Source organism: Ambystoma mexicanum, chromosome 6q, assembly GCF_040938575.1.
Source record: "Ambystoma mexicanum isolate Mex_15411 chromosome 6q, UKY_AmexF1_1, whole genome shotgun sequence".
Lineage (NCBI taxonomy): Eukaryota > Metazoa > Chordata > Amphibia > Caudata > Ambystomatidae > Ambystoma > Ambystoma mexicanum.
In genome coordinates this window covers 1592097610-1592241788 of record NC_090937.1, presented here as the reverse complement: position 1 = coordinate 1592241788, position 144179 = coordinate 1592097610, and the positions used below count along the sequence as shown (strand labels likewise).

Genomic DNA, 144179 nt, shown 5'->3' with positions numbered 1-144179 from the left:
GGACTCATCCACCACATATCTCAAACCACACACAACAAAGGCCGCATCCTCGACTGGATAGCAGACTTCAACTGCAATACCTCCATCCTCTCCAATACACCTTGTGCCTGGACTGACCATCCCCTCGTCACTTTCACCATCAACAAAGACAAACAAACACCTGCGACCCTTCCCAACGCTCCACCCACACTCACAAGAAACAGAAAAAATATCACAGTCGAGAAACTCATCCCTCTACTCCAACCCATCATCGACTTCATACCCATCATTACCAACCCCACTGAATTAGTAGACCTCTACAACACTACCATTCTCAAGGCCATAAACACCGTAGCACCACTCAAACTACGGAAAGCCAAACCACGCGTGCATCTCAACTCCTGGTTCACTCCTGAACTAAAAACTCTCCGCAAAAATAAAAGACAAGCTGAATCAGCGTGGAAGCAGTCCCCTTCCGCCAACAATAAAACATCCTATTCACTAGCCTCCAATACCTACAAGTTAGCAATCATTCAAACAAAAGTAAACATGTACAATGAGAGAATTTGCAATGCCAAATCTAACACTAAAGAGCTCTTTAACATCCTGAGAGAACTCGAGTCTCCATCCCCATCCCAGACACATGTACCAAAGACATCTCTTGGTGTGCCAACATACAAGAAACACTCCTTGGCAAGATTGCTATGTTACAAAGCAAAATTGAGTCAAAGAAAGAAAGTCTTACCTTTGCAGACAATCCCACCTCTGCCACCCACACCTCACGAATGGACGACAACAACCTATTTGAATTCTCCACCATCACCACCAAAGAGGTTGAAGACATAATCAACTCTCTAAAACCCTCCAAATGCCAAGGTGATATTTGCCCTGCTCCATATATGAAAGACGCTCCCTTCATCACATCTCTTATAAATTCATCCTTCACATCCAGCATAGTACCTAACAACCTAAAGGATTCCTGGGTTTTGCCGCTACTCAAGAAACCCACTCTAGACCCCAGTGTCCCCACGAACTACAGACCTATTACCACTGTGCCCTCCCTCCTAAAAATCCTCGACAGAGCTGCTTACCTGCAGATCCAGAACCACCTAGAGAAAAATAACTTGCTAGGGCTAAGACAATCGGGCTTCCGCCCCAAACACGGCACAGAGACAGCCTTGATCGACCTCAAGACACAAATGGACAACCTCAAAGACAACGGCAAACTAGCCCTTCTTCTCCTTGACTTGTCGGCCGCCTTTGACTTGGTAAATCATGACATTCTCTGCAAACACCTAGCCTCAGCAGCCAAAGTCTCTGACAAGGCCAACGCCTGGATTCAGTCCTTCCTGATGAACATATCTATGAGGGTCTTTGCTCCCACAGCCTCTGCCGAACCAGCCCCCGTTACTTGTGGCATCCCCCAGGGCTCCTGTGTTTCCCCCACACTATACAATGTGTTTACAAAACCCCTCTTCGACATACTAGACCACTTGGGTGTCATCTACACGAATTACGCAGATGACACTCAAATACTCATCCCACTAACAGGCGATTACTCCACCGACAACACAGTACTCAACAACATTTATTCCATTATCCAAGAATGGATGGCCAAACACGGACTCTGCCTCAACGATGACAAGACTGAGCTTCTTCTCCAAGGCTCCCAATCCAGACTTGATAAACTCGACAAACTCTATCAGACATTCACCATTGACGGTAATAACATTTCTGTCTCCAACAGCATCAACACTCTTGGTATTTACCTTGACTCCTCCCTTACACTGACAAGACAAATCAACGCTATCACATCCGCCACTGCTTCAACATGTAAGCTCAGCAATGCCAGTAGACCTTACCTCTCGACCTCCAACTGCACCACCCTAGCCAGAGCACTAGTACTATCCAAAGTCGACTATTGCAACGCTCCCTAAGTGGGCACCAGCCAAAAGAACATCAACAAGCTTCAAGTTATCCAAAATTCCGCACTGAGAGCAGCCATAAACATACCCAAACACAAGCATATCTCTGACACCAGACGCGACTGTCATTGGTTATTTATACCTCAGAGAATCGGATATAAAACACTCTCTCTCACACACAAATGCTTATCCAACCAAGCACCTAGATACCTCTCAGACAACTTCACGCACCATACACCATCTCGCCCAACCAGATCAGCCCAAACACATTGCTTAAATATCTCCAGATTTAAGCTCCAAAAAGCAGGTGGCACAAGCTTCCCAGTGCTTGCCGCTAAACTTTGGAACTCACTGCCAACCGACCTGAGATCCGAACCATCCTTTCACCGTTTCAGACAAGGCGCCATAATTTGGCTACTGGCCAAAGAAGTATAAAACGCCAATTTATTACCACACAAATGTGTATACTGTATAATCTGCACAATCTCAAACTTTGTAAACACGTCATAATCTGTATATTATCAGTAACTGCGTTATAATGTGTATATTATCAGCAACTGTATTATAATGTCTTCACTTCATGTAATGTTTACCTACACTCACCAAGCCTGTAACACTTTGACTACTGTGTAACCATGTCAAGCGCCTGGATGCCCCAGGGCCAGGCAGCGCAATATAAATAATAAACTAAACTAAACAAGTGGAGACAATGTGGAATCGGATGAATGCCATGAGGATCAATCGCCGGAGCGTGATCCCAATGGCATGGAAGACGTTTACACCTAGTGTACATACTTTAAATGTGAGATTGTGCCTACTCTGGTGAAGAATTGCTGTTGCCGAGAAAACTCTGGCTGCATGGCCTACATTGCTGAACAAGACACACCACCACTATGCGTTACCAAGCTTTATGACTTCAGGGTAGCCTGCCTTACAAGATCTTTGCTGTGAATGATGATGGTCCTTATACACGAACTTCGAGCTACAGTTTGCCCTCGTAATCCAAGTAACGAGTAAGTTCACTCTATATATCTTATTTGATTCATAATAGAGGTGGGTAACAAAATAGGTTGTTCCCCTAGATCAATATAAGTTTGACGGAGCACTGACGTGAGAATGTTTCTGTAAATTTAATGATTTACTCATTGTGGAATGAAGCCAGTGTTCCACTGTAGGTTTATTGTCCGAAAAGTATGAAATATTTCCCAAAAATGTTCTTTCTTTAATGTGTGTTCACATTTGTAACTGATCCGTACTTGAAATCACAAGTACTGTCAATATGTTGTATGAAAAAGTACTTTTTAAACTAAAACAATGGCGTACATTTTACAAGGTAGTGCAAATAAAAAAAAAAATCCATTATTGGGTTAATTCCAGTAAACTACATCTGTATCTCTCACGCAGGTGGTACAGACTTGTGGCTTATCGCGCGTTGACATGGTGAATTCATAGAAGGCTGGGATTTCCCATCCGAAGACGCGCCTGTGTGGTTCGACCCTTTCATGATGAATTCCGCAGTGACAGTGGACAATTTTGTGGAGTTATGCAGCTAGAACCTCGACCGTAGCAGTAAAATGTGTAATGACATTGAAATCCACTTTACCAAGCTAAATAAAAAATAAAAATAATTCAAGCTGAACAGTTGTGAGACATTTGTTGTGACATATAAGAGTATTGTAAGATAATGGTGTGCAATAACAAGTGTCTGTCTTTACATAGACTGCACAGATGGAAGTACAGACCCTTAGCATGGAAGAAACCACAGGCACATCCAACACCCTAATGATGAGACTTCCACACAAACTTTTTTTTTTTGTTTTTGATGTGGTATAACTTATAATACCAATGTACATTTTCTCACGTATAAGGTTCTGACTATTTGCATAGATTAAAGGACCAGTATTCCGGAGTACACATCGACCTCACTCACCTTTCAAGTAAATGTTTCAGAATAATCATTCACATGCGACTACACAAAATATCTATTTGTTCAAGTTCCAACCAAAAACGTATTGATTATTGTTATGTATAATGTTAACTTGTATGCTTCTTTGTCAATAAAGAGCTTTTCAATATAATTTTGGAGTATTTTTCTTTTACATCTTTCTTATTTCAATTACCAATACATAGGCAGAACCTCAAACTTCGACTACGTACTATTCAATTCTAATAGAAGTGAAAATGTATTTATTTATAGTAATTGTGAAACATTAACAATATTTCTTTACATTTTACTTGCCATTTTTCTGTTCTGATTTGCAATACTGTCAGCAAATTGCAAAGGATTACATCATCAACCTTGCTGTATTCATCATAGAAACACATGCAGCATGCAAATCTTCAGGAAAATGCACTTTGTCACTGAATAACATATACCCTTTCACCATATTAATTGTGTTTCTTTTAGTTCAGAAACTTTAGCTGCATAGCAAATAATGGAATGGATGGAACAAAATAACATTACAATGCATTAAAGGGGACACAGTTTAATCAATATTTTGTCCAGGGTGAACTCGAACCAACTCTCTGCGACATCTCTGAAGGTTATCAGGTACAGTTTTCATATATGCACTATAAAAATGTTACACAAATACATAATGATCGACTCCATGTTACTATTCATTTAAAAATGTTAATTGGAGAATGAAACTTAATTTTTTAGAGAGTTTAACTCATATTGCTGGGCCGACAATCATTAAAACCACTTTCTCAAGATGTAGTTTGTGAGATTGAAAGCTTTTAAAATTACATTATTTGAAAATGTATTCAATTTTCTTTGAATTTATTATGTACAAGGACTGTGCTACTAAAGTAGCTGACATTGACACACAAGGACAAGAGGTGTATGTAACATATTGTAAAATATATTTTATCATCCATTTTTACAGTAAAGTAATATTTAATATGTTTTAGTTGCTTCCATAATGACATGTTATGTGTTGATATAAGGAGTTGGTACAGCACATTTCAAGGTTAATACAAAAAAGAAATGCTCTTTTTTAGCTTGGTCTGGTGGTCGCCAAATCAAATTTGACAGTTTCAAGGAAAATCTGCAAAAAAAGGTACATAACATAAAGGTTTTTAAACAAAAAATATTTGTTTAGGACTTACTCCATTCATAATCATTTTCAAGTTTTAATTGATCTGTTCTGTATGTGTGCTATAAATTAAGCATGTTTATTTTCTCTTAAATTAGAGGGCTAGGACGAAGAGGAGCATAAAGTCTCAGGCATCTAGTCTAACTAATGTTGTTGGTCGCCAAACGGATGTGACTTGGGAGCAGCTACATGTTGAGGCTGAGCATGGTTCACGCAAGATTCAGGGGCCGATGCATGGAAGAAATGTGCGCCGAAAATCGTGGCGCAAGCGTGAAAAAGCAAACGCACGTGTTTTCCCCGGGATGAGCGCCAAATCCTTGCGAACTACACGTATTCATGGAATCGAATAGGGGAATCCCGCGCATGGCCAAAAACACACACAGGCCTAAACACGTCCGCCACACAAAGGCAGGCGGTAGTGTCCCTGCATATTACAAAAGTGCATGCAAATAACAAACATGTATATACAGCTACGATGAATGTCACATTCTGTGGCCCCCTAGGAGAAATGATGTGTCATGCAACGCTCAGGCCTCCCAAAAGAGCAAGAAAAAGAGATACACGACCCCTATAGCCCACTTGCGTGTGAAAAAACACACACAGTACGCTGTGGCAGCCAGGAACACAAAAAATGCATACGTGATCAACACGCGAGCGAGTATGCCCGAAAGAAAGGGGTATGCGACTAACAGGGACACCCGCAGTAGGAAAAATAGCGTGTGCGATTCACCGTCTGCCTTGCGTGTAGAAGAAGAATGCGTAGCCAACACCCACGCCAAAAGAAGAAGTACGCACTCTAGCATAATCGCATGTGAACCCCAATGTCTGGAAAACATACGCACCACTTTCCACGAAAAGCATGTACAGAGCGATGGAAACCCACGTGGGACCTTCAACCCGTGGCAAGGGAAACGCCCACATGTGTTACGTCACATACGCGCTTACGTGCTAAGGATCTTTCCTCGATTTACACGCTGACGTGCTGTTTTTTCACGTGCCAAATCACTCCGTATCAAGCTGGCCACGCGACAACACATGGAAGACAACGCTCCTGCCCAGAAGGCCGAATTACTGCCCCCTAGAGCCCCTAGCTGCCTCCCATGAGCCATCTGCTGCTTCCTGCTTGCCTGCTGCCACCATGCCCTGCCATTTGGTGCCTGCACATCTGCCATCTGCAGGGGTCCAGTTGCAGTGACCACCCCTGCTGGAACAGAAGACTCCCGACTGAAGTTCCATCACTCCATAGCCCAGCCCCAGGACCCAGTTGCCCACCCACGCCTGCCTCAGGGGTTGTAATGTCCAACACAACACCTTCCGGCACCAGTGGAACCCCCCAGCCAGAGAGGGAGAGGGCTACCAGCTTCAGTGAAAGGGAAGTTGGTATCCTGGTGGAGCAAGTTCTGGGGCATTATGATACCCTCTCCACACCATTGCGCGCTGACAAGGAAGGACGGTAGAGGATCTGGAAGGACATAGTGGGTGCCATCAACACGGAGGGGGTGGCACCCTGCGACATCAAACACGTCCAGAAGCGCTGGGAGGGGACTACAAGTCGAGGACCCTCAAGAAGGCCCGGCGCCTCTTGGAAGCAGCGGATGCAGTGGGGCGCCAGGTCCAGCTTACCACCCAGCAGATGAAGGTCCTGGAGCGCATTCGCCCAGTGCTTCACCACCAGATCCTCAAGAGGCAGACCTGTCTGGAGTCGAGTGGTAAGTGGCCATGCATTCACGTTTAAAACAGTGCATGTTGCAGTGTGCCATAGTTAGTGTCATGGGTATCAGGCAGGTAATTGGGGCAAGCTGGGTGGAGGCTTGGCAGGCCTGGCATAGGCACACAAAGAACTCATAACAAATCCCTCCTTTCATTCCTTTCTAGTGTTTGTAGTAAATTCCTGTTGCCAAACAGGAAGTACATGATAATTCATGAGCTCTCTAGGGTTTGGGTGTGGCTGGCTATATAAGCCACGCCCAAGATTCTTCCAGTGCTTCGTGTTGATTACTGTGAGCTGTATCAGCAACGCACTTGCCGTGCACTATCAGCCAGCATCTGCTTACCTGCTCCGGATCATCCTGTTTCTGCTTACCTGCTCCGGATCATCCTGCTTCTGCTACCTGCTCCGGATCATTCTGCTTCAGTTTACCTGTTTCTTAATCCACGCCGCAGCTATCTCCAGTCAAGTGGGGACTTCTACAACGGCACCTGCAAGAACAAAGAAATGCGTTAACACGCGCACATCAGTAATGCTGCGCATACTCACCGAATCTTCCCGCGATGCTGGATTCCAGGTTAGTTGTACGAGCGCTCGCCCCAATAACGCAGACACTTATTTCACTGCGCTCTCTCTCTACGCGGTGCATACTTACCAAAAGCCTCCGTGCAAACTTACCTAACCATCAAGTCTCCAGTAGCACTGAACTCGGACTCGAGGTGCTAATACCACATAATTTCTCCTGCAAGGGAAAGGGGGAGACATTACCAGGTGCGCTCGAATTGAAGGCGCTCCGTAAACCTACCAGCAGCTAGCTTCTACATGCAGCGCTACTCACCCACAAAAATACCGGCAAAGACAATATGGACAATTTTGGACACTCAACATTCTCTGCGCAACGTTCACTTGTGGGAAGGACTTTCTAGCCAGTGAAGAAACTGGCGCCCTGAACTCTCGGCCTCGCTGTGGAGGCATAAAACAGCATTTGGCATCTGAACTCAGCCTACAGACATTGGCACCAACATGAATGAATTGCGCCCCTGCGAATGCAAGATGAAGTGCACACCCTACTAAAGATCAAGGTATTCCTCCGGGTGAAACAGGGGAAGTGAAGACTCGGGGTCCTTGGAGGCTCGTCCATCGCTCCTGCAGAGACACAGGTGAGTGTGAAAGTTAGCTACTTGGCTGCATGTGTCACATGGGTCATGTTTGGATGTGTGTATGCAGGGACATGATGGTGCTGCATGTGAGCCCAGTCATGCGTGACCCACATGGATGGTGTATGTGTTACAATGCATCATACGGCGCAGCATGCAGAATGCACACATGTATGCATGCCTGTGTCTGTACTTTGACATGTTTGGGGTATGAGAGATGTGTGCTGCTGTCATGGACATGCATGATGTACATGTACGTGTAGTGTGTGCGCCATGGATGCATGACACATGTCCGTGATGATGTGTTGATTCACTGATACAGCCTACTCATCTTTGTATCCACTGTGTCTGGAGGTATACGGGGCCAGATGCATGACCATCTGGTGATGCGTGTGCATGTGATCAGCATGTCCCGTGATGCATGTGAGTTTCAGCCCACCATTGGATGTTTCTGCGGTGCGGTGGACATGGATGCAAATGTTTGTTGCACGTGCCATGCCGGTTCCTGCATGTGTGTTGTCTGCACTGACCCATGTGTTGTTGAGAGACATGATGGAAGTGACATTTGACAGTGACACTCATGTGCTATTGCTTTCTGTCTAGGGGACTATTGTACCGGAGCCATCCAGGTTGGTGGTGTCTATAGAGGAGGAGGCCGCTACAGAGCCGCACATGGGTCCTGGTGGGGGTGGAACTACTGGTGCAAGTGGTGCAGTCCAGTGGCAGGAGGCAGCACAGGTCGCCGCAGAGATGCCTGTGCATATCTCTGTCCTTGACACTGTGACTGCATCACCATGCACCAGCAGGGATGCCCCGTCCCAGGCCCGTCTGCAGGTAGGGGGGAGGTCCACGTAATCTGGCACTCCTCTACCTATGATGAGGGGACCCATGACCGGATGGAGTCCATCCTGATTGGTGCTGCGTTGCGCACACGTGACATTCGTGATGACGTTCGTGCTCCCTGGGGGGACCACGGACATCATCACGAAGAGCTGTGTGCCAACGTGGCCCAGTTGGGAGGGTCCATGGTCAGGGGTTTCCTCCATGTGTCGGCCAGTCTTGCGGCCCTCTCCTCCCCTGTGCACACTATACGCCAGTCGTTAGTCATTCTCTGTGCCATCTTCCGACCCAGATGCCACCAGGGCCCCCTGTTGATCTGCCTCAACCAACGCAGCCAGCCAGGTGGAGATCCCATCCCTGCCGCAGTCGGGATTCGGAGGTTCAGCAGGGGTGGCCACCCCACCAACTGGACCCCAGCGGATGGAGGATGTGCTGGCATCATCGGGCAGGGCACGTGCACGACGGCGCCGGGGGAATCCGTCAGCCGGGATGCCGTCATGGTGGCAGAGGCAGTTGCGTCGGAGGCAGCAGCAGGCTCAGCGTGGGAGGCATCATGGCTCGGGGCCATCAACACGCCGGGGGCAGGCATCGGCCGAGGGGCAGGAATACCCCGGACTGGGAGTGTCTTCCATGTGGCAGTGGTTGGGCCGGCAAATAGATGCGGAGAGGCGGCGGGCGGAGAGGGCACGGCTCAGGATGGTCAGGGCGGAGAACTCCATGCACCGGGCTTTGAGGTGGGCGGAGGGCCTCGAGGAAATTTGCAGGGATTTGAGGGATTCCATGGCTGCATCCCTGCGAGACCTCGAGGCCAGGGAACAGGCCCTCCTCCGGAACATCGACGTGGAGTTCGATGATGCCCTGGGCCAGAACATCAAACAGTGAGCCGTGGGACTAGCCCGCCGCCTTTGTAAATGGTTATGTAGTTGGAGGTTTCCTTTATTTCTTCCTTTGGGGCGCATGGACTATGCCCCACCTTTTTGTAAATAGTTATTTATTAGGTAGGTTTTTTCTTAGGTTTCCTTTGGATTGTTGGGCACATGGATCCTTCATTTCGGACGGACATCCTTTTATTTATCATTTTTTTCTTGTGTAATTTTGTTTCATTCATTCATTCATTTTTGTATATAATACATTTTTATTTTTTACTTAATTTGTGTGGTCTTCTCTCATTGGTTTTGTGCATGTCACAATGTGGGTTTTCTCATTGTGTCGCCATTGTGTGGGTCTGACGGACTTGTACCTATGCGTATACTGGTTATTTGGGATCTATCATGACATGAGGATTTCAATGTGGAGTGGATGGAATGCTTGGTTGCGTGTTTGGACTGGGGTGGAGTGGGGTGGGATTTGGGTGGCCATAAGGGCCATGGATCTGAATTGTGATGACGTGTTGGGTGGGGGACATAAGTCGGGGCCTGCTGGCTGGTGCCCGTCACTGGTGGTGGGGTGGGGACGTATGTCGGGGCTCCCAAGTGCATGGTGCCATTTGGCCTACCTGCGGGTCATGTTCAGGGATGATGGGCTGCCTGCGGGGCATGGGGAGGGTGGATGGGCTGGCTGCAGGGCATGGGGAGGGTGGATGGGCTGCCTGCGGGTCATGTTCAGGGATGCTGGGCTGCCTGCGGGGCATGGAGAGGGTGGATGGGCAGCCTGCAGGGCATGGGGAGGGGGGAAGGGCACACCCGGGAGGGCCGACACTGCAAAATCGTATGTAAAATTCCCACGCACCCCCGGAATACACGTACCCCGCTCACACCAGGCCAATCGCATGTAAAACTCCATGCACACCCCTAGGAATACACATACCCCGCTCGTGCCAGGCCAATCACGTGTAAAACTCCACGCGCACCCCTAGAAATACACGTACCCCGCTTGCGCCAGGCCTATCGTGTGTGGAATTGCACACGCACCCCCGGAATATGCACAGGCAGCCCATCCACCATGACCATGCCCCGCAGGCAGCCCATCCACCATGACCATGACCCACAGGCAGCCCACACCACAGGGGGGAACTTTTCCATACATTTTACCTGACGTGAACGGGGTACACGTATTCAGAGGGGTGCGCATGGAGATTTACACGCGATTGGCCTGGCGCGAGCGGGGTACATGTATTCCGGGAGTGCATGTGGAGTTTTACACACTATTGGCTTGGTGCGAGTGGGGTACGTGTGTGCCGGTGGTGCGCGTGGAGTTTTACACGTGATTTGGCTGGCGCGAGCGGGCTACGTGTATTCCGGGGGTGTGCGTGGAGCTTTACATGTGTTTTCGTGGTTAGGGGACTGTATGCTGGTCCACTGGCCTTTGCGCCATGTAGTGGATTTGTGCGATGTTTTTGGCACACAGGGCAGGGTTGGGGGCGTAACTGGCGCTGCTGCAGGGTCGCTGCACCAGCCTGCGCCACTGCTGCTTATGGATGTATTAATCCATGAATACGCTGTGTGCCGAAATGGGTTTTGGTGCACGTGGCAGGCGCCAGCTGCGTGCGCCACTTGTGCACCACTTGTGCGACAAATTCTATGAATTACCCCCTAAATGTCAGCAAGGAGCCATGGAAAGTACTCCTGGATCATTGTTACACCATACAATGTCAAACAGAAGAGACAGACAACACAGCAGATGTTTCTGAATTGCTTGCAGAACCGCCCACACAATCAATACCCTATAAACAAATTGTTTCTAGGAAGTTGAGCATTTTACCTGTTTCCCCAATACATGTGGACATATTGGAAGTACCACACACAGAAATAACTGAAGCATTTTCACCACTAATTGACGATTGTGCTTGTGATGTGGACTACTCTCTTCCTAGTATTGAGGACTTATCCACCTCAATTTAATCGCAATCCACTTTACAGATAGATGAAAACACTTGTGTATAGGCGCTTTATAAATACCTTATCATATCGTATCCTGGCTATTAAAGGATCCAAAATACATTGTATATGACTGCTGCCTGATCAAGAGCATGAAAATGGTTAAATGCAATCAAAAATTGTTTCAGAGTATTTGTGGGGAGGCATTGATGGAGTTTACTTGTTTAGTGAAAGGCACCAACATCCAGATCAAGGGTAGCCGTGTACACCACAATAAACCATTTTCATGGTCTACTCAACCTATACTCGGAAAAGTGCCTGCTGGAAATGTAATTGGTTCACCTGCATTGTTATTGTGCGGAGCACCGTTCAGTACACTTTCAAGTTTTTCTTACTTTGTGGGACTCCAGTTCTTTTCAAAAACGCAATACTACAAATATCAGATGGATTTGTTGTTCCCCGCTATTAGCCATGCATGGACACTCGAACGGTTGTCAATCACCAATGCTCTCACTGGCAAAAGGCTCTGGCTTGCTGATTATGGACAGTGTGACAGTCGTTTTTCTGCTTAATACTGCTCCTACCACTTATATGAAAAGGGAAAAGAAAATAGTGAGTTTGGTGGTAGTGCAAGTAACTGAATGTACATCTTCTGTTACCATGGAAAAATATGGTTTCATCAATTCCATTCAACTTCTGCATCAAGAGGAATGCACATAGATCTGATAGCCACTGACAGGCACGTTTCAATTGCCAAGGCCATGCAAGAGCATTTTCCAGGCATAAAGCATCAATATGATGTATGGCACGTCGCAAAATCCATTTTGAAAAATATTACAGCTGCTGGAAAAAAAGCCACAGAAAACATTTTAAATTGTTCACAGTCTGTAAGCAACCCTTTTCGGTGGAGCTCAAAAACTTGTCAAGGTCTGTTGATATTCTACTTAAATATTGCGTTCAGTGATACACCATTGTTCTAACGTACACTCTTGGCAAGAAAACGAACATTTCCATGAATGTGCACATGGACATTTGGCAAGGAGGATAATCATAAGAAAAGGTGGTTGGTTCAATGCTCCCCACCTCACACAGCCCTTCAGAAGATTGTTTGCGACAAAACACTTTCAAAGGATATGAGGGGTCCGAATTCTGCCACAAAAGAGATTTAGAGGAGTTCCAAAATATGTACCTAAAGTACAGGCCTAAAAGATTACATTTTCATATAGACAATATGGAGCTCAGAACAAGACTGGCTGTACTTGCACACAAAGAGAACACTGGAAGGGAACAAGCAAAACTGCAGGAATGACTTGTTACAACAAGGAGCATGTCAAACGAAGCAAACAGTGGGTGGCAAAGCCAATCTACCAGTAGATGTATTTTGAATTTGTGAAAGATATGTCATTGAATTTGCTGGCCATGCAAAAGCTTGGAATTGAACAAGCTGTGCCGTGTAACATTGCAAAAGAGGTTTGCCCTGCCAAACATGAACTTGTGGAAAGGCTGACTTCGAGATTTAAATGATGTGTGGCTCTCTTAAAAATGTTTAATAAAGGCAGTTTCAAGCTTCCGCACAGTGCCTGCAAGCATTTTACATTGAACAAACAATGAAATAGTATGTGAATAAAGTTGTAAATGAAAAAAGTGCTTTTTAATGAATTTTGTGTTTGTGAAGTACATTTTTTATTTTCAACAATACATGCCGGTATGATTTGTGTTTTATACAAATGTACTCTGACTCAGTGCCAGCAAGACAGATCCTTTCAATTAGGACTGCTGTTCGATCTTTCCTCAATTCACTCTGGACACCCTCGCTGGGCTCTCCTCCCTCCCCTTCCACTCAAGAAGCCAGAAACCTTGGAGTCATGTTCAACTCCCCTCTTTCCTTCTCTCCACGCATCACAGATGTCTTTAAGAAGTCCCACTACCAGCTGCACCTCCTTATAGGTATTGTTCCTTTTCTCACTTTACCCCAGAAACTCACTATCTCCGGAGCCCTAGTTCTCTGTAGGCTGGACTATTGCAACAGCCTCTTTATAAATCTTCCTGCCTCTACTCTTCACCACTCTGCAATTTATCCAGAACAGGGCTGCAAGACTTGTCCTTGGCCTCAAGTCAAGGGATTCTGGCCCTGATTCATGGATTATTTGCGCAGAGAAAAACAGGTTTTGTGCGCCATTCTGCCCGCAAATCCTTGTTTAACAAATGGGGATTTGCAGGCAGAATGGCGCACAAATCCCATTTTTTTGGGTGCAAATAATCCTTGAATCAGGGTGTCTATCTCTACAGCCCTGAAATACCTCCAATTGCTCCCAGTGGCTGCAAGGATCAAGTTCAAAACCCTTTGCATTGTCTACAAGGCGTTCTGGGGCTAGGGACAACACTACAACAGCTTTCTCTTCCTAAGCACCTTCCTACTCGAGCCCGCCGCTCATCCACCTCCAACTCTGAGGGTCAGACGCTTCTCCAGGCAGAGAGTCGGGGGTAGATCTCTCTCCTCGGCTGGTGCCTCCCTCTGGAACAGCCATCCGGTCTCTCTCAAACTTGAGCAGGACCACCTCAGGTTATGGAACGAACTGAAGACCCTCCTGCTTTCTCTCTCTCTCTCCCCTACTGATGTTCTCATTCTGCTTGGCTAACTAGTTACCTGGCCACCCTCTGAAACTCATGACCAGTGCCACGGAATGAGAAGGCACCCTCCATGGAGCCCAAGGGCAGAGGCCCTTAGGCTTGGGAGCAGCCCACAGGGTGCCAAGGGGGGGGAGAGGGGAAGAAAGGCGACCATCAGGCATACCACCCCTCTCTTCCCCCCCATGTTCTCTCCTGATGCAGGACTCACAGGAAGAGCGTGACAGAGAGGCGACTCAGGACACAAAAAAAGATGCCATCATTCAGGTTGCACCTAAACTGAAACCCCCAGTGCCTCACCCTCTCTTCAAAGGAGGACTGAATACTCTAATAATAAGGGAGGCAAAAGACAGGAAGCCACGCACATAGGCGCGAAGTGGATGTCGGCCGAGGCCGGCCATCTTTGAGGGGGGCAGTAACAATATTCTGACATGGCCCCCGAGCATATTTTTCATATATAAGAACTGCTGGAGCAGACCTGCAGAAACAACACTCTGACCTAAGTGTATCTGGACTCTGCATTCACAAACCCAGCTTCTCGTTTGCCCGTTTACCACCCACCCCTGGAACAGGTACATTTGGGCAAGCACAGGACAACAGTCATCTGAAAGTCGTGGAAAAGACGAGCAGAAAAGGTGGCATCGGACTGGAAAGAAACTGCCATCAGGCACAGGAATGTTCACCAGCCAATGTACAGGTCCCAAACACACAGACCTGGGAGCTCACGCTGGGGGCACCCTGTGAGCAAAGAAGGGCAACCTCCAGTTCCTGGCCCAAGTGCCCGAAAGTACAGAACTAAGAAAACACTGCACACTTGTTGTTGGGGAATACCCATAATACTAAGTTATGTTTTTAGTAGTATTTGTTGTAATACAAAGCCACAGCCTTTTTATTGCCAAAACAAAACAATTTTTTGTGTATTGTGTTATGTATTTACTGTATAGAATGCATTGCCCATAGGGCTAGTGGTGCCACAGGTTATGGGGACCAGGCTCCCTCATGACCAGGAGCCCCATGCACTGCCTCTGGGTTTACAGCGCACTGTGGACTGTATCTGCAACCCCAGAGTCCCTTGCCTACTTGTACTTACTTAGAACTGACAACCCTGGCAGCACTTACTCAAGCTAGCATTTTGCATGCTCCCCTTCCCTCCGCCTGGCACTTCTCCTCTCCATCCCCCTTGCACTTGAACGATCTGAATAACACAATGTCTAATGAGATAGGTTGTTCTGTTCCCCTTTGTCTTTCCCTTCCTTGTCTTGTTGCACCTAGAAACACCTCTGTACATCATTTCAATAACGGTGGAAGGAATATGTATTGCCAATGTGCATTATGAACATGCGCCTGTGACCTTTGCACATTTACATCTTACTGTGGAGGCCCACATGTGGATGACAACCAGGCGCGCCTGCATCAATGAAGAAATCAATATGATTGTGGGAATAGATCTACACAGGAGCTAGTAAGCCTCTACTGACGTCTGCACCCTTCTTGAAAACTTTGATCTCAACGTCCTCGCTCTCAACGAGATGTGGTTTAATGCCAGCTTTGTTACTGCTTTTGACTCCCTCCTCAATAATGTTTGCAAGAACATTACCAAGCCTTGGACCATCCGATCTGACGGTGGAGTAGCCCTGATCTCCCCTGAGCTAGTCCCTACCTCTCTCATACCCACCCAGTGCTAATCCTCCTTTGAAAGTCTTGTCTGCAAGATGGGTGTCTCTGACTCTCTCTCTCTCACCATTGCCACTATGTTTATACCCCATAGCCCTGTGTCTGTCTTCCTTTCTGAGTGGGATGACTTCACACCCTATCCTGTGACTTCTGACTCTAAACTACTCCTTCTTGTTAACTTCAACATACACCTGGAATGCACTGTTTGTGCCTGTACACTCTTCCATGATCCTTGTACCTCTCTCTCCCTCACTATTATTCCTCCAGGCCCCAGCCAAATTTTGCCAGACAAACTATGTAGTGGGAACAGGCACCTTGAAACTGTTAAAATGGGAGTACATTTTATGGCTTACTTGAAATATTTCGTTGTTTTTCAATACACTGATCGACACTAATATTGTTAATTTTTGGGCAAAAACAAAAACAACTCAAGCACGCTGTGAATACTAGATGAAGGGACCCACCCATTGTTATGTGTCCTTGAATCCACCACACTAAGAATTTGAAGGACCAAATGTGTCGAATATCACAAAGAAATGATAATATTTATTATAGGAAAGCGTATGCCGGAAAGTAAAGTTTCAATTTCAGAAAACTGTCTTTCATCGTGGTTGGTCCTCAATCACATCGGAAGAAATTAATCTCAAAACACAATGTAAACAACATTTTAAACAATATTTATGTGTGGATGGAAAGCGTGCTGTGTGCTACATGAACATTGAGACGGATGAATGTTCAATTTGACACAAAGACTAGACAAATTAAATATATAGCCAACATAAGAACGTACCGTGTATATTCAATTATATAGTGGGTACTGAAATATGTTTTTGTATTCTCGATATTACATAGTTATCTGATCCCGATGTGTGTCTGTCATAGGTGCAGTCTACTGGCCGACGGCTTCTTCATCAATATTTAAACAATAATGATCAACTACGAATATATTATAACTATCATCTGGGATGAATGCCAGACAACAATCTGTCCTATCGTGGTTGTTAAAACAAGGAGCAACATGGCAGTCTATAGGTTCTAGAAACGTGCAGATGTGAAATTGTTGCATTTTCTCCTCTGTAATGGAGCACAATATGCATAGATTACTCGTCGGTCATGGAACATACATTTCTGTGAAGAACGGAAATACTTGGATCAATCAATCGGTGCTATGATTGGGCATTGGAGAAGATCAACATTAAGACCTTAAGACATAGGCTGACAGAGTGCCCCAACCTTGTGGATAAGTGCAATTTATACCTAAGTTCACGTTTTAATGACTTTCAGACACCTGACACTAACCTGTTATGGAAGCACATTTTTGCTACCTCACGTACCCCGGTTAGAATAGCCATAATTAATTTTCTAAATGCGTTGCTATTAGAGAATGTTGAATTTAATCCAAATTCATCTTTATGATAAAAGTGAATTTTAATTGGCAATGTAATATGAATTGTGAAGCAAATGTGTTTTATATTTTATATCTTATAAGGATTTTAACAACTTTTATTAAGTAGAATGTTCCTTTTACAATTTTGAAATGGTTTTGCTGTTTTGCACACTGATTCAATTCAAATAGTTTTATTGCGCTTGAGAAGACATTACAAACGGTTACATTATTTAACTAGTATATGTATTAAGAACAAAAAAGTAATTTTGATTGTATGAAATGTTTTATATCAATGTGATAAACTGTTGTGACACTGAATTGAAAGGTTGAACTTTGTTTAACCATGACAATTAGTAATAACAAAATAAAAAAGTTTCTATCAGTTTTGTAAAAAGAAACAAAACATTTGCAATTTTGTGGATGTGTGTGTTTAAGTTCCTGCTATGATGCTGGTGATGAAAGGATACGTTTGGCTACGGTGACCACTAACGTTGAAATAGGTGGAGCTCAGCCTGCGCATCTAGTGATGTCACTTTTATGGGCGGGCAAACCAAATCAGTGCCGCAAGGGCACTTGAACTTAGAGCGATAAATCAACGGATAAGAATAGCACAAGATGGCGGTACCCAAGCCGTCAATTTCGCAAGAGTTAGAGAGAACATCTTGGGTAAGTTGCATTGGAAATGTATTTAAAAACAATCAATGTATGCTATGAAATACATGCCCGATCCCAGTCGGCCAATAACATTTCTGACCAAACTACCCCTTTAACTAAATGGGTCGCATTTGAATGGGTCTTTTGCTTTTACTGTGTGCCAATTTGGGGAACGTTGATCTGCAACTGATTGAGTGCTATATTTGTAGAATGTGTCACGTTGGACATCCTCTAATAATGGACGCTTTGTGTTTCAGGGTCTGATTGGGATGGAAAAACTGGCCTGGGTACCCAAAAATGAGGGTCACTTTTGTGAATGTCAATTTGACTTTTTTGTGACCTGCGGATGCCTTTTATGAAAAACTTCTAGCAAAAGGTAGGTTTTAAACCATTAACATTTATCAACAAGTTGACAAAGTCATTACTCTGGGATCACAAAACTGGGCACTGGCAGCATTGCCCTATTGCCTCATGGGCTGATATGTATTTCCCAAAAGGGTTCTAGAACTGCCACAGAAGGGGACACCTTATCTCTCTGGGCAAAGTACTTCCCGCCCTCTAATGGGTTTTCACACGTAAATGTTGACAGGGGTTAATTCATAGAAATCAGTTCACAAGTGGCGCATGCGGCTGGTGCACAGTGTGCGCGTGTGGCAGTCTGTGCCAGCCGCGTGCACCAAAATCCATTTTTGCGCACAGCGTCTTCAGGGATTCTAACATCCATAACGATCCGTGGCGCAGAGTGGCACAGCAAAACTGCAGCAGTGCCAGTTGCGCCTCCAACCCCGCCCCGTGCACCATGAACAGCACACAAATCCCGTACATGGCGCACAGGCCAGTGGACCAGCATACAGCCCCCCAACCACGAAAACATCTGTAAAACACTCCACGCACCCCTCCGAATACACAAACCCCGCACGCAGTAGGGTGCGCGTGGAGAATCACACGCGACAGGCCCTTGTGCGAGCGGGGTACGTGTATTTTGGGGGTGCGCGTGGACAAACACACGCGACAGGCCCTGTGCGAGCGGGGTACCTGTATTCCGGGGGTGTGCGTGGGGAATCACATGTGACAGGCCCTGTGCGAGCGGGGTACGTGTATTTCGGGGGTGCGCCTGGACAATCACACGTGACAGGCCTTGTGCGAGCGGGGTACGTGTATTTCGGAGGTGCGCATGGAGAATCACACACGACAGGCCCTGTGCGAGCGGGGTATGTTTATTTCAGGGGTGCGTGTGGAGAATCACACGCGACAGGCCCTGTACGAGCGGGGTACGTGTATTTTGGGGGTGCGCGTGGAGAATCACACGTGACAGGCCCTGTGCGAGTGGGGTATGTGTATTCCGGGGGTGCGCGTGGAGAATCACACGCAACAACCACTGTGCGAGCGAGGTACGTGTACTCCGGGGGTGCTCATGGAGAATCACACGCAACAGGCCTTGTGCGAGTGGGGTACATGTATTTCGGGGGTGCGTGTGGAGAATCACACGCGACAAGCCCTGTGCGAGCGGGGTACGTGTATTCCAGGGGTGCGCGTGTAGAAACACACGCGACAGGCCTTGTGCAAATGGGGTACATGTATTTCGGGGGTGTGCGTGGACAATCTCACGCGACAGGCCTTGTGCGAGCGGGGTACGTGTATTTTGGGGGTGCGTGTGGACAAATACACGTGACAGGCCCTGTGCGAGCGGGGTACATGTGGGAGCGGGTTATGTGTATTCTGAGGGGTGCGCAGGGAGTTCCAAATGTAATTTTGCAGTGTGTGTCCTCCCAGGTATGCCCTGTACCCCCTCCCCAGCCCCTGCAGCCAGCCCATACCACAGGAGACTTTCCTGCACCCCTGGTCATGCCCCATAGGCAGCCCATCCACCCTGGCCATGCCCCCCAGCCAGCCCACTTATCACCATGCACCAGTGAGCACTGAGTCATGTCCCCCTGCACCCCCACCCACCCTGCATTGACGGGCACCTGCCAGCAGGCCCCGACATATGTCCCCCTTGCACCCCCACCCACCCTGCATTGATGGTCACCTGCCAGCAGGCCCTGACTCATGTCCCCCTGCACCCCCACCCACCCTGCATTGATGGTCACCTGCCAGCAGGCCCCGACACATGTCCCCCTGCACCCCCACCCACCGTGCATTGATGGACACCTGCCAGCAGGCCCCGACTCATGTCCCCACCCAACATGTCATAAAGATGCACATTTATGGGCCTCGTGTCCACCAAAATCCCACTGCACGCCACCCCAGCCCTGAGACACAATCAAGTTTCCCATCCACCCCACACTGAAAGGCCTATTTCTTGTCACAAACCAAAAGTCAACTATGCACATCAACACATGTCCGTCACATACACTGTGTGCCAGTGATTGTGCAAAGCCACATCGTGACATGCAGTAAACCAATGAGCGAATACCACACATGGAAGTAAGAAATCAAAATGTATTGTGCAGAAAATTAAGCAAATGGAATCAAAGCATGAAAATAATATTAATAAAAAAAGAAGAATGCATGTCCCAAAAATAAAATGAAAATCATGAAGTCACAATCCAAAGTCATCCAAAATAAAGTCAGTGAAAACTCCTTGTCCACCAAAGCAAATCCAAAGGGAACAGAAATTTCAAAATCCATTGATCCATGGCGAAGTAAAATAAAATGTTTGCAGAAATCCACAGTCCAACTATGTACAGAGATTGAAACCAGGGTCCATGAGCCCAACTAATGAAATGAAACCTATATAAAAACTACCCAACTAAGAACTATATACAAAAACGTGGGGCATTGTCCAAGCATCACAAAATAAAAAAAGAAGAGAAAGAAAACCTAACACTAACTAACTAACTATATACAATGGCGGCGGGCAAGTCCTACGGCTCACTCTGTGATGATGTGGGCCAGGGCATCATCGAACTCCATGTCTATCTCCTGGAGGCGGGCCTCTGCCCTGGTCCTGAGGTCTCGCAGGGATGCATCCATGGCCTGTTCCAACTCCCTGCGAGTTGCCTTGAGGCATTCAGCCCGCCTCAATGCCCGACGCATGGAGAACTCCGCCCTGACCATGGTGAGCCGCACCTCTTCCGCCCGCCGCAGCTCCGCATCTATACGCTGGCCAAACCGCAGCCACACGGAAGACACACCCATTCCAGGGTCCTCCTGCCCTCTGGCCGATGCCTGCCCCTCTGATGTTGATTGCCCCGAGCCATGATTGCTCCCACCTAGAGCCTGCTGCTGCTGTCCATGTGCCCTGACCGATGATGCCTGCACATCCTCCATCTGCTGGTCTCCAGTTGTTGGGGTGTCCACCCCTGCTGGACCGCCGAATCCCAACTGTGGCAGGGATGGGATCTCCACCAAGCTAGCTGTGTTGGTCAGACCAGGTCCACAGGGGGCCCTGGTGGAATCTGGGCTGGAAGACGGCAGGGAGAACGACTGGCGCATAGTCTCCACAGAGACGGAGAGGTCCGCCAGAGTGCGCAACACATGTAGGAACCCACCGACCATGGCCCCTCCCAATTGTGCCATGTTGCCACGCAGCTCTTCGTGATGGTGTGCGTACTGCCCCAGGAAGCAGACACGTCATCACGAATGACACGCGTGCGCAATGCGACACCAATCAGGACGGAGCCCATACGGTCATGGGACTCCTCGCCCTCAGGTAGTGGAGAGCCAGATGACGTGGGCCTCCTCCCTACTTGCGGACGGAACTGGTACGGGGCATCCCTGCTGGTGCATGGTGGTGCAGTCACAGGGTCAGGGACAGCGACATGCACAGGCCCCTCCGCGGTGACCTGCACTGCCTCCTGAACCTGGCCCTGGACTGCACCACTTGCACCAGTGGTACTACCCCCACCAGGCCCCATGTGCGGCTCAGTAGCAGGCTCCTCCTCCTCTGTGGAGACCACCAACCTGGATGTCTCTGCACTGTCTTCTGCCATTGCAAGCCCCTGTGGGGGCTCATCCGGCCCTTCCGCTACAGCCGTAGCGGCAGACACGGCACCACTCCCCTCGCTCCAGGATGATGGCAATTCCTGGGAGGGTGGCTGGGCCTTGCGTCGCCACCTGGTGGTGGCATCCCCGCCGCTTAGCTCCACACCGCCGTCTCCGCCCTCTTCTTCACTCGACGCTGCGTAGAGGGAGACATGGAACACAAGCATCAGGGTACTGTACAATAGTCCCGTAGACAGGAAGCAATAACACATGAGTGGCACTGTCAAACGTCACTTCCATCCTGTCCCTCCACAACACGTGGGTCAATGCATGCAACACACATGCAGAAACGGGCACGGCATATGCAATCAACATTAGCATCCATGTACAAGGCCTTCTATGGACATAAATGTTGCCTTTAAACTCACATGCATCATGGCTCAAACTGATCCCATGCACACACATCACCGGAGGGTCATGCATCATGGCTCGTACCACACAGACACAGTAGATACAAGTGTGACCAGACTGCATAAGTGGATCTACACATCATCACGGACGTGTGTCATGCCTCCATGGTGTTTCAAAGTCACACACAAGCATCTCAGACACAGACATGTACACCAGACATGTACATGAGAGTAGCACCCATCTCTCACCCCCATACATGTCCAAGAACAGGGACAGGCATGCATTCATGTGTGCATTCCGCATGCTGCTCCCCATGTTGCATTGGAACACATGCACCATCCATGTGGTACACGCATTACTGGTCTCACATGCATTACCATGATGTCCCTGCACACACACATCCATACATGGCCTATGTCACACATACAGCCAAGTAGCTGACTACCAGCACAATGCACCATGCCCTGTTTCACACAGCAATGCATGGCCACTTACCGCTCAACTCCAGACGGGTCTTCCTCCGAAGAATCTGGGCGTGGAGCGCTGGGCTTATGCGTTCCAGGACCCTCATCTGGATGTTGCTCAGGCTGACCCGGCACCCCTCTGCATCCTCTGCCTTCACGAGGCGCTGGGCCTTGTTGAGGGTCCTGGACCTGAAGTCCACCCAGCGCTTCCGGACATGCTTGATGTCGCGGGTTGCCACCACCTCTGCGTTGATGGCAACCAGATCCTGTCCCGTCCTTCCTTGTTGGCGCGCAATGGTGTGAAGAGGGCATCATTATGCCCCAGAACTTGCTCCACCAGGACACCAATTTCCTTCTCACTGAAGCTGGTGGCCCTCTGCCTCTCTGGCTGGGGGTCGCCAGTGGTCTCGGATGGTGTTTGCCCCGACATGGCGACCCCCGAGGCAGGTGTGGGTGGGCAACTGGGTCCTGGGGCTGGGTTGTGGAGCTATGGTATCCCAGTCGGGAGTCTTCTGTTCCAGCAGGGGTGGACACAGCAACTGGACCCCTGCAGATGGCTGACATGCAGACACCAAATAGCATGGCACGTGGGCAGCAGGCAGGCAGCAGCAGATGGCAGGTGGGAGCGTGCTCGGGGCTCTTGGGGGCAGGAAATTGGCCTTTTGGGCAGGAGCGTGGTCTTCCGTGTGGCCAGCTTGATACAGAGTGATTTGGCACGTGAAAAAAGTGTACGTCAGCATGAAATTCGAGGAAAGCCCTTAGCGTGTAAGCACATCTGTGATGTTACGTGCGCGGGCTTTCCCTCATGACGGGTGCATAGTGATTCAGCCCGTGAAAAAACAGCATGTCCGCGTACGTGTAATCCGAGGAAAGGGCCTAAGCGCGTAAGTGACGTGACGCGCGCGGGCGTTTCCCTCAGCACGGGTTAAAGGTGAGCGGGTCCCGGCTGTTTGCTCTACATGCCTTTCGTGGAGACCGACGTGTGTGCTGCTACTTCCTGTTGTTTCGCGGACCATCACTACTTCACAGCTATCAAGGACGTATCTCTTCTTTTGGCGGGGTATTGGCTACGCGTGGTTTTCATTATCACGCTAGTCTGACGGTGAGTTGCGCATGCTATTTTTCCCACTGCGGATGCCCCTGTGTATCGTGTACCTGTTTTTGAGGTCATAGTAGCCTGCGTGTCCCACGCATACGTGTTTTTCGTGTCCCTGGGTGCCACCGCATACTGCGGGAGGTTAATTCCACACACGTGGGCTACCGAGGTGCGTGCACGGTTTTACTGCAGTTTTGGGGTTCCTGAGCATTGCGTGACCCGTCACTTCATCACCGGGGTCACATACAGCCTTGCATGTGCAGGGGTGCTTATAACATCTTGTATCCCACCCCCTTCACCCCAATTGCCCAGGACAATTGTGGTGTACACCTCCCATTGGCACTTCTCCATCTTTGCCGGCACTACTCCATCTGTACCATGGTTGGGAGGCCACCAAAGGTGAGGTGCGCCTCAGCTGGGCGTACTCCTCATGGTGGGCGTGGTCAGGGACGTGGCCGGGGTAACCAGGGAGTAGGTGGACTCCAGGGTGGCCGCAGAGGGGGAAGAGGCAGGGGTGCGCCACTTGAGCACAATGATGTGCCATGTGTTTGTGCAGTCATGCCACCACCCCCTGTGGCTCCGGGAGATGCAGTTCTTGCATCTGGCACCCGTGTTACCCGGCAGTCCATTTCATCGACGGCCACGGGCCCAAGGGTAGTGGTAGCTGCAGGTGCAGCTGTGGACACCACCACCCAGGCTCAGGGTCTGCCAGCGCAGGCTAGGTTGGCACTTGAAGAGTCCCTGGAAGATTTCCAGCAGGTCAGGAGGAACACCATAGGCGTATGCAGGGCTGCCCTGGCCCAGACACGTGTCCCTGGGGCAGCAATGTCATCTGCTGCTACGACCAGCCGGGTGTTGGCAAGTGCAGGGGCAGATGCAGCCAACAACACCCCGGTTGTGAGTCTACCAACCAGGACATTCGCAGTCAATGACCCTGGCGCAGCAGATGTTGCTGCGCAGGGTCCATTCCAGGGCAGCCACTGACGCAAGTCAGGCCTTCGGTCGTCCTTCAACCTGCCACTCCCTTGGTTCAATCCACCGGTCCCACTGGCCATACTGATCAGGACGGCATTCGCCAGCCAGGGTCCGTGCAACTATCCAAGAGGAAGGTTGCATCTGCAGCACAGGGAGGGACCCCAGACACAGCCACGGCCTCCTGCACCTCAAGGAAGAAGCCTTTCTGCAAGCAGGAACTGGACTCCCTTGTGGACTACGTGCAGGCCCACAGACGTGACATGCTAGTGCGGCCGAATTGTCATACTACGGCTGCCCATCGGAATACCCGCTGGAAGCATGTGGCGGATAATGTGAGTGCATTCGGCCATGAGGTGCGCACAGCTGCTGAGTGCAAGAAGAGTTGGGATGACCTCAAACACAGCACTAAGGCCAAGCGTGCCTCTAATTACAGCATGACTGGTGACTGGCGGTGGGCCACCACCTGAGAAGGATGACCTCACTCCACACGAGGCACTTGTTGCAGAGTTCATAGCACCAGAATTAGTCGAAGGAGTGGGAGAGATGCAGGACTTTGATGCCCAGTCAAGTGAGTGTTGTTGCGTGTATGTCCAGCCCATGTGTGGTTTGCCTGTGTGATGTGTTGTGCTTGACTGCCACTACATGCTATGTGTACGTGGTTCTCATGTGCTAGTCATGCAATGCTTCACAGATACATGCTTGCTGTGCAGGATGGTGGAGATGTAGAGCAGACGGGGACTGTTCTCATCACCACACTTGCACCCTACTCACATGCTAGTCGCCCAAAAGCCCCTCCGGTCCATGTTCCTGCTCTCTGGCCCTTCTGCATGTAGCCAGCGGTGGTTTTCCTCTCAGCACTGGGACTATGTCATTGCATGACTGACGTGCATGTGTACTCTGCCTGCATGCGGGTACTCTACGTAGGCATGCCCCCTTGCCCCTCCAGCCCCCCTGCACCCCAATTACACCATTGCACTGTTGTGCATCATTTTGGTGTACTGTAATGGCTTGTTCAAGCCTCCTGTGTACATGCTAACTTCCACCAGCCAACCTGCCAGACACATGCAGTGGGGTACATCCTCTGCCCTTCATGCAGGGTGTCTCACTTGGACTGTGCAGATGGCAGATGCTCTGCAGGGACATGAGTGCCCATTCATGCTCCATGTGCATTCCATGCATGCCCCCATGTGTCCTTGCCTGGATGATCATTGTAGTATGTGTCTTGTATGAGTAACATTTCATGGGATTTCCTCAGCCATCCCATGCCCACTCTGGCCCTGTCCTGCGTCACACACATGTTTAGGGTGTCACAGTTTGTGTAGGGCACAGTCCTCCCCCAGTTTCAGGCCCACTGACTCTGTCCAACTGTTGTAGTGGCTTTTGCACACTCGGGTGTACTACTGAGGGTTCGTCATGTGTCCTGCTTACTGTCCCATCATCATCTGCTGTGTTGTCAGTTGACTCAGATGATGCTATTGATGCTAGTCAACACTGTCTGCCAATACACAGGTCTCTGGTCATCCTTTTGCTACCAAGCAAGGCATCCCTGCATTTTCACTGAGGGGGTGGGAGCTTTGCTTGTAGCCATGCAACCCATTGCATGCACATTGCACGTGATGCCTGAACCAGTCCTTCCACTGGCTACACGATTTTTGATACACATCATGAAGTACTTGTTCATGTAAATAGTGAGTAACGTACACATGTTCTGCACTGCATCAACCCGCTTCTGAGCTGTGTAACACTGTTCTACATGCCTACTCACTGATGCAATGTCAAATTGACCAGGCATGCATGGCAGGTTCTCTTTTGTGTGTGACATGTCTGCTTCATGTGTTGGCTGTCTGTGTGATGTCTATGTGTATGTGTGTCATGTGCTTCTAACATGTGTAGTAATTTATTTTTCTCTCCACTTTTCAGATGATGACGCAATGGAGCCAGAGGATGGTGTTGTCATGCCAGGCACAGGGTTGTTATCACAACCACAACCCGGCACAAGTGGGGGTGGTGGGGTGGTAGACCACGAGAACTCACGTGTGCTTCAGACCATCTTGTCTTTGGCTGGCAATGAGTCCAGCCCAGATGACCACTCTGACAGCCATGTCGAGTTGTATGTGCATCAGGTCCATACGTCTGGGGTGTGATTCTGATGTGGACACGCCTCTGTCCACGACATCTGCACTGAGGGGCCAGACAGTGGTGGGACCTCTGCCTGCGGTGGATCGGGACACAGGGTCACCCACCACATCAGTCGCTGATGTGCCTGGGGCATCACGTAGACGGAGGCATGTAGTCGTGCAGCCGCGGGCAGTGCCAACCCAACGAGGACGGCCGGTCCTTGGGTCCCGCAGGTGTCAAGCTCAGCAACGCGGTGGCCGTGCGCCACCGAGGTATACTGAGTGGGAGCAAGACATAACTGCCAATTCAGAATGTCAGGGGGCAGCACTTGATAACCTTGCTGTGAGCATGAAACGTGTGGCCCAATCCGTGCTCCCCCCTGCTAGGCAGGTGCTTCTCCAGCGGCAGGCGGCGCAGTCCATGGCTCGCTCGCTCAGGCTGGGCATGGCGGCCTCAGACAGGGCACGCCAGGCTGAAATGTTGTCTCTGCTTCAAGCAATTGCTGCTCACACAGGGGCACACATGAAGGCCATGGAGGGTGAGTATGCTTCCCTCCGATCCACTCTGGGTATCCTCTTGATGTCCCAGAGGGAGCGGTCAGAGGAGAGGTTTGAGCAGCTTGAGCGTACCATCGCGGCTGAGCTACGTGCTTGCCGGGAGACACATCAGTTGTCCAGCCAGACCACGCAGGGAGAACTCTGTGTTACACGTGTTACGTTGCAAGAGGAAGCACGTGTATCACGGGAGGTTCTGCATGCAGACCTGTGTGTCATTGCCGCACAGAACCAGGCTCACCCATCCGGAAGACTTGCTGCCGATGAGGGGCAAGCTGCGCCTACGCGTGGTCAGGCCCCTGTGCCATGTCGTCCTTTACAGGATGAGGCAGACTCGGACGATGAATTATCTTCCACACAGGTCGTGGTGTTGAGCCCATGGAGGTTTATTTTTTTGTCTCAACATCATCGCATGTGGGTGTTGAGGTGCACCGTGTACCTCCTCCCCACCTGGGTGCCTCCCCCCCGGGTCGTATGTGACCATTTTAGATTTTTGTTTTTAGTTTAGTTAGTTAATATTGACTATTTGATCGTTATTTTAATTAGGTTATGTAGGTTGTTCATTGTTAGTTTAATTAGTTAATATAGTTAAATATTGTTTGTCTATTGTACATTCATGTGACAGTGTGGTGCTTTGTGGCTTTTGAAGGCATCCACTGTCTGTTCCAGCTGGGCCCTTCAAGCTTGTCTCGTGTATGTGTTTGCAGCTTGGGGTCCTGACTCACATAGGTCACTCCTGCTTCCCTTATCCATAGGCTTGTTACGATGGTTCTGTGTTATAAAATATTACACAAGGGCTTTGGACTTTCCTCGTAACTGTGGCCTGTCTGCTGCTGTACTTCTTGTGTTAACACCCCAAGTGGGGATTTGTTGCGTTTTATCCACCCCATGTCTGTGATCAATTTGGGTGAGTACATGATTGATGTCTCCATTAATTAATGTGGATTGTGATGTATGTTATTTTCTTGCCTGTATATGTGCTTGATGCACTTCATGCTGTAGACAGTAGCCTCACCATTGGCCTGTCAAAGTGACACGGATGATGGGAGGAGTTTGGATGTAGGTCTGTGACCTAGACCAGTGACAACCAGCATGAAGACACACACAGGGACATTTCATGTCTTATTAATTTATTGTATGCCCTTTCTGCAGGAAGATGAGCCTTCAGACTACCTTTGCCATCAGACACAGGGATGACTAATCCAGAGAACTGGCCACATTAGGTGGTGCAGACGTGTGGATGTGTGCGCAAGCAGAGGCACAGGGCTTGTGCGAAGACGTCCAACAGAAGCAGACATGTTACCAGGATCTCCAGCCAAGGTGAGCAGCACAAGGTCCGACACCGCAGCCAACCTTCCACCAGGCCACTTGCACATGCATGCTAAGTAGCACTAGTGCTGGGGAGCTTTGCCAGGCATTGTTGGAGAAGAACACAGTACAGCTGGCATGCGCTGAGGGCCAAATGCCAAGTGGCTTTACAAGTTGTCAGGGGCACACGCAGGGGCCATCAAACATATCCTGGAGTACCCCCTGCTCCATTGAAACATAGTTATTAGGGTAGTAGCGTTCCTAGCCAGGTACTGATACAATGCACAGGGACACCCAGCGAGGGACAGACACATGGGCAGTGCATGTCATTTGCATGTGCTAATTGCCAGGTGCACTACCTATTGAAATATGCGGCTGCTAGAACACAAGTTGTACCTTGCTATACGCGTCTAGCAACTCACCCAGGGACCATTGTATCATGTGTGATTCTTGACCCATTGGTCTTCCATTTCCCACATGGCCACATGCGCCTGCCTTACTGCATTGACAGTGTATGAACCATCAGTGGGCCAAGCTAACGTATGGGTACAAAGCAGCAGACAGGGGTGTTTGTTTGTGGAGAAGTCACTTACTTTGTGGCATGGATGGGGTTGTGTGTGTGTGTATTGTAATCACACATTCAGATTAGTAACTCACGCTCTCTTTGCAGCATTGAAGTGCTCCTGTTACCGGACCTGAGAGAGTGCAGGCTGGAGGCCAGCACTCACCCCAGAAATAAGTCTCTCTTTGGCTTGCATTTGACTGATTTGGTGCAATGTGCATGATGAACATGTTTTCTCTGATTGAGTATGTGTTTTTGTGAATAGTTGTATTTTGCCTACTTTACCTTGCAAATCCACATCCACTCTCCTGCCCCTCTTTCCGGTTATCCTGATTACCAATGCCTGTCAATGCTACATATCCCGGACCCTCCTTCCCTGCCGGGGTCTCAGAGGCCTGTGTATGTTTGACCTTGCAGGCGCACATACCACGGAGGGGGTGATTGGTTCGTGCCACTCCTGCGCCTGGACACCAAAGCTGTGAGACTACCCATCAGTTGTTGCATCATCATTGTATGTTATGTACCGTAAATGGTACCCATTCTGTTGGACGATTGTTCAACTGTGCTATCTTGGTTGTTCTATCATTGTGCTTGTACATGTGCTTTGACATTTCCTGCTACTTCAAGTCATCTACTGGAGACTCCTCCTGGGTTTTTTGGTGCCTACAGGCTTTTTCCCTGGTTTGTGGGTTTGGCTACTTGGAGTTCTCTGCGATTTGGTATTTTTACCAGTCAAGGTGGCCTCTGAGGGGGCTGGACCCTATTTACACGCAAGCTGGAACATGGAGACCAAGGGGTATGGTGATCCTGTAGCCAGGAAGACTTGAAGGAAGAAGGCTACATGCCCCACTGTCAGTTGTTCAGAAGGTCAAGGTGATGTGTAAGGGAGGGCCTTTTGTTGTTGGACAGTTGGCTTGGCCCACAGTGTTTTGGGCACTCTGACATTGTAAATGTGGGGTACTATGTGCATGATGTGTTGTGCTGGTCAATGCCTGTTCCTGTGTTGTGTTTACTTTTCAGGTGTCACAGGATTGTTGTGGTTTGACATGCCGGGGTGTTCACATGGCCAATGTTCACATGTGATGTGTGCAGGACACTGAGGGTCACTTGATTTCACATGCATATATTGAGTGCATGTCCCTAATGACACACACAGTTGCACAATGATCCACCACACGTACAACCACCCTTCCATGGCCACATTTGCACACAGATTGCCTTCTCAGGCCCGCGGTGTCCATGCAGCACATGATCTATTACCATTTGGGTATCCTGTACATGCGTCATTTGGTTGTAGATTTGATTAGTCTTTCATGTGATGATCAAGGTGTACCTGCAACACAATGGCTGCTCAAAGTGCTGTGTGCTGAGCAGTGTGTTGCAGGAGACACACACAGCACACGGGTTAGGGAGTAGAGATTTTGCCTTGCACAATGTGCATGTGAACAGGCATTCAGTGTTGTGTTCATGGTAGGACTGGTGGATAGCATTTGTGTATGGCTTGGTATGTGTGGGAGGCTGTTGGTCAGTCATTTCATCTGATTCCATGTCAGGCTTCATTGTCTTGGGACACTTTCCATTTATCACATGTCACTTCGTATCTTATTGGTCATGTGTTGGGCTTTTGCTATTGCATGCCATGTTATGGTGTGGCAGACAAGGGTGATGTGGGTTGGGAGACTTTGGGTGACATACCAGGGATTGTCATGGCCTGTTTTGGGCGGGGGGCGTGATACACACCTTGCATGTGTTCCTTTTTTGGTCACACAGGATTGGTTATGTTTAAGTAGCTAGGGATGCACACAATGTAGCACTTCCATGGCAACATTCTCAGGGTGGTATGGTTGTGACGGTTGACTGTCTCTTTGCCATCATCGATTGTCACCTGGTATGTGCCAGGCCTGTGTGCACTCCGCAGGGGTGGGAGTTTAGGTGAAGAATGTGGCCACAAGCTGGGTCCGGGCTACCTTGCCACATGCCCTGTCCCCTCCCATGGGCAGCGCCTGTGGTTGGGGATGTGGGCGCACCACCATGTCCACCGGTATCTCCTGCTGTGTTGCAACATTGTGCAGGACACATGCTGCCACAATGATCCTGCACACTACTGGGGGGTGCATATAGTAGCTGCCCACCAGAGCGGTCAAGGGAGCGGAAGCGTGACTTGAGCACTCCGAATGTGCGCTCCACTATGCCCCTGGTTGCAATATGGGAATCATTGTATCTTACCTGTGGTGGGGTGGTGGGGTTCCGGATTGGCGTCATCATGTGGTTGCTCAGAGGGTAGTCACTGTACCCTGGGCAGGTGATAATAGTTGTTATTTTTAGGGTTTTGGTATTTGTCTGTGTGTGACATGCATGCATGTGCACAGGCATTTGTACTCACCTAGGAGCCATGTATCACCATGCTGCCCAGCTTCCAGGGCCCGGCTCAGGGCGGACATTCTGTATAGGAAACTGTCATGGCTGGAGCCAGGGTAGTTTGCATAGACAGAGGTGATGATTCATTTAGCATCGCATACAACCTGCACGTTGATGGAATGCCAATGCTTGCGGTTTCGATAGATGTGTTCAGTGGCCCTAGGTGGACGTAGGGCCACATGGGTGCAATCTATGGCACTGAGCACTTTGGGGAAGTGTGCCACCCTGTAAAAGTCCTGGACAACAGCCTGCCTTTCTGCGGGTGTTCTGGGCACATATATGTCCCTGCGGACTGAGGGATGTGCAGTGATGATTGCCAACACCTGGTGTAGGCAGCATGACTGCGTGGCCTGTGAGCCCCCCCCCTCCACTATGGCAGTTGTCCGCTGAAATCACCCAGTGGCCAACAAATACAGGACATTGAGCACCTTCTCCAAGGGGCTCAATGCTTGGGAGCACAGGGTGGGTGATGTAAGGTCATCTTCCCACTCCCTGACGAGGTCTAGGATGATACGAGGTGGAAACCTATACCTGCCATAGACCTGATCGTCAGGCATCCCAAAAAGGCTGGTCTGTGAAAACAAAATGCGGGCCCTGGTTATTCTCCTCCTCCTGCGGTGTCCCACGATCAGTGCTGCGACAAATGGGGCATTCATCGTAGCTGTATATACGTGTTTGTTGTTTGTGTGCACTTTTATACTGTGCACGGGGACGCTTCCGCCTTCCTTCGTGTGGCGGACGTGTTGACGTCTATGCGCGTCTTTTGCCGTGCGCGGATTTCCCATACTCGAATCCATGAATGTTCGCGTGCGTGTGGGCGTTCCGTGTATTTCCCTTCAGTACTTCCCGTTACACCTTCTTTTTCACGCGTTGTTCTCCTTTCCGCGTGTTACGCCCCGTGTCCCGCCCTCTTTTTGGTGTGTGCGCAGACATTGTGCGCTTTCCCTGTGCGCGTCACACACGGCGTTCGGGATGTTGCAATGACGTGTGCGCACATCCCGAAAAAAACACACGCAGGGACTCCCATGAATCGCACACGTGCGCCTGTTTTTTCAAACTTGCGCCATTATTTTCGGCGCACATTTATTCCAAGGATCGGCCCCCAAATCTGTTTATTCCGGAAATGACACATTCACTTAATTACATTTTTGTGGTATTCCTGCAGGTGAAATACCAGTTTGGATAGAACTCGATGTTTAGCTCAGCGCTACACAACAGCCAGCAAGGCAGGGAGGATAGCTCTGGGGCAATGTGTTTGTCTTGGAAGGGCGTAGAGGCTGAACTCGGGCATGAAGCGCTATATAAGGACCCCATTTAATTTATAGAATTTTTTGGAGGCAAATACTGAGAATGCAGAAGGACACATTTTCACAAACGTGCTGCTGCTCATGAACGTCTCACCACTGTCTGCACTGGTTTCATATGGTGCATTGCTGCGCTTCATTTATTTTACAGGTTCTTACGCAGATGAAATAGAAGTGCCAACATTATATTACACACAAAGTAAAATAAGAAAGGCAACATATTTGAACGCATAGATTTATTTGTTTTTCTTTTAGCATACAGCGAAACAGAGTGCACTTCAAAAGCATAATAGTTAGAAATATTGAACAAATAATCAGGCAAAGTGTTTTAGAGTGGGTGCAAAATGGCTGAAATAGCAGTGATTGAAAAAGACACCAAAATGACCAGTTTATTTAAAGTCTGAATTATGGGCGGAGGGGATGACATGACAAATGATGGGTAAAGTCATTGTGGGTCAGAGTGCCCTAAAACATTTGGAGTCAGTATCAGCATACTTGCCAACATTCTGTGACCAAAAAGATGTAGGATTTTTCAAGTTTCAAAAATAATAATTCCCATAACAATGACATCACAGGAAAATACAAAACATACATTGTTGGCACCATTGAAGCATTCTAAAATACACAAGCCATCAAACAGCACAACATGGAAAGATGTTGAAATGTTAAACATGTATAATTCTGAATGGTAACTTAACACCAAATTCAATTACATAACTTCGCAGAAGGTAATCACACAGATTTGGTAGGCAACGTTTGCCACTGCTCTGTAGCAGCAGCCCAGGTAGTACATATTTATTGCAAGTTGAACATTGAATGACATGGCGACTGATACCCCACTGAGTCTGATAGGCAGATGCTTTGTGATGGTGTTACACTCTGCCACTTGCCTTCACTGGTGGTTCACTAAGGGTTGTCCCATCAAGAGTGCAGGACAGAGTCAAGAAGCTGTCAGGTCAGTGGATTGGTCTGAGCCCAATCAAAGTAATCACCTACTAATCCATTGTGTAGACATACTAATCAATGTGTTGCATGCATAGTCCTGGGCTGGTCTCAAGCAGTCTTCCTTAGAGTCACATAAATTACTTGCCACTGTAAAAAGCAGTAGGATCTGTCACTGAAATCTGTAGGTGGGAGGACTGCTTAAAAAGCAGTAGCCTACTGCCTAACTCTGTAGGGTTGGCAAATATAAGTATGATGTCGGAGCTGAGCGAGCGTCACACACAATTGTGATGTCAGTCTGCCCCAGAGCTGAAGGACAAGTAAAGGCATGCACAGCCTGCGCGATGTTACTGGAGGAAAGAACCCTTTCCTTTTATTAGCTCTGGTCACGTGGGCCGTCACGGCCACTCTCCCCTGGTTCTCCTGGTCACCTGACCATCCTAACAATCATGCACTCAGGACAGTGCCTGTGTTTTGGAGTGAGTTCGAGTTTGTACTTAAGTACTCATCCATCCCTTTGTGTGACTGCACACTTATGGGATGTTCATGGGCTGGGGGACCCGAGTGGGCAAATTACCAGCCAAGAGGATGCAAGGCCAAACTGCGTCAAGCCCCACCGGGCATCCAGTGGAGTCGGTTGGCCCACGCCTCCGCTCAGATTTGGTGAGATTGCTCCACGTCTCGATTCGTTTGCCTCGTACCTCGGCTACCGCACAGGCAATTGGGGATTCCTTCGACCTGACCGAGGGCAAACTGGCTTTCTGTTTCCAAGGCTTCAGATTCCACCTCTCCAGAGAGTCCCATTCCATTCTCCTGCTTTACCGTCTTTGCATTCCCAAGTGGGAAATTCCTCACAGGCTTTCATTTCAGCATCACCCCATAGCACCCAACTGGGAGATATGAAATTGTACTGAGCCATTGGGCTTCATGGGAATATTCTTTGCATTGGCCTGATCCATCCCAGGTATGACAACATCCCTAGAATGTGAGAAAAAACTATAAAGGCGAAGAAGCAAACCTTTAAATGTGGAATTCCTGCAAAGGGTGTTCTACGTCTCTCATCAGACACTTAATGAATGATACTACAGGTGTGGAGAAAAGCTTTAATAGCACAGCAGAAGCAAGAACATTTATTGTTTTTCAGAAGAAGCATCAATGCTTTAATGATCTATTTAAGCAGGTCATTCAGCACATTAAAATGGTTTAACAGCTGTTTGCTCTTGTGATTTGAATGCTAAAAATGAGAAGGCCTTGAAAAAACAGGGAATGCATAATTCTGTTCACTGAAGTAGATTCTGGAACTGTACTTTGTAAAAGGCGGTCCCATTCCATGTTCCACCAATGGTGGTCTCATAGCCAAAGATGGTCTTGATGTGGGCACAGTATGGTATCTGTATTACGGCTTTGTTGGCAATTGCCTTCCTCAAGAAACATTTGCCAGGCTCGACTTCGAACTCCTGCGACATTACCACTTTAGTCTGCAAAGAGAAAATCCTTCAGTTAGCTCACACTCAAAAGGGAAATCCAAAGTCAATCCTGTCTTCTTTCAAAATGGCGGTGATCCTTTCAGAACGTGCTTTCATATATTATTAAATAGTTTAAAGACATTTGCTTTATAGGATTCAGATAATGTAATCAAATTCAAGGAAATGCTCCTGTAGAGAGGCTAATGACGTTAGTTACGACCCTCCCTCACCGCATAAAACGATTTCAAAATCATAAAATACACATTTTTACTCTTTCAATGTACATATCTAAATAACCCAAAAAAAATAATTAGGTCATCATGAATTGGATCTTTGACCCAAACACACTTTTTCCTAGTACTGTCCTCGTGAAAAGACACACGCTGTCCCCTATAATTATCCCCTATGTATCATAGAGTCCCCGCACAGAACCTTCCCCTCTGGTGAGAAACCTGCAGCAATGGTGACATCATCTTCTGCAGGTTTCACTGCTATTACTGTGTCCCTCCAACAGGGAGACTTTCTTGCAACCGTATGGTCTCCCAACTCAACCTCTGCCCAGAAACCTCCATGGATGTCATGGCACTTCATTATTATAACCATTCCCTCCATAGTGAGACAATCGAAAAGAACAGCTAGTCCCACCTAATGAGTTTGGTGGTAGGCAGAAACCCATTAGGGGAGCACTATGTCACATCTTCATGGAGGCGTACTAGAAAGAGCCAGCCTCCCATCGTTGAGGATTATGATGATACTCTACTCTGAATGGATCGTGGTCGGTACCTAGTCATTTTACCGAAAACAAAACAGGTAAGTTTTACCGAAGAACATACCAAAGAAATACCACAAAAGAGGACTTTGAGTCAGTGTTTAGCCTGTACTGACACAGCATATTCATATCTTCGGGACAAGCCAAGGAAAACAATCGAGCAAATGCAAATCTCTTGACTTTCTCAAACCTGTTGAACATTTTTTTTTTATTCGTTTATTCATAAGTCAGCGCACAGGTGATTATAGATTTTACAACCAGATACAATGCAAAACCTCAGCTTAAGGAATCAACATGTCCCACATCCCTCCCTTTTGCCCCGTGGCACAGCATTCACTCTCAGTCCGACTGAGCTAGACTGTGTGGCAATCGTTCGTCGTCCGAGTGCAGGGCCCTCGCAATTAGGCGCGGATTGTAAGTCAATGGCAGGAAGTTTTGGTCGTAGTACAAGAACGGCGCCCAAATGTTTGCAAAGCGGTGAAGGGTTCAGCCTTGGCTGCAGTAACCTTCTCGGTTATCAAAATGTCCCAAAGCTTAATCCACTAGAGAGTCATTAGGGGGCCTTCTGTGGATTTCCAAGTGCGGGCTACAGTAATTTTTGCCGTCAGCCCTCCTGCCAGTTCTCGTGTAAGAGCCCGGGACCGGAGCACCTAGAAGAATAGTTTCAGGAACCAAAGGGATTGCCACTTGAGTAATGTCTTTTATTATGGCGAGGAACTGGGACCAAAATTCTCTGATCTTTGGACACGTCCGCCACATTTGGAACTAGGACCCTGGGAGTCCACAGCGACGCCAACATTTGGGATCCAGGGCATGATGAAAGTGATGCAAGCGTAGTAGGGGGTAGTAACATCGTAGGAGCAGCTTGTGGGCACACTCCCGGTTGGTGAAGCAGGGGGAGGACGCACAGGTTCTCGACCAGATATCTACCCAGGTCTGGTCCTCTTTGGTGTGCCCTAGGTCTGCCTCCCATTGTGACATGTAGGAGGCCTTTGCGACAAGGGGATCGTCTTGCAATAATTTATAGAGAGCGGAGATCTTCCCATGGGCTGGCAGGTCTTTTGCAGTGAGTTCCAGAGGAGCAGGAGCTCGAGTTGTTGCCGCTCGCGTAACGGGACGGGAGCACCAATGCTGCAGTTGCAAATAGGTGAACCTGTCTGTCTGTTTCCGCTATCCGGAATGCCGCCTTGCATTGTTTAAAGGAGCGTGGACGACCCTCCTCATAAAGTTGCCCTAGGGATTCAAGGCCTCCCACCACCCAATTCCAGAAGTTTGAAGGGCAGGATCTGGGCAAAATGGCCGTGTTGTGAAAGATAGGGGAGTAGGGACCCAGCCCCCCCGGGATGCCCCTAAGTTTCAGGGCCCAGTCCCAGGCCTTCACCAAGTGTTTAGTAGATGACAGCATTTTCGGCCAGGTTCGGTGCAGTGGGGAGAACGTATGGGAGGAAGCGAAGAGGGAAAGGAAGACGGGATTGTTCAATCTCCACCCATTTCAGGCACCTGAGGTAGTCACCCATGCCTGAATGTGGGCTAGCTGTGCTGCTATGTGATACCTGCGGAGGTCGGGGACCCCCAGGCCACCCAGTCTGGAACTGCCCATCTTGGTTCTCTGCGGTATTTGCAGCTTCTTGTTCCTCCAGATGAACCTAATCATCTTCCTTTGAAGACGCTGCAGTGGCGGGAGAGGGATTAACATGGGCAAACCAGAGCAGGCGCAAAGGAACCGTGGGAGTGGATTCATGTTGCAAGCTGCAGTGCGGCCCAGAAGCGAGATCTCTTGTGAGAGCCAGCGGTTAAGATCTTTTTCCAGGTCTTCTAAGAGGGGGGGGGTCGTTTGACTGATAGACGTCTGCTGGACGGGCAGGTATCTGCACCCCCAGCTAAGGGATAGTTTTGACACTCCATTGTATTTGGCATTGCTTCTCTAGGGATTCTCTTTCCCCTGGACCTAGCCCAACCCTCAGGGCCACCGATTTCTCGAAATTGATGGCGAAACCTGCTACTTTCCCAAACCTATGAATTCCGGCCAGGGCCGGCTTCATTGAGGCCGAGATGTCAGTGATGGTTAATAGCACATCGTCAGCATAAAGGGCAATCTTGTGCTGAGAGGGGCCTACTTGGGGGCCTTTAATCCGTGGATTAAGGCGGATGTGTTGGCCCAAGGGCTCCATAGCTAGGGCAAACAGCAGGGGGGATAGGGGCACCCTCGCCTAGTTCCACAAGAGAGAGGGATCGGGTCAGATTGCAGGCTATTGACTCTGAGGAGAGTCTTAGGGGACTGGTAATTGGCTAGCACCAGCTTTTGGAATGTTGGGCCAAAGTGGAACGCTTCAAGGGAGAGGCGCAGGAAAGTCCAGTCCACTTTATCAGAGGTTTTAGTTGCATCTAGGGCCAACAGAGCGAGTTGTTGCGATCCCTGGTTAGCGATATCTATTAAATTCAGGGCTCTGCAAATATTGTCTGTAGTTGACCTATGGATTATGAAACCTGTCTGATCCGGGTCTATGATGTCAGGGAGGATAATGCCTCCTGAGGGGGCCCAAGAAGAGTACCGGAGGCCCAGAGCAGCAGGTGGCCAAAGCGAGTGAGCCCAGGCCACCGGTGCAAGCAGGGGCCCCGGTGGGGGCACCACGGTTGGACACCCTTACTGCCGAACAGAATCCAAGCGGCAGCGCCCGCATAATCTTTGGCTCAGTGGCCCGGCTCAGGGGCAGAGCATTGATGCAGGTGTTGAGGTGCGGCTGCGCTGGGCACCCCGAGCCCAGCAGCGACTCCGGTGAGCTCTGCAGCGCCGGCGGCAACAAAGAAGACTTCTCCAGAGGGGTGGGGCCGCTCTCCAGAGCGGGCCACGACTACCTCCCTCCGCAGGCACCAAAGGGGGTCCCCGGCGAGACCTCAGCCACCCAATGAGCGGCGCCAGTGAGGGCTGCGGGGAGGAGGGGATTCCAAGGCCCGGGGGCACCCGGCCCTATTCCAACACCAGGACAGTCGCTGGAGGGTTGCCGCAGCACGGCCCGACTGCAATCCTGGAATCAATTGACGGCCGCCGCCACAAATCTCAGTGCCCGGGCCTCAATCCGTCACCCCCTGAGCCCCGGGCAATCCGACACAGAACGCAGGCATCTGCAATGTAGGGAAACAGCAGGAACTGGAGAATTAAGGGAAAGGCAATTTTTTGAAGGTTTGAGTAAACGAAGTTCAGGCAAGTTCTACTTCACATCTGCATAAGGGAGATACCTCAAGCCCTAGTTCCCACTCTGACAGATGTGTGGAGTCAGTGGGGAGAAAACTACAGTACATACATCTTAGGTAAGTGCTGGGGAAGGAATCTATTTAGAATAGTGATGAAGGGCATTAGAATTAGTGCACAATAGAGTTGAAATAACAGTGTGTCAGACTAGAGATGGAAATAAGGGAATCAGGAATTATAGTACACATTTTGGCCACTTTTTTTACGAGGTACTACGATCACAGCGAGTGAGCCTACAAACATTGGCCTTCAATTTGGTTGTATGTGGGAGAAAAAAACTCCACACATTGATGGGTAATTTTTGTGAGTAAATGAATCGAGATGTCAGACAATTGATGCTTTATTTTTGTTTTCAAAGGAGTGAAGAAACAAAATTACAAATTGACATCACATTTTAGGGCATATGGAAGGGTAAAATCAGCAGACATATTGATGCGTAATTTATTTTTGTACAGGAATGGAGAAATCAATTGCACACGTTGTCCATGATAGGCTTGAGACACAGACACATGCTTTTTTGCACAGGAGAATAGGCACCTAGACACACCTATTGAAATGTGATTTTTGTTTTGTGCCGGAGATGAGAACCTTGATCACACACATTGTCAAATGCCTGTTTTATGGTGCAGGATATGAGAACTAGATGTGCCAATTAGTTTGACATGTGATTTTGTGCAAGAGAGGAGAAAGTAAATCACACATGTTGCGAGTGAATTAAGGGCAGAGCCCCTTTAAGGAAAGGTGAACACAGAACAGTGGGAGGGAGTGGGAAGAAAGGGGAAGGGGAGGAGCAGGGGAGGAGGAAGGGCAGTTGTAAAGTGGAGGAATAAAGTGAAGGTTAGACGGAATGGGGCTCCTGTGCCATTAATGGAATGCATGAGGAAGAGGGCCGTATGATGTACAACAACACACATTGACAAAGGTTTGTTTTGAGGTGAAAAAGAGGCAAAGGCATTACACATATATTGACAGATGGTCATGTTTAACACAGCAGTATGATATGATATGTCATTTATAACGCGCTTAATACCCAGAGGTTTCTAAGCGCAGACATGGGGATCAAACCTGCGTTGCTCTGTGTCGTCGTGTTTCCAAGGCGAGCAAGTTGTCCCTGAGCTATCCTCCCGAGACAATAGAGAAATCAAATCAAAAGCATTGAAAAAAAGGTCAATTTGCCCATGAAGGTAGAGAGCAAATCAAATACATTGGCACTTGGGTGTTTTGGAGTGTAGGAGAGACATCATCACACACATTGACGAGGGGTTTTGTGCGGCACAAATTGGACCTCAATCTGAGTTTGGGATGCACGTGTGGACAAAATCAATCCCATTTACCTGTGAACTCTCTTTGCTCCATCCCCTAAACCAATGATAAGGAAACCACTAATGCCGAGAACAATGACACAAATGAATACCACGGCGAACATTTCAAAAGAGCGAAAACGTCTTGTCCAGAAACAATGCACAGGCAGTAAGTTCTAAAGACTCAGGATCCCTCTTTGTAAAGCCTTTTTGAAAAACAGCCACCAAGACCTCACAGTGTTAGAGCATGTCCCAGGCCATTTACCTGAGCTCGCTGCTTTCTCTTCTTGTTCCTGATCACCATAGGAAATATGTGGCTTTGACAAGTAGAATTAATTATTAGTAGAAATTCAAATTGTTTTGCCAGCTACTAACTGTAGTATTGAAACGCTCTGGATCACAAATGTTCCATTTATCCATAGCTGTCCGCGTACACCAACACCCCTTAACGTGGGGGTTTTGAACAGCTACATTCTTTGTATTCCCGTTCGGATGATCCGTTGTGTATCAACTACCAAGTTATTGGCATAACCTGGAAGAAAAGTCTAAAGGGGGAATAGAATAATTTGGAAACTAACTGGGCCTGATCGATATGCTCTGATTTTTCACTGTGCATCCAGGTGCACTGCTCGCACAATGACGTAGAGACAAACATATAATCAATTGTAGAGTGAGATTTAACTCGAAACTAAGTAAGCTGTTTTGGTATATCCCTCTCACAATTACTTTTCAGTTAAGCTAGATTCCAATTTAAGAAAAATTCAGCCCAGAAAGGACCCATCGAAAGAAGACTACCTTTCCATGGATTCTTTATAGGTCTACACTCATTTCAAAGGTGGAGTTTTTACAGTCTACTAGGGTCCAGTCTCAACAGAAACAATTGAAATCTCCTACACGTAAAATCTTCTGTGCTCCACCATGATCAATCCTACAATTAAACATGTCGGGCAGCTTAGCTCTCAGTAAATCTCTGGATTCCGTTTTCGGCTTGCAATCAATCTCATTCTCCCGAATACCATTCTCATCAACTAAAGCTACCGCAAAAAAAAAGAACTTGAGGAAAAGGCAATTTCTAACAACAAAGCACTCAGTGAACCTCCTGTGGAAATTAAGAGACCCCCCCCCCAACAGGTCTAGCAAGTTCCCCTTCGGTTGCTTTCTTCAGATGTACATTAAACCCATCACTAACCGGATGAAGCAGAAACCACACCTCTTGAAATAGAATAAGGTCCAAGTCAAACAATTGATCCCAAACACTTGTAGACGAAAAAACGATGGTATCCGCTGGTATTCCAGCTGTGCTACTCCTGTAATGTTTAAGGCTTGCAAACAGAGTGGAACTGTTCCTGGAATATTCAAGATTTCAGTGCAAAGCAAACTACAATTATTTAGATTTCATAACAAGGCTGAACTGCAATGTGCGAGGCTTTGCTAAAGGCAAGAACCTCTACTGTAATAATTGAGGTTTCCTCACAGAACGGTACTACTACAGCAAATGGTGAGACTGCCCTCCAGCAATTTATAAGATTTCATCACAGAGCAAAACTACTCCTTCAGCCTTTTAGTCTTCGTCACAGAGTGGAATGACTACTAAAAAGTGTGAGGCGTTTCCAAAGGGTGGAACTATTTTGATGTTTTTGAGTCTTAGTCACAGAGGGGAGCCGCTATTGGAATTGGCAAGTCTTTGGCAGGAGGCCAGAACTATTTCTGCAACTTTAAGGTTTCTCCACAGAGTTTAACTACTCCTTCAAACTGTAAGGTGTTGCCATCGAGAGCAGCCACTCCTGCAATGTTCAAAGCTCCACTACAGAGCGAACACCTGGATTTCTGAGGCGTCACCAAAAAAAAGAAATGCATCATAAAAGCAGGTTTCGAGGCTCACTACAGGGCAGGATAACCTCTGCAATTTTTAGGGATTTTCCAAAGGGCACAACTTCTCCTACAATATTTCAGCCTTTACTACAAGGCAAAATGACTCCTCCAATTTGTGAGTATGTCTGAAGGTAAATGTTTACAGGTCCACCACAGAGAAGTTGTAATACGGCAATAGTTGAGTCTTTGCTTAGAGAGTGGAACAGATCTTGCAATATTTAAGCATTCACCTTCAACTGCAATGTCTGAGTCTTTGCCAGAGCACAGAAGCACTCCTGCAGTATTTAAGAGTTCACCACAGAGCTGACCTACTACTGCAATGGTTGAGTCTTCGCCAGAGGGCACAAGCACTCATGCAATTTTCAAGCCTTCACCACATAGTAGACCTACTACTGCAATGATTGAATATTTGCCAGAGGGCAGAACCACTCCTGCAGTATTTAAGACTTCATCCACAGAGTAGACCTACTACTGCAATGTTTAAGTCTTCTCCAGAGGCAGAACCGCTCAAGCAATTTTCAAGGCATCGGCGCAGAGGGGACCTACTACTCTTATGTTTGTGGCTTTACTAGAGGGTGGAAACACTACTGTAATGTTTAGGTTTTTCCCAGAGGGCAGATATACTCTTGTAACATTCAAGGCTTTACCAAAAAGCTGGGCATTTCCTTCAATGTTTAAGGGTAGAATCACTCCTGCAATGCTTAGAATGCACCACAGAGCAACCTGCATCTTTTATGCGCATTTGTTATATGGCAAAACCTCTAAGGAAATTGTTGAGGTTTTCATCCATGGTACACTGGATAGTACGACCCATTAGAACACCCTATCATCAATACACTCTGATGCAGAAACACTGGTTTTCTAACCAGAAGAGGGGTAGTTCCCACAAGGCCATCCCAAGGGGAGTTTTCCAAAGAGAAAACGAGTTGACTGCCAAAATCCCAGGAGAATCCTCGCCACTAGGCAATATTGTGTCTTTTCATGCAATATCCAAAAATATTGCACACATATTTCACCTCCAACTGTGCATGGAAGAGAACAGAAATATGTCCTTTATAACAGGGACAACTACAGTCATGTCAATCCTGGATTACATGGGAGGCAGGTGAAAGCATCCTACTAGACCCCCTTATCAACAAAAGCTACCACTGCTAGACCGGAAAAGAAACAACAAAGCTCGAGACACGACACCTTTGTGTTTACAGCGCCATCCTAAACCGGAGTGTCATTACCAGAGCTGCAATATGGTGGTTAGCAAACCCAACCTCTCCTCAGGGACGTCATTTCACCAAAATGCCAGGGGCGGCGAAAGTAACATCAGATGACCCTTGACCCCCCTGGTGACATCACAGGAAGTGATGTCATTTGACCACAACCTCAAGTGACATCACACAAAGTGATGGCCAACGACCTTCAGATTTTTCAGATGTATCTAGCACCCGTGTTTCCAGGTGCTCTCATTTCAGCCAGATATAAGATCCGAGGCACAGAAGTAGGCGTGATTTGTCCACGATAACACATTTTGGGAATGTAATTTTCCATATTCGGCATGGGGTCTATATGTAAAACATACATAATGCAGTACTTGTAACAGGGTAACGGAAATCTCTAATGCAGGCTATAGCTAGTGTATGAAACATCTATAGATCAATGGACACAGAAGTACTCGTTATCTGTGGCGTTTCTGTGTTAAACAAGCCAAAAAAGCAACTACTAGGGGAGGCGTATGCTGCTTTTTACTCAGGAGCAAAATGCTGCGTGAGCCAGGCCTGAAAATGAAATCATTGACCAGAATTTAGTATCAACAAAATTCACTGGTTATAAATGTATCTATGGGTCAGCTACAACTACGATAGAAGAAACCTATTAGACTGGGGAGTGCACCTGATGATAATGTTATCTTTGCTCGAGTATAATGCATGGGAAAGATTCTTTCAATATACCGAGACCACCCATAGTTTTTATTATCTAAGCGTAATTCTGGATGCCAGAGGACTTAAAAGCCCCCACCATTTAATGTAATATCATTGCTGCACACATAAGTCAGTGGTACCACACAGTTGTTTTAAATTGAAAACACCCATGAGTAGCTTCTCCCCCATGGACTCACTGGGAGACTTCAAGGCACCCACTGCACACTACTCCTTTGTCAGACAATGGTGTAGCACAACATTTGGGCCCCCCGGCGGGCCGTTCTGTGGGGGCCCCCCAAGCTCCTTAACAAAGAACAGGGCACGCCACACCTGGGCTGGCCCGTACCAACACGTGTGCAATGTCCATGATGGTTATGCCGCTGCAGGGGCATGCACTACTGCAAGTGAAAGAAGTAAATATGTTTTTTAATCAAAGCTTTAATGTTTCACATTGCGCAGAAAGAAGAGGGCGGTGCCTGGTCTATAAATATACCAGCCACCAATGGAGGCTGGTGAGTGGTTCTTTTGGAGGGCGTACATATTTGCCACAAATATGCGATTGCGACGGAGCATAGTGAGGGAGCCCGAACTAACGAAAATGTTTTTGGAGGTCAGGAGGGATTCTGCCCCCACCCCTGAGAAAATATTTTGAATAATTGGGTAAAAGGGCAACAATCAGTTTTGTAGAGTGTAAGGTAAATCATGAAAAAAGTACAATAGATGCAAGTCACCAAAGGTGCACAGGGCATTTCCCAATGGTCCCTGCAATATATGCCAACATAATAAATATTTTAATGCTGGCTGTGCCCATACATTTCCATGCTGGCTCCACCAACATATGCTAGTATTCCCATATCTAACCATAGTCATGTTCTTTTCATGATGTTCTTTTATAGTATCATCACTGGCACTGGCCACAAAACTGGCTCTGCCAATAAATGCCAGTACTCCTATGTAAGAACATACTGCCCTTGGTTTTGCCATTAAAAGTGACATGTCACTATATGGTAACCTGTCCAAACTGGTTCCAATGTAAGCCAGTCTACACCCATTAGAACACTTGTCATTCTTGATTCATCGTAGATGCTACGTTAATAAAAAGTCATCCTACAGTAAAAAATATACAGGCCGCTATACCAAAACATCAGTCTAGCGAGGTAACACTACTTATCATGTTTAATTTTTGAAAGATGCAGAGTAATAAATGTCAAGCCGCAGTAAGCAATGGCTAGACTGACTGCAACAAAATGCCAGTCTAGCAAGGTAATGACACTCATGAACTTGGCTTTGCCCAAAAATACCAGTAAAAAATGCAAATTCAATAAAGGATGTGTCCAAAATGCTCTAGTGATCCCCAGTCTCCCACGGCGCTACACACACATGCACACATGCATCTCTTTTCAGCCACCGGTCACTGACTCACACATCCCCTCTCACATTCATTCACACTGCATTCACCACTCGGGCACACACCCACCCACATTCAAACACACACTACTGCATTCATACACATTTACCCACAAGTCACTCACTCACACCTTCTCTTACATCCACTCATTGCATTCTCTACACAGGCACACATTCACCCACTCACCCACCCAGAACATTCAAAAACACACCATAACATTCATACTCATTCACTCACCAATCACTCACTGACACCTTCTTTTACATCCAGTCATTACATTCTCTACACAGGCACACAAAGAACATTCAAAAGCACACCACCACATTCATACTCATTCCCCCAATAGTCACTCACTCACACCTTCTCTTACTTCCACTCATTGCATTCTCTACACAGTCACACAAACCCAGGACATTCAAAACCACTCCATCACAGTCATACTCATTCACCCACCAGTCACTCACTCATACACCTGTTCCTGCCTCTGCCCATTGCATTCTGTACACAGGGACACACCCACACACCCAGAGCATTCAGAAACACACCATCACATTCATACTCATTCACCCACCACTCACTCATACCTTTTCTTACAAACACTCATTCCATTCGCTAAACAGGCACACACCCACCCACCCAGAAACATTCAGAAATACACATCACATCACTTCTCATTCACCCACCATTCACATACATACATCTGACACGCACGTCACGCATGCAACAAAATACACATTTTATTTTAAAGCCTTCTTACCTTATTCTTCCAGCTTTGGTCGGTCCTTTTAGGACACCCTAGGCTCCTCTGTGCTGCTCACAAACACGAATCAGGAAGCTTCAAGAGCTTCCCGGTTCATGTATGTGATCTGCAAGGAAGCAGAGGAAGAAGTGGTTAGCGCTGAATGTGGCATGTGCCACATGGCATGGTCAGCTCCAACCCATACTGAGCATGTCTTCGGCCCAGCCTTCATCCTGACATGGTGTGGTGGGGGCACCTGCTATACCAGGAGCTTCCTTTTTTTAATTTTTATGTTTTTAAAAAACACATTTTATTTTTCTTTAAAATAATTTTGGTCACAAAGGAGTCCCAAGTGGTTGGAAACTAGGACCCACGGGGTCACAGATGCGACATCTAGCGACCCCCAAATTACATCCCTGCCTCTCCTCTAATGACTCATCGAGAAAAGGATGGCAAGAAACTAGAGGCCATTGGTTGTACGCTCTCTGCCTCCGCATCACTAGCATTTGAGAACAGCCCATGCCATACCCATGACAGCCCGACATGACAGGTAGCTCTGGCACAAAAAGAATACTTTTTTGGGCCATCTACCAGATTTACAAGAGGAGGCGGGGCCCATCATCAAAGAGAGCGAAACAAAGTCTTACCATTCTTTCTGGAGCTGGAGCCTACACTACATCCAATGCTGTCTTCCAAAATACCTTCCTTCTCGAGCCCTTCGCTCAGCTGCCGCCAGCTCTCTAAGGGTTAGACGCTTCTCTAGGCAGAGAGTGGTGGGTAGATCTCTCTCCTCTGCAGGTGCCTCACTCTGGAATGGCCTCCCTGTCCCTCTTAAACTTGAGCCGGACCACATGAAGTTCTGGAAGCAGCTCAAAAACTTCCTCTTCTCCTCTGCTTTCTCTCTCCCGCCCATCCTACCTATCTGTCTGCTGTACTGACTGGTTGCTTGTCTACCCTCAGAGTCTGACTAGTAACCAGGCTCTTTCTTGATCAGTCATCCTTGCACTGCCTTCGGGCCTACCACGCACTTAGGGGCTGAAACTGTCACCATATGTTCCCTTTGCACTTCCCAGTGCCTCGCTGCCCTGGCTGCACTTACTCAGAGCATTGCTGCCCTGTTTTCCCTTTCCCTCTCCCTTGCACTTCCCCGAATCCTGAGAACTCTCCTCTGGCTCCCGGTGGCTGCAAGGATCATGTTCTGGATCCTTTGTATTGTCCACGAGGCTTTCTGGGGCTGGGGCCCGCACTACATCCAACGCTCGCTTCCAAAATACCTTCCTTCTCGAGCCCTTCACTCAGCTACCTCCAACTCTCTAAGGTTTAGAGGTTTCTCCAGCCAGAAAGTGGGGGGTAGATCTCTCTCCTCTGCAGGTGCCTCCCTCTGGAATGGCCTCCCTGCCCCTCTCAACTTTGAGTCGGACCACCTGAAGTTCCAGAAGGAGCTCAAAGCTTTCCTCTCCTCCTCTGCTTTCTCTCTCTCCCTCCCCTTCTGACCTACCTGACCTACCTGTTTGCTGTACTGACTGGTTGCTTGGCTACCCCCAGAATCTCACTGCGTACCAGGCTCTTTCTTGATCAGTCACCCTTGTACTGCCTCCGGCCTACCGCAGACTTAGGGGCTGAAACTGTAACCATACAGTCCCTTGTTCTCCTTGCACTACCCAGAACCTCGCTGCCCTGGCTGCACTTACTCAGAGCATTGTTGCCCTGTTTTCCCTTCCCCTCTCCCTTGCACTTACCCAAATCCTGAAATCCCTCAATGGCTGCAAGCATCATATTCAAGACCCTTTGCATTGTCCAGAAGTCTTTCTGGGGCTGGGGCCTGCACTACATCCAACTCGAGCCCTTTGCTCAGCTACCTCCAACTCCTTAAGGGTTAGACGCTTCTCCCGGCAGAGAGTGGGCGTTAGATCTCTCTCCTCTGCAGGTGCCTTCCTCTGGAATGGCCTCGCTACCCCGCACAAACTTGAGCAGGACGACCTGAAGTTCCGGAAGCAGGTCAAAACGTACTCTTTGGGTGGAGGTCATTCAATGAGCTATGTTGGTAAGTATGTATTACTAGTGGGAACCAAACCTGGAATGTTGCAATCATGTTCATGGTTAAACACATGAATTTGAGTGACTATTAAAAGTGACTATTTAAAGGGGAGTAAAGTGTTGCATGACTCCTGGTTGAAGGTACATATTTCAGGCTAACAACATCTGTACTATTGATGAGTGTTCTGAGAACTATTACAATGAAACCTGCATTAGTGAAAAGGAAATGTCACCCCTCATAGTGATGGACTGCCTTGAAATGTAGGCTCAGCATTTACCTGCTGTGGAAATTGAGAATGGCACGGGCTACTGCATTCTCATTACACTTCATGTACATAGTTACAGACTCAAAATTAATGCATTTGACGTGTACGTACATGTCTGTTCATTATTTTAATGCAATACATACTTTGAAACCATGTGTCTAAAACTGAAAAGGAATATGCTATGAAGTGCAGTGTTTCTCAAGAACACAACATAGCTGTAAGGATTATCAATGAACTGATTTAAATAACGGCAACACAAAACTTGGATCAAACAAATAAGTTATTATTTAATCATCACTTTACATTTACAAATATATATATATATTTCAAATCTGTTTATAAATGTTCGGCAGACAGTATACAATTCCCATGCAAACTTATAAAACTTCACTAACGGTCTTTACTTTGGCGGCAATGCTCCTAATTCTGCAGAGTTGGAAGGGGGCTGACATCCCCACAATGCAAGATTGGCTAATTAACATTTGGGAGTTTTTGGCTCCGGAATGGGCAACATATGCAATGAATAAAAACTATATTTCAGGTAGTCACCATTTTCGGGGTCTGATGGGGCAGCAGTAAGATGAAAATGCCTGCCACAGTAATAATTTAGGGCTGTGTGGGCTTTAGTGGCTGTTAGCAGGTGACCCTGAATTGCCATCAAATAACTCAAACTCTAGGATGCACTACTGCTGAACACCAACCTCTCCAGGACCCAAGTGCTGACCGTCATTGGTCGGAAATTGCCAAAGATACAAGAACGCAATGTTCCAATTACACATTTAAGGCAACAGAGTCGTCCCCATACAAGATCTTATTTTTCACATTGCACCTGTTCTTAACATTTGGGCATTGCTTACTAAATACTCTCCTTCTAGATCCCTTCGATCTTCTCACTCCAACTTTCTGCTGGTCAAACGCTTCTCCAATCAGAGAGCTGGGGGCAGATCCCTCTACTCCGCTGGTTCCCTCCGATGGAACAGTCTCCCTCTCTCTCACCGTCTGGACCGGATCACCTCAAGTTCAACAAACAACTCAACACCTTTCTCTGCTAACCATCCTAACCATCCCCCCCTGTCGCTGATATTGGCACCCTGATCCCTCAAGTGTACAAATATGATCCTGGCCCCCTGCTCAATCATTACCAGCATTGCCCTCCCCTTCAGAGCCCTCTGGGCCTACACCCACCTTTCGGCGGGTTAGCCTTTGCCCTGCACTTAAATATTGGGTGGTGGACCCTCCTCCCTTTGCCTGGAATGTCTACGCTCATGCACTTACCTGTTGCCTTCCAACAGGCACCTCTGACACTTCCTCCCTTGCTGGGGAACCCTAACAGCACGTACACCCACCACCCTTTTTTATTTTCTCTTTACTGCACTTGCATTCTCCAAATGCCCAAAGGCCTAGTAGGACCGTTGTTTGTTCCCTTCCCTTATGCCTTGTGATGCTTTGATACACTGGGCCTCATTAAGAGTGTGCAGGTCCGGTAACAACGGTGCCGATAAGCCTACCGGCACTGTTGTTACCGGACCGGCACACTCCGAGTCTGTGATGGGCTGCCATCCCACCCACCAGGTCTGACCTGGCGGACAGGATGGCAGCCACTTTCAGACTTCCCAGGAAGCACCGGCACCGTTATTAACTGTGCTGGTGCTTCCGTCATCCCCATTCCCATTGAGTCCAATAGGACTCAATGGGAATGGGGATTAACATTTTTCCGGCGCCTGACTTCCAGGAACCCCAGTGTTGTAATCCCCCGGTGTTTCCGTTACCAGGCGCCGGATGAAATCACAACTCCAGTGGCAGCCTGCCATTTTTACCGGCACGGCTACCTCTGAAGTTGTAATGAGGCACACTGTCTTGCTGTATAAGCACCTTATACATCTATATATATAAAGCTGAATGTATGTATGTGACTGTGTATGTTGGTCTGGCTATACAAATGCACACCGTTGACCCCACATCTATCAAATTACATGGATTCCTCATTTGTCTTGGGCAAGATCATAGTCTGTGTTTGGATGCAAACGTTTTATATTCAAAAATAAATGTTGTGTGTGTGTACGTATATTCAGCTATACAAATCCACACCGTTGAACCCACTGCTACCACATTTGCATGGATTCCTCATTTGTCTGCGGCAAGATTGTAGTCGATGCTTGGAAGCAAAAAATGTACTTCGTAGACACCCTCATTTACTGATGCTCACCCCGATTCACTGTAGTAGGTACTTGGCGGAGGCATTATTTGGAAAAGTGTCTGAAGCAAACTGTTCGATATGTTGGTTATTCCTTTAAACTATATTAATACTGTATACAGTCGAAACTGTTTATTAAAGCAGTTTTAAAGGGAATTAATTTTTTTATCACTCCTCTCTTAATTTGGGAAATGGCAGTTTACTTAAGTTCATTCACGAGAAGAAAGCACAATCAATCAGTTTTCCTTGGACATTTTCTCAAATGTGCTGAAGCCATTAAGTGACTGAAACATGCTGCACAAAAACCGAACATCACTTGGAAAATCTCCATCTGACCCAAAGCGAACATCAATATCTGGAGCTTCTGAAACACGACAACAAACAGCAGCACGACTTGCCTACCAGCGGACAAGAGCAACATCCTCCAGGGAAAATGATATGCCATCGCAAACTGAAGCAAGACTTGCTGACATGAGGACAAGAGCAACATCCTCCACTTCACATGAGACACCAGAGCAAACTGAAGCAAGACTTGCCGACAAGAGGACAAAAGTAACATCCTCCAGGGCACATGAGAGACCAGAGCAAACTGAAGCAAGACTTGCCGACATGAGAACAAGAGCAACTTCCTCCAGTGCACATGAGACACCAGAGCAAACTGAAGCAAGACTTGCCGACAAGAGGACAAGAGCAACATCCTCCAGGGCACATGAGACACCAGAGCAAACTGAAGCAAGACTTGCCAAAAAGGACAAGAGCATCATCCTCCAGTGCACATGAGACACCAGAGCAAGCTGAAGCAAGACTTGCTGACAAGAGGACAAGAGCAACATCCTCCACTTCACATGAGACACCAGAGCAAACTGAAGCAAGACTTGCCGACAAGAGGACAAGAGTAACATCCTCCAGGGCACATGAGAGACCAGAGCAAACTGAAGCAAGACTTGCCGACAAGAGGACAAGAGCAAAATCCTCCAGGGCCCATGAGAGACCAGAGCAAACTGAAGCAAGACTTGCCGACATGAGGACAAGAGCAACATCCTCCAGGGCACAAGACACCAGAGCAAACTGAAGCAAGACTTGCCGAAAAGAGGACAAGAGCAACATCCTCCAGGGTACAAGACACCAGAGCAGACCGAAGTAAGACTTGCCGACAAGAGGACAAGAGCAACATCCTCCAGGGCACAAGACACCAGAGCAAACTGAAGCAAGACTTGCCGAAAAGAGGACAAGAGCAACATCCTCCAGGGCACATGAGACACCAGAGCAAACTGAAGCAAGACTTGCTGACAAGAGGACAAGAGCAACGTCCTCCAGGGCACATGAGACACCAGAGCAAACTGAAGCAAGACTTGCCAACAAGAGGACAAGAGCAACGTCCTCCAGGGCACATGAGACACCAGAGCAAACTGAAGCAAGACTTGCCGTCATGGGGACAAGAGCAACATCCTCCAGGGCACATGAGACACCAGAGCAAACTGAAGCAAGACTTGCCAACAAGAGGACAAGAGCAATATCCTCCAGGGCAGATGAGACACCAGAGCAAACTGAAGCAAGACTTGCTGTCATGAGGACAAGAGCAACATCCTCCAGGGCACATGAGATACCAGAGCAACTTCCTCCAGGGCACATGAGATACCAGAGCAAACTGAAGCAAGACTTGCCAACAAGAGGACAAGAGCAATATCCTCCAGGGCAGATGAGACACCAGAGCAAACTGAAGCAAGGCTTGCCAACAAGAGGACAAGAGCAACGTCCTCCAAGGCACATGAGACACCAGAGCAAACTGAAGCAAGATTTGCTATCATGAGGACAAGAGCAACATCCTCCAGGGCACATGAGACACCAGAGCAAACTGAAGCAAGACTTGCCGACAAGAGGACAAGAGCAACATCCTCCAGTGCACATGAGGACAAGAGCAACTTCCTCCTGGGCACATGAGATAGCACTCGATCAGGACACGGACAACGCCGGGTACCCCAACTAGTTTCCAATAAAATACATAAAATAAAAAAATGGCTCTGCATCAGGACAGGCATATCGTTTAAAGACTGAGAAGCACAGAAGCCCATCTACACTAATTTATATGGGAAAAAAAACCTGTGGTTGAGTGAACACTAGACTTTTGCTACCCAAGCCATACCATATGAATAATGCCCCGGTCGACCATGCACCTTATGGTTAGATCTACTTTATAAGGTAAAAACGAAAGAATGCGCTCTTCAATGGCTTTCCAAACCTAAATTGCACACCTATGTACTGCAACATCACGTTTACCCTCCCTTGATGAGATATAAAGTCTTTTTTAAGATAGATCCCTGAAAAAACAAGTCTTTATTCAACGTAATTCTTTGTACTGACTGCCCTCCTGAGAGCTTGACTGCATTTGCCAGCCATAGCTACCACTAGGTGAGTCCAGGAAGCTAAGCAAGTGCATGTTTGCCTATGATAGTGTCGGGTCTTAACCCTAGAACCCGGGGATTCCTCCTCACAAGCATGGGTTCAGGTCCCACCAGGGCTTATGATCAATGATGTCAACTTTACTTCTAGTCCAGAAGCATTTAACCACTGAATTGATGTATTTTACTGTGTGCAGAATAGCTCTGACATATTGGTAAAATATAAATTTGTGTAAGATTGCAGCAAGAGGCCCACGTATGATTACATCTGTGCATTATCACTTACCGTAACCTTATTTATTCCAATCAAATTCCAGGTGTGTCTGCTGCTTGCGCTGGTACTCAGTAGGATTGAATCCTCTGAAACAAGAGGGACACCGGTTTCAAAGGTAGTCACAGCTTGGCAGTCCATTTCATATCCATGCTCGTGTGAAAAGCAGCTATCAGCAGTCAATTTATCGTCCACCCTAGAGTGAGCAGTGAAAGATCGTGAGCATACATGTTTTAATATCAGCATGAAAATCCAATGTCAGCTGAAGCCAAGCTGGCGCACCAATATGTTCCTTTAAATGATATCCCAGTTACGGTAAAGCTCTGGTTGCACAACTACATTTGCTACGCAAAACATAATAATAAAACATAATAAATAAATAAGGTTTGCCCACACTGCAACCTTTCAAAAATATATCCACTCTCTCACTCAAACCCACCGGCTTCATTTTTCATCATTACATCTGTTTATGTTGGTGGGCAAACTTAAGCCAAGTGAGGTCATCATTATTAATATTATCATTGTTATTATTACTATTATTATTATTTTTAGTATTATTAGGGTATTTATTGAGTGTGACATTAGCTTCAGGAAGCAACAGAGCGCTTTAGAATCATAGTGGAAAGAATAAGGTTAGTGAGCATTGAAACAAGGCAGTGGGCATCTCACAAAGGGGAAGGAGGGCAATGGATCTACAAGCAACCAGTCGAGGAAACAGTGGCATCAGATCGCCCAGTCTAAGGTAAGGTGGGGAGTGGACGGTGCATGGACATAGGTTTTAGGAAGTAACCACTCCTTGAAGAGGAGGCTCTTGAGCTCCTTCCTGAGCTCCTTCCTGAACTGTAGAAGCGAGGGGGTAAGTCGGATGTTGATGGGTTCCAGCGTTTTGGGCCATAGACAGAAAAGACCTGTCTTCTGTTTTTCTCCTTCTTGCATCAGTGGAGTTCAGGTCTGAAGATGTCTTTACTTCTGGTGGATCGTAGGCCTCTAGAGATTCTGAGTTTCTCAGTGAGGTAGCCTGGGGACTTCAGGAAGACAGCCTTGTAGATGATGCAGTAGGATTTGAAGATGATATGGGCTTGCAGCAGAAGCCAGTGTAGTTCAATGAGGGTCAGGGTGATGTGGTTGAATTTACAGAGTCCTTTGATGACACGTGCTACAGCATGCAGGGCACATTTCAGGGGAGCCAGTGTAGTAGTTGCCGGAAGGCCTTCCAATGGGGCATTGCCACTGTCCAGGCGGGAGAGGATTAAGGCTGGGAAAGCAGATCTGAAGTAATTTTCTGGGATGAAGTGCTTGATTTTTTGCAGGAGAGAAAGTTGGTACCAAGCCATTTGAGTCTTCCTTGATCTGTGCTGTTTGAAGGAGAGGTGTCTGTCGATGTTGAACCCAACAGATTTGGCCAGGTGGCCAGCTGGGTGTGAAGCCCACAAGGTGCATAGCACAGAGGCAGGACTGGATATCCTGTTGTTCGGTGTTGTTGGTCAGCAGATGGAATTCAGTCTTGAAGGGGCTGGGCTTCAGGTAAGCACTGAACATCCATGACTGGATCATTGAGAATCAGGCCTTTATCTCGCTGTTTCCATCCCAAATTTTATTATCCGTCATGAGGGTTTAATATCACTTTCTTGCAGATGGGAATGGAGAGCACTTTCTAACTACAGCAGAATTGTTACATCAGGGAATTCCCTTTATCAAGATCTGTATCAAATGACAATGGAATGTAGTTCCCGCTCTTTTTACGGCATATAATGCAAAGATTATTATTGGATGAAATTGGGGTAGAATCGAACGACTTATCCCTGCGACCTGGCTATGTTAAAAAAAAAACTTTTTGAACGAAATTGGTCTGGGACTATAGAGGAACTTATCAAGTACAGTAAATATAAAGAATATGCCAGGTTCCCTCAAAAAAGGGAAGGTTGTTGTACTTACTTAGCTATTTTCCCCTGTAACATCACTCGTATGTACTTCATGCGTTATATGGAATGTATTCATTTAGACTTGTAAATAGAACCAAAGGGAGTTTTCTTTTGTGTTAATTGCCTTTGTAACCTAAATTATGTAATTTCTGTTACTATTTAATTTTTATTCTCCTTTTGTGGTAAAAATTGTATTTGATTAATTTAATTTTATGATTTGTAAATGGAATTGGGACAATGCATGCTATGTTTTGCACTGAAATTAATGTTTTGTATTGAAATTATTGTTAAGTTGATTCAATTCAGCTATATCAATAAAAAATAAAAAAATAAATCGTTTGTACTGGATCCAGTTGGAGCATATGGGTTTTAACTAATGTACGATACAATAAAAAATAATTGTGCAGACACCCATCTCTTAGCAACTGGATCCATTAGAAACCATTTAGAGAGAGTTAAATGGGATTTCTATTGGAACTCCAACCTTTCAGGTGAAAGGCATGATACAGTAGGGTATGTTTACAGCAAGGCAGGGATATGTCAATTGACTTCTACAAGATTCAGGGGCCAATTCATAGAATTCGGCGCACAAGTGGCGCACGCGGCTGGCGCACAGTGTGCGCGTGCGGTAGTCTGCGCCAGCCGCGTGCGCCGAAACACATTTCCGCGCACAGCGTATTCATGGATTCCAGCCACCAAAACCAGCCGTGGCGCACAGTGGCGCAGCGACCTTGCAGCAGCGCCAGTTACGCCCCCAAGAACGCCTTCCACGCAGGGAAAAGCCATCAAAATCCCCAATCCAGCGCAAAGGGCTGCGCTAACCCTGTACCAGCACGGCAAGCGGGCTACGTGTATTCCAGGGGTTCGCGGGAAGTTTCACACGCGATTTCAGCAGGGTACGTGTATTTCAGGGGTGCGCGGGAAGTTCCACACGCGAATAGCCTGGGCGCGTGTATTTCAGGGGTGCGCGGGAAGTTCCACACGCGAATAGCCTGCGCGCGTGTATTGCAGGGGTGCGCGGGAAGTTCCACACGCGAATAGCCTGGGCGCGTGTATTTCAGGGGTGCGCGGGAAGTTCCACACGCGAATAGCCTGGGCGCGTGTATTTCAGGGGTGCGCGGGAAGTTCCACACGCGAATAGCCTGCGCGCGTGTATTGCAGGGGTGCGCGGGAAGTTCCACACGCGAATAGCCTGCGCGCGTGTATTGCAGGGGTGCGCGGGAAGTTCCACACGCGAATAGCCTGGGCGCGTGTATTTCAGGGGTGCGCGGGAAGTTCCACACGCGAATAGCCTGGGCGCGTGTATTTCAGGGGTGCGCGGGAAGTTCCACACGCGAATAGCCTGCGCGCGTGTATTGCAGGGGTGCGCGGGAAGTTCCACACGCGAATAGCCTGGGCGCGTGTATTTCAGGGGTTCGCGGGAAGTTTCACACGCGATTTCAGCAGGGTACGTGTATTTCAGGGGTGCGCGGGAAGTTCCACACGCGAATAGCCTGGGCGCGTGTATTTCAGGGGTTCGCGGGAAGTTTCACACGCGATTTCAGCAGGGTACGTGTATTTCAGGGGTGCGCGGGAAGTTCCACACGCGAATAGCCTGGGCGCGTGTATTTCAGGGTTGCGCGGGAAGTTCCACACGCGAATAGCCTGGGCGCGTGTATTTCAGGGGTGCGCGGGTAGTTCCACACGCGATTGGCCTGGGTACGTGTGTTTCGGGGTGCGCGGGTAGTTCCACACGCGATTGGCCGGGGTACGTGTGTTCCGGGGTCCCGTGAACTTTCACACGCGATTGGTTGGGATCCACGTATGTACTGTCATCACGTGCAATGAGGGATACTCCCTCGCACGTCACGTCACAGACGCGCTCACGCGCTGAGGGCCTTTGGTCCAATGAAAATGCGTATGCGTGCAGACGCGCTTACGCGCTAAGGGCCTTTCCTCGAATTACACGCTGACGTGCAGAATTTTCACGTGCCAAATCACTCCGTATCAAGCTGGCCACGCGTAAGCACACGGAAGACCACGCTCCTGCCCAGAAGGCCGAACTACTGCCCCCCAGAGCCCCGAGCACGCTCCCACCTGCCATCTGCTGCTGCCTGACTGCCTGCTGCCCACGTGCCCTGCCATTTGCTGCCTGCACATCAGCCAGGGGTGCTGTTGGTGTGACCACCCCTGCTGGAACCAAAGACTCCCGACTGGGATTCCATCGCTCCACAGCCCAGCCCCAGGACCCAGTTGCCCACCCACTCCTGCCTCTGGGGTTGTCATGTCGGGGCAAACTCCATCTGTGACCACTGACAACCCCCGGCCAGAGAGGCAGAGGGGCACCAGCTTCAGTGCCACCGAAGTTGGTGTCCTGGTGGAGCAAGTCCTGGGGCAGTATGATGCCCTCTTCGGAAGTTGCCGCGCCGACAAGGAAGGACGGACTCGGATCTGGACTGACATCGTGACTGCCATCAACGCGGAGGGGGTGGCAGTCCGCGACTTCCAACATGTCAAGAAGCGCTGGGAGGACTTCAGGTCCAGGACCCTGACCAAGGCCCGGCGCCTCTTGAAGGCAGCGGATGCCAAGGGGCGCCGGGGCCACTTGTCGGAAGAACAGATGAGGGTCCTGGAACACATATCCCCAGCGCTCCACGTCCAGGTCCTTGAGAGGCAGACCCGTCTGGAGTCGAGCGGTGAGTGTACATGCATCCTGATTGTGAGCAGTGCGTGTGGTGATTGTTCAGTAGTGTGCAGGTTGCACATCTGTTTGTATGGGGTCGAGTATGGGTGCGGGTGTACAGGGCCGTGGGGCTGACACATGCGAGGGCTGTAATGTGTGAGACATGGATGGTGCCTGTGTGTGTGGGCTTGCATGCCAAATGCAGTTGTGTGGGCACACAAGTTTGTATGAATGTGTATGTGAGTAGACATGTCCGTGATGTCACGCATGTATGTTGTTTTCAGCTGATTGTATCAGCGCTGTGTACATGTGCATGTGTGTGTATTTGACAAGGGTGCAACAGTGATGCAACATGGATGCATGTGACAGCGGTATGTGGAAGCCTGATGGGCAGATGTGACATGGATGCCCGTCTGAACACTGCGACACTTAGCAGAGGTGTACACATGCATGCAAGTGTGGTGGTGTGTGTACATGTGTGGTGCACTTCCTGTGTTGCATGTGATGTCTGGCTCACCTTTGGCTGCTGATGCTGTTGTATGTGTATGGATGGTGTTGGCAGTTGCAACATGGCTGTGGTATGGCTCGTGTGTGCAAGTTGTAATGACATGTGTGTTGGGGATTGTGATGACATGTCAGAGGTTTGCCAATGCCACTCATGTACAACTGTCATGTGTGTATGTGTACATTGTACAGTGCCCTGATGCCTGTGTTTTGTTTCTCCCTGTCTGCAGCGTCAACTGATGAAGAGGGCGGAGAAGGTGCTGTGGAGCACAGCGGCGGGGATCCCACCGCCAGCCGGAGACGCAAGGCCCGGCTCCCCTCCCAGGTTGTCATCTCGTCGGGGAGTGAGGAGTCCGGTGCCGCGTCCCAGGCCGCAGCTGCCGGGGGAGGTCCAAGAGGCGGAGGTTGCAGTTGGACTCCTCGGCAGCAGAAGGGGCAGCTGGGACCCCACAGGGCCCAACGGGGGAAGATGGCACAGAGTCATCCAGGTTGGTGGGGGGTTTGGTGGAGGAGGAGGCCGTGCAAGCACCGGAGACGGGGTCTGGGGGTGGGGATCCCACTGGTGCTAGTGGTGCAGTGCAGGACCAGGGACAGGAGGCAGCACAGGCCGCCGCGGAGGTGCCTGTGTGCAATCCTGTCCCTGATCCTGTCCCTGCATCATCTTGCACCAGCAGGGATGCCCATGTCCAGACCAGTTTTCAGGCAGGGGATGAGCTGACGTCAACTGGCCTTCCTCTGCCTGCGGACGTGGCTATCCAGGCCCGGGTTGAGCCTGTCCTGGCTGGAGTGGCGTTGCGTCAACGGGCCATGCGAGGTGACCTGCAGTCTTTTCATGAAGAGACTGCAGGTCATCTCGAATGGCTCGTTGACCACGTCAGCCTGCTGGGACAGGTCACCCAGGCCGGATTCCTCCGTCTGATGGGGCTTGCCACGACCCCCTCCTCAGCTGGACCCCCTACGCGCCAGTCGTCCTCTGTGCCATCTTCCCACCCATCAGTCACCTGGGTGCCCTGTGGAGCTGCCTCTGACGGTGCGGCCAGGCTGGTGGAGGAGGCATCCCTGCCACAGTCGGGAGTCGGACGTCCAGCAGGGGTGGCCACGTCAACGACTGCACCCCAGCCGGCGGAGGATGTGCAGGCAGCAGGAGGCAGTGCAGGGGCAGAGGCACAGCAGCAGCAGCACCATGGTGGGAGCCATGAAGGCTCGGGGCCTTCGACATCGGAGGGGCAGGCATCGGCCGGAGGGCAGGAGGACCCAGGACAAAAAGTGTCTTCCGTGTGGCAGCGGTTGGGCCACGCCATAGATGCGGAGCGGCAGCGGGCGGAAGAGGCACGGCTCTCAATGGTCAGGGCGGAGAACTCCATGCAGAGGGCCCTGAGGCGGGTCGAGTGCCTCGAGGCAATCCGCAGGGCTTTGGAGGTGGACACGTCGACGGCCCTGCGGACCCTCGGGGCCATGGAGGAGGACCGCCTCCGGGACATTGAGGAGGAGTTCGATGATGCCCTGGCCCGGCACATCCAGAAGTGAGCCGTGGAACTAGCCCGCTGCCCTTGTACATAGTTATGTAGGTAGTGTTAAGTTTCATTTTTGTTTTTATTTCATTTGGACCTTTTGGACATTGGCCACATTTTTGTATATAGTTTTTGTTATTAGTTAGTGTAGTTAGTTAGGTTTCCTTTATTTTGTTGGGATGATGGACCCTGGCTTCTTGCATTGTACATAGTTGTGGACTTGTACATACTTTCTTTTTTGACATTATCCATGGATCAATGGCTTATAATTTTTTTTTCACATTGGATTTTGTTTGGTGGACATTGACTTTGTACTACATTACTTTGGATTTCTATATTCTTTAATTTTTTTCTTTTTTTGAACGGACATGCTTCTTTTCATTTTTTTCCATTCACATTTCTGTTTCTTCATTTTTGTTTCTATTCATCTTTCCTTTAATACATTATTTATTTGTTGCACTTCAATGTGTGGTGTCTCATTGTTTTCATGCATTTCATGTTATGTGTTTAGAGAATCACTGACACCCATTGGGTGTATGTGAGGGACATGCGTTTGTTTTGAAACTTGCAATTGGTGTTCTATGATGTAATTGCAGAATATGAGTGGGTGGATGCAATACTCGGGTGGGTGTTTTGCATTTGGGGGCTGACCATAGAGACCAGGGATCTGGACTGTGATGACATGTTGGGTGGGGAACATGAGTTGGTCATGGGTGGGGGCCTGCTGGAGGCTGCCCCTGGTGGCTGGGGGTTGGGGGTGGTGGGAGACATGGGTGGGGGCCTGGTGGAGGGTGCCCTGCACTGCTGGGGGGTGGGGGTGGTGGGAGACATGTGTGGGGGCCTGGTGGAGGGTGCCCTGCACTGCTGGTGGGTGGGGGTGATGGGTGACATGAGTGGGGGTCTGGTGGAGGGTGCCCCTGGATGCTGGGGGGTGGGGGTGGTGGGAGACATGAGTGGGGGCCTGGTGGAGGGTGCCCCTGGATGCTAGGGGGTGGGGGTGCAGGGGGACATGAGTGGGGGCCTGTTTGAGGCTGCCCCTGCACTGGTGGGGGGTGGGGGTGGGGGGAGACATGGGTGGGGGCCTGCTGGAGGCTGCCCCTGGTGGCTGGGGGTGCAGGGGGACATGCGTTGGTGGGCAGTAGTGCTAGTTGATATGTGGGTTGGCTGGTGGGCATGGCCATGGTGGATGGGGTGCCTGCAGGACATGTGCTGGGTAGGCCCCTGTGGTGTGAGCCACCTGCAGGGGCCGTGGAGGGTGTAGAGGGTACACCTGGGAGGACCCACACGTGCAATTCACGTGTGCTACTCCCCGCGCACCCCCGGAATCCACGTACCCCGCTCAATCGCGTGTGGAACTTCCCGCGCACCCCCGTAATACACGTACCCCGCTCATTCGCGTGTGTAACTTCCCGCGCACCCCCGTAATACACGTACCCCGCTCATTCGCGTGTGTAACTTCCCGCGCACCCCCGGAATACACGTACCCCGCTCAATCGCGTGTGTCACTTCCCGCACACACCCGGAATACACGTACCCCGCTCAATCGCGTGTGGAACTTCCCGCGCACCCCTGGAATCCACGTACCCGGCCAAATCGCGTGTGGAACTTCCCGCGCACCCCTGGAATCCACGTACCCGGCCAAGTCGCGTGTGGAACTTCCCGCGCACCCCTGGAATCCACGTACCCGGCCAAGTCGCGTGTGGAACTTCCCGCGCACCCCTGGAATCCACGTACCCGGCCAAATCGCGTGTGGAACTTCCCGCGCACCCCTGGAATCCACGTACCCGGCCAAATCGCGTGTGGAACTTCCCGCGCACCCCCGAAATACACGTACCCGCCCAAATCGCGTGTGGAACTTCCCGCGCACCCCTGGAATCCACGTACCCGGCCAAATCGCGTGTGGAACTTCCCGCGCACCCCTGGAATCCACGTACCCGGCCAAGTCGCGTGTGGAACTTCCCGCGCACCCCTGGAATCCACGTACCCGGCCAAGTCACGTGTGGAACTTCCCGCGCACCCCCGAAATACACGTACCCGCCCAAATCGCGTGTGGAACTTCCCGCGCACCCCTGGAATCCACGTACCCGGCCAAATCGCGTGTGGAACTTCCCGCGCACCCCCGTAATACACGTACCCCGCTCATTCGCGTGTGTAACTTCCCGCGCACCCCCGGAATACACGTACCCCGCTCAATCGCGTGTGTCACTTCCCGCACACACCCGGAATACACGTACCCCGCTCAATCGCGTATTTTACTTCCCGCGGCGCCACTTTTTTGATGCGCTGGGACTCTACCGCCTGCCTTCGTGTGGCGGACGTGTTTCAGCTTGTGCGCGGCTTTGGCTGTGCGTGGGTTTGCCCTATTCCATTCCATGAATACGTGTGGTTCGTGTGCGTGTGGGCGTTACCTCTGCTTCCGTGCAGTGCATCCCCAGTTACGCCCTTATTTTCGCGTGTTGTTCCCCATTCCGCGCGTTACGCCCCATGTCCCGCCCACTTTCTGCTGTGTGCGCTGAGGTTGTGCGCTTTCACTGTGCGCGTCGCGCACCGTCGCGCACGCCTTTCGCGATGTTGCAGTGACTTGTGCGCCATGCACGGGTTTGGCGCACATCCCGCGGTGGACACGCGCAGGGACTTCCATGAATCGCACGCGTGCGCGTGCGCCTGTTTTTTTCCGCTTGCGCATGCTTGCGCCTAGATTTTCGGCGCACGTTGGTTCCATGAATCGGCCCCTCAGTTTCTAAAATATACTTTACCACACAATCACCTGATGCAAACGATAGAAAATAAATATGTGTGTTCTTTGCAATTTCGTCCGGTTTTATTAATTGTTTCTTGGTTTATTAAGTTGTCTTGCAGGCTTTGTACAAAATTCACTGTGTGATAGGCAAAGGCAGAACAATCATGGTTTGTCCTTTTTGGCCAGTAAAAGTGAGCCAAGTTGCTTTGCTAGGGCAGGCAAATCATCGTTTGTCATTTTGAACTTAATAAGTAGAGTTCTTGTTGTTTTTGCATTGTCCCAATGTCAAAACCCCATATGCTGCAACAGAAACCAGTTAAAAACTTTTCTAACTGACCAATTGAAATGTACACCAATGTTGTATCAAATTCAGGTAGATGTATTTATGGAAGAATTTCAGACTGACTATGGTTGTTTGCGATTTTAGAGCTGCTTGGCTACAACCAAAGGATCAGAGAGAATGCTAGACAATCACAGACTACCTCAGTCTGAGTCTTGGACTGCCTGTAGATACCATGTTTTTCATAAAATAGTTTGCAACCATTTTCAGGGCATACATAGAATCTCTTATTCCATTCGCATCTGTACTTTACACAAGTACAAACGGCCAAACACACATGCACACACGCGTGTGCACACATACATGTAAGATAACTATTTGTGGCGACTGGTAACTTTTTTTAATTGGAGGGGTGTAAATGTTCTATTAAATATTCAGAACCGACCAAGCATAAAAAAAGCCTTAACTTACAGGACCTCCACCCCCTAGAATTTCTTTCATAACAATGGTTTAAAAAGGTGCATTTTACAACAAAATTGCTATGAAAAAGTAGATGAAAGCCACATAGTTTGCAATCGGTTTTCATGAAAAAGGGCATAAGTCACCAACAATGCACAGGATCATTTTCCAACGTATTTTCATGATGCCTTTTATTTACAACATTTAACAGAATAAAAACATTTTCCTTCCAGCTGTTCCCATACCTGCCCATGCTGGCTGCACCAGGCTATATTACTATTCTCATGTAAGAACAACTCATATTTGATTTGCGCATAATGCCAGTAATAATACTGTATGAAAACATGACCATGCTGGCTTACCCCTGTTGGCTTTACCTGTACAAATGTCATACCGGGGTCGTGACCAGCAGCGCCACCGATGTGGCAGCACTGCTAATGGCCTCCGTGTCAAGCCCATTGCCTGAAGAGATTTAGGGGCCGATTCATAGAACAAATGTGCGCCGAAAATCCAAGAGCAAGCTGGCGCAAGCGTGAGAAAGCAAGTGCACGCGCACCCATGTGATTCAAGGAAGGCGCTGCACGTGTTTTCCACTGGTTTTGCGCCAAATCTGTGCATGGCGCACACGGGTGCACACGTAATCAAACAGCGTGCGCTACGTGCACAGGGAAAGCGCGCATAGCGCGGCGCACACAACAAAAGTGGGCGGAACAGTGGGCGTAACACGCGGAATGGGGAATAACGCGTGAAAAAGAAGGCGTAACTGGGAAGTACTGCAGGGAACTACACGGAACGCCCACACACACTCGAACAACCCGTATTCATGGATTCGAATACGGGAAACCCGCACACAGCAAAAGACGCGCACAGGCGTCAATGCGTCCGCCACACAAAGGCAGGAGGAAGCGTCCCCGTGCACAGTATAAAAGTACGCGCAAACAACAAACACGTATATACAGCTACGATGAATGCCCCATTTGTCGCAGCGCTGATCGTGGGACACCGCAGGAGGAGAATAGCCAGGGCACGCATTTTTTCACCACGGACAAGCCTTTTTGGGATGCCTGATGACCAGGTCTACGGCAGGTATCGGTTTCCACCCCATATCATCCTAGACCTGGTCAGGGAGTGGGAAGATGACCTTACATCCCCATCCCTCTGCTCCCAAGCATTGAGCCCCTTAGAGAAGGTTCTCAATGTCCTGCATTTTTTGGCCACTGGGTCATTTCAGCGGACCACTGCCATAGTGGAGGGGGGTCTCACAGGCCACGCAGCCACGCTGCCTACACCAGGGCTTGGCAATCATGACAGCGCGCCCCTCAGTCCGCAGGCACATATACATGCCCAGAACACCCGCAGAAAGGCAGGCCGTTGTCCAGGACCTTTACAGGGTGGCACACTTCCCCAAAGTGCTCGGTGCCATAGATTGCACCCATGTGGCCCTACGTCCACCTTCGGCCACTGAGCACATCTACCGAAACCGCAAGCACTGGCATTCCATCAATGTACAGGTGGTATGCAATGCAAAGGGAATCATTACCTCTGTCTATGCAAACTACCCTGGCTCCACCCATGACAGTTTCATATACAGAAAGTCCGCCCTGAGCCGGGCCCTGGAAGCTGGGCAGCATGGTGACACATGGCTCCTAGATGAGTACAAATGCCCGTGCACATGCATGCATGTCACACAAACACACAAATACACAAACCCCAATAATCACAACCATTATCACCTCTCCAGGGGACAGTGCCTACCCTCTGGCAACCACATGATGACGCCAATCCGGAGCCCCACCACACCACCCCAGGTAAGATACAACGCGGCCCATATTGCAACCAGGGGCATAGTGGAGTGCACATTTGGAGTGCTTCCACTCCCTTGACCGCTCTGGCGGGCAGCTACTATATGCACCCCCAGTAGTGTGCAGGATCATTGAGGCAACATGTGTCCTGCACAATGTTGCAACACGGCAGGGCATACCTGTGGACATGGTGGTGTCCCCACATCCCCAACCCAAGGCACAGGCGCTGCCCATTGGAGGCGACAGGTCACGTGGCGAGGAAGCCTGGACCCAGCTTGTGGGCACATTTTTCACCTAAACTCCCACCCTTGCGGAATGCATACATGAAAGCATGTCAGTCGTTGTTCCTGGACATGGGGGGGTGAGGGATGGGTGCTGATGTCATGTACATGTATGGTGCACGTGTGTGTGTGTGTCTGAGAAGTGTGTGTGTGACTTTGAAACGCCATGGATGCATGTGACTTCGAAGGCAACATCTTGGTTTACAGAGGCCCTTGTACATGGGTGTTGATGTTGATTGCAGGCGCCGGGACTGTTTCTGCATGTGTGTTGCGTGCATTCATCCATGTGTTGTGGAAGGACAGGATGGAAGTGACATTTGACAGTGCCACTCATGTGTTATTGCTTCCTGTCTAGGGTATTTTGTACTGTACCCTGATGCTTGTGTTCTATGTCTCCCTGTACGCAGCGTCAAGTGAAGAAGAGGGCGGAGACGGCGCTGTGGAGCCAAGCGGCGGGGATGCCTCCACTGGGCGGCGACGCAAGTCCCAGCCACCCTCCCAGGAATTACCATCATCCGGGAGCGAGGGGGCTGGTGCCGCGTCTGCCACAACGGCTGTAGCGGAAGGGCCGGGAGAGCCCCCACAGGGGCTTCCAATGGCGGAAGACGGTGCAGAGACATCCAGGTTGGTGGTCTCCACAGAGGAGGAGGAGCCCACTACTGAGCCGCACATGGGGCCTGGTGGGGGTAGTACCACTGGTGCAAGTGGTGCAGTCCAGGGCCAGGGTCAGGAGGCAGCACAGGCCACCGCAGAGGGGCCTGTTCATGTCGCTGTCCTTGACCCTGTGACTGCACCACCATGCACCAGCAGGGAGGCCCCATCCCAGGCCCGTATGCAGGTAGGGGAGAGTGCCATGTCATCTGCCTCTCCACTACCTGTGGGCGAGGGGTCCTGCGACTGTATGGGCTCCGTCCTGGTGGATGTTGCGTTGCGCACGCGTGTCATTCATGATGACGTGGGTTCTTCCTGGGTGGAGAATGCACGCCATCTCTAAGAGCAGCGTTGTGACGTGGCACTGCTGGGACGAGCCCTGGTCGGTGGGTTCCTACATGTGTCGCGCACTCTGGTGGACTTCTCCTCCTCTGTGGAGACTATGCGCCGGTCGTTCTCCCCACCGTCTTCCGGCCCAGATTCCACCAGGACCCCCTGTGGACCTGGCCTAACCAATACAGCCAGCTTGGTGGAGATCCCATCCCTGCCTTAGTCGGGAGTCGACGGTCCAGCAGGGGTGGACACCACAACTGGAGACCAGCTGATGGAGGATGTGCAGGCACCATCGGACAGGGCACATGGACAGCAGCAGCAGCAGGAGCAGGCTTTAGGTGGGGGCAATGATGGCTCGGGGCCATCAACATCGGAGGGGCAGGCATCGGCCAGAGGGCAGGAGGACCCAGGAATGGGAGTGTCTTCCGTGTGGCTGCGGTTGGGCCAGCGCATAGAGGCGGAGCGGCAGCGGGCGGAAGAGGCGTGGCTCACCATGGTCAGGGTGGAGTTCTCCATGCGTCGGGCATTGAGGCGGGCAGAGTGCTTCGAGGCAACTCGCAGGGAGTTGGAACAGGCCATGAGTGCCTCCCTTGCGAGACTTCGGGGCCAGGACCGAGGCCCGCCTCCAGCAAATAGACATGGAGTTCAATGATGCCCTGGCCGACGACACCACTGAGTGAACCGCAGGACTTGCCCGCTGCCATTGTAAATAGTTTGTAGTGTTAGGTTTCCTTTTCTTATTGTATTTTTTTTGGGGCTTTTGGACTATGCCCCACACTTTTGTATATAGTTTTTTTGTTAGGTAGGTTATTAGGTAGGTTTCATTTATGTAGTTGGGCTCATGGACCCTTGAAAATGAATTGTACATAGTTGGACCTTGAATTTGTTTGGACTTTTTCATTTCATTTCACCATGGATCAATGGATTTTGCTTTTTCCGTTTCATTTGGATTTGATTTGGTGGACAGACTTTTGGACATTTTTCTTTTGGATTAATTGTTTGCCATTATTTTATCCTTTCATTTCTTTTAATTGCTTATCATATTAATACATTGTGATATTTTACTTCAATGTGTGGGTTTCGCTCATTGGGTTCATGCATGTCAAAGTGTGTGTGTGTGTGTGTGTCATTGCTGGGGGGTGGGGGTGCAAGGGGACATGGGTGGGGGCCTGCTGGCAGGTGCCCCTCAGTGCTGAGGGGTGGGGGTACAGGGGGACATGAGTGGGACATGGGTGGGGGCCTGCTGGTAGGTGCCCCTGACTGCTCGGGGTGCAGGGAGACATGGGTGGGGGCCTGCTGGCAGGTGCCACTCAGTGCTGGGGGGTGGGGGTGCAGGGGGACATGAGTTGGTGATCAGTAGTGCAAGGTGACATGTGGTTTGGCTGGGGGGCATGCCCATGGTGGATAAGATGCCTGCGGGACATGACCAGGGGTGCAGGGTAGTCCCCTGTGGTGTGGGCTGCCTGCAGGGGTCGTGGAGGGTGTAGAGGGAACACCTGGGAGGACCTACACTGCCAATTCACATGCAGGACTCCCCGTGCAACCCCAAAATTCACGTACCCCGCGCTGACAGCAAATTTGCATGTGGAACTTCCCGCAAACCCCAGTTATACACGTACCCCACTCGCACAGGGCCAATCGCGTGTGAAACTTCACGCGAACCCCAGTAATACACGTACCCCACTCGCACATGGCCAATCGCGTGTGGAAATTCCTGCACACCCCAGAAATACACGTACCCCGCTCCAATCGTGTGTCAACCTTCCCGTGCAGCGGGGTACGTGTATTCGGAGGGGTGCGCGGGGAGATTTACAGGCGTTCTCGTGGTTGGGGGCCTGTGCACCATGTAAGGGATTTGTGCGCTGTAGGGGAGGGGTTGGGGGCGTAACTGGCGGTGCTGCAGGGTCGCTGCGCCACGGCTGGTAATGGATGTTGAAATCCATGAATACGCTGTGCGCGGAAATGGATTTTGGCGCACGCGGCTGGCGGACTATCGCACGCTCACACTGTGTGCCAGCCGCGTGCACCACTTGTGCGCTGAATTCTAGTGTCTATGCAGTTCCCAGGGACCGCTCAACTCTGTATAGCAATCTGCCACTACCAGAGAATCCCGAGAACCAGCTGCTCCGATGTGAGTAGCTAACTCGCAGTATTAATGCAGGAAAGCCACCAGTGAACTGAAGCTTGTGGCATTGGGGCTCCAATATGGCAGACAGACGTGAAGAAGAGGAAACGAGAAGGACTGATCCTGCGAGGATCGGAAGAACGGAACAATCTGAATCTCTGTGATGAGCGAATACATTCTTTCATCCGACGCCTCTGTAGCCCTCAGAACCTGGTGACCGAGGACCCGCGCCACCCCTGGATGATCAGTTACATACAGAGATTGCAGAGGTGAGAGCCGCCTCTCCCCTCCGCCATGCCAGGTTGTGGTGTGAGTCCCGGCCCGCAGCGGGAGACATTAGGGCGGTGCCCGCGATCACAGCTGTCCTGCAGCCCTGTGCCCCCACGAGACAGCAGGGCCCTCCAGACGGTGGCGGCGGACCTCACCTACTAATTGGCGCAAATAGAATCCTCCCATCACGTTCTAGAAGGCGCCAGTGGCACTCCACAATAAGCCCTGCCTGCGGGAGGAGGGGAGATGTTCTCCTGAGCCCTGGTTGGGGGAGATACAGCATACAGCCAAGAGGAGGAGAGAGGTGGCCTCCCCTGCATGGAATGAGCCAGGGTACCCCCTGCAGACTATGGGCCTCATTACACGGATGGCGGTAATGGTTAACGGTCACCGTTATTGGTAACGGTGACCGTTAACCATTACCGCCTTACTACGAGGGCCCTTAGCGGGTTGGTGCTTTAACGCCTGCTTTTTGCAGGCGTTAAAAACCAACCCGCTAAGGGACCTTGGTGCTAATTACGGCACCGCAATATTGCGGTGCCGTAATTAGCACCTTCCCCATTCCCATTATGCCCTATGGGGCAAAAATGGGAATGGGGAAGGGCAGTGGTGGAAGGGGGAATTACCGCCCCGTCAACCTTGGAATAGGGCGGTAATTCCCCTTTCCACCAAGGCGGTGCCAGTATTTTACTGGCATGGACCAAGGTGCTACTAGCACCTTGGTCCATGTGCTAATACTGCCATCCGTGTAATGAGGCCCTATGATAGGTGCCCTCTCCCTCCCTCTTCATATTTTTCACGGAGCTGGAAATAAAGACAGCCAGAAAAACACCAGTTGGGCAATACGCTTGAACGTTCAGCATACAATTGGATTCTGACATGCCCGAAGGATAGGAAAACTCCCCTCCTCCGCACCGTGAGCTCTGGTCCCACTAGGTGAGCAGCCCCTCCTTGCAGGCCACTCTGACCCACTCAGCTTAACCAGCCAGACTTGCCATTCCGGTTGAAGCACCACTACAGCTGATACTACGCCAAGGAGACACTAGGCCCCACCGTCCTCCCATCCTCTCTGCTCTAATTGAGGTGGCTGTGGAACCTCCGGACCTTGCAACAGCCTCACATATGACCCCCCCACCTCGAAGGTAACAAGACAGCAAGACAGCGAGGCACTCCACTAAGCCGCCCACCAGCCTAGCTCCTAAACTCAAGTGCCTAACTACACAAGGGCAAACAGGGCCAGATCTCTCCTGCTCCCAGGGGAAATCCAACAGCCACCACCTCCTACAATGACAGATACCCTGCACTACTCAAGCGGGACTACACAATCATGTCCAAACATCTGAAAACCCCTAAAAGTGGTGATATCTCCACCATGCTGCTACCGGCAGAAAAAGGAAAGAAGCCGGAGGCAGCCAAATCCTCGCCACACGCCTCGCGTGGAGGGGTGGATCAACTGGCCATCAAAGAAGACATTCAGGCATTTATGATGGACATCAAATCGGAATTCTGCTCCTGAATTGCAGAACTCAGCGGATAGAAATGAGATCCTGGAACACAAGCAAGTTGACTTGGAAAACAGGGCCAGGCCGAATAATTGCCTATAAGAGGGGTCCCCTATTCGATCCCAGACCAGGACCTAACAGAATATGTGGGGACATGTTCCAGTCGCTTCTGCCAGCTTGAGAAGTCGCAACTCCTGTTGGACTGCACCCATAGGCTACAGCCTCACAGAGGATTGGAGATGGAATCCCCCCAGATGTGATCACCCAAGTTCACTTTTACACAACGAAAGGGGCAATAATGGCGATAGGTCACTCACGAGACGAGCTATCATTCCAGGGCTCCCCTCTGCAAATTTTCCTGGATCTGGCCTCAGTGACAATGCAGAAACGGAGGGCCCTCAGGCCACTGACGCTGTTCCTACGGGACCAAAACATTAGGTACTGTTGGCTGTTTCCTATGGCGGTCTAATTCTCCTATAAAGGGGATTGCTCATCTGGAAGATATGGAAAAGATCCTAAATCCCACCACGCCAGATAAAGAGTGTGGGATTTTCACCGGCCCACAAAGTTCGAAGAAACATGGAACATAGTGATACCAAACCCAGGCTCCACACCGTCCAAGCCCGACTCTAAGGTGGATGTCACCTGAATGCCCTTGGAGTGTACAGTTGGTAGGTTTGTCGCAGTTGGGAAGAAAAACTGCCGGCAGGACATGGGTGGGAACCTGCCAGTTTGTGGTTACAGCTTCAAAGTTGGAAGCACCACTTAAAGCCCTGGCTGCACAATGGAACCATGAGAACATAGGACTGAAATGGCGAGTGAACTAGACCCAGCCTCCCCCCCGCTCCCGCCAAACTTAAGCACCCATGGGGACCCACCACCGCACCAGAAACTGCACTTCATCTCGTGGAATGTGAAGGGCCTAAATTCCCCCCCACAAACGAAAATCAACGGTGCAGCGCCTCCAAGAGATGGAAGCCTCAGTAGCTTTCCTACAAGAGACTCGCTTATTACCTCTGGACTCCCCACACCTCCGACACAGGCAGTTCCCACTGCAATGTATGGCCTCCAGTGGATCTAAGAAAGGGGGGCCAGCCATACTCCTGGCTAAAGGGACCTAATTTAGAGCGCTAGAAACGCTATACTGCCTGGAAGGTCGATACACAGAAGTCAAAGGCCTCATCTACGGGCAACTGTACTCATTTATTTAAGTTTACGCGCCAAGCTCTGGACAGGAGTCGTTCTACAAGGCATTGGAGGCCAAGCTCCTCCCCTTCATTGAGGGCCAAATAATCATTGTAGGAGACTTCAATAGGGTCCCGGATCCCTTGTGGGACAAATCTACTAAGCCAGCCCACAGGGACTTGAAAATCGCTATGGGCTTCTCCATCTTTTCAGGATACTGGGGGTGGTAGACTCATGGAGGGTGTTACACCAGGGTAAAGAGACTTTTCTTTCTTTTCACATGTGCACCTGACATCCTCTAGGATAGACTTACTGCTGACCTCCCCACAAATTCTCTCATATGTCGACGAGGTAGCCATAAAAACTAAACTGTTGTCGGACCACGCACCGGTCGTATTAACGATCCGGAACTACTTCCAGGAGAACCCAGTGGAAGACACGGGCCCGTCTCTTCCAGGAGAACCCAGTGGAAGACACATCCCCGGCTAACACTTGAGACGCCATGAAGGCGGTGGTCAGGGGGAAGCTGATTGCCCATGGGGAAGCATACCGAAGGCGACAACAAGAAACCTGTGTATAGCTGGAAGAGGACGTCCGGACGGCCGAGGTCATACACAAGAAATGTTGGTCCCCAAGAGTCCATCACTCTCTGCAGATGGCCCAAAAGGAACAGGAAGCCCACTATGCAGAAGAAATGGCCCACCTGCTAGCGAAGACGAAACAGAGCTACTACATTAAGAACAATAAGGCAAACAAACTCCTGGAGGACAAACTGGCCAAGGCAAAGAGGAGGTACACCATAATAAGACTGCAAGAGCTGCATGGCAATGTTCACTACACAGAACATACCAAGCTACAGTTGTCAGCCGCACACCTGACTGCAACAATGTTGGTGACTCCCCGCAATACAGCAGAGCAAGTAAGCTACCTTTGGGGAGCTTCCATTCCACCCCTTGTAGAGCTCGACAGAGAGGGATTGGAGGCCCCAATCACATGTGAGGAGGTAGAAACCGCCATTAAATCCCTGAAACACAGAGTCCCGGGCCCATATGGGTACTCAACAAGGTTTTACAAAGTGTTTCACCCCCAACTGGTAACGCCATTAACAGCCCTCTTCAACTCCTTTGGCCTCTATGGTTCCATTACCCCGTACATGCAGGAATCGGTTACCATCCTCCTGCTTAAGCCTGGTAAATACCCCCAGGGATAATAACTCCTATAGCCCCATCTCTTTATTGAACATAGATGCCAACATTTACTTCAAGATATTAGCAAACTGCCTAGCGTCTGTCCTCCATAAGCTAATCGACGCTGACCAAACTGGGTTTATAACTAATAGGTCAACCGGGGACAACATTCGAAGAGCCCTAAATCTGGTTGCCTGAGCCTTTCGCTCAGCGGGTGCGGATGAATCCCAACATCAAGGGACTCCCGATTGGCATCTCTCAGCATAAGATTTCACTCTATGCCGATGACGTACTGCTGTCCATAAGGGACATTCAAACCTCACTAGTGTCCTCCCTTCAAGAACTAGACAAATTTGGGGAGGTGTCGGGATTCACCATCAACTACGAGAAGTCTGCGGCCCTCGGGGTGGGTTTAGAGCCCATAGAATTGGAGGCCCTCACTCCCCTCTGCCCTATTCACTGGAATGAGAAATCCATACCTTACCTAGGGGTCCAGATGCCGGCCTGTCCGAAGGACATGTATTCAGTAAATTCCCACCTCCCCTTTTTAGAGAACTAGCAAAAAGGACCTTGAACAATGGTCTGCCCAGGAAATATCGTTGGACAGATCACGACTTGTAAGATGAACCTTCTTCCACAGTTCCTTTACCCGTCACAGTCCCACTACCCTCCCTCGTATGTCTACAGGGGAAAATGCTTCGGTTTATATGTAGAGGGAGGAAAGCTACAATTTCGCAAAAAATAATGATGGACAACCCTCGGTTGGGTTGCCTGGGGCTCCCAATTTGCCTAAGTACCAAGTGGATTTGCAACTAGCGCAAATCCAAGCTTGGCTGAAGGTGGCAGGGCCCCCCTAAATGGGTAGAACTGGAAGAATACAGGCTCCCCCTACTCTTCCTCCTGTATATTTCACCTCTTCTGCAGAGGACCTGGCCAGGGCTACTCACATCAACCAAAACCACTCTTAAAATTTGGGACTGGGCCTTCAACTCTAAGGGAATGGCCTAGGCCCAAACTCTCCAATTCTCCACAACCCAGCCTTCTCTCCTGGATTACGCCCCTTAAACTTCAAAAAGTGGGTTGAATGAGGACTATAATACTTACCGCAACTTTATGAAAGCGGCCAATCACGTACTTTCAAAAACTGTAAAGCAACCTTTCAATTAGCCGAAACGGGTAGATTCTCTTACGCCCAACTTCGTCATTGGTGCACAGACCCCCTGTTCCGGCAGGAAGTCTAAGCCCTATTGAACTTACTCTGCAGGACACCCCAACAAGAGGGAAGATCTCTAGCCTGTACAAACTGCTACAAGATGAGATGCTTGCCCTTAGGCCCCCACACATGGCTCAATGGGAAACAGACCTGTGGCATGCACTGGAAGATCACACTTGGGTAGACATATGGACCAGGAGCCGCCACTCCTCTTTCTGCATTACGAACCGAGAATGCACCCTTAAGCTAATTCTCTGCTGGTACTACCCTCCGGTACGCCTTCATCAGTTTAAAAAATCCCTTAGTCCTCAATGCTGGTGCGAATGTGGAAAGCAAGGTTCGTACTTTCTTATGTGGTGGACCTGCCCCACTGTGCAAACCTTCTGGGCCCACTGCATATCCGTTATTGAAACAATCACTCAGGTGGTGCTCATGGGCGTGCCAGGGTCATACCCAAGAACAGGGAGGACAGCAGCGCTTATTACACAACTGCTTCTTGCGGGTAGGATCAAGATTGCTTGTACATGGAAAACTGCAGAGGGCCCCTCTGTGATCTTGTGGTGGATCAATATTTGGGACATTGTGATAGCTTTAAGTATCATGGTGGCCAAGGCAGGCTTACTGCATAGGTTCACAGACATTTGAGCTTCGATCATGAAGTACGACAGGAACTTTCCGGCGCAAATGCATAAACCCCTCTCAGCACAACTGACCCTTCAGTACAAAATCGAACTGGAAGCTGATCACTCGGAGCCATCAAACCAAGGGGATAAATGAGACCAGGAACTTGGAGAGTGGCAAAGAGGGGAACGGGATTGGCGGAACTCGGAGGGGTGCATGCAATCACAGTCAGCCACCATGTTTTTATATTTTCCATAAGCGTATTTATGTCTCCAGAGGTGCAGCCGGTTTAAAATAAAAACATTTTAAAAAAATGCCATGCCACAGTTGGAAATTATGTCCAGACTGGCTGCACCAATGAAGGTCCGACTAGACTGGTAATAACACTTGTCATCCTTGTTTTACCCTTGATGCTGTGATGATTCACTTACTCTCGTCACTTCTCCGCAGAGGGGCCCCTTTCCATAAGGATATTGTGGTGAGGCTGCTATCCGAATGCCCCGCTAGGGGAGATCACGTGCGGGAGCACCTCATGGGGAGTTACTCCCTTCCTGAGGACAAGGACGTGAATCTGAGGCAAAACATCACTTACCAACAACCCCACAGGGGGACAACTGCACCAAATACTTCTGGGGTAAAGATTCTCGTCCCATGCTGGACCCCAGTCATTCTTTTACTCTTGAGACGCCAAAGCTTCTAAAATCTATGAAGAGCTCTTCCAAAAGTGTTGATGTATACTGTGGACATATCCTTTTTTCTATGTCTGTTATTCCTGATTTTGTTAAAAAGCTTATGCTAGACAGTTTAGCTAATTCTGAGGGACTGGGTCCAGTGGTGACCCTAGACTCAGCTCCTGAGGGAGAAGAGCCAGAGGACCCCCATCATGGAAAGGTACTAGCCCCACAGGATCACTCTGACCTCCAGTGCTTGATGGCTCAAGGTGGGCCCTCTAGGGCAGAGTTGTGTAAAGGTCAGAGAGAGTGCCGCTCTCTCGCTCTCTCGAGGGTCTCAGGAAACAGGCCAAGGCTCAGCTATAAGGTGAAGTGCCTAGGTCATTTAGGATTTTTTGGGAGAGTGAGTTCCTTATAGTTAGCCCACTGAGCCAGAACCCAGTGCAGTTAAAAGGTTGGTTGTACCCAAGGTATACAGGCCCTTCCTTTTGCAGTTGGCCCATGAGGTGTTTCTAGCTGGTCATCCTGGTAACAAGCAAAAGCACTTAGCTCACATTTACTGGCCAAGGATGGGATTAGAAGTGGAAGCCTCCTGCAAGATATACCCCACTTGTCAGCTATCTGGCAAGACTGGAGGCAGTGTCATTACCCCACTGCAGGGTTTGCCAGTGATTGGCACACCATTTGAAAGGGTTGGCATCAACATTGTCGGCACCTTAGACCCTTCTACATCAGGTGGACCAAGGTTCACCCTGGTACTGGTTTATCATTCTAGCAGGCACCCTGAGGCAATACCCTTTGGACCATAACTGCCAAGGTGGTTACCAGGGCACTCCTGGGCATTTTCACCAGAGTGGGTTTCACTAAAGAGGTAGTATCTGGGGGGGATCCAACTTCCTGTCTAGTTACATGCACGCAATTTGGAGGAGTGTGGTGTAACTTACAAGTTCTCTACATCGTACCACCCCCGACCAACAGTCTGATTGGGAGATTTAGCAAAACTCTCAAAGGCATGGTGGGTGCTTTGGAAGAGCCCATGAGAAGGAAATGCTCTGTTACCATGCCTGCTGTTTGCCTATACAGAGGTGCATTAGGTGGTGGTTGGTTTCAGCCCCTTTGGGCTCCTCTTTGGACATCCAGTGAACGGGCCCATCGCCTTAGTTAGAAAAGCCTTCGAAGCCATTTCTTCCATGTCCTGCCAAGCTCATGGGGACTATGTGTTGGGCTTCTGAAAGAGGATGGCACAGACGATGGGCCCAGCAACAGCAAACCTCCAGGCCAGCCAGGAGCTGAACAAGTACTGGCAGGGTCCTAAGGCCTCGCAGGTGAACTGGACTCCTGGCCAGGAGATCCTTGTTATGGAGCCCACCAAGCCTCGAACTTTGGGAGATAAGTGGGCCGGACCCTTCAGGATGATCTCCAAGATGGGCAAAGTCAACAGTTTTTTCTCCTTTTATCAACTGTCATTGTTCCTAACAATAACTATACTGTGGCTATTGGGAAACTCACGATTGATTGCCAAAAATAAACTGAAACAACCATCCAAAACAGGGTGCCAATCTGGCCCCCAAGAGAAAAAGAAGTAAAGATACTCTTCCGGTCAATCAAGAGTTCCCCTATACCGTGACTAATTATTTTTAGACTTAATTTTAGATGATCTTGGGCTAAGCAACAAACCCTCTATTAAATCTATAAAAATACTGTTGACACACTTCCTGGAAGGTCAATAAATGAAGTACGGGGTATATATACCATGAGGAAACAGTTTCTACATGAAATGTTTACGGAATGAAAATAGATACGGTTTAGCCATTTTTTTACTATAATCTGTTTGTCCACCAAGAAACATACTTAAGGAGAACCTTGTAGATAAAGGGACATCTCTCCTTTTTCTTTCCCTATTAGATAGGCCGTCCAATACCTCCTACCTGGGGACAGGCACCCCGCACGCAGTGAAAGGTTGTCCTTACGTTTAGGGAATCTGATAGATTACACATTCACTGTAAAAAGAAATAAGACTCGAAGAAAGGTTTTTTTTTCTCTGAAAGTGTTGCTGTGTGGTAAAACGTTTACCTTAATTAACACTTAAGGCTGATTTGATATTCTAAATCATATTCCCTGTTTGTTTTTTTGTTAGACACTGTAAAGAACCACATCCACACAGAAGTCACAAAGATGTTGGAGTTGGGTGTCATTGATCCCCAACCAGTCCATTGCCCAGCCCTGTGGTCCTTGTTCCCAAGGCCAGTTCTCAGGGAGGTACCAAAGATTGGAGTTCTGTGTGGATTACAGAGGAGTCAATGCAGTCACCAAGACTGCTGCTCACCCATTGCCCAGGGCTGATGAGCTCATGGACAAAAAGGTGCTTCCAAGTTTTTGAGCACCTTTGACCTCACATCAGGCTATTGGCAAATACCTCTGACTGACCAGGCCAAGGAGAGGGCAGTGTTCTCAACACCTGATGGGTTTTACCAGTTCAGGGTTATGCCTTTCGGGATGAAGAAGTCCTCTGCCACATTCCATAGGTTGGTCAGTCATGCTCTGAGTGGACTGGGGGCCATCTGTGCGGTCTACCCAGGTGACATTGCTGTCTACAGTTCCACTTGGGAAGAGCATTTGGCTCATTCAGATAAGGTGTTGCAGGCCATGAAAATGGCCAACCTCGCTATCAAGGCCACCAAGTACCAGATAGCCCAGGGGAAGGTCACATACCTAGGTCATGAGGTTGGAGAGCGGTCAAATCCAACCTCTCCCCAGCAATGTACAAGCTGTACCAGACTGGGAGACTTCCATTACTCAAACCTAGGTGAGAGCTTTTTTGGGCTTCACTGGGTTCTACAAAAACTTAATGGCAGACTATGGCACCATTGCTGCCCCTCTGACAGCTCTGACATCACCTGAGCAGCCTAGGAAGGTTCATTTGACTGAAGTCTGGCACCTGTGTTGTGTGCTTCTGACTACAGCAGACCCTTTATTGTACAAACGGATGCCAGTGACACAGGAATTGGAGCTGTCTTATCCCAGATGGATGACAAAGGGGGGAGAGCACCCATAATTTGCATCACCAGGCAACTGAAAAATAGAGAACGTCAGTGGGCCACTGTTGAAATGGAGCGCTTTAGCATAATTTGGAGCCTTTGCCATTTTAGACCTTCCCTTACTGGGTCTGCCTTCAAGATCCAAACGGACCATAAGCCCTTAAAGTGGCTTATGCAGATAAAGGGTGACAACCCCAAACTGCTCAGGTGGTCCATCAGCCTGCAAGGGCTAGACTTCACCATTAAGCATAGACCAGGGAAGAGTCATGATGATGCAGATGGCCTTTCCAGAAGGTATATTGATCGGCTGGATGAGGGTGAAAATCGCATAGGAGATTAGTCCACCCTAACCTCAGTCTGGGGGGAGGAATGTGATGCTGGAAATGCTTTTATCAGGGTGATGGCCTCCTCGTCCTTGTCCTGCCATCTGTCTGAGTGTGTTTTCTGAAATAAGAGTCCAGTGTGGACCCCTGGCAGTACAGCTCTTCATTCTTTCCCTTTTTTGAACAATACTCTTGGGATACCCTTATGGCACCCAAGGGTATGGACAGGTGGCAGCTACATGCTGACTTTTCAGTGGCTCTGGGTTTCCTTCATTTCTGGGATACCCAGGCCCTGCCATGGGAAACAATGGATTCCTATACAAAGTCAAGATGGCTGCTGTAGCCTCTTAGTACCTTTTGCCTTTACCCATTGTTTCTCAAAGTCCTGAGAAGCTCCGGCTCTGTCCCCTTCCCCTGAATGGCTGTTGGATGGAAGGACCATATATCGTTCTGGGGGCTGCCCATGCCAGACTAGCTGGAGCCTTCCCAGGGACTGTTTTTTTTAGGGGGGGTATACTCTTGTGGTGGAGCCTGAATGAATGGCGAGATGAGTCAATTCAAATTCTTTGTTTTGGGTCTCTGGTTTTGGTTGTTTGAAACAATGCCTGAGCCAGCCCTGATTGAAACTGGAATTAATGCAGGGTATGCTCTGAAAGTCTGGGAGTTTCCTCCGATCCACATCCTGTGTTTGGGGTGTCTGGTTTTGAATGAATGGCCTGTGAGCCTGATTGGATGCTGCCTAATGAATGCACTAGTGTTTGGCTGGCTGACTGAGCCCAGCTCAGGCTGAGTGAATGGGGAGAGTTGTGTATAACAAGGGACCTCACACTCAACTCCTTGTCAGAAGTTTGGAGTCTCCTATTCAGAAGCTGAAAGTCAAAACCGAAGCAAGAAGCTAATGTCTGGAGAAGCTTGTATCCTGAATCCGGTTGGATGAAGAAGTCTGCTGCTGCAACTATTCAAAGAATCAAAAGGCTGCTTTGCTGATTCATGGACTGAACCAGAGAGGATCTTGACAGGCAACCTCTTCCCGTAGCTACGAGGGGACATTGTGCAACTGCTGCTCTTCACCCGAAGTGTCCTGGAAGTCAGTCCAGTGTGCCTGCCATCCTGAAGAGGTGCCTTTGTGGGTCCAGAAGAGGTGTGCCGGGACATCTTGAAGCCAAGAAGTCCATCTGCGTCACCCAGGGTCTGGAGAGGTTTTTGTGACCACTGGGAAGCCAGGGTCCTGTGTATCACCCGGAAGAGGAGGTACCCTGGCAAAGTGCTGCTCGATGCCCGGAGCTGTCCAGGTTCCAACAAACCCAAGAATTCTTCCAGGGGCATGGCAGCCACGACAAGCTGTCCACTTTCCCGTGCCAGAGAAGGTCCAGGGTCGCTGCGTGCAGAGGAGTGCTTCAGCCGGTGGGTTTCCCACCACCAAACCATGAAGAAAGTGTCCCGAAGGTCCAGACTTGGTGAAGGTCCGCAGTGCAGTCTATTGATCGAGTCCAACTCTCCTGAAGCCATTCTGTCATCGATGTTGCGGCTGCAGTACCGAAGATCCGAAAGTCCAGCGACCAACCACGAAATACCGAAACCCAACACCTACTTCTGCCACTGCACCAATCAGCACCGAAAGTCACTCATGGAAACCAAAGGACTTATCTTCTTCATCCAGGCCTTGTCAAGTTTTCGTCTTAGTGGGACATTCACAGCCGGTGTAGCAATGCAGCAACAAAGACCACTGCGACAGACCTGCATTGCTGCATTTCTGATGCTGCTTGGTTCCATGCTCCTGCTCAACATTGAAGTCCTAGCAACTGCTCCTTCCAAGGGGGGCGAGGGGGAGGCAGGGGCATCGTTGAGTAAAGCAGAGAAACTCCTCCATTTCGCTTTCTAAGGCACCCATGATATTGTGACAAGGAAGAGCATCTTCCATCCTCACGGTTCATCCAGGGGTCCCAGATTCGTTTTGAATCATGTTCTCCTGTGGTTTCCCAGGTATTTTGGGGTAGTGAGATTTGTAGAAAACAAAGCAGACAATTGATGAACATATTTGTACTGGGCTGTAATATACAAAGTAAAATACACTTAACTTTGGTTTACAGGTTGCTCAGGTAAGGTAATCCTCGCACAGTATTGCATGTGTATTCCCAAAGAAAGTATTCTGCAACTGCTTAAAGCATTGCCTGCATTTCTAGATTCTTGTTTATAAGGTTAACCCTTGCCTAAGGATTGTAATGCTTTTTAATAACTGTCAGCAGCTAGTGCATTATTACTGAATCTAAAGGTAATTGTGGTAGCGCATGGAACTGTATATATTGCGTTAAATTACCTGATTAGATTTCTAGTATGTGAGACTTATTTATTTGTATATATCTACCAGACTTTTTATCCTTTAATAAAGGAACTGTGTTAGCACATAACATTGTGTAGACATTTCTTTGTGGGGTTTTGGGGATTCACTGTACCTAAGATCCAGCCTGCATCACCTCCCTTAACTTTCAGCCTTGGCTGCTCGTCCATTCTACCAATTATGAGCCTTGTCTGGGGTGCCTATGTGCCTCTACCCTAACCATATAGTGGGCAGAAGTACAGACATCCACTCCAGTCTTTACACCCATGACCCCTGGCAAACGGGTGAAGAGTTCCCCCGGAAAAAAGGTAACGGGAACAAGTACAAGTCCGTGAGCGGGCCAGGATGATTTGAGACTGTAAATTGTGAAGAAGTAGAGAAAGTAGTAAACCACTTTGTACCACAATTACCTGGGCAGTTCTACAAGAGGGTGGTGCTGGAAAGTCCAGAGGGACTCACAGAGCATCTTCGTCAACCCAGTGGGCGCAAGCAAAAGAGTATAAAAAAAGTGGAGTGTGTGGGCACCTCATTGAAAGAACTGCAAGTTTTGTTGCAAAACATAAAAAATCTTGGGGGCACCAACTAGGAGCAGGGAGTCATTCTCATAGAACTGTCTTGCATTGGAAACCTTGGAACTTACTACTCTCAGAGACTTTTGAATCCGGGAGAAGGGAACCATTCTCCCGGGTCAGAATCAGAACCCAAAATGTAATTGTGTATTGTAGTGACAGGGAAAGTGTAGGAGCTTTTGATTTGGACTTTCACAGGCTTCCTGCGTAGCACCCGAGTTTCCGTAGTTTAGGTAGGGGAACCCCATTAGAGCTAAGGATACATAGGTTGGTCTTTTGCTTTAAATAAATGTCTTTAGCAACAACAATGGCACCGCTTGGTAAGTCTCTTTCTTCCTTGTCGCCACAATGCCCACTAAAAAGTGCCATATCACAGGAAAAGCAATACATCTTTTTCATGTTTTTTATTGTGAATTGGGTTACAAAAAACTTTACACACATTTTAAAAAAAAGAAAAGCATCAATACACAAAGTAAACTAGAAGTTCTTTCACATACACACATACAAAACGGACATCATTTATTCAATTCTGGGCCAAAAACGAACAAGTGCAATAATTAAGCATATGTTGTCACCCCACATGAGTCTAGACCACAGTAGTTCCTTTGAATATCACTAGTGAAACTATCCAATTCCCTCTGAAAGGAGATGGTTTGAATTACCGCCAAAGCACAACAATAGGGTCTGATGGCGAATCCATAGGTGTGCCCCTATACCACTGATGGGTTCTCTCTTTAGTATGCAACTGAGTCAATTTGAAGTGCAAGTATGTATTACGATTCTTGTAGCAGGGAAAGCAACTAAGGTAGACTGGTACAAGGCCATTCTTACGGGGAAACCTAGCGTACTCACAATATGAATGATAAGTGGACAGGGCTTCAACAGTCAGCCAACAATCCTCTCTAAAGTGTTTGGATTTAGCTACAGCAGGGTTGGTCATAAGCTCCAACTCTGAAGAGCTAATTTGCTCCAACAGTTTTTGCATAAGATTTGTGAAATTAGTGACTGAGATTACAGAACAGTCTACCAGAATCGAATGCAAGTCTGAGAAGAGGGAATTGGGCAGGGGACACAAAAACATGGAATCGATTGATAACTGCTGCCAATGAACCCGCGCCTGCAGATATTAAATTCAGTTTGTGGCGTATGATAGCATTTGGGATTGAAATAGCAATATATCCAGACTGGCCCACCACTGTAGGTCTGTCTAGCCATGTAATAACATTTATATTTGCTTTGTCTGTGAGTAGAAATGCCATGACAAAGCCAGTTTGGACAAATTTTCTTACTATGAAAAAATGCCATAGAAAAATATATATCTAGATGGAAGCACAATAAAAAATTATTCGAGTCACAAATAACACTTTATCGTGTTTCGTTTACCAGTGATGGGCAGTAAAAATGCCATGCCAATGCCATGGTGGACATATTTTCTTACTATGGTATCATACCATAGTGAGGAACTATGTCCCACCTGGCTGCATCAATGTAGGCCATAACGGTGTGCTACATAAATAACAGTCATGTTGGTTTTACCCTTGATGTCAGTAAAAAATGCCTTTCTGCTGTAAGAAAATATGTCCAGACTAGCTGCACAGTGCACCAATGCAACCACATCAGAACAACACATGGCCTTTGCCTATTATTCTAGTAATATTAGCACTGGAATAAAGCACAAAGATAATGCAAGTGTTCTATACTGGCTTCCACCCGGCCCTTCACTAAGATGACTGATGAGTGAAGAGGATCTGTCACCATCAAATACAGGCACCCGATATAACATGTCCAAAGAAGGAGGACAAAGAGGTAAAAACCCCTGTGACCTGCACACATTAGTACAGTGGCCTCAACACACCCCTGTTTGTTATATATGGTCGGCCCTAGACCAAGTGGTCAGCACCCAACATATATAGGGAAGGACCAATAAAAAAAGGAAACGACACATCGAAACCCAAAGGAAAAATAGTGTAAATATCCCAAATGCCAACAAAAGCAGTCTACATTAATCCTGACCCCGATAGTCAGGGTAATTATCCAAATGGACATATCCGAATTAAAAACAAGGCTAACATGTCTACACACAGCTCAATGGCACCAAAACATCAGAGCAGACATTACATACAAATCACAGATAAGTAATGAAAATCCAGCTCTTGGCCTATTAATTCCTGAATCCCTTGTGGCTACAGGAAACATATTCATAGGCAGGTAGGTAGCCTCAAAGTCATTTTAGGAGAGTTCCGACATAGGCTGAAAGATCTATCATTGAAGCCACTGTGACAAAGTCAATAGGCCATCCCCTGGTATGGGGAAAATGTTTTACCCCACAGGTGTAATTTCTGCAGCAAACAACCCTGTGGAGGACCAGAGGAGACACCAATAAAGAGATCTATAGATCAGTGGAAGAATCGGGAGACCCATGAGGGGCCTCAATGTCAGTCAATGTTAGATGCGGGCAAGACCCGCCTCCAAATAATCTTCAATATCTCAAATAATCGGCCTCCGCAGGACCCAGAGAGAGAACTCACAGTAGCCGTTTTATGAAAAACGGCTCCTTGATGGTGAAACAACCCAGGCAAATACAGGCTTCTTTCCCAGGTGGGGTTTACAGGATCTGGTACCCTAAGGCAACGAATACCACCACAATGGAAAAGAGGAACAACCAGCCTTCCAAAAATGTTGGTCTTGAAGCCAAGAGTGAAGAGCCTGCCGAGGAAGATGGTAGGAAGGGAACGGAAGCCATGAGGATGAATTATGACGGCTTGGCAATCCACAAGTACAAGTCCCATAATACAAATATAATGAACATGACTTGACCATCATTGCAGAACGGATCAGGGCATGTTGGGCTGTATCTTGATGTGAGGAGATTGTGGCAAGGTGGTATATGAGAGTCTCAGACTCATGGAGGTGGAGCAGGACACTGCCTGTTTGCTTAAAGTGATAAAATACACGCACTGATCATAGAAAAGACAGAATATCGCACCAATGTATTTATGTTATTGTCTGATGAGAAACCGACCGAGAGGGCTCTGCAGGGTGCCTTCATCCATATCTTGCATAGCCTGATATTGACCCAAATGAGACGTGAATCGGTGCTGCAGGAAGCAGCTTTGTGCATGCAGAGCAGAGCCGAGGATACAGGCCCTTCAATCACAGAGCAGTAAACCACAGAGTGAGGAGCGTAAAGGGACACAATGGATGGGCCATGTTTTCAGACCCTGATCAATACATACTTTTAATAGATTTGGGTGATGGATTCGGGTTACGTTTGAGGCAAGTCATGCTGATTTAAATGTTGCCAATATTTAATTTAAACTTTAATGTGATATAGAATTAATGTGATATAGAATGAAAGAAAATTCAAACTTTACACATAATAAACAATTATTCGTTAATAACAATAAGAGCAATAAACGGATGATATTCAACAAAATAAATTTAAAATTTAAATAAACAGATAATAATATATCAAATGTCAAATTAAGAATAAACAGTATTATTGTCATCTTTACCCAAAGGGCTGGGCAAATTTATACATATTGAACGATAATGTACATTTTTACAGGACAACTCGCATCAAAATCATGTATTGAACAAAATTTATAGTATGCCAATAACAAGTCCCAAGATGGCAATAATTTTCTTCGCATTACGGTGCTCAAAATATTCAAATCAAAAGGCCCAACTTTAATTCAATTTATAGCCATATGTTATAGAGGGCTATGAACAAATGCATGTTGCAGGTGTTTGTGAAATATAGCCAAAATGACATTTCACAAATGGTTTGAGGGTTGTGAACAAACTCAGCAAGGTATTGTGCTAGTTAATGTCTGGCATTCCGTAAGGAGATGTTTGGCTGTCTCCAAGCATTCTGGTAACTTACAAAGGTGACAAATTCGCTCAGGGACAGGAATATTTTCCCTGGCTCCCAAATTCCTCAGAGTAGGTAGTTGTTCCAATCTAAACAAAATGATAAACGTCTGAGTCTTTTCGTAGGACAGAGGTTCAAGTATGCTTGGGGCTTCATATAGGTGTACAATCTGTATTTGATGAATTGATAGCTCTTTAGGGTGCTCAGATGCGCAAAGTTCTCGAGCCAATCCCACTGGTCCACTCTTTTCCCAAGTGCGTTTTGAACTTCCTTAGTATAAGATACCCCTCTAAGTGTCCAACCTATGTCAGCAAAAAATGTTGACATTAATTTGAATAGGGGTGAAATGGTATGATTTTTGCTACTTCCTGGTGTATCACAGACAGTAGGGGATTAGAGCAACCACTAGTCATTTTGAGATAGAATCCGGCTCTCTTTTTGAGTACAATTGCTTTTAGTGATGGAAGGCCCATTTCTAGTCTTATCAAAGCCATTGGCACTCCAAAGGACAATCCTAATATCCGACGCCAAAATTTACCTTCCATCACTTGGAGCCAAGCTAAATCAAAAGAGAGAAGGGCCTCAAGACCATAGGTGATCATGGGTACAAACACTTGGATGTAGAGGTGCCGTGTCCCCCAGAGCGTATAGCCGCCCTGCTTGTTTGAGAATGCAGCAATCAGTGCAGTGACCTGCGCTGCCCTGATTTTGCGTCCTTGTCTGCAGTAGCAGTAATCACCAGTAGGCTCAATTTCAATTCCGAGGTAACGATAGGAGGGTGCATAAGGTATATTAATTTTACCCACCATCAAGTTAACTCGGGATGCTCTTTTTCCCAGTGAATCTGAGAACTTTAGTCTTGTCTAGGTTGATAGACCATTAAGACTACCATATTCCCATAAAGTGGTAGCGGAGCGCCGAAGCCCACTAATGGTGTTATCAAATACTACCAAGTCATCGGCATATGCTAGTACAGTGCAAGGCACCTCACCAATTTTAGGAGGACAATTGTCAATTTCAGCTAGTACTTCAGGAATATCATTGGGATGCAGTGAGCAGACCTTTTCATACCAGCACAAGGAATAACGTTTGTGCCATAGGCCAGAAATGCATAACCTTTTCTATCCAAGGATGCTCAAAGAAAGCAAAGTGACTAAATGACGGATGGCTTGGATATAACCCTAAATGAATTCTTTCTTTGCGGCTGACAAAAAACTCAAACCTTTTTTTTTTTAAATAAACCTAGTGCCAACTTTACAAAACATAATGGAAATGAAAAATGCACCAAAAATGCATTTTTATTTGCACTACTTTGATAAATATGCAGGTCACCTTTTTCAGAAAGGTGGCCTGTGCCTTTTAAAGGGGATGCGCTGGAGCACAAATGATGCAGTATGCAGCTCTCTTGCATGCATGACGCTCCCTGAACACATGGGTCTTCGACTGTAGATATATGTTATGTATTTTTCCTAGGAACCAAGCTCGTATTCTTGCTATCCTACATGGCCAAATGGTACTGGCATTCCTTTAAGGAATGTCATAGTTTACATCAGTAATACCTGGCATGTGACTGGCTCTGCCTCAGCCTTCTTGCCATTTCAGAGTTCTCTGACCTCCAGCCATGGACTCTCCCTAATATTAATTAGTACCCGGCGAGAAACAATCAGAATGCAACAAGCATTCTAATTGGCTGTCGCCGGGTCCTTACCCGGCCGAGAATCCTTCGATTCTCGGCCGGGTTTCCAGCCGCCTTGTCCTCGGCGGGGGCGTGGCAGTTCCTCAGCCAATGAGGAGGCTCGAAGCGGGGCCATCCCTGTTCCGAACATCCCCACGGCTGAGAGGCTACCTTCACCCGCGCCGGGGACTCGGGTAAGCTTTTTCTTTTTTTTTTTCCTTCTCTCCCTGGCTTTCCTGACATGTGACTGACTCTGATGGTCTGACATGCAATCGTACAATTTCCCACCTCAACTTTATTAATTTGATCAACTTCAGACCCAGATACAAACCTGGAACCTGCATATTCATATATATATATATATATATATATATATATATATATATATATATATATATATATATATATATATCTGCAGTTGGTGCATTCATCTTCTAAAGTTGCTTGTACTGTCCTATTTGGATATGATTCACAGAAGACGGGACTCTGTTCCCTCTGCTGACCGCACCCCTCTCTACATCACTCATAAAATCCTCTCCACCCAACATTTCTCTCCATCCTAAAGCCTATTAGGTTATTTTGTGTTTTATTTCCCACCAGCCAGCCCAAACCTCTCTGAACCTCTCCTGAACTTCACTGAGGATTTACCACTCTTAAGGGAGGTTTAGGCAGATCCGGGTTGGTGAAAAATCTGGCCGGATGGACAAACCTACCAGAATCCCACTAGGAGATTTGCAGAAGGCTGTGGATCCCCTTTGATAAGGTTTAGAGAGCGTTACTGAGAACGTCGCAAAATCCTGTGGCAAAGGGCTGCATGCTAAACAATCCGTTTGGTGATCTGTCACGCTACCGCAGTTCTGAGGTTTCCCGCAACCTCCCACACAAAAGTAAAAATAAAAACCAAACTCGACTAACCTACAGCCTCTACCTTTGTTCGCCTTCTTCCGCGGTGCTGCTGTCCTCCATGAAAATAAGGGTGTGGATGTTCCAAGAGCACCTTTTCATGTTACCATGGCAGCCGTCTTGATTGTAGTATTCAAAGGTCCCCCCAACAAAAATACTTATTAGCATCTCTGTTGTTTCCCATTTCTCCTGACAGTACTGGCTTCAGTGGTGTTGAATGGTGCAATGGTAGTAACATGCCAATGTCATCTGTGAGGGTGCAGTAGTGAGAGATCGACAAACGGGTGGCATTTGTGTTACTATAGACTTTTATTAAATGAAAATAGGGTTGGGCAAAGGCCTCAATAGCCCTAACGCTCAGAGGGGTTTCCCTGCCTCAACACACATCTCAAATTGGTCTGTCAGGATGTCAAAATAAAGATAAGTCCACCATTGTGTCGAAACCCTAACTCCGGCCCACACAGTAACAACTCAATATACAGTGCAAACGGGTTATCTACTCAGCGGGTCATTCATAGTTCTTCTCCAAGTTCATAACGCAAAGTTCCGAATGGTGTAAAAACAAAGAAACTTCCACAGGGCTTTAGAGAATGCCTCCCTTCTCCTGACATCTCACAATCTTCACAAGTCCCAGGGGAATGGTTCCTTTCCCTTGACTTCTCACAATGTTTACAGGTCCCATGGGAATGGCTCCCTTCCCTTGACTACTCACAATGTTCACAGGTCCCAGGGGAATGGCTCCCTTCCCTTGGTTGCTGTCCTAATTCCTTCAAGGGCTCAAGAGAATGTCTCCCTTCTCTTACCCATGCCACAATGTTCACAAATACTAGGGGTTGTCTCCCTTCCCCAGGTTTCTCTTCCTTTGCACAGCCAGCTAGTTTTACTTTTCTCCTCAGTACTGTGACTATGACGAGGAGTAACAAGTGATTTCTGTTATGGGTGCGAGTCCCAGACTTGCCTGTCTTGGTACATCTCCTGCTAGGTAAGCTTGGTTTACTCTCCTGCCAAGCACTACCATATAACCTGGGTATCACTGGTCAGGCTCTGGCGTGGCTGACCTCTTTCCTCTCCCATTGACCCTCCCAGGTCCAACTGGGGTCCTTCCTCTCTGACATCTTTTTCTCTACCTATGGTGTGCCCCAGGGATCTAACCTCTCTCCCTAGCTATTCAACCAGTATCTGGCACTCCTTGCCCACCGCATCGACGCTCACTGCCCCAACTTTCAGTGCTATACGGATGATACCCAGCTCATTTTCAGGCTACCCTCGGCCTCCTCCTCTCCTTCCCTCATCTCTGACTGCTATCCAGGAATGGTGTGCCGCCAATGACCTCTGCCTTAATGCCAGTGAGACTGAGATTCTACTCATCGGCACACCCACTCCCTCCTTCCCTGCAGCTCTCTGCCCGGCCTCTCTTGGCCCTCTTCCTGCTCCTACCTGCGAGGCAAAATTCCTCTGGGTCATCTTTGACTCCACACTCTCCTTCTCTCCTCACATATCTGACGTCTCTAAGAAGTCACACTACCAGCTGCACCTCCTCAGAGGTATTCTTCCTTTCCTCTCCTTCCCCAGAAGCTCAATGTCTCCCGAGCCCTGGTTCTCTCGAAGCTGGACTACTCTAACAGCCTCTATCTAAATCTGCCTGCCTCTACTCTCCGCCCTATGCAACTCATCCAGAACAGGACTGCAACACTTGTCCTTGGCCTCAAGCCCAGGGACTGTATCTCTCCAGGACTGAAATCTCTACACTGTCTCCCAGTGGCTGCGAGAATTAAGTTCAAAACCCTCTGCATTGTCCACAAGGCCTTCTGGGGCCTGGGGCCTAAATACCTTCAACTCTCTCTTCCTAAATATCTTCCTTCTAGAGCTCTTTGCTTATCCATCTCCAACTCCCTCAGGGTCAGCCGCTTCTCCAAGCAACGAGTTGGGGGTAGATCTCTCTCTGCGGCAGGGGCCTCCCTCTGGAACAGCCTTCCTGCCTCCCTGAAACTTGAGGAGAACCATCTCCGGTTCTGGAAGCACCTCAAAAACTTCCTCTCTGCTTCTGCTTTCTTTCCCCCTCTCCCCTGCTAAATTCCTGACTGAAACTGCACTGAATCTGCAACTGGGCCACTCTCACCGATCTCGGTCTTTGGCCCAGCCACTCTCCCCTTGCACTGCCTCCCTGGCAACCCCTGCACTGTGGGACTGTCTCTGTATCCCTGCAGCCCCCCTTCCCAGCACTTGTCTGCACTTACCTTGCACTTGCCACCAGCTGGCCCTTATTATTTATCTTGTTTTTCTACTAACCCTGTACTGCACTTTCCCCCCTCCCTTTCCCCTTGCACTTTTCCCTTCCCCTCTACCCATGCACTTTCGCGATCTGAATGACACCTGGCCTAGTAGGATCGTTGTCTGTCTTCCCTTTGTTCCCCCCTCCCTGCCTCGTTGCGCCTTGAAACACTTGTGTATAGGCGCGTTACAAATGCCATATCATATCATATCATAGTAGGAGGGAGAGAATTCCAGCATTTGGCGGCCAACGCTGGGAAGCTGGCTTCTCCGGCAGTTTTTAGTTTGTACCCTGGATATTGAGGCAGTGCGAGTAGTATGATCTGGTGGGTCTGGCTGGTTGGTTTCTAGAGAATTTGTCTGCAGTGTTTGACAAATATTTGTGAGTGATGACTAGGGTGGGGAGCGAGAATCTGTCATGCACCGGGAGCCAGTGGGAATCCTGTCTAATGGTTGCGATACGGTGAGACCTGGCAATAGTTTATGTTGATTTCAGAGCATTATTCTGTAGGGCTTGCAGTCGTTTGAGATTATGTTCTGTGGAGCCTAAGAAGAGAGTATTACAGTAGTCCAGCTTTGATAAGACTAGGGCCCTAGCTAGCATAATGCAGCTGTTAGGGGACAAGTATGGTTTGCAGGCGTTAATCAATTTATTGGTATAAGCTGTTGTTGAGGCAGTGGCATTCACTTGTTTCTTAAGTGAGAGAGCTGAGTCCAGATAGACGCCTAGAGGTTTGACCTCCTTGGCAACTTTGATGGAGTTCCCGTCAATGTTGAAGGACATGTACCAAGTGTCAAGTTTATTTAGATGTGCTTGGGATCCGATGATCAGTAGCTCTGTCTTATCATCATTAAGACACAGACTGTGGGTAGCCATCCACGCCTGAATTTCCAGGTAGATTTCGTTTATCAGTTTGGAATCAGTTTCATAGCAGCCAGTCAGCATAATGAGAACCTGGGTGTCATCTGCGTAATTCGTGTAGGTGGCACCCATGTAATCAAGACGATCAAAGAGGAGCTTTGTGAAGATGTTGTAGAGCATCGGAGAGATACACAAACCCTGTGGTACTCTGCAGAAAAGGGTACTGGGGCAGCTGAGGCTGAGTGTGCAAAGACCCTGGTTGTTCGGTTTGAGAGGAATGATAGGATCCAGTTAGAGGCGCTTGTGGAGAAGGCAGCGGCTGTAGTCACATGATCTGTGAGGATCTGGTGATCGACAAGATCAAACGCTGCAGAGAGGTCTAATAACAGAAGGATGGCTAAGTGCCTTTATCTTTAGCTTCGCCGATTTGGATTTTTAAATCCAAGAGGGCTGTTTCTGTGCCATGTCTCGGTTCTCGGTCTGAAGCCAGATTGGCGGCGACCTAGTAGGTTGTTATCCTCCAACTGTTTTTGAATTTGGATATAGGCCACTCTATCCAGAATTTTTAGGATGAAGGGGACAGTTGTAATGGGCCTATAATTGGTTGGAATGTTGGGGTCTTGGTTTGGTTCTTTTAAGGAGGGTCATAACCCAACCCTTTTTGAGGTTGTTGGGTACCGATCTAGTGTTGAAAGAGGTGTCAATTACAGTTGTGATGAATGGGGCTAGATCTCTGGCTCCTTCCTTAATGACTGAGGCAGGACAGATATCTTCCTGGCACCTAGATGGTTTTAGGCCTAAGATAATATTGTCCACTTCTTTCGGTGTGACTGTCGAGAAGAAGAAAGGTGGGCACGAAGAAAGGTGAGGGTCCAACGGGGTGTTAGTGTTAAAGCTATTGGTCAGACTGGTCTTTTATGTAGCTATTTTAGTTGGTAACATTTTGATTTTGTCAGATAAAGCCTTCTGAATTTTAGCACACCAATCTACTTTGAGGATCCCAGACCCTAGGTTCAGGGTATCTCTCCCCCTGCTCTGCTTGACACGAATTCCTCTTGCTTTCAGGGTCCCAGACTCTAGGTTCGGGGTCTTTCTCCCCCTTGTCCCCCTTCTCTACTTTCTCTACTTGCCACCACTTCTTCTCCTTCCCAGCGGTTCTATGTGTTAATATCCCCGCAAAAATACTGCGATACAAAAATATCGCCATATTTTTGCGGCGATATTGAAGCATGGACCCTGCGAGGGACAACCCCTGCATTATTTTTAAATGTGCGGGGGACACGCCCAGAACCCCCGCTCCCACAAATTATCCCCCCCAAAAATATCACCTATGGCGTTCCAGACGACCATATATACGGCAATATTTTTGGTGGGGATAATATGTAGGGATACCTTCCGTTCACCTTCTTCCAGCTTCCTACTTCATCCGCAGGGCTTGTGGTGTTTGGGGAGGTCTGCGGCAGCTCAACAGTACCAACTGTCCTTCTGGAAGTTGTTGCGCTTCCTGAGCTTCAGGGCCGCCTCTCGCCAGCACCAGCCGGCCAGCCGTCCCTTACTCTTTCTCCGGAACGGCTCCAGAGCTCTCGGCTTCCTCTTGGGCATCCCGGCTTTCTCCCCGTCTTTGGCAGGCACGTTGCCTTCCCTTGTGGCTCTTACAGGGATGACTGTACATTGTAGAAAGTTCTTCTTTCCTTTTTATTGCATAGCCGGGTTCAGCTAGATTGAATAGACTGGTCTGATTACAGTGAATCCGGAGGGTGCTCTTCCTTACTCTGTACAGCTTCTTTGTCTCAGTATATGTCTATATGGTGTTATAATTGTTCTTTTCCATCTCGCTACTATTTAGGGGAGGACAAAGATCTACTTTGCTCACCTACATAGAAATATGAGCGATTCCAGGATTCTGGAGAGGGTAAGGGAGTGAGGGAGATGTGACAGGGGGAGGCATATGCCGCGTCTCACCTATGGTGTCATCCCTCATTCCATGAGGGATTTCCTTCCCCATTTGATCCTCCAGCAGTGCACCACCCCAGATGGATTATTGGACTGTGGCTGCACTGCCCTGGCCCCATGGGAGAATGGACGACATCCAAGGAGTCGTCACACAGCCCAGGCAGAGGATGCTGCTGGCTGTGCTGGCTTCATTGGTGTAAAACTTTGCAAAGTAGTGACATGCCATTCCAGGCAGGGGGCATTACCCCTTCGTATGGCCCACCAGTGAAGGCATTATTTCCTAGGTAATGGTACTGTAGTGCTCGGTAAATGCACTCATATCTCTGGTGCCTCGGTAAGGCACGCATTGAGCTGGTGGGCTTTAACCAGCTAGTATAGACCACCGACCTGATGTTCTTTACCGAATAAGGATGGGTTTTCATTTTGAGTGGGTTGGTTAAAACCTATCACTCTTGAAGCATGTGACCAGCATAGCACTGACACCTATCTGATATTATACCACATTTTATTAAATGATTGTCCTTGTATGTATAATTCACTTTTCAAGTTACGCAATAGTTTTGAGAATTGTATTGTCAGCTCTTCATTAAAACAATTTAAACTAACAAAATGTATTTCTTCGTGTTCATAGGCAGAAAAACACCTGCTTGTGACTTCATTTATATGTACAAAAACAGAAAAGTTGAAATTAGACAAATGGTTTCTCCAGCTTCAGCAATATTTTCATTTTACCTAAATGCAATTTGCTAGTTTAATAGCAATTGACCATTTGTAAACTACTTATATAAATGTAACTTTTGAAGGAAAATATAATTGCACTTGCAAATTCAGAAATATGTTTTTATGCATTTTAGAGATATTGAGAAAATGTACTAATATGCTTGTTTCAAACAGTTCTATTTTGCCTGCTATTTCAGCCCAAACAATCCGTTGGATTTAGAAACATTTTCATTTTGGCCATGAAATATGGAGCAGACATTCTGAAAGCAGGGGCTGAAGGGCTTTCCGGGGGAGGAGACTTTCGCTAAATATTAACATGAACAAATGAGCTCCATTTCTCATATACATTTTGCAGAGCGGTTAAAACAAGATCGACAGGCCATTTGATCGAAATTTGGCTATAGCAAGAGTAATCAAGCCCACATGAAGCTTAAGATGAACCCCACAAAAACATTAATGTACTTACTTGAAGGTGGCCTTTAGTGTACTTGTGCCATTCTTGTTATCGTAGAGCTGCTCTTTCACCAACACAGTCTCCTTGGAGAGGACCTTACCCAGTTCAGGCAGGAAGTCGATGCTCACAATCTCCGCGATAGTCTTGTCCGGTGCGAAAGCCATGACCTTATAATTCAAGTAATCGGAGCCCAGGTTTTGGGCTCTCTCCACCCACCCATCATCCGAGAATGTGGGAGGTGGTGCTGAGTACAGTACCCCAGTATTATGGACAGCCCACATGTTACCGTCATAGCTAACACCATTAAAATGGGTATACTCATCCCAATAACGTTTTCCAACGTTTGTGCTGTGTACAATCCATGTGCCATATGGAGTTACTGGATAAGATTTCATGATTTGCTTTTCAAGAATACCATACAGCATCTCCTCATGGTCAAAAAAGAAAGAACTGAATTTCTGAAATCCACGGACTCCTATTTCTTCGGCCTCCTTATCGAGCCAGGGCACATGCTCATTCTTCGGTTCAGCCCCACAGAAGAATTTCCCCTCTTTGGTCACAGCATATAGTTTGCCTCCTGGACTGAATAACAGGAACTTGAATATGTCCCAGCCACTCCTCCCAATGCGTTTGGCATCATCAAACCAATTCTTTGTGGCAATGGAGGGCATTGGTCCCTTGTAGAGCTCTCCGCCACGCACCACAAACAGCTTACCCTCAGGGCTGAAGAAACACATGCTGACATTTTCCAGTGTACCTACGTGGTGGGCTCGCTTGTGGAAGTTGTCATTTGCAGAGGATGGAGGGAGGCCGACCTTACAAACATTGTCTTTTCCTAAAACGAAAAGAAGAGTCCCTAAAATGAAAGAGAAAAGAAACCCCAATGTTATTTGTGGATTTTTCATGGCATTATACATGTATCATGTGAACAGGTTTAAGGTCTGAAGCAATTTAAGATTAGATTGTGAAGGCACAGGATGAACTTATCTGAAGACTCTTGTAAGCGAGATCACTATATTCTTAGCACACTGGAAGAAACAGCAGGCCATTGCTCTTTCTTCATAGAATTAGAGGGTGGAGGGATGTCCATAGTCTGTACTGCTGGAAGGTTTTTGTCTAGACTTGGTCACACAATAACTGTCAATCCTGGACTGTCCCAATTAGAGTCTGGTAAGAGAGCTAGAAGGGACTGCTTCACCAGCAGGTGAAAAGACCTAAAGATCACAATACATTCTTCTTCCATAGGGCGCTGGCCCACACCTTTGGTGCCTGGTACAATAAAGTGCTATCCCTGTTCTCTCTCTCTCTCACTCACACACACACACATTTGTTATCACCTTCCTTAGAGCTGGGTGCCTCGCCTCAGTCTTTACTTGGCTTATGGAACTGTTATTACAGTTGTTTCAATGTGACATCTATTTGCAAATTCCCAGTGGCAGACCATCATAGGGGCATATGTTTTGCTCTAAATAGCAATATCCCAAGGCGCAGCAGAATTTTCTAGTGCAGTGACCCGCATTGACTCTCCAGGTATTTTGGACTACAGCGTCCATCACCCCTAGTCAGCATAGTCAAAGGCAAGAGATCATGGGAATTGTTGTCCAAAATATCTGTAGAGTCGACAATTGCAGACCCAATATGCATTTTATCAGCAGAGTAACTAGGAAGGCAAGAAACAGTGAATCTATTTATATTTATATAGCATTAGCTGAGGCAGTGGTATACCTTTCATAAATGCAGCCCCATGGCCACCATGACAGTGGAGACTGAAGAGATAATCATCAGGCATCATCTTGTTTAAAGATAAAGGGGTCTCATTACGAGTCTGCCGGTCCGGGAACTACGATACCGGTAAGCTTGCCGGTACCGTAGTTCCTGGACTGGCAGACTACGAGTTGTGCTCTCGGGTGCCTGTGTGCCCGCTAGGTCAGACCTGGCGGGCGCACAGGCACCCGCGAGCACAACTCGTCGGATGCACCGGCACCATTCACGCATGGTGCCGGTGCATCCGGCTTCCCCAGTCCCATTGAGCCCTATGGGGCTCGAATAGGATTGGGGAAGAATTTTTTCCGGCGCCCTGGAATGGGCAATTACCGGGTCCGCCAGGGTTGTAATACCCCTGTAATTGCCCATTGCAGGGCGCCGGAAAAAAAACGACTCCGGCGGCAGCCTTGCCTGTATTGTACAGGCACGGCTACCGCCAGGGTCGTAATGAGGCCCAGTTTTGGCTATGTTATTCTCCACATTCTTTTTGTACTTCCAGTTCAAAGTAACTCCTGTATTCCTACATCTTAGGTCAAGCAGTAATGCTTTTTCTCTCGGGAGGATAGCTCAGAAGCAACGTGCTCACCTTGGAAACAAGGCGAGACAGAGCAACACAGGTTCAATCCTGCGCTTAGAAACCTTATGGTGTTAAGCACGTTATAAATAACCTATCATATCCCAGATTCTGGGACTAGAATAAGAGTAGACTGTAGGATATATGGTGTCCCCAAAACCTTGGTGTCTGCCCTCTATACAATCACAGAGTAAATAATGCTTTAGATACTATGCCTTTAAGAGACCCAATCTCTCAAGAGATAGAAAACCAGTCAGCTGCGTCAAACTGAGTCAAACTCCTTCGTTACCCATAGCCGATACTAACTCAGGCAATTTAGACAGTCCGCTCGCGCAGCAAACCACACAGATATCATACGTACAACAGATTTTCATATGGTACATGCACAGAGAGCCTGAACAGACATCAGATGCGCAAGAATTCTTTCTACGGCACTCGTTCAGTGAGTCCACTTACTAAATTGACCCTGCATTTATTTTCTGTCCGAGCGAAGGCAAAAAGCTCATGCATAGAAATGGCACCAAACTCAAAAATAATTTTATTTTGCTCCTCTTCTTGGAACATACCCGCAGAGCAAGAGAACCCACTTCGCAGAATTTTTACACCAAAAGGCGGCCCTGAAAAGCCTGGGCAGAATAGGGGAAGGAGCTGGAACCTATGGTGGTGTCCCAAACATTTACAGGTTTAGCCTGGCCACAAAACCGCAATCAAAACCAGATGAAGCAATTAATGGGAGTCAATCACAGCCCCTCACTTACCCACATCCATAGCACAACGACTTGGGCTATGGTAATAGGGCTGTGAACGCCCAAAGTCCAAGTCAGGCAGTGTGTGTCTTTGGAATTGGATCTGGGAGCAGCTGTTTGGTGGGAGTAGGCAAGTGAGGAAGAAGAGATGTTGGCTAGCCAGCTCAGGTGTAGGATGGTTTGAAATACCAGACATCAAGGGGGAGGGTGGTTGAATACATCAGGAAAAAGGTGTTTTGAGACATGAGGAGGTTGGCGTGAGAGATCAGGAGGAATCTTAAGTTATCCATTGGAGGATAGAAGAGAGCCTGAGGAGGGTGTGCAGGAGTCTATCCTGGCCCTGGCTAGCAAGATGGGAGGGCATACTTGGCCCGGGGTAAGGCTGAGAACCTGACCAGAAGGCGTTAACCTATGGTGGGAAAAGGGATTAGCACATCTAGTGGCAGTGAGATGAAGCAGGACCAAAACAGGAGTTGAGATGTGGCGATACCGTAGAAGTGACCAAATCCAATGGTTTCGAGGAAGAAGAGACCACATTGTTATTTATTATTTTTACTGGAAAAAAAAGTTTTAAATAAAATATATGTAGGGGTATCAATAAAGGTAGGGTGAAGAAGGGGGCGTGGCGGTGGTGGTCTCCGCCCACCCTCGCAATAAAAAAAGTAGTAATTCGGTCACTTCAATCTTTCGAAAACATGAATTCGGGCAAACCACCTATATCCGAGATGTGATGTAGGGAGAGGTCAGGACCCTAGAAAACAGGGGAGATCGAGCCTTCATAACCTCACCTGTGGAACCAGGAGAAAGCTAAGCCTATTGGCTCTGGTTGTAATGTTGAAGAGAAGTTCTACTACTGCCATCAGCTTCTGGCAGATGCACAAATAAATCTACAAAGAGTAGGAGTAACCCCCAGCATCCAGACACAAGCGGGAAGAGACCCAGACACAGTCTACCTCAGACTCCGAGTGCCACAAACCTTGTGAACCTTCTGTTGGCCCAGTTATACTGTTGGAACTATTGAAACAAGAGTATCCTCACACCTTATGTTTGCTTTTGACAGAGGAGAGAGCTTGTGCATGTTAAAAGAAATCTGTTTTAACCTAAGAATTGCGTGCAGCCTCTTTAAGGGTTCCCTTTGGCTACATGACACGCTATGAACCTACTTATTCATTTCTTTGATTTTATACACTAGAAGTTGCAATGCAAAATAATCCAGGGCGGCAACAAGTTAGGCTGAGGAGGACATTTTTGTTGCGTTTCAAATGGAAAAGAAACTGGAGGAAGTGGGGAATAAGAATCAGTCAAGATTCCTGAAACTCCAAAAGCGCTGGATGAGTCAACATAGTTCCAAGCTAACAAGAGGTGTGGAGAATTCATGGAGAATGTTATCGACATTCAGCTGGGATAAAATAAAGTGTTCAGTGTCTGGATAATTTGACTGCAATTTGTTGTTTTTTCGAAATGTCATCTTGTTTACTTTATTTCGACAGTCGTCATGAAAGCAGCAAGATAAAATACAGTAACATAAATAATTGTGATAAGATGAATTCATGTTAGTATAATAACATCAATTCTTATTTCAATAATATTTGGAAACATTTAAGCAGAAAAACACACAGTTCAAAACGGAATCTAACAGGTTCCCATGTGACTATATTGTAGAAGCACTAATGCTTTTGTCTCTGCAATGCCATGCTTTATAAATATAACTGGAGACAGAAAGAAAGATCTTTGGTTCAGAGGATATTTACACAGCTGCAGAGCATCACTAATACGTCTAATGTCCAGCAATTTCAGCAAGCGCATCAATAAGGCAACTCTCAAGTCCCTGTATAGGGGACAACACAATGCAAAATGAAACAATGTTTCAGAGACTCCCTCACAGAGCGGGCAGCAGTGATTGGATGCAGCACTCAAGGCCTTCTTCACACACCCCCATTGGTAGAATGGCAAATCTGGATCTCATATACGAGGACCTTCCATACTGTGGATGTATGAGATCCAGATAAGGCTCGGAATCAGCCTACTTACTCAGTTGAGAATCTACAATGGGGCAGTCGTAGACAAGATCCTTATAAAGAGTCCTGATCAAAGATTGTATTTTGCCTTTGATACTTATTGGAGTGTTTCAAAGATCAATTAGATGTTGATTATTCAATATTCTCTGTATGCATCTACACCAGGGCAGTGATGATCCCCATTCATGACTCAGAACATCCTATGGACCAGCCCGAAATTTGATTAGATTTGGCGATGACCAGATTATGATCCAAAACAATATCAGCTGGATCGGCACCGGGGTCACCATGCCCTACCTAAGAGAGCCACATCATTGGTTTTCCTCCCCCCCCACCAGGAAATAATGTGTGCTTTTGGAGGGGAGTTGGTTCCTGGTTACCAAAAAAAGACTACAGCTACCAGAATCCCTTGAGAGCAATTGAGACAAATCTGTAACATCTGAAAAGACACCCTCCCTGAACAGTGTTAGAGATATGAAAGCACTTGGAGGAGAACAGCACCTTGAAATGCAGCAGGTATTCAACACTGGGAACTAGAGTGTGCGCCTCACCCTCCCTCTTTTTCTCTACATATGGATTGCCAATTCACAAGCTTCTTCGTCCAGCCTAGCTCTAACTGAGGACCACCATTGGTGTACACTTTGGTAAACATAAGAGCTTCTTGAAAAATACATGTATTACAGCTCCATGTGCATCGCAAAGAGTAGATTTTGCACACTCAATTTTTCTGTCCCAAGAGCAATTATTCATATTCCTAAATCCAAGGTATCTATATACTGTTACCTGCTCGGGCAGGATGTCCCCAATTGAAATTTATAATATGGGCATTGTTTTGGGGCTGTGGAGTAAAAACCATGTTTTTGGATTTCGTTAAATTAATGTCCAAACTATTAACCTGGCAGAACACATTACAAAGTTTGCACTGCTTGCAGAGACCGGATGGCAACATGCAGATAACCACTGCATCATCCGCAAACAGTAATAGCAAAACCCCATCAGCTCCATAGGATATCAGATCGACAAAACAGGCATAAAGATATTAGAGAGATATATTTTTGTAGGATCAGGCGAAATATGAAACAGCCTGGCAATGGGCAAACTGCACTTTTAAATGGTCTTCAATGGATCAAAATTATTATGGACTTATTTAAGTGGGCTTTGTGATTTAATTAGTATATCATTGGGTACACCACAAGGGAAAGGAATTAGAAGTCCTTGTTCAAGAGATAGGTCAGAGGTGGTGGTGTAGAACACTCTCTGCGAAGCATCCAGACGGGTTCAAGCACACTTGATTACCGTGCCTGAGCAATCATCTTTGGGGAACAGCCCCCAGAGGCCCCCCTTTAGGATGAACTTGTTGATAGTGCAAAGATAATTTGCCTCCCAACAATGCTAACAGTGATGGAGAGTGCTGTATTTACTCCCCGGGTTCTTAATTCAACGTTCCTCGAACTTCCTGACTTGCAAATCAGTGTTTTTCTTATCTTTTGCTGTGCCCGTTTGTTTGTATTCATTGTGCAGCCTTAATTCAGTGCTGCGCTGGGAATCTCTGTTCAGTTCCCTTGTGTTGCCTGAGCAACCGTCACGCTGTGTGAGCAATTCTTTATTGGGCCTGTGACGTGTTGCATTGCTTGGCAACGCATCTCCAAGCTTGGTTGGAGGAGGAAGAGGCGTTACTGAGCGTTGCGCGTCTCTTTGCTTATGATGGAGGCGGTCACTTGCGCAATGTGACTCGCATGCGCCTGACTGTTTGTGGCACCTTTCCTTTATTTTTTCATTCATTTTGTCTCCGTAGCTCATCCACCAACCCTCTCCTTCACACGGAATCGCGCCCTTCTCACCTTGTTGCTGGCGGCGAACCCTCAACTCCTCCTCACTGCACTATAGTGACTGCTGCCTCAGGGAGGGACCTCTGCGTTTTTCTCCTTTTCTCCATTACCCTTGTGTGGAGCAGCTCCTCGTTGCCACTGATAATGATAGTTTATTATATGTATATAGCGCCTATACACAAAGTGTTTCAAAGTGCTTCAAGGCAAGGGAGGGAACAAGGGAAAAAACAATGACATTGTTACAGGCCATGAACAGTAAGGATGTGAAATTAACTATCGTACTCGGCCTGACGACATTTTAGATAGTGCAAGAGCTAAGACATAGATAAGGAAGGGAGGGGGAGAGTGGGAAGGAAATGGAAACAGATAGGCGACTACCGTACTAGGCCTGACGATATTTTTGGTAGAGCCGGAGAAAAACAAAAGGTGAGGGAGAGGGGTGCAGAAAGGGAGGGGAGGAACAAAACAAGCGACTATCATACTAGGCCTGACGGCATTTCAGATAGTGCTGGAGGGGGGTGGGGAGGAAAGAAACTGAAATGGGAGGCTGGAGGAAACAGACGAAGTTGCTATCATATTAGGTCCAGGGACAATTCTGATAGAGTAAGTGCATAGAAGAAAGTAAGGGGAGGAGATAGGAAAAGGGAGAAGGGAAAGGAGAGGAGAATAGAGAGTTAACAGTCAAAAAGAGTGGAGAAGCAAGAGGGGAGAGTGAATACAATTGCAGAAGTCAATAGTAACACATAATGTTGCAAGCCAGGATACAAGATTAAGATGGGAACAGCATGATTCAGGGCCACCGTGAGTACAAGATGCAAAGGAAGTCCAGCATGAGAGTTGAGAAAGGGTGACGCACCATGAATGAATGAAGTCCATAAAAGTCAAATCCAGCATTGGCCACAAGACGGTGATGGTGAAACCAGAATGTATCAGGACATACTCCTGCAGAAGTAGGCTTGAGTGGGGTGAGGGAGCAGCCGGGTAGAAGAATCAAGCAAAACAGGCAACACCTGTGTGCAAGAAGGGGGGGCACAAGGGAACATCACGGGGGAACCAGAGGGAGTAACACATGTTGGTGCATGCTTACCTGCTGTCTGAGCAGGGGGTCGGGCCCTGGGTCCGCCTGGTCCCAACAGGTCCAAACAGGAATTGCCCTTTTCTTCGTCTGCCCTTCGCTTAGGACGCCCGGGCGAGAGACGCCCTTGATCTAATAGTTAGGAGCAGGAAGGAAGAGGCAGGGCTAAGAAGGTGGGTGGTGCTTTCTAAGTGGTGAAAAAGAGCGTCAAACAGGAAGGCACCAGGTGGGCGGGGCTTACTAAGTGGTGAAAAAGAGCGGCAAACAGGAAGGCACCAGGTGGGCGGGGCTTAGGCCAGGTGACCTAGATCCACTTGCACCTGCTCCCCATCTGCAAAGGAAAAGAGGCTGGAGGGCTCCTTAAGTAGGGAAAAAGAGCGGCAAACAGGAAGACACCAGGTGGGTGGGGCTTACTAAGTGGTGAAAAAGAGCGGCAAACAGGAAGGCACCAGGTGGGCAGGGCTTAGGCCAGGTGACCTAGATCCACTTGCACCTGCTCCCCATCTGTGACCCAATATAAGACCAAAGTACACCACACGGGAGGTATGTGTAACCACAGGTTTATTGAGTATAACTCAGAGAGCAGCAGGCACCCAGCCCAAGCCCTCCTTTAACCGTCCTGTGTTTGCAGAACCACCTGGGTTCTGGAACACAGTGAAACATACAGAACATAACAATATACTTTATAGTTGAGATGCCTGGGATAGTACCCAGAAGCAACTCTCTGATGTACATTTTGTGGCAGATAAGAACACTAAATGGACAGTAGACATCACTGAAGCAGTGCATGATGGAGGGCATCATTACTACACTGGGAAAATGCCAATCATAATTTATATGTGAGAAGCTTTAATTACACCAGTTTTCAATACAAGGGAGCTCATATTGAGTTAATGGGTAATTAGGGGGAATGGACATGTACATTTACCTGCTGCCTAATGTTCCTCATTTGCATGTCAGAGTGCAAAAGGGGAGAGTAACATGTTAATGCTAATGAGACCTAAAGATGACTATAGCAATCACAGATGTATATGTTTTTACTCTGTTAGTACCCTGTACAAATGACGTGATACCTGGGGGTCAGGGCATTAGACAAATATTAAAATAAATAAAATAACTATTTGAAAATATCTAGAGCAATTCTCAGGTAATTATGGGGGGATAGTTCAAGCAAATCTCAAACACATAGGGGGTGATTCATGGAATTTGTGCACCGAAAAACGGGGATTTGTGCGCCATTCTGCCCGCAAATCCCCATTTTTTAAACAGGGATTTGCCGGTAGAATGGCACACAAATCCCGGTTTTTCGCCGCACAAATTCTATGAATCAGCCCCAAAGAATTTCCAGGGAATTCATCCTAGTCAAACTTTGCATGTTTTCCCAAAGTTTGAGAGAAGAGGTTGAACCTGGCCTCTATGGAAAACACGGATGAGCTGAAACTCCGTACAGACTATGATTAGCGTTTAAAGAGGCAGGATCTGCTCATGCTTGTTAGAGAAGGGATTGTAAGAGACACAAGTGGTGTGAATTTCAACTAGGATAAGAATTTCATTAACAACTCAGACTCCTGTAGAAAGTGGATATCAGTGTGCATTTAGGGCTGGTGCGTACTTCAGCATAGCATATACTTTAGTAATGATGTGAGATAATTATGAGAATTCATACAAACCAAAGAAAGGACAGCTTGAATTGGTTACACATCATTACATAGCATAGCATAGGCATAGTGTGATTTACTATAGGGCTAACACATTAACACTAATCTCTAACATACTCATTATTAACCGCTAAGATCTAACCCAATAATATCATTAGTGATTAGAAAGGGTGCAAACTTAGGGTGCAAAACTGGGTGGTGTAGATGTACATCGCAGGCACAGACTCTGAAATTCTGTTTAGAAATAAAATGCAGGAATTAGAACTGCTTTTGCGATCGGGAAATGAGGGCGAAGAATTCTAAGAATAATTCTACCCAAAGCAGGCATTGTTTGAGCTGCTAGCGCAGGAAGCCAGAATGAAAATGTTACTTGTCGATTCCGGGTCTATTGAACCAAACTCTGTACAAGGGTGACTGTAAAAAAGAATAGGGACTTCCAGAAATTTCCAGAAGACTTGGTACTTGCAAAATGAAGGGCGTTACCATGCTCAAGGTTGAACATATGTGTGTGCTCTGCCAAGTTGGAGAATTAGAGTCCTGCTTTGCTGATCATGGAAGAGAGTTTTTTACTTGGGGTGAGAGGAGCCAGGCTGAACTTGCTTTTGACATGAATGCATTTCATCATTTCTAACAGATTGTGGAACCAGCAAGCGCTTCAAAATATTTTCAATGTTACAATGGTCCAACATTGTGTTTATTTCTGTGTGTTTTTATTTTGATCTACAGACAATCTATAAAGTGTTTATAAACTAACAAAAACTGTGCATGGATGGATTTTCTTGGTGTGGCATGTTTATTTTATAAGGTGTAAAGGGCAGTGTTTGGTACAATAATAACTGCAAAAACAGGATAGAATCAGAGTGCCCTACATAATTACGAAGCCCAGTCATGCCCTTAGTCAGTGCCCTGAATAAAAAGGATACATTTTGCAGTGAGCTGATCTCCACGCTAGGAATCAGAGAAACACATAAGACTGCACATCAGATTGTAGAGGCCTGGAGATAAAATATCAGACAGGATTTGTAGGATAGTTAGGCTAGAGTAGACCTAAATTGATAATAGGGTGTTAGGAGGGTTTTTCAAAATCTCTATCTGGGATAAGACTTGGAAAGGCCAACCTAGGGTTAACAATGTTTCTTACAACCTCAGCTGAGCAAACACACTCCCCTACGTAGCAATGACCAAGCAACAAGGCTGAACTAAGGAGGAAGGTGGCACTGTTGTATAGTACATTTAACACTTAGCGGAACAGGTAGGTAAAATACACACATAGGTAAGTTATAAAAATAACAGTCTTTAATTAGAGTACTACACCAAGGCACACATTATATTGTATAAGAACAAATACAGTAGGACATATATCCAATTCATAGTTAGGTCACCTGCTACGGCTTATCCTTTACGTAAAACGACTTTAGCATAAAACACACATTAGATGCAATCTTTTAAAGTAGGAAAAAGTTATGTTATCTCACAATGAAGCCCACCACCATATAATAACCTTTAGAATTCCAGCCCTAGTCTAGTCAAGTCTATGTAAGTCTTACAATTGTTCCAAAAGTTTCCTGAGGATGGAGATGAGTAGCCAGGAGGGCACTCTCAACTAGGGCAGATAGAGTACCAATGATTATTTAATGGAGGACACTTTTAGCAATGCAAGATAGGTTCTTAAGTGTGCTTAAGTCCAGTTCCTGTGTGAAAAAGAGCAACTACCGACCTGTGGGGGTCTTGTGGAGGCCGCACAGAAGTGCCATCCTGGACAGCACTGCACTGGGTCAGTCCGGTTTAGCGCTAAGGTAAGCAGGACTTTATACCAAATGCAAACCCAATGGGGAGGGGACCTGCTAAGATATAAGCAATCCCATATACCCTTTTCCCCAGGAAGGTTAGGAAAGGTCCCAGGGGACAGAAAGTCGCTGGGGGAAGCAAAGCTGTGACAAATTTGATCCTGCCTCGCAGGAGTATAAGGGTGAGTCGGGGTAAAATGGCCCACTCAGCCCTCACACTTCTACAAACCAAAGCACAATGCATTCATGATATGATATGATATGATAAGTTATTTATAACGTGCTTAATACCCAGAGGTTTCAAAGCGCGGACCCAGGATCGAACCTGTGGTGCTCCGTGTCATCTTGCTTCCAAGGCGAGCACGTTGCCCCTGAGCTATCCTCCCGAGATCATAGAGGTAAAAACAGGGACAATCAAGAGATATATCTGCTTTGCCTTTTGTGGTAACATGGGCCGAGGGAAGGGTATACTCTGAAGAGGGGTGTGAATGTGAATCAGTAGTGACCCAAACAACAAAGTATCACAGTCCTAAATAAAGGGAATGGCCAATCAAGGTTCTACAAAAATACAAACACTTTAATAAAACACACCATCTGCATGTAGAACGAAAGAGATTACTATACAAAAATCCACCCCAAAGGAAGAAACAGAAAAGATGCAACAGGCTGGAGAAAGTAGCACTCTGAGCATAGTTCCATGGGTTGTAGGTAAGGTACCGCCATAAAAAGGATACTGGGTTGAAAGCAGGAGTGATTGTGACATGACCAGTCTTAAGGGTCCCAGTAGGCTGTGGGGTCAGTTCATAGTCGCAGCACCTGGATTCAGTTTTTAGTGGTCTGAAGCATCAGACCCAGGTTTGAACATTGATGCAAGCTGATCAGGCACGTAGGATTGCAGAGATGCTGGCAGCAAGCGGGTGTCCAGTAGGGTCAAATGTGGATGCTCTGTGCGTTCGAACAGCAGCAGTTCAATGATGCAGAATGGGGCGGTCCCAAGAACGCTTCACAGTATGCCAGGCCAATTCAGGCTTTGGCCGCTGGGAGAGGTTGGCGAGTGACGCTCCAGTAGTTAGAGGGGCGGGCGAGGGTCGATGAAGTGGTGATCGAGGATGCGTCGATGTGCAGTCAATGACATGGCGATTCTTGGGCTAGCTGGGCCAAATCATTGTTGTAACCCTTGGTTGGGGTCTGCGAGTGACCCTTGTTATGAATCCAGTGGAGTCATCACATATCCCCAGCATGGCATCTCCACCGATATGACCAGAGGGCGGCAGCCGCTACCTGATCTTGACCCGGGAGGTGGTATTATGAGGGAGGATTACATGGGAGGAGGTGGCTGTCAGAGTGATGTGGTGACCCCATCAGGAAAGACGCAGTATTCCTCTCTTCCATGTGAAGAAGACCCTAAAATTCCTAAATTCCTGATGGCATTCTGTCATTATACAAATCCTTCCAATTGTAAAACCCTGAAGCCCCTTCTTGCCAGACAACCTAGGCAGGATACCATTCACAACTCATATGTAGCTAACACATACATAACACCTGTTTCTGACGCTTTTGATTCAAACACAAACCAATGTAATTTTAAAAAGCAAAATAATCCTATAGACTCCAACTCCCATATCTAAAGTACTGAGACCGAAGGAGTTAATGTGGATTATAAGAAACACCAAGCTAAATGTGCAGCCTAGTTGTTGTAATGGAAATCAGATGTTCGTGACATTTAAAAATGGTGTTCCTCTTCAAGTTAAAATTGTAGGAGGAGAAGAGAGATGCAATGTGGGCGAAGCGGCAAGCAGAACCGAAGGCAGACACAAGAGAGCAGACTTTGCTGAAGGAGGCAAGCACTTACAAAAGACAAGAGACCGGGAGAAGCACAGCGAGTACCGCAGGAGAACCGCTGAGGAGCCCACAGCAGCAGAGAGGCTGTCACGGATGCAGTCACATTGTAGAGCAACAGTTCAACCGGCGGCTTAATGAGAAGCCAGCGGGAGAACTGCACGAGGGTATGCAAAGCTGGAGACGCTTTCATGAAGTAAGGACTTTGCTGCAGCAATATTCCACGGGTCGGAAAACACCATCAAACATCATTGAGGCTGACCTGAGGTTTTGGGAACCCCGGGGCTTACCGACAGGCGTACAAACAATTGGAAACTTGTTTTGAATATCAACCAAGTAATATGGAAAGACAGAATTTACACAACTCTCCATACATAGGATTTCGATATGGGGAAAACTGAAGTAAATGTTGTCATAAGCAAATGAACAATAATGAAGAAGTTGAAAGGCAAGATCTGTACAAGTCTTCAAATATGAGATTTCAATATGGGGAAGATTGGAAGTATAGCAACAAGCCAATGAATGCTAATAACGAAGTTAACAAACAAAACTTGATCAAGTCTCCATATATGACATGTCAAAATGGGGGAAGTTGGAATAAGTAATACCTGGTGCCAATAAAGTACAAACAACGAAGCAGTACAACTGTGTTATACTTAAAGTGAAAGAGAAATGAAAGATAAAGAAAAGGTTATAAGAAGACCAAGTGAAGAAAGTACATCAGGCAGTGAGCCTTTGAGGGAAATATACCTTGCAGGAGAGTATACCAGGGGATCTACACAGGTCAGGGGGGAATTTCTGGCAGGGGAGTACACCAGGCAATCCATCTGGAGTATGTGAAAGGAAAAGACATTGTGAAAGGGTTCCTGGCAGGAGAGTATACCAGGAAACTGTAGTAGTAGCCTTTGATAACCTTAACCCAAAGTAGGCCCACTACTTTTTTTTATTTTTATTGTGATATAGCACAAAAAAAAGAACAGTTTTGACTTTTTACACACAATCCATAATACAGAGTACAGGTAACATTACATACCTATATAAAAACAATTACTAACAAAATTCCTAAAAATATCCACTACTTAAAAAGCAAGTACACGTTTGCCAATAAAGCAAGTTTATTATACAAAAGGCTGGGAGGGTCTAGATGACCTTTGCTGGATTCCTGCAAGAAGCCTGCCAATGTCCATGCAAATAAAGGGCCCACCCCTACCTGGATAGGAAGAAGGACGGCTAACTTTGAAATGACAAGGGATGCCATTTGATGTAAATGGCCCCCTATTGTGCATATTGCGGCTGCAGTATAGCAGCAGCCTTCAGCAATGCATTCACAAAATAGGGTAAAATGGAACAGCTGCCACCAGTCTGTTCAGGGGATGCCTGAAAAATGGCATAATTGTCCCAACAGCACTCAATGGAAGATGGCTTGTTCTGCAATTGGTAAACAATACCAGTCACAAAAGGGAATTGACCATTCCTGGAATGGGGGTGGGGAGGGGTCTAGGAACACCTCAGTGAACCCAAAACAACATTTCAATAGGGACCCTGTGGGTCCCTGGCAGCATACCACTTCTGATGGGGGTGCTGCCAAACCAAAAGATCAAGTGGACAGGTCGCCCCTTCACTCGACCCCAATAATGGGGATCCAGTGAACACAAAACTAAGTTAAATGCAGGAGGTGAGGGAGATAATAAGTCTCACTCACCTCTGGAGTCAGAAAATTGTCCTAGGGAGTCCAGCAGTAGTGCTGGGAGGCTCAGGACAGAGAGTCCATCAGTAGTTCTGGGAGGATCAGGACAGAGAGGGTAAGCTTTGCAAAAGGCAACAATCCCTAACAAAGGGCCTAGATAGAGTTCTGAAATTCGAATGGAATAGTTTATTTGGGGGATGGGCAGAACTGATTTTTGGGTTGGTGGTGGTGTGAACTGAGGGCGGAAAGGATGTACAACCCAAATGCATTCTGTAGGAGAAGGCATAGCACTGAGAACCCCCATTTATGGTCTAGGCGTAAGAAAAGGGCAGGCTACTAATAATTTTATCATTCATGAGGTGCTTGCCATACTTACCTCATATAAACCTAATACTCACACAGCTCATCACATGCATATTTAGAGCACATTTCTCTATTGAAGCGGGCTAAGAATCAAGACTTACATTTTCTAAAAAAGCAAGCTACCCCAGTACAAGAATGTCTTTCTTACAAAAAAGACTGTTGACGGACTATAGGAATGCCAGTTAGATTCTTCATCATAAAATACATCGAGCTGTGAATCAAGCAATGATCATGCGTATATGTAAGCATGATACCAGAAATATTTGGCAAATGTTTAGCGAGACCTCTTCATCTTCGGCAAACTGTATGACCTCCTCAATTTCTTCAGAGAAGTGGTGCCAATTTATCTCTTCAGCATACCTGCTTCGTCTTAAATTTAGGGGCTGATTCATGGAATTTGTGCACCAAAAAAACGGGGATTTGTGGGCCATTCTGCCCGCAAATCCCTATTTAAAAAATGTGGATTTGTGGGCAGAATGGCGCATAAATCCCTGTTTTTCGGCACACAAATTCCATGCATCGGCCCCATAGTCTTTTTGGTTTTAAGACAATTAAGTTGAATTCTTTTTGACACATTACTTGGACAATAGATGAGATAGTTTCTGCAATTAATCATTTGAAATACTCTAGGGCGTCAGGGCCTGATGGGATACCTGCCTGTGTGCTTAAGTCCGACCCACTATTCTGGGCTGGCTACTTAAATTAAAATTTGAAAATATTTTTCTTTCAGGTTATATCCCCAGATCTCGGCAAACATCATTGATTATTCCAATCTTTAAAAAAGGTAATTCAGCAGAGCCGGGCAATTATCGCCAAATTGCTCTTATGGATTCCTCTTACAAAGTTTTTACCATCCTTATACTTAATGATTGAACAATTTATACGGGAACATAACTTGTTATCCATCTACCAAACTGGCTTTAGAAAATGCTTAAATTAAAACGTTTAACAATTATATCTCATTCTACCACATTGTATTCTTCTTCTGGCCAGAATACTTTTAAAGAGTACATGTATCATCTACAAAGCAGGCACAAGTAGCTCACCAGTGGGCTAAATGCTCCTCGTGCAGCAAATAAAGCAATCAGCTTGAGTCAAAACTCCTCCGTAAAGAGAGGACCCCAAACAATCCTTCTCTTGTTAGGCACCTGCCTTCTGGACTTGAGACCGGTATTGGCTTGGAATGCACCCACAATTCTCCAATTTCACGAATCCCTCAAAACATGGCTATTTCAACAACACCTGACCAAGGACTAATCCCAATGAATGCATATACTATTTGGATTGTGGATATTTCTGGTACATAGAATAACAGAAAAAAAAGGAGATTTTATATTGCGCTTCATGTGGGAGACTAGCCTCTAAGTGCGGGATAGGGTTTCGAACCTGTGATGCTCTGAGTTGTCCTGCTTCCAAGACAAAGCTATCCTCCAGGCCCAGGTCTAAATTAAATATCTGAAAAGCATGCAGTCCATGGATTCAGGTCGACCTTCAAGCACAGATTCCCAGGAGGAAGGATAGCTCAGGGGCAACGTGTTTGTCTTGGAAACAAGACAACGTGGTGCAACACAGGTTTGAATCCCGATCCCGTGCTTAGAAACCACTCGCTGGTATTAAACGCATTATACATGAACAATAAAATAAACAAATATCTCGGTTATCTTCACCTCAAAAGACCTCCCCACTCACAGAGCCCATTTGAAATTAGAAAAGTTATATGGTTGAAGAGAGCGTGCCAATCTAAACCATCTGACTTTGCCACTCATTTCCTGTGTTGTTTGCCCATAGATGGGCGGTCGACTGAGTGTCTTGAGCCTTGCATTGAATTTCAAGACCCCAAACCTAAATAGGGAGCCAAATGCAGTCTGTGGGAGACTTGAGAAATGTGGTTGAAACTGGCGTCATTTTTCACAATCCTGGGGGGAATTCAGAAGCAAGCAGGTAAGTACTTGCTTAGGCACCCGAATGAGTAGATATTTCCAATAACCTACCTTAGCACTTAGCACTGATGATAGAACAGACGATGGAGGCACAACTCGCTTTCAAAGGAAATATTTGAATTTGGCGCAACTGCATCAGGTGATAATTAGTAGATCCATCAACAGTGCCTTTGTGAGGGTTCATGGATAAAGTGGGGTCAAATGTGACTTCAAGGGTTGGGACCTTGCTCATGAGGAGTGATGAAAACATCTTCATGTATGGAGAAAGTCAGAGTATATTTTGGCTGCTCTTGGCTGGGCCGGTCCTCTCCTCAACAGAAAAAAAGGAAGCTTGTGTTTAGCTGGATTGAGACTGAACCAACTAGCATCCATCCACTCATCTATAACATAGTTTTGAAATTCAGGAGTTTGTCATGTATGTCATGTTTTTACATAGATATTAAACAGTAGGTGGGACACAAGACCATGTGGGATACAAAATCAGGGCAGAATCACTAAGGAGACCTAAACACTTAGCCTAATAAATATGAATAACAATCAGACATCACTGATGTCACCTCTTGCGTAAAATGGGTTGATCAAGGGTCTTGAAGATGCGGACAAGTCAAGACACACGAAGATCAATTAATATCAGCTAATCCATCCATCCCTTGTCTCGGGTCTTTGGTATCTTAATTGTCCTTAACGTCCAGAATCATAGTCTCTGTCCCTATAGCATGGTCTAAAACCTGACTGCTTCCAGCCAATATTTCCTCCACAAATGAATCTTGCATTTCTATTCCAGCGGCCTGAACTACGGCCTTCAGCAGAAAAGAGATGCTAGTTATGAGCCTGTTGTCCCATTCATTCAAACAAAATTCTCACTAAAGATGGCACCATGATTCAGGAAGATGGGACTCCTTACGCAGCACCTCTTCCATTTCCATGGTGGCCAGCGGAGACACCGGGAGGAGGCAGAAGCGGCGCAGCAGTGGCGGGTGCTGCTGCTACAAAAAGTAAGTGAGAATGGCGCTGTTAAAATTTAGAAGGGAAGGGAGGGTGGGCAAAGATGGTGGAGCAAGGGAAGCAGCCGTCTGGTTGTTCAGAACGCGGACTTGGATCGGTAGATTCATCCCGCGATCCGAGCTACCTGATTGGTTTCTCCCCACACCCCAGGTGCTATTTGGAGTTGGAAACGCGCTACTGGTGTAATAAAAACGTATTACCAGGCTTGCCGCCACTAATCAGCACTCTGTGTGTCCTTTGCTAAAGTCCTGTTAAACAGCCCAAACTAACCTGGGCTGGACAAGCATCGGCTGCATGGAATGGAAGTTCCACAGGGAAGTTAATCCCCCTTAGTCCCCACCACCATTCTTCGAGTCATTCTTACACGTTGTGCAGGGGGAGGAGTGGGGTATCCAAAAACGATGGCTGGGGGCCCTCTTACCTACAGCCATGAAAACCTGCCTGTTCATAATAATAAAAAAACAGCATTGATCTGTAGTAATCTTACGATATAAAATGCTAAAGGCGGTTGAAAAATGGTAAACATGTTTTGTGGGGCTCAAACTGTTTCAGTTGGTGAGTTTTTTAAAATCCCAAGAGCACATATCTGATCACAAAATCCACGTATCATAAGGAATGGGAAAAGTGAATTCAGTGCCACTGAGGTAAAGGACTTCTGTTAGGGGAGGCAGCTGTGGGGTGCATAGATTATAATGGGAGAATATGTTTCCTAATGCAAATTGAAGGAGTGATTTCCCTGGTCTTAGCTTGAAGGTTGGATAACTTGATGAGTTCCACTGTTGAACTTTATTAATTTCCCGGCATACTCGATGCCCCACTCCAAAGAGCAAAGAGAAGGGTGAAACATGTCTGTGATTATTGAACAGTTTTTGAAAAGTTCTGTCTTTGACCAACAGTGCACAATTAAATTGCACCAGCGTTCAATTTGTGAGGACTAATGTTTCTTTAGGGCATGTGTGCATACCTTCCGCTCTAACCTGTGACCTCAGCATGTGGCACACCCTAGATGTGGCAACAGAGAGGATTTTAAAGACACAGATAATAACAGGACAGGTTTACTGGCGTCTGCATAGAAAAACAAAGAAAGGCAGCCATCAGGGAAGTTTTAACTCCCCCCCCCCCCCAAAAGACCGTCCCATTCTAACTGAATAGCTTGAAAGGCACTGAAGCCAGGCCTGATCCTGAATCACCTTATTGTCCCATTTCATCATCTTCAAACTCTGATTTCCAGTGTCTGGCAATTCCCTAGGCTTCCTCTGGGTCAGAGTCATGCTGCGTTATCGCCATGTGAGTAGACTCACCAGGCTAGTTGCTTGGTGGCTGAGTATAACTGGTTCCTGGAAGTATTTCAAGTTTCTTAAGTACAGTAGTGGCAGTTGCTGGTGCAGTGGAGTCTCTAGGAAGGGCTGCTGCGACCCCTTCCATAAAGCCTGCCCTCAACCTTTTACCCTTCCCTGCACTGAGCAACACGAGGTGTGGCGCTGGGGCTGTGCAGCACAGAGGAACTGTGTTTGTTACAGAATCTAGTCAGGTGAAATGTGCGTACATTGCATTTAATGCAGGCTGCAGTTTGACATTCACACCACAATTCCCCCTGCCAGGAACTTTCCACATTTCACGTACGTTGTGGCTTTCTTTCAGTGACTTATGTGTTTTTTTCTCAAGTGTACAGGTAGAGATGTAGGGCTTGTCTAGTTAGGGCACGCAGAATGGACACTCCACTTCACAAGCTTCTCCTCTAGAATCAACCTGACGGTTTTATCTTTCTATGGCCTTTCATTTTGGACTCTACTGTGGTCTAGAGTTTCTCTGAGGGACCTCGACGCGTGAGGGTCATGAGTACAGGGGACGTCACACTAGGGATAGTATTACTGGCACGCCCTGTCGACATCCATTTTCGATTGTAATACTCCGCAGATTCCACTAGATGTCGCACTATGCACAGCATGTGAATCTGAGCAGATACAAGCATCAGAAATACGATTACGGTGAGTAATGTATCCCTTATCACATGTTTATGTATAGCTCTTCATGTTTGAACCATCCCACTTCTAAGAGCTGTAACAACAGTGGAATTACTAACAAATGTAATGGACTCGAATTTATCAACCTCAGAAGGATGAAAGGCTGAATAGGCGATGACAAGATTCGTACTTGGAAAGTGCAGGCAGGCAAATGTCACAGTTGAGCATTTAATGCACTCAGCTATACATGTAGTGCAGATAAAAAGAAACATTTATCATATTTGCACCATATCCTCTCCTGACCTGTTCCCTCCAGTCCTTTATCAATACAAAATATAACATTAATATTGCATTTATAAGAAGTGCACCATTAACAAGGGGGGTCCTGGGAGACCCTCTGCCAGACATTAGTCCTGGTTATGAGAGCCTTACCCAGAGTCTTTAGCTCACTATCTTTCACAGAGGAAAATATCCAAAACATATCAGTCTTTGTCTTGACCTGGGGCAGTCCAGTACCAAAATGCTAGGCAATTCTCCTATGAACAAGAGTACAGCAACCCCAGATACATGTTTTGGTTTGGTTGGACATCAGTAAGGTGAAGTAGTGCCTATTTAAGAATAGTGAGCAAGCGGTCCACGTCTGGATTCCCCTAGTAACCTAGGGTGAGACCCAAAGTTAATTAAAATATGCAAATAACAAGAGGGGGTTCTGGGAGACTTTCTGCCAGCCGTTAGTCCTGGATTCCCCTAGTAATTTAGGGTGAGACCCACATTTACTTAAAATATGCAAATGACAAGAGGGGTCCTGTGAGACCCTCTACCAGACATTAGTCCTGGTTACGAGAGCCTTACCCAGAGTCATATTTGCCCTATATCCTCGCCTGACCTGTTCCCTCCAGTCCTTTTTCATTACCAAATATAACATTAATATCGCATTTATAAGAAGTGTGCATGACACATTTGTCTTGCTTCTAAGCACTGTCATAAAAAGTGAAATAAGAGATGTTATATTAATAAGAAATGTTATCTTAACAGTCAAAGCATTACCAACGGTTGTGGCTATGCACATGTTAGGAGAAATGTCTTAATGGTAGCATCAATAATTCCATACAAAGGCTCTGAATGGTGTCATCATCTTAAATCAGTGGTGTCAGTGTTGATTTAAGTGTGACTGCTGTGATTCTTACTAAACTTTAAACACGCCCCAACAAACTTCATATCACAAGCAGTTTCTTTGCTTCCATGAGCTATGTACCAATCTGATTAGTTTAGGCTATTACATGGCACTTACCCCACCTATAAGCTGAAACTATTGCATTAGAGTTCAGATAGATATTTATTTATTAAAATGTTTGTAAAGCACCACTCTCCCAAGGGCATCAGAGCGCACATGAAAGACAAAACAAGAGAACGTACAGAACAGGTGGCATAAAGAGAATGGGTGAATCAATGTTTAGTGAAGTGGGTAATTGATAAGGAGAGTCTTGAGTCTTGATTTAAACTCCTTCATGGACTCATTGTTTCTTAGGTCAAGAGGGATAGAGTTCCAGATAAGCGGAGACTGGATATCAAAACTTGTTCTGCCAAATCTGGTCAATCGAAATCTGGACTGGGTCAGTCTAGCTTTCTTCTGAGACCTGAGAATGCGTGAAGGCTTATATGCTCGCACTTTCCTGGTATACTCTCCTGCCAGGATTTCCTTTGTATTTACAACTGCCCGGTGTATTCTCCTGCCACGGCTTCTTATATGCTTCCCCTTTCCTGGTGTACTCTCCTGCCACGATTTCTTATGTGTGTTAGTTCCTCTTTTATGATCAAGTTGCATATACCTATCATGGCTCTGGTATATCTACTTGTCTTATTTTAAGCTCCTTCCACTCTCATTGGGATATAGTTTCGCACATTGTATTTTGTATTTCACTTTCAGTAATTTTAACAATGTTCACAAACTTTCCTCTTTGTATTTTGCTTTCCGTGATGCTATAATGTTCAATTATCTTAATGTTAAAAAACGCTCCTTGGCGTGGTCTCCAAAATGACCCAGGGACACCACTCTGCTTTGGTAGACTCATGGGCTCTGTACGGCATCTTTGGACCCTCTTGCACATATGCGGTGTCTCGTTACCGTTTGCTTCCTGGTCTGAGCTGCTCTGACGCCTCTCCTGCAGCTCTGCTCCTGTACGCCTGCTTCCCTTCAGGCTCTGGTAAGGGTAACGCTGCTTCTCCGTGCTGCTAAATGCCCATGGACCCTCTTGTGGTTCCTGGCAACTGTGTGGCACCACCTGCTCTTGCAGCGTTCTTCCCCTTCCGCTTTGACGGGTCCCACTCCGCCACACCAGCTCGTGCTTCAAGCTTCTACACGGCTCTGAGGGAGATGTAACGTCTTCTCTAGAGATCCGGCTCAACATCCAGCTGCTGCCGACAACCATTTCTCTTGATCATTTACCATATTTAAAGGTGCTGCGCATAGGGGTCTCCCTCAACAACTAGCATGCTCACTATGCTTGTTGCTCTGCATCACTCCCTCCATCCACGTCTCAGTACTTAGGGTTTTGTGAGAATTGAAGTCCACTGATGTTAATGATTGATTGTTTATTTGTATAGCACCTATACACAACGTGTTTCAAAGCACTTCTAGGAGGGAGGGAACATGGGAGAAAAACAAAACATTCTAAACAAGTCCTTGAAACAGATTAGAATGAAAAAACTATCAATCATAGCAGATAGTACAAGTGCATGGAAACAATAAGAGAAAGGCAGGGGAGGAAAAAAGAGAGCAATACTAGCAGTAGCATTACTATGCCTCTCGACAATTGTTGCAGTGCAAGCGTGACGAGAGGAAGGGGAAGGTGGGAGGGGAGTATAGGAGAGGTGGGGGTAAGGTTAGATACAAACAAGTGTTCAAATAGAAAATCACAGCAACTCAAGAGGAGTCACCTTGAAGAAGTACAAGCTGAATGGCCAGTGCAAGTGAGTTGGTGGTCAACTCTGAAGAAGGTAACATAGCACTCCTCAAGGTAGGAAGCACCACAAATGGCAAAAAGGATGGTGTACCCCAGGCCCCGCAGTACCTGTGAACTGAAGTATGTGTTCCAGCTGGATGCCTTATGGTTGTAGTGCAGCAGACCTTTGTTCCTGGTCCTTGGTCGTGGTGATGAAAGGGAGGACGTCTGGCGTGCTCCTGCGGCAGCTCTCTCTAGAGAGGAACTCAGCAGCAATGGATTCTCCTTGATTCAGCGTCTCTTTGTGGTTTTGGTGCCTTTTTCTTAGCGCTAAAGAAGAACGAACAGCTCCGGTTAGGAGTTTGTCCATCCATCTGTCCTTGACTCTGGGGAGGGGACTCTGGACAAAGAATTCTTGCTTCTGTAGGGTCCTCTGGATGCCCACGAAGTTTTGACCAGGCTCGCACTTCGGAAGATAATGCACTTGCAGATGGTCAAGGGTCCCCGGGTGTTAGGATTCTGCAGCCTTGGAAAGTCACAGCAAGTCAGGGGTTGCGCCAAAATAGTTTGTCTTGAGGCTATTTGGTCCCACCAGCCTAAGGGAGGAAGTCGACCCATATGGGTCTTCCCAGTCGAAACAAAAATGAGGTCAGCACAGCTGCAGGGCTTCACCGGGCACTTCATGGTCCATGAGGGTTCTGCTCGTTTCTCTTCACGTCTTCCTCATCGGATGTTGTCTTCCAATGGTGGACTCTTCCTCTAGTCTCCAAACCCTTATTTTTTAAGCAAGCTCCCATTCATTCACAGCCCTTGGCTGTCAATCACCCAGCAGGGTGGCTGTCCTCTGGGACAGCTAAACAGCCAATTGGAACTGGTTTCACTGAGGCACACCTAGAGACAAAGGAGGGAGACGTTTCGGGATCCTCTCTCACTTCCTGCCTTTCCTGACACACTGGAGCCTGGGAGGGCTTCAGGGCTGAAGCCTGCCAAAGGCAACAAAACACACAAAGGACTCAAACTCGATTCAAACAACAGAGTAAAAGTCCAGAAGAAACATACTGAAAAGAAATGGCAAGAAATGAAGGCTGGGGTCATTTTGAAAAAGTGTTCACTCTTGGGTGCTGTACTGCAGCTGAGGTATCAGCCTACAGATGCATGGCACCAGGTAGTAAAAAAGAAACCACTGCCACCAGTCATTCAAATGAGTTAGTGTAACAGAATGTTACATGAGGAATGGGTTAAACAAGTTACCTGGTAACCCCCAGCACTCCACATATGGTGGTGGTGTGTGGACCCACAAAAGAAAAGGTAAGTAAGACAGGGGTCATCTTACTATTCTTGGGGACAGTAGTTCACACAAGAAAATGTAGTTAAACATTAGGAGAAGTCCAAGGGACTTCTCAGTGGCACTGCATAAAAGGTGCTGTGTGTCACAAAGCAACAAGCAGATGCCTATGGAGTTTACCAGACTCCATTTAACAGTAAGAAACACAAAAATCCTAGTCAGAAAAAAAAACATGAGTGAGAAAAAGTGTAACTTACTCAGTAGTTAAAATTAAAAAGCTGCGAGTCCAGCAAAAGAGCTAGGGGTCTCTAAGGTTGAAGGGAATTGGCACAGAAAGGAACTTTCTCCTGAACAGTCCTGCTAGTTTTGATTTTGTTTTTTTGTCTGTTTCATTTTGTTGAGCTGGGTAGTTTGTAACTTTTTTGCAGCTGATAGAGCTTTCCTTTATAGCTTGTTTGAGTTCTTCAGCTGACACACATTGGCCAGCATCACACATGCACGCATTACCCACACACACTAACACTGCTGCCCACACTCACACTGCTCAAACACACTGTCCCCTGCAAACACAAACACTGCCCTCACACGCACACACACTGCCCTTACAATCTAACACTGGGCCCACACACTTCACCCACACATCTGCACACACTGCACCATGTGCACACTCTCCCCCACACACACACTGCCCCCACACATACACTGCCCACCACACATTCTCGCACATAGACATTGCCCCCACACCCGGACACACTCTCCCCTCACACCCATTGACCCCACACACTTCAACCATAAACAATTTCCGTGCACACAGTGCCTTCACAAAAACTCACTGCCTAGAAACTATCACTTCCATCACACACTACACACCCACGCATTGCCACAAAGCACACACACCCTCACTTACAATCTGCTCACCCCCTCACACACACAATGACCCGCATGCCCCCCACACACTGCATCTACATTCATTCTCTCACCCATCCACCCACACACACTGACCCCACACCAGGCGCTGTGCCACCACTGACAAATCCACCCACACGCACTGACCCCATATATACTGCCCCACACCACAGTCCCCCAAATGCACTGCCCCCACACTTATTGCAGAGTTTGAAATTGAGGGGTGTGGGGAACTATTTAGCTACGGCTTATAGCCTAGAGAGCCTGGCTAGCTTTAAACCAGCAGTTACTAGGAGCTACTGTTAGCTCCCCAGGTCAACTGATGCCGAACAAACACAAATATGTGAATTTAACTCTGTGCATTTGGCAATCTATAAATAAACATTAGAGTGGGGGGCGCTTAAATGATAGATGTATTTTTACGCACTTACTCTGCCTGTGCACACTATTATCGTCTCAAAAATTCAAGGGCTCGTGCGACTGTTGTTTTTTCCCCATGTTCCCACCCTCCTTGGGTGCTTTGAAACACTTGCCTGTGTATAAGCGCTATATAAATAAACAATAACATACCATACCATCTATATGACATTTTGAGCATAAGGGGTCATATATAATGGATATAATGATATGTTGGCAGTGTATGTGGAAGTTAGATTTGTGTAACCCTATATACTAGCTACCCATTCCCCAGTGGTATCCAGCTCCTGGTGACCGGTTACCACTGGATACCCAGGAGCTGCTTGTAGATCCTGCTTATCCAATCCTAATTTCGAGCCTTGTATTGGCTGCACATACATACACACACACACACTGACCACAAACACCACCCACCCACGCGCGCACACACACACACACATCACAATGTTATGAATTCCTGGGCATTTCAGGGAAATCCATACCAATGGGTTGTATACCTGGACATTTGAAGTGAATCCCTTGCGATAATGCAAGCACTTGGATATATGTGGCCAACGGCTGCCAAAAGGTACAGTGGCTGAGCATAGGATGCTAATGCCTGACAAATGCTTTGCAGTGCCCATGCAAAAGCCAAAAGTGTTGCCTTTGTCAATGCATGCTTATGGGTTTGTGTGAAATGTATAGTTTCTAGCCAGTGGTGTCGCTAGGGAGGTGCCTGCGGAGGCCTGTGCCCCCCCCCTTGTGCCCCACTTACCTAAGGGGAGCAGTGACCTTGTTCTCTGTTCATGGTGTTATTTGCGACACTCACTAAGGCAAATGTCTGCATATCACACAGCAAATACTCTCCTTTTGTCTCAAAGCTAGCAGTGATCTTGTTATGCGTTCTGGCATGGGTATGAACATGAGCACGAGCCACTTCTTTGGTGTTCCTGCCGGGCTTCTGCACAGCGACCCCCATAGTGTGCAGAGCAGCTTGCAGCCCCTCCCATCCGAGTGTAGCCAGGAAACTGCTAATGATGATGGTTTCGTGGCTGCATTCTGATGGGAGGGGAGGTGCAGTGGGGTGTCGGTAGTTAACGTGCACTAAAGCCTCTCTGCAGGAGTGCGTGTGATGTCACACATTACCTTTCATAGGCGAACCCCCCAACTTTGTCTGTGGCCCCGTTACTTTTGTCTTTAGCCCCCTCTATGCCCTCCTAAATTTGATTCCTGGGGACACTGTTTCTAGCTCACAATAGACAAATCTGAAATGAGACTTTAGCTCCGTATTATACAACATTGGGCCGTGCCATCAATTGTGGACTTGAAGAGAGCCGACAGGTTCTAATGCTAGATTCAATTATTCTAGGAAGTACATTTCTCAGGATTAATTACGGGGTTTGTGGGGAGTAAGGGCAGGCCAGTAGGGAACAAGGTTCCACAACTTCTTTCGTACACCTCGACCACGGTTGAGCGGGTGAAAAAAGCTCAAGCTTGGAGGTGATCCTATAACGGGATTCCAACCTATAGCTTTATGGCAGGTATAGGGTTTCATAGGTTGTGTGCCCCTTGACCTGGTGCCCTCACCCTCACTGTCATATAAATCCGGGGAGGTAGAGAATTTCGGGCATACATGATCTGATATGATATGGCATTTATAACGCGCCTATACACAAGTGTTCAAGGCGCGACGAGGCAAAAGAGGGGGAAACAGAGGGAAGACAGAGACAAGGATCCTACTAGGCCAGGTACAATGAGATCACGCAAGTGCAGGGGAGGGGGAAAGGGAAAATAGTGCGGGGGGAGGGGAGGGTGCAGTACAGTAGATGGGATAAAAGAATAAATAACAATAAGTAGAAGCGCGGCCAGCAGGTGGCAAGTGCAAGGGTAAGTGCAGACATCCTATGCTGTGTGGGGGTGAGGTGGGGGGGGGGGGCTTTAATGATAGGCTGTGAATCAACCTGACCTCACAACCTCTGCTACTGTGATAGGTTCCCTGACGAAACGAATTACTTTGCTTTCTGGAAGCTGCACTCTTCCAATGAAGATGTGGTTTGGGTGGAAGCCACAATTATACTCCTTTTGCTTAACATATCTCTATAGGAGTTTTTTTTAATATTAGTAATTCGTTTATTGTGATTTGTGTACTTTTCAGATGATCTCTTTTAAACTGCCAATTACACATAATCAAATATGTGGTAAAGTTCCAAAATTGCACACTGCTCTCGAATCGCCGCTTCACTGCTTACCTAAAGTGTGTGATCCTGGGCAAAATGGTATATCCTTCTTTGCAATGGCTGCAGACGAGGATGCACTTTTGTGCCCAGTGGCTGGGCAATGGCAAGGTTTTGAACACTTTGAACAGCAGAACTCTCCGTGTTTTTTCATGTTCGCATGTGCGCAGGGCTGCTGTTGTCAGACCTATAACCTCACTTGTCTAGTTCAGATGTCACATGTTCACACTCAGCATCAGACATGTGAAAAGACTGGCAAGTGCTGCTGGGGGAGAGGAGGCCAGGGCAGATGCCACTGTACCTGCTTTAGGCTTAGCCATGGTGTCCAGTTATGATTTGTTTGCTCCTTTTGTGAATATTTTGCTCTATCACAATTAAATGAAAAGTAGTTTTTCAGACATATCCTTTGGTATTTCTTACTTGTGACTTTATATATGAGCACAGAACATTTTCTGTTGAATTAGAATAAATGAGGACAGTGATTTAGACCGATTACAGTGTGGACATCCCCTCTTCTTTTGTTTAATACTGTACCTGCTTTAGGCTTAGCCATGGTGTCCAGTCACTTTTTTAGTCTCTTCGCTGTGGGATGTACAGGCAGGAGGACGCAGCTGGAGTCTGTGAGGGATGAGCAGTGGGAGAGAATCTGTATTTATCCTGTGTGCACCCCGCATCCAGGCCATCAGAGCCACGCCCTCCTGATCAGCCTTGTGGCAGTCACCTGGGGACGCTGGCTGCATGCCTCTGAGTGCCCACATGATGCAAGCTCTGATGCCAACACACCACCTTCTGACTTCTGGAAACACCCTGAATGGTCACGGAATCAGACCTCGAATCGCACAGAAGCCATTTCACGGAACCAGGGCCAGCCTGACGGCAAAGCAACGCAAGACATTTGCCAACTTTCCCCCAGGCACCGGGTACATGGGGGCGTTAGAATGGCAACAGAAGCAGCACATGCGCCCAAATGCGATGGCATGGGCAGGCAAGATGGCACTGTAATTCTTGCAGGGCCCTGGAAATGCTAACATGACAGGTGAAGCCAGCTGCCATTCCAGCTGTTACAGGGGTCCTCACTGACAGGAAAAGCACGTATCTTATCCCAGCGCGTCACCAACAAGGAAGGGAAGGGTGCCCCGCTATCAGATGCCAGGCTTGACCTTGAGACCTTTCGTAACATCATGCAATCAAGTCACTTGAAATCTTGGCAAATTACGAGTTAGTTCCCTGTCACAGCGTTTCACAGATATCAAAAGCAGTCTGACTTTTAAAAATGTATTCCACCCATTTTGAAAGAAAAAAAAAGAGTGTATCTATTCTTTTCTCCAGAAGATTCTCTGACAACTAAAACTAACGTGTGCATATCGTGTCTCTAGAATCCGCTGCTCGCGCGTCGGAATACACCAAGGAGGGAAAATAGCTCCAGACATTTTAGAAGAAAACATGGGTCATGCCTTTATAATGAAAGTCCTAAAAAGAGTTTCACATCCTACCCTATAGGTTATTTATAACCGCGCGGACCCGGTGATCGAACCTGTGAGCACGTTGCCCCTGAGCGGTCCTCCGGAGACAAACGATATGATAGGTTCATTCTGTGCGGGCAGTGATAAGCACAAAGAAAAAACACAGACATCGCACGAGTGGGATCACTATAACCTCCACTGTTAAATGGTATCAGACATGATTTTCATAAGCCATTTTGTTACATAGGACAGCCGCTTGTAACCAGACGGCATAATCACACAGCATGTATGTCATATAGTTTACACTTGCAAACTGCACCCAAGACGTATTTGTCATAATACAATACATTTCTCAGGGGTTTCCATGTTAAAATCATTCCTTACAGCTTTTACTAAAAAACAGCCACTGCGCACCACACCACAAGGGGTTAAAGGAATGCAACAAAACTAGTGGCTATTTATAACCCTGAGGAGGTCATTTGATCTCAAAGTCTCATTTCCCGAAATTCCAGCTATGCCTCTTATCACACATTTACTTAAGTATGTAACATAATAATAATGTATTTCCTATATAGCGCTGCACATCCATAAGTCTCAGAGCTCTGAAATAACAGAAGACCTCATTATCCCACAGAGTGGAACTCAATTCATCGACCCCGGAAGGAAGGAAGGAAGGAAGGAAGGCTGAGTTGACCCTGCCGGGATTCGAACCTGCCACAAAAGGCTGGGCGCAGATATTTAAGACTGATTGCAGTAGAGACCACACATTAACCTCAAGCTCAGGGGCGTTGCTAGGTGGGGGCTAAGGGGGCTATAGCCCCTGATCTTTTGGTTGTAGCCCCGGATAGAATCTCAGGAGCTTCAGCCAAAAGACAAGCTAGCCCCCAGTGCCAACAGTTCCGACATCAGCGTAGCCCTCGGTCTTTTCCAGACCTAGCAACTCCCCTGCTCAAGCTGTTACATCACAAATTTAAACACGTCAACGTTTCAGCCACAAAACTCCACTTTACACAATGGCTTGGAAACCGTTTGAGTAGTAAGTGAACAGTGTGAGGTACCTTCATTATCCCTGCGTGATCTGTATGTTTTTAAAATATAAAATATTTGTAGAAAGTACACAACCACTTTTTGATCCAGTTGCAGATTTTCTTATTGTGTTGCGCTGGTGGTTTTCCTTTGCCTGTGTTCCCTCTTTAGCTTGGTGAGTTAAAGAGCCAAGTTTTTAACAATTTCATACATTTTAGGTGATCTTCTGTTGTTCGTATCTCCTTTGGGAGCGAGTTCCGAAGTCTCACCGCTATGCAGCCAAATGTTGATCTCCCAAACGTGTGATTTGTGTTTACTTTTATTTCGAGTCGAATGTCGTTTCTGGACGTGAGTGTATGTGTTGGTTTGTAAATGGCGATTTTTCCCTGTCTGAATTTCGCTCCTTGGCCATGGATTTCTCTCTGTGTTATGCAGGGCGTTTTGAAAAAGGTTTGTTTTTTGACTGGTACCCAATGTAGTGTTCTCAGTGCCGGTGTGATGTGTTCTCTCGTGAGTCTGAGGAGTAGTCCTGCTGCAGAGTTCTGTATTCGTTGTAGTTTTCTCATGAGGTACTATGGCATTCCAAGATAGATGTTCTTGGCGTAGTATATTCTTGACATGACGAGAGAGATGACGGTGAGTATTCTGTGCGGGAAGGTGATGTAGGGGAGTATCCTCTTGAGTGGCAGCAAGTGGAAGAAGCATTTCTTAACTACTGCTTTGATTTGCGGTTCGAGTGTCAGTTCGTTGTCCGTTAGTATTCCAAGATTTCTGACCACTTCGATGGTACAGGCCATGGAATGTGGTGCTTGATTGATTGATTGATTGATATGTTATTTATAATGCGCCTACACACAATTGATTCTAGGCGCATCCAGGCAAGGGAGGGGACAAGGGAGAACAAGACAAGTAAACAATCTTACTAGGCCTAGTATCATTTAGATCGTGCAAGTACGCAGAGATGAAGTGCAGGGGAAGAGAAGGGGGAGAAGTGCACCCAGAGCAGCAGGGCCTTGAGTTAAGTGCAAGGTGGGCTGGGCCTCCCAAGGGAATCACACCCAGGTTGTGCAAGGTATGTCGGGTGGCAGTGCAGGAAGGCCAGCAGGCAAGTGCTGTGGGACTGGACAGGTTGGGGCCTGGTGTCCTGTATGACTCAGAGGAACACCAAGCAGCCAGTCAGCATAACGGTGCAGGAGGAAGGGAAAGTTATGATATGATACGTTATTTCTCCAGAATGGGGTCTGGCATGGATTCACATGCTCATGAATATTCCCCGTCGTCAGGCTGGGAATACTCGGTACAGAAAAAATCAGTATCAGTTTCGTTTCTGATCTGTCTTTCTTGGTAGTAGCCAATCACTGATCTCTGGGTCATACTGCCCACAGCCAATGACTACCCTCTCCCTAAGCCCCGCCTCTGGCAGCCATCCTCAGATTTTTACCGCATGTTCAAGTGTTGGGAGTCCTCGTGCTATAGCTCTCGAGCTTTTGCTGCATTTTCGCGTCTTTTCAAAGAGAATTTCTCATTTTTCGGTTAAATTGAGCCTCAAGCTCCACCATTTCTACATCCGATCAACGGGGATCCGTTTCGGAAGTTTCTACGCTCATCAAGGGTGAAGATTTCGTCGAGCGATGCTTTTGGAGGATTCCAGAAGTTTCTGAGGCCTACCCCGGACATGGCCCAGGAGAAAGGAAGCTCGACGCCCGGGAAGCTGTTCAGGGCCTGCCCTGGATGCCAGCTGCAAAACGTGTTCAAGGAAGACGAGCATTCCTAATGCCTCTACTGTCTTCACGAGGACAAAACGCACGTGGAGAAGGACTGTGCGTTTTGCGGGAACATGTCTGTGCGGACCATGAAGGATCGCCATCTTCGTCTTGCCAACTGGCTGGAGGGAAAAAGCCTGTCAGGTGAGAAGAAAAAGAAGAAATCCGAGCGGTCTTCTAAGTCCTATGAGGGCGCCCCGGCGACGGGGGCCCAACAGAAGGCTAAGCACCTCGAGTCCGCGGTCACCGGGAGCCCGGAACAGTCGGGCTCCTTGGCTGCCAGGCAGGGCTCATCCTCCCCGTCGCCATGGACCAAGAGCCAACGCTCTGGTTCGTGTAAGAGGAAATCCGAGAACCCGGCCAAGCTTCTGGAGAGGCCCCGGTCGATCTCGAAGATTTCGGCAGAGGGGGAGCGAGGCGACAAGCCCTCCCCCAAGGTGAAGGCCTCAGGCATGCAGTTAGTGACGAAGGCCTTGATTCACCGAGCCAAGGCCTCTATCGAGAAAGTCGCGGCAACCCTGGCGCAGCCTGTGGGGGTTACACCAGTGGTAGCGACCTCGGGGCCCAGAGTCTCCCTGCCACCTCGGAGGGAGGCATCTTTCAAGCCCATCGAAAGAACCCCCAAGATGTCCCCGGCGGAGAAAGAAGGGGGGGCCAGTGGCCGTCGTTGATACAGACACAGCCTCTGAGGAGGAGCTGGTCGAAGTCCTTGAGAGCCACGATGCGGCCATGGAGGAGGACCAGCCCGTTGAGAGGCATGCCGACGACGGGGACGACGAAAGCGACGGCGGCGCCGACGAAACCCCAGACCAACCGTCGCGCCCGTCACAGCCAGTGCCGCAGGACAACTCGGCGGCCATTTTGATGGCAATACAATCCTTATGTACTGAAATAAGGACGAGATTGCCTCTACCCCTGACGGAGGAGCCAGGGGCAGGCCCGTCGGGAAGTCCACCATCTAAGAGGAGAAGGACACATCCTCCTACCCCTTTCCAGCCCTCGAGGCCTGTTCAGCCCTCATCCCCGTCCACGGTCTGCGGGGATGACACGGGCACGGACACGGCCACGATGGGCACAGACGACGACTGCGGCGACGACGGGGTGACCTCCCATCGTCCCCCCTCCCCCAGGCTTCCCCGCCCGATGAGATTGGATCCTTCCATATGATGATCTCCAGGGCATCCAAGCTTTTTCAGCTCTGCCCCGAAGAGAAGAAGAAGGAAGGGTTCCTATATCAACGTCACGAGGCCAAGAGGAAGACGGTCCTCGCGGTGCCTCTACTGGATGACATCTGGGACGAGGGACTTTTCCTCCTCAAGAACCCGTCCACGACGCCGGCAAAAAGGGACCGATACGAAAAGAACTACCGGGTCCCCGACACGGCCCCTCTATGCCTTAGAGCACAGCTGACGCCGGATTCAGTCGTCTTGGCGGCGGCCAGGAAGAAGGCGGGGGGGAATCGGCCTCGACATCGACTTCCCCACCGGACAGCGAGGGAAAGAAGCTCGACGCGATGGGACGATGAGTCATCACGTCGGCGGCGACGACGATTAAGGCGGCCAACGCCTTGGCTATTGTTGCCCGATACGACAGGGAGCTATGGTATAAAATCGCTCCCTTGCTGGACTTCCTGCCGGACGACAAGAGGGCAGAAGCCCTGGAAATCTTGCAAGAAGGCGAGGTGGCTTTGGACCATGCCATAACGGTGGCGGAGGACATCGCTGACACCGGTTTCCGCCAGTTGGGCAACAGTGTTTGCCTCAGACGGCGCGGGTGGCTTAAGGCGACGGATTTCCGCCAGGACATACAAGCCAAAGTGTTGGACATGCCCTTCGATGGGACCAACCTGTTTGGGAAAACAGTCAATGAGTCCCTGCAAGCCATCAAAACGGATACGGAGACAGCCCGGGCCCTGGGAGTTCACCAGCAATGACGGCCGTCCTTACGGAACACCGGAGGCATGCAAGGGGCCTCCAAAGGTTCCGGCAGCGGCTCCTCTACCTACCGTCAAGCGGCCCGTTCTTCGTCGCAGGAAGCCAATAAAGGACGGGCAAGTCGGGTGTTTCCCGCCGTTGTCGCCAGGGAGGTCAAGGCGGCAAGGCGGCTTCAAAACAGGACTGAATCGACCATGGCGTCAGGCCCCCACCGAAGCACCCCGGTAGGAGGCCTGCTGGCGAAGTTCGTTAGCATGTGGGAGTCCATCTCCACCGACCGTTGGGTGCTGGAAACCCTGGCCCAGGGGCACGCCCTCGAATTTCTAAAGAAGTGCCCTTGTGTGCCACCCGTGGCCAGGAAGGAAAACCACGTACCCCAGCTGCTGCTGGAGGTAAGGGCGATGCTCAAGAAAGGTGCCATCAAGCTCGTCCCAAAGAGGCTTCGGGGCTCCGGAGTCTACTCAAGATACTTCCTCCTAAAGAAGAAGACAGGAGGTTGGCGTCCCATCCTGGACCTGCGGCGACTGAACAAGTACATCAAGGCTCAGAAGTTTCCGGATGGTCACCCTCCAGGACGTGCTGGGACAGCTGGAGGACGACGATTTCCTGTCGTCGTTGGACTTGGAGGATGCCTACTTCCACATCCCCATTCTAAAAGGACACCGAAAGTTCCTCAGGTTCGTGGTCCATGGACGACACTACCAGTTCAAGGCCCTCCCGTTCAGATTAAAGTCGGCACCTAGGGTGTTCACCAAGTGCCTAGCACCAGTGGCGGTGTGGCTGCGCCTGCAAGGGATCCACGTCTATCCCTACCTGGACGACTTGCTCATCCGAGCAAGAACAAGGGAGCTCGCCGTAGAACACACAGCGAGGACCGTCCAACCACTCACGGACCTGGGGTTCTCCATCAACTTTCCCAAATCCGACCTGGTCCCTTCGCAGGTCGCCTCTGTTTCTCGGAGCCGAGCTCGAGACAGTGGCACGGCTGGCCTCGCCGTCGGACGAAAGGACGAAGGCCATCCTGAGCAAGGTGCAACGTCTGCTGGCCACGGACGTAGCCAGGGTAAGATCCATCAAATCCCTTCTCGGGATGATGTCCTCCTGCATCTATCTGGTACGCCTGTGCTGGCTTCGAATGCGTCCACTGCAAGAGTTCCTTGACGCACGCTGGATCCAAGCGACGGGCAGCTTCGAGGACAGGATACCGCTCAACGAGACCTTCCGACAAGCGATCCGGTGGTGGGACACCCGCACTCATCTGAAGGCGGACGCAGACTTTCAGACCCCAGCTCACCAGGTAACGGTGACGACGGATGCCTCCCTAGAAGGGTGGGGAGCGCATACCAGAGATCTTCACGCGAGAGGCCTTTGGCCCCCGGAGGAAAAACCGCACCATGTCAACATTCTGGAGCTCCGCGCAGTGTTCTGAGCCCTCAGGTCTTTTCTTCCGTCCCTCAAGGGCAAGGTGGTGAGGATCTTCACCAACAACACCACCACAATGTTCTACATCAGGAAGCAGGGCGGAACCAGATCCCCAGCCCTGTCCAAGGAAGCCCAGGATCTGTGGCACTGGACCATCGGCCAGAGGATGTTTCTGGTACTCTTTCATCTGGCAGGGATAAAGAACACCATCGCCGACTCACTCAGCAGGGAGCTGCGCTCGTGCCACGAGTGGGAACTATTCCAGGATCAAGTGGATCGACTCTTCCGGCTGTGGGGCAGACCTTAGGTCGATCTCTTCGCGACGGAGACAAACTCCAAGTGCCAGAGGTTCGCCAGCAGGTTCCCCCAACCGAGGAGCATGGGCGATGCTTTCTCGTTCCCTTGGGACAACCTGTTCCTCTATGCATTCCCGCCGTTGCCACTGCTACTCCGGCTCGTCAACCAGCTCAAGAGGTCCCGGTGCAGGGTGATCCTCGACGCACCGGCGTGGCCGAGACAGATCTGGTTCCCAGACCTTCTGGACTTATCGGCGTCCCTGCCAGTCAAACTGCCCGCGGACGCGGATCTCCTCTCCAGAGAAGGAGGCGCCATTCTTCATCATGACCCGAAGTCGCTGAACTTGCAGGCCTGGCTCCTGCAGCACTAGAGTTTGGAGGATACGATATCCCGGCTGACTGCAGAGAGGTTCTTGCAAAGGCCAGGGCATCCTCAACTCTCAAGTGTTACGGACACAAGTGGAAGAGGTTCTCTGTCTGGTGCCGTGCACAGAAGATTAACCCTCTGCGGATTACGACCCCTCAAGTACTGCCTTACCTACTGCCGTTGGCCAAGGCTGGACTAGCTCATGCCTCCATCAAAATACTTCTGGCTGCTATCTCCAGATACACCAGGACAACTGGACGGGCGTCCTTGTGGTCTCATCGCCTGGTAAAGGAATTTATGAAGGGACTATTCCGATCGTTCCCGCCGGTGAAGGCTCCTGCCCCGGCGTGGGAGCTCAACGTGGTGCTGACTAGACTCATGGGGGCCCCATTCGAGCCTATGCATACTGCGCTGTTGAAGTTCCTGTCTTGGAAATCAGCTTTTCTTGTGGCCATTACCTCCGCACGATGTGTGGGAGAGATTCAGCCCCTATCCTGCAAGCCTCCATACTTGACTTTTAACGATACGAGGGTGGTGCTCAGGACGCATCCGTCCTTCATGCCCAAGGTGCTGTCGGACTTCCATCTCAACGAGCCCTTGGTGTTACCAGTATTTTTCCCATCGCCTTCGTCGCTGGCCGAGAGGACTTTGCACTCGCTGGATGTAGCTAGGGCGCTGAAGTTCTACGTGGACCGCACGAAGAGTTTTCAGAAGATGTCACAGCTTTTTGTGAACTTTGGACCTGTGAATCAAGGGAACGCTCTCTCGAAGGATTCCATTTTCATATGGCTCTCCGGCTGTATCATGCACTATCACCGGTTGGCAAACCGACTGCTGCCTGGCCGTCCGAGAGCCCATTCGACCAGAGCGATCGCTGCTTCCACAGCGTTCTTGTCTGGTGTGCCCCTGCTGGACATCTGCAGGGCTGCTACATGGAGGTCGACGCACACCTTCACGAGATTCTACTGCGTCGACCGGGATTCCAGGGAGGAGTCCAGGGTCGGCCAAGCAGTGCTGCGCAACCTGTTCGCCTGAAGGTGGGCCTGGTGAGGAGGTAAGAGTTGCTTAATGTTGAGTTTATGTAATACTTAATGTTGAGCCTTTTGCCACCTCCCGTGGTTGTGCATGTATGTACTGCTATGTATTCTTTTATTCATGAGCATGTGAATCCATGCCATTCCCCATGCTGGAGAAGGAACAAGTTACTTACCTGTAACTGTTGTTCTCCAGCATGGGTCTGGCATGGATTCACATGCGAATCCTCCCTCCTACCCCTCTGCGGCTCGTCACTTGGTCATACTGCCACTTTACGTGCTACCAAATCTGAGGATGGCTGCCAGAGGTGGGGCTTACGGAGAGGACAGTCATTGGCTGTGGGCAGTATGACCCAGAGATAAGTGATTGGTTGCTACCAAGAAAGACAGATCAGAAACAAAAATGATACTGATTTTTTCTGTAGCGAGGATTCCCAGCCTGGCGACGGGGAATATTCATGAGCATGTGAATCCATGCCAGACCCATGCTGGAGAACAACAGTTACAGGTAAGTAACTTGTTCCTTATAACGCGCCTGTACACAAGTGTTTCTAGGCGCGACAAGACAAGGGAGGGGGAGTGCCGGGGAGAGGGAAGGGGACCGGGCAGTAATACCCTAAGTAGTGCAGCCAATGCAGTGCAGCTCTGTAAGTGCACAGAGGCAAAGGACTGCAGAGGTTATAGTTACAGCCTCTAAGTGTGAGGTAGGCCCGGAGGCAGTGTAGGAGTGACTGATCAAGAGAGAGCCTGGTACCCAGTGAGACTCTGAGATTAGCCAAGCAGCCAGTCTGTGCAGCAGTCGGTCAGGTAGATCGGCAGGGGAGGGAGAGAGAGAAAGCAGAGGAGAAGAGGAAGGTGGTTCCGGGAACTTCAGGTGATCTGGCTCAAGTTTGAGAGGGGCAGGAAGGCCATTCCAGAGGGAGGCACCTGCAGAGGAGAGAGATATACCACCCACTCTGTCTGGAGAAGCGTCTGACCCTTAGAGAGTTGGAGCTAGCTGAGTGAAGAGCTTGAGAAGGAAGGTATTTAGGAAGAGAGTGTTGTATGTAGTTCGGGCCCTGGCCCCAGCAAGCCTTGTGGACAATGCATAGGGTTTTGAAATTGATCATTGCAGCCACCAGGAGCCAGTGCTGTGCCAGTGCAGAGAGATTTCAGGGCTGTAGAGATACGGTCCAAGGGCTTGAGGCCAAAGATAAGTCTTGCTGTCCTGTTCTGGATTAGTTGCAAAGGGTCAGAGAGTAGAGGGAGGCAGATTGAGAAAGAGGCGGTTGCTGTTGCAGTAGTCCAGTCTAGATTGAACCAGAGCCCTGGAGATAGTGGGCTTCTGGGGGAAGGTGAGAAAGGGAAGAGTACCTTTGAGGAGGTGAAGCTGGTAGTGGGACTTCTTGGTGACATCCGAGATGTGAGGAGAGAAGGAGAGAGTGGAGTCGTAGATGACACCAAGGTTTTTTGCCTCACAGGAAGGAAAAGGAAGATGCCCTAAGGAGTGTGGCCAGAGAGCGAGAGAGAAAGTGGGAGCGGGGGTCACTATGTGAAGGATCTCCGTTTTACTGGCATTAAGGCACAGATCATTGGAGGTGCACCAATCCTGAATCGGTGCACCTCCAATGATGCAGATCAGAGAGGGCTGTGTCAGGGTGTGAGTCAACAACAGAGGTAGGAGGAGCAGAGAAAGGAGCGGCAAAGGCATCCACTCACACACGTTTCATGGGCTGAATGACCACAAAATTAGGTGCAGTGCTGGGGTGGGCTTTTCCTGAGGGATAGAGAGTTTCAGGTGAGAGGAGAGTAGAAAGTGTTCAGTCCAAGAGAGAGGAGTGGTGAGTGCATTAGAGAGGGGAATTTCAGAAGAGATGAGAACATCCAAAGTATGTCCAGCAGAGTGTGTCGGACCAAAGGGCAGAATGGAGAGAGAGAGCGTGTCACAGAGGTTGCGGAAAAGCCCAGAGGTGGGATTTGAAGCATCCATGAGGATGTTGAGGGCAACCTGGCCAGGTGGCCTGTAGATAGTGGCCACAGTGAGAGAGAGGCTAGGAGACTTAGAGATCCTACTGACCAGGCATTCAAAGGAGGAGTAGGCCTGCGTAGGAATGACAGAAGCAGGGAGCCACTCAGGAAAGATCAGAGCTACTCCACCTCTGGGTCGGTTGGTTCTGGGCTCGGAGAGGATCTTGTAGCCATCAGGGAGGAGAGTGTCAAAACTCGTGACAGAGCTGGCCTTGAAAAAAGTGTCAGTGAAAGGAGGACATCTAGGTCAGGTTCTTCGAGGAGGTGGCAGATGTCAGAAGAGTGTTTGACAGCAGAGCGAGAGTTAAGAGTAGCGATGTGGAGCAGGTTGCCACATTTGAAAGTCTTCCGGGGTGGGGTACAGGCTATCGGTACACCCAGCGGAAGGGGAAGAGATGGAAGCAAGGGGTGGCAGAGGAGCCAGAGAGGTGCTAGGAGTAGCAGGAGAATGCAGGAAGTTGATAAGACGCAGGAGCTGCCTATCAAACAGGAGGAGATTGGGCTGAGGGCCCTCACCAAGACGGTGCCATTCAGGTAGACATTAATGATGACCTTGGAAGAGTGGAAAGAGGGCAAGAGGGCCTCCCACTGAGTGCCACCATTAATGGGAGAAGAAGAGATAGGAGAGAGATCCGAGACCATGTGAATGGTCCATAGGTCTGGTGAAGGAACGACAAAGAGGATGTCTGTGAGAGTCTCTCTAGCAAAAGCACTGATGTAGGTATCAGCAATAGGGAGGCCTGGGTTGGAGACCAGGATGTACCTCTTGTACTGCTTCCTTCCAGACTTAGTGAGAGGGATAGGATAGGAGATAGAGTAGCAGTTAGAGAAGATGGAAGAAACGGAAAGCACCATAGAGGGCGCGAGGAGAGAAGGTGGAGGAGGAGGGAGTGAGAAAAGAAAGGAGAGATGCATGGCATGAGCCGCTACGCAGGACGTGTATGGGTCATCACCAGGGGTCACAAAAGGGGGAGATAAGGGACACACAACAGTACGACAGTAACCACAACAGTACAACAGATCCACAGATGACGGGGAGCTAAAAGGGAGCCAAAGGTAACAGTTCACAGATCAGCAGTACACAGTAGAAGGGGACCTAGAAGTGGAAGAGAGGCCTAGTGGGGCACAGATTCACAGAGCAACAGTAATACAGTGGAGGGGGACCTAGAAGTGGGAGAGAAGCCCAAGGGGTGCAGATTCACAAATCAATAGTAAAAGTGGCAGGGAACCTAGAAGTGGGAGAGAGGCCTAGTGGGACACAGATTCACAGAGTGACAGTAATACAGTGGAAGGGGACCTAGAAGTGGGAGAGAAGTCCAAGGGCCACAGGTTCACAAATCAACAGTAAAAGTGGGAGGGGTACTAGATGTGGGAGAGAGGCCTAGTGGGGCACAGATTCACAGAGCAACAGTAACACAGAAGAAAGCTTAAGGGAAACACACGTAAAGGGCGGGTAGTTTAGTATGGAGCAGTAGTGGCTGTTCCCCCTTCCCACACCCTCCTTACGTTTCGGTGGCTGCTGGTCGATGACTGCGTTGCATAGTCACACTCTCTGCTGCAACCCGTCAACGACTGCGTTGCATAGACGCACTCTCCGCCGCAACCCTTCAATGCCAAACACCTGCAGCACTCAACACAGCGCCCTTGGCCTCTGCAAGATTTTCTCCAGAGTTAGCAGAGGAGAGGCAAAGAGAAGGAAGAGGAGAAAAGGAAGGCCTTGAGGAGCTTCCGGAACTTAAGGCGAGCCGGTTCAAGATGGAGAGAGGCAGGGAGGCTGTTCCAGAGGGAAGTACCTGAGAAGGAGAGAGATCTACCACCCAGTCTCTGATTGGAGAAGCGACTCACCCGCAGAGAATTGGAAGTAGATGAGCAGAGGGCTCTAATAGGAAGGTATTTTGGAAAAGAGCGTTGGAGATAGCAAGGGCACTGGCCCCAGAAAGCCTTATGGACCATACAGAGGGTCTTGAACGTGATCCTTGCAGTCACCTGGACCCAGTGGAGGGATTTCAGAGCTGGAGAGATGCAGTCCCTGGGCTTGAGGACAATGATAAGTCTTGCGGTCCGGTTCTGAATGAATTGTAGAGGGCGAAGGGTGGTGCTACTTAGATTGAGAAAGAGGCTGTTGCAGTAGTCCAGCCCAGAGAGAAAGAACAGGGCTCTGGAAACAGTAAGATTCTGGGGGAAGGTGAGAAAAGGAAGAATACCTCTAAGGAGATGCAGCTGGAAATGGGACTTTCTGGCAAGGTCAGTGATGTGTGCAGAGAAGGAGAGAGTGGAGTTTTTGCCTCACAAGAGGGTGAGGGCAGAGGGCCAAGGGAGGACGGCCAGGGTAAGAGGGGAAAAGCAGGAGCAGGGGTCCCAACGAGAAGGATCTATGTCTTACTGGTGTTAAGGCAGAGATCATTACATGCACACCATGCATGATTAGCGGAAGACAGTCAGGGAGGAGCGAGGAGGAGGCTGAGGGTAGCCTGAATGAGAGCTGCGTGTCAACCGCATAACAATGAAAGTTAGAGGAAAAGGTAGAGATCAGGACGGCCAAAGGGGCCAGATAGGCACTGAAAAAGCAGGGGTAGAGGATAGAGCCTTGGGGAACACCACATGTGGAGAGTGTGGTGGTAGGGAGGAAGGACCCAAGTTGAACCTGGGGAGGTCGGACCAAGAGAAAAGAGGACATTTACGCCAGAGCCTGATCCGTAATGCCCAAGGTATCTCAGAGACGAGTGATCAGGATGTTGTGGTTTACTGTGTCAAAAGCAGAGGATAGGTCAAGGAGAATGAGGACAGAGGGTGAGTTAGAGTCAAGATTAGAGAGCAGATCTTCACAGGTGTTCAGGAGAGCAGTTTCCGTGCCTCTGGCTGCTCTTAAGCCAGACTGATGGTCATGGAGACAACCAACAGCTTTGGTGTGGCGGGTTAGCTGGGAGATATGGAGAGGGTCGGCAGAAGCCTTTTTTAGAAGTAGGTGCACAAGGGAGTGCTTGAAAGAAGAGGCGAAAACTCCATTGGCGAAAGAGTGGTTGCAGAAATTGGCCAAGGCTGGAACGAGAGAACCAATGTTGTCCTTAATGGTCTTGCGAGGCAGGGGGGCTGCATGTTGGCGATTTCTGTTATCACTCCAGGGTTCACTCGGGATGTCGATAGTTTTTTAGTTATGATATGATGTAATAGTTTATTTATATAGCGCCTACACACAATGTGTTTCGAAGTTATGTAAAGGGTATAGAGGGATAGTCAGAAAATATTTATAGGAATTTAGTAATAGGAATTATAGGCCCTGATTCACAGAAGCATTTTATAATTGTTATTGTTATTGTGCTTGTACCGCGCCAAGACCCGTGGACATCCAGGTGCCGAGAGACAGATATAGTGACGTAAAGCTACCTGCAGGGGTTCGTATTAATTGAAAAGGTACGTTTTCAATTGTTTCTGAAAGGCAAAAAGGTCTTTTGTCTTATGCAGATGTGCAGGCAAGGCATACCATGCCTTAGCTCCTTGGGTATGAAAAGCCCTTCCAAGGCCCCGAGATCGTGTCACCCAGTGTTGTACCAGTAAGGAATCTTCTGCAGACCTTAGGGTTCTTTTAGGCTGGTAAATGCTAATAACGTCCTTTAAATAGACAGGTGCTTTGCCAAAGATGCATTTATGGCAGATAGTTAGCAGCTTAAACTGAATTCTGGTTTCCACAGGGAGCCAGGGCAATTTTTTCTAGCTGCAGTTGTAGGTTCTGAACGCTTCATCTGAAAGATGATGCAGATGGCTTTATTCTGTATTTTTTGTAGTTCTTGGATATCAGCTTTACCTGCACCACCTAAAAGTGCATTACAGTAATCCACTCGTGGCAGAATAATGACTCTCACAAGTTTAGTACGATTTTCGACCGGGACCAGTGGTGCAACCTGCCTAAGCACTTTGAGATGATAATTGGTGCTAATAGTGATGGCTGCAACATGGGCTTCACGGTCTAAGCTGTTTTCCATGAATGTGCCCATGGTTTTTACTTTCTGCACAACATTGATATGGCTGCCATCTATCCTGAAGCCAGTATATTCCTGGTCCAGCTTAATTTGTGCCTGACGAGGGCTAAAAGCATGAGCTCGGTCTTGTGGCATTCAGGCAGATCCAATTAGTAGGCCTCCACTGTTCTATTAGTTAGTACACCATATCTACTGTGTGTTGGTCCGCATCATGATCGCCGGTGATATCGAGAACCAGCTGAAAATCATCAGTGCAATTACAGAAAAAGGTCTGAAAAGATCTAATTTGTTGCAGAGGTGGAAAATGTAAATGTTAATTAACAGTGGGGAAAGACATGCCCCCTCGGGTACTCCACACGTTATAATTTGTGACTTAGAGGTGCTGTCCCCCTAATGCACCTGTGACCGGCGACCCTCCAAAAATGATCTCAACCAGTCTATGGCATTGACGTAGAGGCCCCCAACAGTCTGCATTGTTTCGAGTAGGATTTTGTGATCTAACAAGTCGAATGCTGCTGATAAGTCCAACAACATCAGCAGCCCCGACTTGCTATCTTCTAGTTTGGAAAGCATGAATGTCCGCAGGTCCAGAAGGGCACTCTCCGTGCCATGGTGACTTCTGAACCCCAACTGCTTGGCATGTAGAATGCCAACCATCTGTACATGGGTCTGTAGCTGGATGGTTGCTACCTTATCCATGAGTTTGAGAAAGAACAGGGTATTGGTGATTGGTCTTAAATTGGCTGCGTCGGTGGGATCTAGTCCTACTTTTTTCAGCAAAGGTAAGACTGCTACATTCTTTATTGACTGGGGAATAACACCTGTTTGGAAGGAGGCGTTTGCAAATCTACAGAGGAAGGGCGCAAACAGTTCCTTATGTTCCAAAATAAGTTTAGATGGGAGTAGCTCACCAGGACAATTTGTAGGGTCCATCGACTTAAGGGTGTTTATCATGTCAGCTGCAGTAGATTCCCCAAATATAAAGCCTGCTGCTGACCCCGATAAGGTAGCAGTGCCAGATATAGAATCCAGCTGAATATTTGGCGAATTTGTGTGAGTATGATGTATCTCAGTGAGCACTGAAATGGGTGTTAATATGGGCAATGGGGATACCAATGCTTCTTGCTTAATTTTATCTTGAGCTTTCAGTAATTTGTCTGCGAAGGCCTACCCGATCACAGTCTTCAACTGTGGGTTTTATGGGAGAACTGCAAGCAGTGGGTTTTTCCCAGGATCTATAGAGGCAGAAGAGTTCCTTTGTCTGATCTCCACCTGAACTGATTTGGTTATTATAAAAGGTTTTCTTTGCCTCCACAATTTCAGCTTTATACTGTTTCTCTTTGCGTTTCCAATCTAACAGCTAGCTCTACGTTCTGCCAGGGAAGGGCAGAACCATTTATGGCGATTTGGTAAGTCTCTGACCAATTGATCTTTCATTGGCGCAAATTTATCAAACATTTCAGTGGTCTCCTTGTTGTATTTGTTTATAAGCATCTCCGGATCATCAGAGTCATTTGTTTTGGCCATCAATATTTGCATATACTTAGCTAAGATAGGAGTGGTGATACTCTTTAGGTTTCGGGCTTTAACTGTGTGCGTAGGTACATGAACTCTACGTGTTAGGGCAGGAAGCCTCAATAGACACGAGACAAAGAAGTGATCAGACCAAATACATGTTATGGTCATGATGTCTTCAACCCGTATGTTACCACTGCCGATCCAATCCAATATGTGGCCCTTATTGTGCGTGGGGTCCACATTATGGTGATTACTTAGCATTTTTTCCAATGCCAATGCTTTTTTATCCCTTTTGCCTCCTTTCCAACAGTTAAAATCACCCAAAATGACCAATCCCGTATTGGTTGTCATCATATGTGTAATAATGTTGACAATATCTTCATTAAAACTATCGGAATCCTCAGGAGGCGCAATCCCATTGGAAAACACTGTGTGAATCAGGCCTATAGTGCCTTTCAGAATGTTTTAGGTATAATATCTTGTGCTCTCTTGAAGTTACGGGTCCACGAAGGAGAGTTCTGAGACACTTGAGAGTATGTCATGTGTATAGAAAATCTGCAGAACTGGAAACCTTGAAACACCTTGTTAAGCAATGTCAAAGGAACTAGGGTGATTCGCTTATATGGTATACGCGCATTTCGTTGAAATATTTTTCAACGTGGGACATTTCATCGCCAACATTTTCATCGACCAAAACTCGTTTTTAAATTTTTTTTTTTTGTGGGTGTTTTGTTGGGGTTGGGGTATGATTATTTAATTATGGGGGGGGTCTGGTGGGGGAACCCCCCCCACAAATAAAAAAAAAAGTTTTGGTCGATGAAAACGTGGCGATGAAAAGTCCCACGTTGAAAAATACTTTGGCGAAATCACGTAGAACCGCTTATATGATCCCTCAAATGTGAATTCCCACACATTATGGTTATCAGACAGCCTTGATAATAGCCACAATTTCCTTTATTCATATTATTTATGAGCCGTTAGGAGACAATATGTACTTGTTGTACATTTTATAGTATGATATATTTGGTTATCTGTATGCATTTTAGGCATGATATTTCATAGGCCGGACTTGTCTGTAAACCTCATCAGCTGTGACAGGAGAAGGGGCGGCCAACAAAGGCATGAGAGAGGTAGGATTTGGGAGGGGAGAAGAGGACATGATGTCCTGGGATTTAGTGGTGAAATGAGAGGCCAGGGCCAAGCAAAGGGCCTGGGTAGGTGTAGAAGAAGAGGAGGATACTGCAATAGGATTGGCCAGCTCCTGCAGATACTGAATAGTTTGGCCGTGTTGTTAGAGGCTGCAGAGATGCAGGCTTGAGTATAGACCCTCTTTTTAGAGAGTATGGAGAGTCTGTACTACCTTTGGAGTAGACGGCAGTAGTGCTCGGCTCTGCTGCTCTGGTGGTTATTCAATGGGTCGTTGGATGCAATAATTATTTCTGTTTTATCTGGATTGAGTTTACGGCGGTTGTTGCTCATCCACTGGTTTAATTCAGTGAGGCAGTTGGTGAAGGTTGGGTTTTGTAGATGATTTGATTGTCATCTGTGTAGTTGTAGCAGGGAAGGCTGTGGTTTTTGATGAGGTGAATCAGGGGGTTCATGCAGATATTGAAGTGTAGTAGTGATAGTGATGAACGCTGTTGTACCCCACAAGTTGTTTTATGGGGTGCTGCTGGAATGTTGCAATCCAAGTTGTTTCCATTCTTTCTGTCAAGAAGGATTTTAGCCAGTGGAGTCCTGTGTAGCTGATTCAATACCTTCAGGACTTTTGAAGAGTGTTTCGTGGTGGGCTGTTTTAAAGGCTGCTGACAGGTCAAGTAGTATTGTTGCTGATTTGCCTTTGGAGTCTGCGTTGGTTTTAGATCATCCCATATATATAGTAAAGCAGTTTTGGTTCCTCTCATGGGTCTGAAGCCTACTTGTGCATCGTCTAGTATCTGAATGTTTTCTATATGTTCCTTGATTTGTTTGTAGAAGTAGCTTTCTAGTGGTTTCGTCGGGTATGGTATGTTTGAGATTGGTCTGTAGTTGTTTGGGTCTTCTGTGTTTCCTGATGAATCTTTAAAGAGTGGCTTGATGTATGCCGATTTGAAGCCCTGTGGCATGTTTCCTGTTGCTAGTGAGTGGCTGAAGAGGTTGAGCAAATGTTTTACAGATGTTTTCTGGGTGAGGATGTTCTTGTATAGGATGTATACGAATTGTTCGAACTACAATTGTTCGAATAACAATTGACCTTTGCACAATTGACCGAATTGTGAAGGTCAATTGTTACATATATGCAGGGGGAAACCCCCCGCAACCCCCATTATATATAAATATATATGTATATATATATATATATATATATAAAACCAAAGCAATATATATATATATATATATATATATATATATATATATATATATATACAGTCAATTGTGCAAAGGTCAATTCGGACCCTTGACTTTCGGTCAATTAGGTCATTCGAACAATTGTGTTCCAACAATTTGGGTAATACCCTTGTATACGTCTGGTGGGCAGGGGTCTGCTGGATGCTGGAGAGCTGGCTCTGTTGCTTTTGCTGTTGAATTTTTCTGTTGAGATCAGTAGGAGGCGGTTTAGTCTAGTAGGTGGTTGAGGTGGTGCTTTTCGGCTTGCTCTCAATTATTTGCTGGATGCTTGTGATTTTGTTTTTGAAGTGGTCATCAGATAGTTTTTGCGATGGGGTTCGCATGTTGTTGCATGCTGCTGGGTTTTCTTAACTCGTTTTTGATATTGAACATCTCTCTCTGTGTGTTGCTTGAGTTTGTGATCCATTTGTTGTAGAATGTCTTTTTTGCTTTGAGTATTTCGGCATGGTATAGCCATATCTGTCTTTGGTATCCAGCTTTTTCTGTTGGTTGTAGATCTTTCCTACATTCGTGCTCCTGTTTGCTGTTCAGTTTTTTTCAGTGCTCTGAGGTGTGGTGTGAACCATCTTGCCATTTTTTTATTCAGAGAGGAGGGTGAATGTTTTTTTAGTGCAATGAAATCCAATGTTTACCCAATCCATTTTGGGAGTTTGTTATTTCTTCTGTGCTGGATGAGTCTAGAACAGTGATTGATAGTTTTGTTGCTTCCAGTTCTGCGTTTTGGTCTACAGTGTTAACAGACTTTCAGTTTCTATTCAGAATTGGAGGATGTTTTGGGAGTTTAGCAGGTATCTGTGTTGGCAGTTGGATCTTGAAGTGTATTATGAGGTGTTCGCTCCAGATGATTTGCATTAGGGGTGCAGTTGTGACTAGGTTTTTGTTGCAGAAGATTGCATCTAGTGTGTAGCCTGCGGTGTTTGTTGATCCTTTCATCAGTTGTTGTAATTGATTAGTTTGAGTTTTCAGTGAGTGGATGTTCACTTCTTTGAAACAGATATTGAATTATGCCAGTATGATCAGGTGATCATGTTTAATGACGTGTTGGTGATGACATCCACAAACATGTCTGTGGGAATAGTGTTTAAGTCGTCAGCCTGCATACAAGTAGAAACGTTGCCTTGGTTATGGATATGGAAGGCTAGGTGGAGGAGAAATTATTTCTCAATTTGGGTATGTTTAGTAGTGGTTCTGTTATTGTTAGATGGTCCTTGTATGCTACAGCGAGACCTCCTCCTAGTTTTCCTTTTCTGTTGGCTTGTTTAAATTGTTGGGTTGGCAATCGTGTGCTATTACATTGTAGTTTTGAGTTAGCAGGTTTCAGTTAGGAATAGGATGTCTGTCCCTCCATCGCTTAGCAGTTTGTATATTTCTGTTATGTGTTTGGACATTGATCCCGCATTGACTAGATGTATCTTTTTATTTTCTGCTTTTGGTCTTTTACTGTTTATTTGGGAGATTGCATTGATATTGGTCCCCTTTTCAACCGGCATGTGTATTCAGATCTGTTGTTTCTGGTTCTTCGTTGAGTAGTTCAACAAAGTTTTGTCTTGGGTTGATGTTTTCTTCAGGGTCGTCTGCCCATTGATGAGTCGGTGTGTCATGCCCATTTTTTGGGATGAATGGCATGCTGACGTCGTTTCTTTCAGTTTTGTTTCTGTGGGTTTCCCGTTTTTCCATTGGGTTTCTGGTTATCCTCCTTATGTGCTTATGGTTCGTGAGGATGGATGGTTGCCTGAGTGGGTGGTAATTTGACAGATAGCACGATAAGTAGAGTGATTCTGGTCCTCTTCTAGCAACAAGACTTGTTTGCGGGGGATGTGTAGGTGTGCCATCTCTTGGTATAGGTTGGTTTCCAGGTGTGGTGTTATGAGATTGTTCCAATTGGATTATTCTGTTTTGGTTCTTCCTTGTGCATCAGTCTTTCCTGGTGCGGGGCATTTGTGGTTGGGTGTATCATGAGAGTGGTGTCTATCCAAGGGAAGGGGCTATTATAGGGGCAGGGCTATCCTAGGAGATGGGGCTATCCCAGGGATCTGGGCTATCACAATGGTTGGGTCCTATGTCATGGGTCAGGGGCTATCCCTGGTGGTTGGGGACTAACCCTGGCAGTCAGAGGTTAGCCTAGATGGTCAGGGTCTATCCCAGGAGCCACTGGCAAAGTCGGGGTCGGGGGAGTGGCTCTAGTCCAGGGGCCGGAGTCAATCCCAGGGACCAGGCTCAGGGTCTATCCCAGAGGCATGAGC

The 144179-nt window shown here is 47.9% G+C and overlaps 1 protein-coding gene across 2 annotated transcripts; it reads right to left on the bottom strand.

Annotated features, from left to right (window-relative positions):
- Positions 1-33222: 33222 nt before the first annotated feature.
- Positions 33223-123361, bottom strand: LOC138516875 (uncharacterized). 2 transcript variants are annotated; one of them, XM_069632323.1, is made up of 4 exons: positions 123276-123361; positions 94742-95585; positions 53846-54026; positions 33223-35423 (listed from the first exon to the last, which is right to left on the bottom strand). In XM_069632323.1, the coding sequence occupies exons 1-4, from the start codon at positions 123292-123294 to the stop codon at positions 35226-35228; spliced, it is 1242 nt and encodes a 413-aa protein (XP_069488424.1). In that variant the 5' UTR covers positions 123295-123361; the 3' UTR covers positions 33223-35225. The 2 variants fall into 2 exon arrangements, with proteins under 2 accessions (XP_069488424.1, XP_069488425.1); XM_069632324.1 differs by lacking the exon at positions 123276-123361 and adding an exon at positions 123043-123065.
- Positions 123362-144179: the final 20818 nt, after the last annotated feature.

Excerpts from the sequence above, each read along its gene's own strand:
- LOC138516875 (XM_069632323.1), bottom strand. Across the intron at positions 54,027-94,741 it reads ACACTAAAGGCCACCTTCAA|GGTGGACGATAAATTGACTG; the intron begins GTAAGTACATTA and ends TGCTCACTCTAG. Across the intron at positions 35,424-53,845 it reads TTGGAATAAATAAGGTTACG|ACTAAAGTGGTAATGTCGCA; the intron begins GTAAGTGATAAT and ends TTCTCTTTGCAG.